The sequence below is a fragment of the Capricornis sumatraensis genome, chromosome 10, assembly GCF_032405125.1.
Source record: "Capricornis sumatraensis isolate serow.1 chromosome 10, serow.2, whole genome shotgun sequence".
Classification (NCBI taxonomy): Eukaryota; Metazoa; Chordata; class Mammalia; order Artiodactyla; family Bovidae; genus Capricornis; species Capricornis sumatraensis.
The window spans coordinates 105950667-106088007 of NC_091078.1; the positions used below are offsets into that span (position 1 = coordinate 105950667).

A 137341-nucleotide genomic window follows, 5' to 3' on the forward strand; every position below is an offset into this window, starting at 1 on the left:
CCACTGTGAACATTCACACACAAGCTTTTGGATGGGTGTTTGGATGGGCTTTCATTTGTCTTGGCTATATGCCTGGGAGTGGAATTGCAGGGTTATAAGGAAATTCTTCCCAGGTGGTGCTGGTGGTAAAAAACCTGCCTGCCAAAGCAGGAGACGTAAGAGACATGGGGTCAAGCCCAGGGTCGGGAAGACTCCCTGGAGGAGAGCTTGGCAACCACTCCAGTATTCTTACCTGGAGAATTTCATGGGCAGAGGAGCCTGGCGGGCTGTGGTCCGTAGGGCTGCAAAGAGTCGGACACTACTGAAGTGAGTTAGCACGCAAGGAAATTCTGTCTTTAACTTTTTGAGGAACTGCCAACCTTTTTTACACAGCGACGTTCTCACCAGAAATATATGAGGGTTCTAATTTTTCCACACCCTCACCAACACTTTTTTTCTGCTTAAAAATTTGTAACTATCCCAGTAGGTGCGAAGTGGTATCTCCCTGTGGTTCTGAGTTGCATCTCCCTGATGGCTAATGAAATTGAGCTTCTTTTCATGGGCGTATTAGCTAGTTCTTATTTGGAAAAATGGTTATGAAGATCCTGTGCGTATTTCTAAACGGGGCTGTCTTTGCGATTGACTTAGGGCTCTTTAAAAGCGTGTTCCGGATAGTAGATCCCCACCAGATACACGATCTGCAAACTTCCTCCCACTTTACGGGTTATGTTTTCACTTTTTTGTTCCTGTTCTTAGCTCAAATTTTTTAATTTTCACGAAGCCCAGTTTGCTTCTTTGTGCTTTTGTTTTCACATCTGAGAAGCCATTCCCTCATCCAAGGTCACAGAGATCTACAGTTATGCTTTCTTCTGGCCATGTTATAGTTACAGCTGTTACGTTAGACCTGGGATCCACTTTGAGTTCCTTTTTGTGTCTGGTACCTGGCAGAGAGGTACAAACCCTCTCTGCTGTGTGTGACTATTCAGCGATCCCGGCATTATTTACTGAAAAGACTGTTGCCTTTATTGAATGGTATTCAGTTCAGTCGCTCAGTCGTGTCTGACTCTTTGCGACCCCATGAATCGCAGCACACCAGGCCTCCCTGTCCATCACCAACTCCTGGAGTTCACTCAGACTCACGTCCATCGAGTCTGTGATGCCATCCAGCCATCTCATCCTCTGTCGTCCCCTTCTCCTCCTGCCCCCAATCCCTCCCAGCATCAGAGTCTTTTCCAATGAGTCAACTCTTCACATGAGGTGGCCAAAGTACTGGAGCTTCAGCTTTAGCATCATTCCTTCCAAAGAAATCCCAGGGCTGATCTCCTCTAGAATGGACTGGTTGGATCTCCTTGCAGTCCAAGGGACTCTCAAGAGTCTTCTCCAACACCACAGTTCAAAAGCATCAATTCTTCGGCGCTCAGCCTTCTTCACAGTCCAACTCTCACATCCATACATGACCACAGGAAAAACCATAGCCTTGACTAGACGGACTTTAGTCGGCAAAGTAATGTCTCTGCTTTTGAATACGCTATCTAGATTGGTCAAAGCTTTTCTTCCAAGGAGTAAGCGTCTTTTAATTTCATGGCTGCAGTCACCATCTGCAGTGATCTTGGAGCCCCCCAAAATACAGTCTGACACTGTTTCTACTGTTTCCCCATCTATTTCCCATGAAGTGATGGGACCAGATGCCATGATCTTCGTTTTCTGAATGTTGAGCTTTAAGCCAACTTTTTCATTCTCCACTTTCACTTTCAAGAGGCTCTTGGTATTGGAGCAATTTATTTTTGGCACAAACATAGATACAGATGTAGGTTCAGTTCAGTTCAGTTGCTCAGTCATGTCTGACTCTTTGCTATCCCATGGACTGCGGCATGCCAGGCTTCCCTGTCCTTCACCAACTCCCAGAGCTTACTCAAACTCATGTCCATTGAGTCACTGATGCCATCCAACCATCTCATCCTCTGTTGTCCCCTTCTCCTCCTGCCCCCAATCCCTCCCAGCAGCAGGGTCTTTTCCAATGAGTCAGTTCTTCGCATCAGGTGGCTAAATATTGGAGTTTCAGCTTCAGCATCAGCCCTTCCAATGGATATTCAGGACTGATTTCCTTTAGGATGGACTGGTTGGATCTCTTTGCAGTCCAAGGGACTCTCAAGAGTCTTCTCCAACACCACAGTTCAAAAGCATATGTAGGTGTGTTTCTTATTCTTTTCAATATTGTTGACCTACTTTTGGGGAGGGGGCTGCACCTTGGGGTTTGGGGGGATCTAAGTTCCCTGACCAGCTGTGGAAACGGAGTCATAATCGCGGGAACTCCCGAAGTCCCTTATTCTTAAGGTGCTTTTTAATAATAAAGCGGTCACCAACGCATCACACGTTGGCAGAGTCTCCAGTGCTGGCCTCGGGGCGGAGCTGTGGAGGGCTCCGCAGAGTCTCCGTCCGCACGGGCCGCACAGCAAAAGGGACACCAGGGCGCCGTGGACATAGACCCTGCGTGGATCCCGCAGCAGCGGGGGGCGGGGGGGGTGGCGGCCGGACGTCCGCGGAGGGAAGCGGGGGCCGGCCGGGCCGCTCAGGGAGGCGGCGCGGCGGCAGCGGGGTCATCGCCCGAGACGCGCCGGGTTGGACGACAGGCCCGGCGGCAGGCCCGCCCTCAGCGAGTGGCCGCCGGACAGCTCCGCCCCTCCAAGCAGGCTCCACCCCGTGTGACGTCCCGCGCCCGGCGGGCCCTGGGCGCCGCCCGCCGCCCGCGCATGCGCGCCGGGGGCGCGCCGCCGCGCGCTTGGGCGCTGACCTGCCTGCGTCGCGCACGGCGTCGCGCGGCGGCCAGCCTGCGTCGCGCTCGGCCAGCGTGCGTGCGGGGCGGTGCTTCCGGCGAGGCGGTGGCTGGATGCGCCGCGGCCCAAGATGGACGCGCCGGCGCTGCTTGCCGCCGCGGCCCCGGACGCGCTCGGGCCCCAACTCGGCGGGGGCCCCGGTCGGCCCCGCAGAGCCCCGGGCCCCGCGCGCCGCCGCTTGCTGCTGCTGAGGGAGCCCGAGGGCGGCGCGCGGGGCCCGCGCTGCGGGGAGGCCGGGCCGCCGGCCGCCGGCGGCGGCGACTCTCTGGTGGTGCTGCTGGACGTGGCGCGCGGCGCGGCCGCGGCCCCGGGGCGGCGGGAGCCGGAGCCCCAGCCCGAGCCCCGCGCCGCCTCGAGCCTGGCCGGCCGCCTCGCGCAGGCCCCCGGCGCCGCGCCCCTCGGGGGCCCCGGGGCCGCTGGCCCGCAGGACCTGCTGGTGCGCCTGGAGCGCGGCGTCCTCGCGCTGGCCGCGCCGTCCCGGGGCCCGCCCCGCGGCCAGGAGGCCGGCAGCCCGGCCGAGGCCCGCCGCGCGCCCGCCGGCCCCGGCTACCGATGCCCCGAGCCGCAGTGCGCGCTCGCCTTCGCCAAGAAGCACCAGCTCCGGGTGCACCTGCTCACGCACGGCAGCGGCCGGGGCCGGCGGCCCTTCGAGTGCCCGCTGGACGGCTGCGGCTGGGCCTTCGCCACGTCCTACAAGCTCAAGCGGCACCTGCAGTCGCACGACAAGCTGCGGCCGTTCGGCTGCCCCGTGGGCGGCTGCGGCAAGAAGTTCACCACCGTGTACAACCTCAAGGCGCATATGAAGGCGCACGAGCAGGAGAGCCTGTTCAAGTGCGAGGTGTGCGCCGGGCGCTTCCCCACGCACGCCAAGCTCAGCTCGCACCAGCGCAGCCACTTCGAGCCCGAGAGGCCCTACAAGTGCGACTTTCCCGGTGAGCGGCGCGGGCGGGGCGCGGTGTCTCCTCTCCTCCCGACCGGGGGTCGCGGCGGCTCCCGGACCCCGCTTGGCTGCGAAGTAGCTCGGGGAGTCTCGGAACCCTCCCCCGGGTGCGGGTGCGTCCGATGAGCGAGACCACAAGGCGTCTTCCCACCGACGGAGCCGGAGGGAGGTCTAGTCACTGGGAAACGCTCAGTCCGGCTTGCGGGCGCGCACCCCGGGCTGCAGGAACGCTGGGCCGCCGCGCAGCCGGGGCGAGACATTAGGGCGCCCCAGGGGATCATCGCCCGGTGCGGCGCATCCGCTTTTTATGTTGTTAAAACTTTTGTTTCGTTTGGACTTCATGGTTGTATGAAGTTCTGAAACTCGTCTTCATCTTCAGATGGAGACTCCCGGCGAGGTGGGTTCGGTGGGTGAGTGTCCATGGACTCTCCGCCCGAATAGGCGGCTCCAGCAGCGGAGGGCATGTCCCTGCGAAGGAGGGGCTGGGGGGCCGGGCCCGGCTGCGGAGCCAAAGCAGGGAATGTGGGCAGGTGGGAGGCTTCTGGAGGGTCTTCCTTAAAAGAGAAGCTGGCGTGTGCTCCGGGCGATTGGTTGATGTGTTGTGGACCCGGAGTGCACTCCGCATAGTGTCTGGGTTACGGACGTGTACTGGAAAGGGATTCTGAAAGGGCGGAAGAAATGCCAGATGTTGGGGAATTCTCTCTGATCTTCCCCTGTGCCCTGGGCCGATCCTGTGCACCCCGTCTCCGTGGAGAGCCTGGTTGGAGAGCACTCTCTGTCCCGCACTCGGCACCTGAGGACGGCTTACAGACCGCTCTAGTGAAGAGCTCAGAGGGCGTCCTTCTGAGCACAGTGCTAGCAGGATCAGGAACCCACCTGTTTTGGGCTCGGGGTCACCCTGGGGGTTTTGAGGTGAATGATCTGTGGGGTGTCTGTCCCCGGTGGGCGGAAGAGGGAGAGGAACCAGTAGAGTGTTCCAGGCCGCAGGGACCTGAGGGCTGACCCAGGTGGAGGCTGTGGGCTGCTGAGCTGCTCCAGCTGGGGAGGACTGAGGCGCTGGGTCCCGGGGCTTCTCTGTCTGTTGGGGGAGGGTGTGTCTTGCTGAGGCAGACTCCAGCTTTGCTTGTTTAGATGTGTCTACCTGGCGGAGGGGCAACCCAAAGTGAGGAGTGGCCAGGGCCGCTGGGGAGAAACAGATGTGTACGTGAGGAGGAGTGGGGGGCGTTTGGGGAGATGAGCGTTTCCCTGCTCATTGTCACTGCGGAGAGGAGGGGCGCCGGGCTCTGCACCCGTGGCGGCCCCAGGAGGGCTTGAGAGGGGCCATAGCGCCCACTGCTCACGGGCATCTTGCAGCCTCATGGGTCTGCCGGCTGTGAGCACTGACTTTTCTGTCGAAGGAGAGCTGGTTGTTTAGTAGCCAAGTCGCGTCCAGCTCTGCTTCTCCATGGACAGCCTGCTTTTTCCACCAGGCTCCTCTGTCCGTGGGATTTCCCAGGCAGGAATACTGGAGTGGGTTGCCACTGCCTTCTCCAGGGGATCTTCCTGATCCAGGGATCAAATCTGGGTCTCCTGCACTGCAGGAGGGGTTCTTTACCAGGAAGCCGCCAGGGAAGGAGCTGGTGGCTTCTAGCTCTCCCCAGTGGAGAGCTTAGTGATGGTTGAAGTCCCGTGGGTCAGCCTGGGTTGAAGATGCAGGTGGGAAGAGGCCATGTAAGCCCGGTGACTCTTGACAGAGCAGGAAGCCCCAAGGAGACAGGCCAGAGGGAGGAGGAGCTCGCGGCAGGGGCCGCTCTGCCTCCCGGAGGACGTGCTCAGGGATGGGGGCTGGGCCTGACCCCGCGGCTGGGGGAACCTCAGGTGTCACTGCAGTGGCTGGGAGCCCTCTCAGGCTCAGCCCGACCAGACAGACTCTGGGTCCTTAGTGTCTGGTTCATCTGTTGGGTTTACGGGTCGTTGAGTTCCCACCACACCTGGAGTGTCTGTCGTGCTGAGCTGAGAGCTGATGGCTGCATCCGAGGACGATCGGGTGGCCACGTGGGGCAGGTGGCCTGTGAACTGCCCTGAGCCGTCCCGACTTCAGCCTCCAGGGAGGCCCTCGCGTCCTCCTCCTGTCTGCCCTGGTGCCAGCGGCGCCTGGGGCGGTGCCTGGGTTAGCTCTGTGACGTGCCTTCCGTCCCGCCAGTGAGCAGGCTCTGTGTTTCTCTGTTCAGGCTGCGAGAAGACATTCATCACTGTGAGCGCTCTGTTTTCCCATAACCGGGCCCACTTCCGGGAACAAGAACTCTTTTCCTGCTCCTTTCCGGGATGCAGCAAACAGTACGACAAAGCCTGTCGCCTGAAAATCCACCTGAGAAGCCACACAGGTAACGAGCCAGGGACGCCCGGCCCCAGCCCGCCGTCTGCGCAGGTCCCGGTGGTAACCGCGAGTGTGGCTCTTCTTCCCTAAGGTGAGAGGCCTTTTATCTGCGACTCCGGCAGTTGCGGCTGGGCCTTCACCAGCATGTCTAAGCTCTTGAGGCACAAGAGGTAACCTCGCATTTGGGTTGGATCCTTCGTTTCGAAACGCCTGAGTTATTGGTCAGTAGCAGAAGCCTGTGGATGGGATGGTCCGTGGATTTCAGTTATAAAAAACAAGTGTGGATAACTTGGAGAGTTCAGAAAGTTTATAAGAGACACACACACAGTCCAATCGCTTCAAGTCGGCTTTTCTGTGTGTCCTTGTTTTAAAGTTCAGTTAGCGTGCTTAGCGCTCAGCTTGGTCTCTAGCAGAGCTAGGGTTGTAACCGAGCCTCCCTCGTGCCAGTGCCATCGTCATTTCCGTGGTGGTGGTGGCCCTTGAGGGTCTGGGCCTTGTGCAGGTGGCCCTTGGCGCTTGACCTTTGTCCTGCGTTCGGCCTCTCAGCAGCTCTGACGCTGAAGCGCTTGTCCTCCTGTTTTGCCTGGGGGCCCAGAGAGCTGGGAGGCGTTCTGTCCTTCACAGCCGGGGCTGAGGGCGTCCATGCGGACAAAGACCGTGTGCGTGTCAGGCGAGGCCCCTGCCGCCGGGACAGCCTGTGGTGGGTTGGCTGAACGGGGGAGGTGGCTGCTCCTTCCTGCGTGGAAGCTCTGAGTCTGACTGTGGTCGGCTCCATCAGGAAGGAGGACTTCTGCCCGTGACGGCTGGGGACCAAATCCCGGCTTTTCTGAGACGAGTCGTTTTCCCCTGCGGCGCGGAGAGCTCGTGGGTGGGTGCCTCATGCAGAGCTGCGGCTGCGGGGGTGGCGCGCGTCGTCACCCTCGCTGCCGTCTGTCCCGCAGGAAGCATGACGACGACCGCCGGTTCCCCTGCCCCGTCGAGGGCTGCGGCAAGTCATTCACCCGGGCGGAGCACCTGAAGGGCCACAGCGTCACCCACCTGGGCACCAAGCCCTTCGCCTGTCCTGTGGAAGGTGGGTGTGAGCAGCCCCACGGCTGCCTGGCGCTGTGGGTGGAAGTGTCTGAGGTGCCACGTGGGCCGGGGCGTGGGGTGGCTCGGCTGGTCTTAGCCAGGGGCGAGCGTTTTGGGAGCAGAGTGCTAGCAAGCAGGTGCAGAGTCCGACCGCTGGAGCCAGGGCCTGGGGCGGTGGCTCTGCCGAGTCCCCGCTGGCCTGACGCTGTGAGGATTTGGCGTCACACTGTGGGGAAAGTGCCGTTCAGGGAGATGCTGCAGACCCACCTGAAGCTGAGCGTTCCCTGGAGCATGGCGAAGGCACCCCGGTGGTCTAACCAGACACAGACTGGCGTCTCCGCAGGGCTCCAGCTGGGGGCGGGCCACAGGCGCACAGCCAACGAGTGGGGTGCTGGGGACGTGACGGCAGCCACCCAGACTGTGCTGGGGTGGGGCGGGGAGGGGTTGGAGACAGAAGCACCAGGGGCCGGGCTGGAGACGGCCTGGGCCTGGCGGGGCTTCTCCCGGCAAGTGTGTGCGGCCCCTGGGAAGGTGGGCAGGAGTTGGGGTCCGCAGGGACGTTTGTCGCTAGAGGGTTGTTGCTGCCTTCCCTTGGGCGGGGTAGCTTGGCAGAAGTGTGAGGACTGTGGGCATGTCTTTGTGAGGGCGTGACGCGAGTCTCGGTAGACCGCTGCACTCAGGAAGAGGTGGTCATTGACACATGGACACACGCATGTGCTGCTGAGCATGGAGGGAACCTGGGCGAAAGTGAGATCCTTTGGGCTGGCTAAAAGCTTCATTCAGCTTTTAAGTAAAAATAAAAGACACGTTTCTCACATTCACCAAGAACTCTATCGAACTCCTTACTCACCATTTTGTTCAGCTACCTTCTGGCATTTTTCAGCTGGCATCATAATTCTATCTTCCCCAAACTTTTTTCCCCCCACATAGCATTCTTTATTTCAAGGTGTCATAGCCCAGTAAGGACACGGTAGCTGGCATTTACAGTGTTTGGGGAAGCCCTTGTTTTCCCCTCCAGCTGTACTCTCTGGTTCATTTGCATCAAGAATGTCAAAACAAATGCAGCTAGGACAATTCTTTACGTTTTGTTTAGAAACTGGAGCAACCCATTTCCCCACATTCTACAGCAGCCTCATTCCATACAAACACCGGTCAAATGGAAGACGTTCTCAGTGAGTCTTCATTGAGGCTCTGCGTGCAGTGGGTCATCGGAAAGCCGGGTGTGCCAGCAACTCTTGCGGATCAGCGCTACATTCTCGCGGTGTAGTCCCATCAACGGGCCAGCGCTTCCTGTGCCCTCCGTTCTCTTTTCTTTAACTTTTCATTTTATCTTGGAGGCCACCTAATTAGTCCTTAGCAGTGTTGTGAGAGTTTCAGGTAGATGATGAAGGGACCCGCTGCACACACACACACGCGCGTCCCTTCTCCCCCAGCCCCCCCAGGCGGCCCCGTGACCCTGAGCGGAGCCCTGTGTGCTGTGCAGTGGGGCCTTGTTGCTCACGTATGTGAAACACGCAGCGTGTGCACAGGGCGCTCCACCCCTCCCTCCATCCTCCCCCGGCACCCATAAGCTCGTTCTCCAAGCCTGCGAGTCTGTTTCCGTTCTGTGAGTGAGCGCGTGTGCACCATTACTTTTTCAGACCCCACTTGCAAGGGGTGCCATATGATATTTCTCCTTCTCTCCCTTCACCTGGCAGGAGAGCCTCGGGGTCCCCCACGCTCTGCAAGTGGCATCGCGTCGTCACTTGTGGTGGCTGCGTATTAGTCCGCGGTGGGCTCGTCCCGCGTCTCCTTTACCCGTCCGTCTGTGGATGGACAGCTGGCCTCCACCTCCTGGCTCTTGCAGACGGTGCTGCCGTGAACACTGCGGCGCGTGTATCCTTTGGGATCGTGTTTTTCTCCAGATACGTGCTCCTGAGTGGGGTTGCAGGGTCGTATGGTGGCTCTGTTTTCAGTTGTTTAAGGGCCTCCACACTGTTGGATAGCGGCCGCACCAATTTACATTTCTGCCAACAGTGCAGGAGTTTCCGTTCCCTCCACGTCCTCGCCTGCGTTTACTCTTTGTGGATTTGATGAGCTGTGTGTGCCTGAGCCGGGCCTTTCTGCAGTTGCAGTGAGCAGGGGCTGCTCGTCGCTGCGGGCTGCGGCGGCTTCTCTCACTGTGGCGCGTGGCCTTCCGGAGCACAGGCCCAGCAGCCTGGCGCCCGTGTGGCCCTAGTCGCTCGGAGGCGGGTGGGATCTTCCCTGGCCAGCCGTTGAAGTTGCCTCTCCTGCATCGACAGGCAGCTTCTTCCCCACTGAGCCGTCAGGGAAGCCCTGTTTCTGGATGTTTTGACGATGGCCCTTCTGAGTGGCGTGGGGTGCTACCTCACGGCCGTTTTCATTTGCATTTCTCTGAGAATTAGCGATATGGAGCGTCTTTTCATGTGCCTCTTGGCCATCTATATGTCGTCCTTGGAGAAATGTCCATTTAGGTCTTCTGACCATTTTCTGGTTGGGTTCTTTGTTTTGATGATGCTAAGCCTCAAGAGCTGCTTATAAATTTTGGAGGCTGATTCCGTGTCAGTTGCATCACTTGCAAATATTTTCTCCCTTTCTGTGGGTTGTCTTTTTGTTCTATGGTTTCCTCTGCTAGGCAGGCGCTTTTGAGTTTAATTAGGTCCCCCCTTTTTAAAAATTTTTGTTTTTATTTCCATTATTCTGAGAGATGGATTGAAAAAGATACTGTTGGAATCCATTTCAGAGGATGTTCTGTTTTCCTCTAGGAGTTGTATAGTGTCTCTTCTCCGTTTAGGTCTTTAATCCATTTGGAGCCTGTCTTTGTGCATGCTGTGAAAGAATGATCTGATTCCTTTCCGTTTTTTTTAGCATGTAGCTGTCCATGTAGCAGCTTTCCCAGCACCATTTGTTGAAGAGACTGTCTTTGCCACTTTGTGGAGTCTTGTCTCCTTTGTTGCTGGTAATTGCCTGTTCGGTGTGTGGGTTTGTTTCTGGGCTTTCTATCCTGTTCATTGATCTGTATTTCTGTTTTTGTGCCTGGACCATACTGTTTTGATGCCTGTAGCTTTGTAGTATAATCCGAACGAAGTCAAGGAGCGTGAGTCCTCCAGCTCTGTTTTTCTTTCTCAAGATCATTTTGATGATTCAGGGTCTTTTGTGTCTTCATACAAATTATTAAAAACATTTTTTTTGTTATAGTTCTGTGAAAAATGTTGTTGGTGATTTTTGATAGGGATTGCACTGAATCTGTCGGAGAAGGCAACGGCAGCCCACTCCAGTACTGTTGCCTGGAAATCCCATGGGTGGAGGAGCCTGGTGGGCTGCAGTCCATGGGGTCACGAAGACTTGGACATGACTGAGTGACTTGACTCTCACTTTTCACTTTCATGCATTGGAGAAGGAAATGGCAACCCACTCCAGTGTTCTTGCCTGGAGAATCCCAGGGACGGGGGAGCCTGACGGGCTGCCGTCTGTGGGGTCGCGCAGAGTCGGACGCGACTGAAGCGACTCGGCAGCAGCAGCAGCAGCAGCGCTGAATCTCTGGATTGCCGTGGGTGGTAGTTTGTCGTCCTGACAGTATCGGTTCTTTGGCTCCATGGCCGTGGCATATTTGTTCGCATCTTTGCTTTCACCAGCGTCTTACAGTGTTTGGAGTACGTGTCTTTCGTCTCTTTAGGTAGGTTTATTCCTGCGTAGTTTATTTTTCTAACGTGGCGAGTGGAATTGTTTCCTGAATCTCCCTTTCTGATCTCTCGGTGTTAGCTTGTAGAAATGCAGCAGGTGGCTGTGTGTGACTCTTCTAACCTGCAGCCTCCCCAGGTCCCCTGGTGGCTCAGGCAGCTTTCTGGTGGCATCTTTAGGGTCTTCTGTGTGCAGCGTCGTGTCACCTGCAAACAGTGCCAGCTCGCAGTCTTCTTTTCCAGCTTTGAGCTCCCTTTGCGTCTTTTTCTTCTGCTGGCCTTAGCTAGTGCTTGCAAAGCTGTGCTGAATGACAGTGGCAAGGGGGGACGCCCGTGTCTTGTTCCTGATCTTAGAGGAAGTGCTCTCAGCATTTCACCGTCGAGTGTGATGTCAGCACGTGGAGTGAAGTGACGGTTTGCTGCATGTGGCCTTCGTTATGCTGAGAGGTGCTCCTTCTGTGCTCACCTTCTGGAGTGTTTATCGTAAGTGGATGTTGGATTTGTCAGAAGCTCTTTCTGCACCATTGAGGTAACCATGTGGCTTCTATTCTTCCACTTTCGGCGTGGTGTGTCACCCTGATTGATGAGTGGGTCTTGAAAACCCTTGCATCCCTGGGAAGGATCCCACTAGATTGCATGTGTGACCCTTTTCATGTGCTGTTGGATTCCAGTTGCTCATTTTTTATCTTTTTGAGCAAAGAGCTCTTCCAGATGCCTTCTAAAGTCTTCCAGGGAATTGACATTTCTTCCATGGAGAGAGTCTTGTGCAGGTCAAGTAAATGGACCTCTGAAGGTACGGTGTCTGGTCAGTAGGGAGGGTGAGTCAGAACTTCCCAGCCGAGCCGTGACGGTTTTTATCTGGTCATCAGAGAAGCCCGCGGCCTTGCTTACCCTGAGGGCAGAGCATGTGCTTTCTGCTGCCTGACTCCACGCGCTTCCTCCTTGCGTGCTGCTGCCGGCCGGCCTTGCTGGGAGCCGTACTCATTGGAACAAATCGTCTGGTTTTCTGGAAGGAGCCCATAGCAGAGGACTCCCTTCCAGCCCCACCACATTCCTGACGTTGCCTGCTAGGATGAAGACCAGCCTTGCCGTGGCGGGTGGTGGCTCGCGTTACTTGCCCCACGAGCTCGTCCGCTCCATGTCCTCGTCCAGCATACACTTGCCATCGCTTGTCGTGATGTGTTTTGAAAGTGGACAGTTTTCATTACGTTTCAGTAGAGAATCCCGTGTAGAGTGTGGTCAGGAAGCTTTGTTTGCTTGTGTGGAACCCAGACTTCGAAGCAGTGACCGTAACCAAGGCGGTACAGGAGACTCTCGCGGCGGGTAGGTGTTGAGCATGTCTGCTGTCCCCCACGTGGCGTACCATCGGTTGTTCTCAGGGTTTGAGTTCGGTTGCTTTCAACTCCAGCCGATCTCCCCAGCCGTGGAGCAGCGCCCAGCAGGGAGCCTGCACGTCTGATCAGCCGCTGCGCCTTCTCTGTGCACTGCGCAAACCTCTGTCTGTGTCTCAGCTGCATTTTTATTTTCCCGAAATAACAAAGCGTGATACGCTGGAACTGTTCCTTTCTCCCTTCCATCTTGGCTACACAGAAATTCACCAGTCTTGGTGCCTTTTTTGTTTGTTGTTACGCACGCCGGTTTGACAGCTGTCACGATGAAAAATCTAACAGAATTGTTTGGATGAAGTCACAGACGGTGGCGCAGCACTGTAGCCTTCTTAGGGAGGAAGTCGAACGAGCCCTTGGGCTACCCGACATCTTGCTCTCTGTTGAATTTGCAAGTTTCTACAGCTGGAAGCTGCCTTCTGGCAGGAGCTGGGAGGACGTCCCTGCTGTGGTCAGGCCAGTCCTCAGCAGAGCGGTGTGACCGGAGGTCAGTTCAGAGCTGTCTCAGAGGCAGCCAACCCTGGCTCCTGCGGCTCAGGACCCTCTTTCCCTGCAAGAACCCCTCCCGTCCCGAGCCATCCTTCCTGACCTGGGAGCACCGTCCCATCCCTGCTTTATGGACAGACAGCACCCGCGGAGCCGTCCGCCCCCTCCCACCCTGCCGTAGACCCTGGGCCTCAGGCCTTCATGGCTCTGATGGGCCTGCCCCTCGTCACCTGGAAGGTGACGTCTCTCCTGAGACCTGTTCCTGTCCTGCAGGCGGACGCCACCCTCGGGCCCAGAGTGCCGGGCAGCCCGGCCCTGTCCACCTTGGTGGGCTGCCGTCTGCCTCGGCGAGGGCAGCTGACTGCCTGCCACTGTGCTGAGCTCTGGCAGTGGGGCCTGGGCCGTGGAGGCTGGGCAACAGCCTCTGCGGGTTGCTGATTCCCTGTGTCCCAGCACCATCCGTGCTGTGAGACCCTGGTGGGCGTGGGCCACCAGCCAGGCAGGCCCAGGTCCGGCCCCCTCCTCCTGGTTCTCGGCCGTCTGCCCGAACCACCTGGCAGCGGCTTCTTAGTGGAAGCCGTGAGGACTTCTCCACAGGAGGAGGTCACTTCTGGGGTCAGTGGGAACGATCTGCAGCTTGGATGTCTCGGGGTCATGGGGTTTCCTCCGGTAGGAGCGTAGCAGAGGTGGTCGGTGTGACTCGGCGGTGGAAGGTGGGAGATGCTGGCGTGGCCTCGAGGCTGGGGGGCAGCCTGCGGCCTTCAGGGCATCTTGGCGCTGCCCGGGGCCAGGGCCTGGCGCCTCACACGGCTGTCCTCTCTCCGCAGGGTGCTGCGCCAGATTCTCGGCGCGGAGCAGCCTCTACATCCACGCCAAGAAGCACCTGCAGGATGTGGCTCCCCCGAAGAGCAGGTGTCCGGTGTCCAGCTGCGACCGGCTCTTTGCCTCCAAGCACAGCATGAAAGCCCACGTGCTCAGGCAGCACCGCCGGCACCCAGGTGGGCCCCTGGCGGCCGCGGGCGCGGCTGCAGCTGCTCGCTGCGTCCTGGACGCCCGGCCCAGGGCCACGGCTGCCTTGACTGCACACCCGCGTCTGCTTGTGCCACCCCGACCCTCTTGCCCGCCACTCTCGGGCTTCCCCCGCCTGGCCTGGCCAGTCAGGGCTCCTGAAGCTCGCCTTGACCTTGTCCTGTGTGCCAAGCTGCCCCTCCGGCTCCCCCTGTCCAGCCCTGCCCGGGACAGTCGTGGGGTCCGAACAGACTGTTCCTGGACAAGCACGCGGGCAGAGCGCAAACAGCGACGAGTCCCACGGTGACTCTGCACAGGGCCATGGCCGTCCTGCCCCCAGGCGCTGGGCACTTCGCAGCCTGGCTTTCCGACCGTGAGCCCAGGCCCCCAGGCATGGCGGGCAGGGGCTGGGTGCTGGACAGCGGCCTCTCCCCGCGTCCATCCCGCCGCCTGCTCCCCAGGGCCTGGTGGGTGTGCTGCTCATGCAGGGCCTCGCGGGTGAAGTCCTGGCCGCAGTCCCCTGAGCAGCTGCCGCTGGGCTCTGCCCAGGGCTGCCTGCCCGCCTTGGGCAGAGCCCCCGCCCTGCTCTGTGATGCTGGGAGGGGAAGTGGGATGCAGGGCGTGTCAGGGAGGGGACTGGGAGTGTCCACGCCTGTGAGGTGACGTGGCCTCGTGTGAGGTGTGGACGTCCCGGTTGTGAGGTGACGTGGCCTTGTGTCGGGCGTGGACGTCCCGGCTCTGTTACCGGACTTGTGTGAGGTGTGGACGTCCCGGCTCTGTTACCTGACGTGGTCTTGTGTGAGGTGTGGATGTCCCAGGTCTGTGAGGTGACGTGGCCTCGTGTGATGTGTGGGCGTCCCGGCTCTGTTACGTGACATGGCCTCGTGTGAGGTGCAGACGTCCTGGGTCTGTGAGGTGACGTGGCCTCCTGTTGGGCAGGTGAGGGGGTCTGTTGTGAGTGGTAGGTATTCACGGCTCGACGTGACTGTAGGTGCTGGGGAGTGTGTCTGTTGTGGAGGAACCCTGCCTGGCCCTGAAGGGGCTGGGTCCCCTCACGGTGGTCCTGGTGGGATCACGCTGGATGGAGGTGAGGCAGGGCCGTGCTGCTCTGAGGGAGCTGGTCGCCTTCACGTGGCTGGTGCTAGTGCTTGTGTGCGGCTTGTGAATATCTGCCTCTCGCATGTGGCAGGTCTCCAGTAAATTCTTACGGAATTAACAAAATGCTAAATAAGATATTTACGAGCAAGTTGGTATTTCTTGATGTTTGCCTGGATTCAGTTCAGTTCAGTTGCTCAGTTGTGTCCGACTCTCTGTGACCCCATGGACTGCAGCACACCAGGCCTCCCTGTCCATCACCAACTCCCAGAGTCCACCCAAACTCATGTCCATTGAGTCAGTGATGCCATCCAACCATCTCATCCTCTGTCGTCCCCTTCTCCTCCCGCCTTCAGTCTTTCTCAGCAGCAGGGTCTTTTCCAGTGAGTCAGCTCTTCGCATCAGGTGGCCAAAGTATGGAGTTTCAGCTTCAACATCAGACCTTCCAGTGAACACCCAGGACTGATCTTTAGGATGGACTGGTTGGATCTCCTTGCAGTCCAAGGGACTCTCAAGAGTCTTCTCCAACACCACAGTTCCAAAGCATCAATTCTTCAGCGCTCAGCTTTCTTTATAGTCCAGCTCTCACATCCATACATGACCACTGGAAAAACCATATTGTCATTCTTGATTTATTTATTTATTATTTATAGGGAGCTGAATCAGCAAGGTTGTCTAGGAAACTGGAAAGTTTTGAGAAAGAGACGCATTTCCGTTTTTACCATCTTCAGAGAGGCCCTGCCGTTTCTCCAGAATGTTCCCTGGTGCTGGGTGATTGTCGAGGCCCCGGTGGGTGGGCCCAGCATCTGAGCTCCGTAGCAGCATAGCCGCGGGCAGAGGCTCTCCGCGTGGCTGTCCTCCGTTTGCTCGGGGACGGCGTCTGGCTGCTTTCCTCCCTGGGTCCCCAGTGGAACCTCGTAGGCTGCCCTGCCGCAGTGTCCACGGGGCGGTGTGAGCTCAGGGCTCGCTCTGGGTGGGGGTGCTGGCGCTGCAGGAGAGGCCTGTCGCAGCCCTCCTGGCTCCTTTGCCAGATTCTCGCACTCCTGTCTTCCTGGTGGCTTGGTGCCTGGCGAGTGCTCGCCAGGATTTGGGATGGTGGGCGTTCTTGTGTCTGAGCTCCAGCGTGAACGCCCAGTGACGTCGTTTAATGTCGGCATCATCCCTTCTCCCGAGGGTGACCTCACGGCTGGCCTTCCTTCACCGAGGAGCAGTTACTCAAGTGCTGGGCGCCGGTGCCGCTGTGGCCAGGGGAGCCCGCTTGGGGGCCGGGCCTGTGCCTGCTGTGGGGTGGGGGCGTCTGGAAACAGGGCGGCTCTCCAAGCCTGTTGGGAGCCGCTCGGTCCAGGGGGCCGCAGCCTGGGTTCAGTGCACGGGGCCTACCGTGTGTCTCTGCAGGCTGGCCGGCCAGCTGGTCCCCACCATCCTCCCCGTCCTCCCCCTCGAGCTCGGGAGAGGCGGAGACCAGGCTGAGAGGTGGCCTGACACGGCTGACCCCAGAAGGGTCCCCGAGCCGCGGGATCAGTGCGGCCTGAGGTTGGAGGTTCGTGCTCTGTGAGGGACGCGGTCTCCACGGGCACTGCGGGGCCGTGCGTGTGACGGGTGTGAAACCTGAAGGACTCGGGGTGAAACTTTCTCTCACTGTTACTTGGGGGGCATCAGTGGCCGGGGGAAGACCCAGAGGCTCGAGGCTCTGAGCCCCCATGCGGGCACCCGGGCGTCCCCCACGGCTCCTCCCTGCGGAGTGTGGCGCCTTTGGGGGCCGGCAGGGGCTGCGGAGTCCCGTCCGCGCCTCCTCGGTGTGCCCGCCCGCGTCTCAAGCGCAGACAGCCCTCCCGTCTCTGATCACCGTGTTCCTTCCTTTTCAGACCTCTTCCCTCCGCTTGGGGCTCCGAGCACGCTGACGCCTGGCGGTGACCCCAGCAGCCCCGGGCAGGGCGAGTTCAGCCACGTGGACCTTGCGGTTCTCTTCTCCGACCCGCAGGCCGATGGCAGTGCCGCCCCCGGGCCCCCCGACGCGGTGCTGGGCGCTGGGATCCTGACCGTCGATGTGACTCCTGCGGGTGCCTCTATTGAAGGGGACCTACCTGCCGGTCAGGCTTCCTTTGGGCCGATGGACCCGCTGGTCTTCGTGGCCCACAGTGACGTCCCGCCTGGCCCGGACAGCCCCCTCGTCCTTGGGACAGCAGCCGTGGGTTTCCAGCAAGGCGGCCTCGCCGCGGACGACTTGCCGGCCATGGGCACAGGGACCCTGGGCTGTCTGGTGGCTGTGCCCGTGAAGAGCTTGGATCAGGACCCCCAGGCTCTGACCCCAAGTGGCCCCCAGGGAGCCAGCAGCGCTCCGGAGCCCCTGGTGCCCATCAAGATGGAGCCAGACTCACCCCCCCGCACCCAGCCCGGCTGGCAGCAGGAGCCGGGCGAAGGGGCGTCGCGGCCTGCAGAGTCCAGCCCCTCGGAGCAGCGTGGTCCTCGGAGAGACGCCGGGCTCGCGGCGGGGACCAGCGGCTTCTACCTGGTACGAGGCGCCCTGGGGTTGCCGGCTCCTAGCTCGGCTCCTGCCCTGCCGTGTGGTGTCCTGGGTTGACCCTCTACTGCAGACGCTTCCTAGGGGCCTGCGAGAGCATGGAGCCCCGGCTTCAAGTCTGGAAACCTGAATTCCTGTCTCGAATCTGGAACGGACTAGTGTTTATGACCTTGAGCAAATCACTTAACTTGTCCGAGCCTTCAGTCCTCAGTTACTTCTGAAACGAGGGGCTTTGACACGATTTCCAAGGTCCTCTGAGTGCTGGGGTTTTGGGGATGATGTGTCTTTTCTTGAGAAAAGCTGGGATGTTCATAATGTTGACGTGTCCTGGTGGTTGAGCGTACCACACAACGGCAGGTCCTCAGACGGACTCCTGACTGAGAGGAACTGCAGCATCAGCAGTGTCTAAAGGTTCATGGACATGAAAACCAGGAAGAATTAGCCGTTAGAACTGACGAGGAAAGGAGAGTGGTCTGGGAGCTCTGTCTCCGGAGGGCCATGACGCCTCTCCACTTGTGAGGGCTGACGCTGACGCGCTGTAACTGCGCTCACGTCAGTTGCCTGTTCACTGTAACTGAGAGTAACTTACGCAGAGTCTTGGGACAGTCTGTCTCCTCAGCCTCAGGTGGGAGCAGTCAAGTAGGTTTCTCTTTGTGGTGCAGGTTAGATTCAATAGTGATGTTTATGTTCGAAAAGTTAAATCTTACTTTGGCCACGATTTAACGAAGAGCTCCACTGTGAGCGGCGCAGAGATGGCTGAGGCCCAGGGCCAGCAGGGTGTGAGGCTGACCCGACCCTGTCCATTCTCTCGCTAGCTGTGTGACTGGGGTCGGCCCGGCGTCTGGGAGCCCGGAAGGCGCTCGGAGAGGGGCCTGCAGGTAGGCCCAAGCCCCCCCGGGATGAGGGTCGGCCGTGACCTCACGGAGCTCCCAGCCCCGCGCCCGCCGACCGGGCGCTCGGGGACGTCCTGCCCTCCCTGGAGCACCGGCCACTTCGCCGGCTGAGGCCCCCGCAGCCCCGGCCCCGGGCGGGTGGAGGGCTATGGTGAGGCTGTGGGGCGGTGGTCGGGTCCTGTGTTTCAGGCAGCAGAGAGGTCTTCAGCTCACGACAGGCTGGTCCGTGCGAGGAGTTTCATACGGTTTAGCCTCCGGAGGAATAAGTGTTGCTTCCTGGACTGGAGTCGCGTCGCCGCTGTGACTCTGCGTCCCCGTCGCCCGACGTGGTGTTCAGTCTGACCTCGAAATGGACCCTGTGCTCAGTTGCCCCCCTGCTGTTCGGGTCCTGACTGATGCCGCTCTTTTTTTGGATTCAGGAAGGTGGAGGCTCAGCGAGAACTGATTGCCAGTCCGTCCAGCGAGCCAAGGAGAAGAGGCAGAGAGGTGCCGGGAGCCGCTTGGGTGAGGCTGCGTGCGCTGGGCCGGGGCGGCGCAGGGACCCTGGGCAGGGCGCTTCCGGTTTTAAGACGTCAGCCGCTTTGTGGAGTTTCTAAAGCACAGGGTGGACTGCACAGTCCGTGCTTGTTTGCAAACTCGTCCGTCTGTCCGGGGTGCCTGTACTTGGTGCATTGTGAGGCTGTTGCTGGCTTCCTCAAAAAGCACCATGTGAAATATTTAACTACAGACTATTTCAAAAGCATCGAGAGGAGTGTAGGATCCGCGGTACACTCGCCCGTCGGTCTCTTCTTTGAATGACGATAACACGCTCTTTTCCGTGGCTTTCTTCACGTAAACACTGCCCTGTGGTGCCTGCCTGTGGTCGGTGTTCACTGTCACGGGGGAGGAGGCCCCCTGGTCCTCGAGCCCCGGGGCGGCGGGGGCTGCGGGTGGGGGCACAGACGGCACGGCTTGTGGAGACGGCGTGGCCGGGGCGGCGGCTGTCGGGCCGTTTTGTTTCTTTGTTGTTCGTGTTAATACTTGAGCGTTAACCTTTTTAGAACTTAGGACATTTAGAAACATGCCAGACAGGGTCAACACTTGGTTAGACGTTACCAGCTTGCCTTTCTTTCAAGCTGGCTTCTAGCACGCATCCAGTTTCCAGTCATAAAAGCCGTGAGCGTTTGTGAGTCTGTTTGCCCGGGTCGCCTGGGGAGGCGTTGTGCCTCGGGCCTCTCACGTGTGTGCACCCCCACCCTCGCCCCGGCCCCTCCCCTGTGTGTGTGCGCGTGCACATGCACACACTTGCTGCAGAGCTGGGGCAGTGTGTCCGCAGGCCGGCGGGCCTGTCGGCGTGCAGGAGGCTGTAACATGACCGGAGGCTGTGCCCTGGCGAGTTGGGCGTGGGGGCTCCGTACGGCTCCCGAGGCCCGGGCTCTGGGCCTGCCACTCCCTCAGGGCTGCAGAAGATGCCGACGTCCACCCCACTCACTTTCAGCTAGACGACTTCTGCTCATGCAGGAAGGTCAGCAGAAATGTCCTCGAACTCACCGTGTTCAGGACGAGGAGCCTGCTGGCTTGCTTGTGCCCTCCAGGGGTGGTCGGGTATGTCTACCTGCTCGGTGATTCAAGCACTGTATGGCTTGCCAGACGGAGTCTGCCAAGTGTGCAGGCTTCCCACCTGAGGCAGGGGGCCGCGTCTCCTTGAGTGGGAAGGGTCCCACCCCTACCCCCAGCTCGAGGCCCGAGAGCCCGCAGGAGGAGGAGCGTAAGCGTGTGCCCACCTTCCCTTTTCCAGAGCCCGGGGCCGGCCGTGCGTTTCCCCGGAGCCTTGCTTTTGGTGGAACTGCAGACATGTAGAAACAGGCTTCCCTGCCGGAGTCCAGCCCCGGTGGATCCAGGGAATTAGAAGGGTGGACGGAGTCGGCGAGGAAAAACTTATTTATTTATTAATATAAGATTAGATTAGGAAGAAATAGTGTAGTAGGAAGATTAAGTGGAGAGAAGAGGCTGATTAACTTGGGTTACGTGGAAAACCAATAAAGTTCCAGACAAGGAGCTTGCACCATCTACGTTAGGCCACCGGCGCCCTTTTGAATATCAGAGAGTGCCCCGCCTCGGGCTCTGTCTCTCACGGATCTTAAAAGCCGGGTCAAGTAAGTAGACACAGTGAGCCTCCACGTCCCAGATGGGAATTCAGCCTGAAATTAGAGTAAAGAGGAGACACGGGGGAAACCAGTCCAGCGACTGGCTCTCCGTCTATTGTCCTTCAAGGCCTTTTATACTTTTGATTATACATAGAGATCAATGGGTAATACAAAATTATGTAGCGTTCGCAGCCCAGACTCTTTCTGTATATCTTTTTGTATACAAAAGGTCTCAGGTGATTTACATTATCTTCTGGCCAAGAGGCTTGTTAACACTTTTTGGCTCTCTTCCTTAATGAATGTTAATTTCATCTCCCCTGAAGTGTTTTTCTTTCATCTGCATCTCCTTAAAGCGCTAAAGTTACATCTCTATAGAACAAAGGCGCAGTGGGTTATAACAAAGAAGGTACTTAACTCAAAGATCTAATGTTGCTAATACCAGGTCTACCACTTGTTTTTCTATATACCAACTATATCTAAAAATAAAGGATATGAAAATTTGGCAGCAAGTATTGGCTCAACAAATGAAACCTTTAATCAGTCCTATTCTAGTGATTTTGACTCCTCGGAAGCCCCTACATTCCTAGGATGTTTTAAGCTTCCTGTGCCTCCTGTGGTCAGGAGGCCTCAAACAATCACATGCGCAGCTGAAGGAGTCCGGCACACAGGCTAGAAAGCCATCAGAGGGGTTTTTGGATTGAAACACTCTTTCAAATGCAGAAGACTAAAGCCCTGAATTGACTTTTTCCAGAGAATGTCAGAAGAGTGGAAAAGCAGGCAGATTCTTATTTTTGGGGGGTGGATGCTCAGGAAATTCCAGGGGGAAAACCTGAGGTCCGATTAGCCTTGCCATCAGAACTCTGCCGCATGACCTCGTCACGGGAGGAATTCCTCACGCGGGCTCCCGGCACTCCCCTGAGCTTTGTCCCTGGCCACGGTGCCTGAGACGTCACCTCGCCTCCCCTGTGTGGACCTGTCCTGAGATCACGCGTGTCTACATGGCTGGGGAAGGGCTGGGCCATGGTCCACTGATGGCTCAGATGTTCTCTGCATGGGAGAGGAGCCCCTGGGTAAGAGGGGAGAAGAGGGTCCCCGGGTGTGAGAGAGGGGAACGGGGCCCCCCCAGGTGAGAGGGGAAGGGGCCCAGCTGAGCACCCTCCGTGCCAGCGGCAGCGGCTCCTCTGGCAGTGACTGTGGCGTCGGCGGGGCACAGGCCCTCGCGTGGGCTGAAGGTGTGCTGGAAGGAGGGTTTCTGTCATTTCGCCCAGTCAAGTGTGTGCTGACCTAGAGGGCAAAGCTGACTGGGCTTGAGCTCGTGAACACAGGGACGTGCTCGTCTCTGACAGACGCTGGGCTCGTGTTTGAGCCCCGTGGACCCACCCGTCACCAAGAGTGAAACAGGCACTCGGTCGTAACATCTAGAAGAACCAAGGGAGTTCAGTTCTGATCTGTACGTGTGACTTTCCCTCTATTCTCCCATTTAAGCAGCACGTGTGCCCACAGTTGTGCGTGAAGGCGGGGTTGGATCCCAGCTGGGGTCTCAGAGGCAGCACGGCTTGTGCCGTGTCATCAGTGTCAAGGAGAGAGGGGCTCAGACTCACTGCACCTTTATGATGTGACTTGGTGATGAGTAGGAGACACACGTCGTGTAAACGTTGCCTACTTTAAAAAAAAGTTGGCCGTGCGGGTCTTAGCTGTGTGCACACGGGCTTAGCTGGGTCACACAGGGTCTCGGCTCTGGTGCACACGGGTTTCGCTGCTCCACGGTGTATGAGATCTTAGTCCCCCAACCAGGGATTGAACCCCCACCCCCTGTATTGGAAGGCAGATTCCTAATAACCAGAGACAGCCCCACATCTCGTCTGCTGGTAAAAGTGACTCCGAAAGCTGCGTCGTCGGGGCCCGCCTTCATTCATTCCAGCGGTTTCATGACGGGCTTCCTCGACGCGCCTTGAAGCACGCGTTGGCATGCCAGGTGTGTCCACTCGGGGGTGAGATGGAGTCAGACCCCACGTCAGCTTACGTCTGTGCCACGTGGGGCTCATCCAGAGCAAATGAGCTGGGTCTGCAGCTGCAGAGTTGGGTCGAAGGTCTATTTAAAACACGTGAGCTTTTTGTTAAAAAATTGCTTCGACAACACTCTCCAAGCTCCCACAGACACGAGCTGTCTGGGAGCACGCCGGCAGTGCCCTCCGCAACGCGTTGGCGGGGTTTCCCCTTTGATGTTTCATAGTTAGCAGTTTAATATGTCTTCTCCTCGATGGGTTTGCACTGTTAATAACTGCAGCGGTAACTCAGCTTTTCAGATGAAGAACCTTCACTCCTAGAAAGTGCATTTAAATAAACTTTAGAAATAAGTGGGATTCCCATTTATGGACATGTTTGTGGCAGGGAAGTGTGCTGGGGTGATGAAGGCTTGCAGGCCTGACAGGGGCTCCCGTAAAATTCCAGCGGAGGCCAGAAAGTGGACGCGGGGGCTGGGGCGGGGCGTCTGCAGTGAGCCTCCACAGGCGCGGCCATGTCCGTGGGGAGGCTCGTCTTCCGCGCGAGGCTGTTCTGTGCCCGTGTCCGCCAGTCGCCCGGGCACCTCACCCTGGCACTCCCGCACCCGAGCGTGTCTGCCCGCCCCCTGCTCCCCACGCCCGTACCCACTCCGCCGTCCAGGGTCAGGGAGATTGGGCAGTGGAGCCAGCTGGGGCCGTGTTCCTGTGTCAGAGAAACCCTTTCTGGGGTTAGGAAACGCTTCCTGGTCAATGTGTTTTAAAGTGTATTGTTATAAAACCAAGACAGTGATGGTTTCTGTGAAGGAAGTTGGACCGAAACAGCCGCTTAGCAGGTGTTGGGAGTGGGGGTGGGGAAGGCAGCCTCTGTCCGTCCTCCTCCCGAGAGCTCTGTGCTCCACGTGTCAGGGACCCCGAGTGCCCCTGGCTGGTGGGTGTGCAGGGTGAGGCGGGGTCCACTCCAGAGGGCGGGGGGCCCGAGCACCGTGTGCGTGGAGGACGCAGGAGGACGTGCTCTGTTCCAGGAGCCACTGGGGAGTCTGCACCAGGCCTCGGGGAAGGGGACGCCTGCGCTGGCCCGGGAGCCTGGCCGTGGGGCGGCCTTGCTGTGCCTGGCGCCCTGCCGTGTGTCCAGGTGCAGCTGCTGCAGGTGAGAGCGTGCACACACAGACACACAGACACAGAGAGATGGACACACAGACACCCAGAGAGAGACACACACCCCCAGAGACACACCGAGACACACACACACACACCCAGAGACAGACAGACACACAGACACAAGAGACACACACAGACACACCCCCAGAGACACACACAGACACACACACCCAGAGAGACACACAGACACACACCGAGACACAGACACACACCCAGACACACACCCAGAGACACACAGACACAGAGAGATGGACACACAGAGAGACACCCAGAGAGACACACATAGACACACACACCCAGAGACACACACAGACACACACCGAGACACAGACACACACAGACACACACCCAGAGACACACAGACACACACCCAGAGAGACACACACACCCCCAGAGACACACATAGACACACACCCCCAGAGAGAGACACAGACACACACCCAGAGACAGAGACACAGACACAAGAGACACACACAGACACACACCCCCAGAGAGAGACACAGACACACACCCAGAGACAGACAGACACACACACCCAGAGACAGAGACACAGACACAAGAGACACACACAGACACACCCCCAGAGAGAGACACACAGACAACACACCGAGACACACACAGACACACCCAGAGACAGACACACACACAGACACAAGAGACACACACAGACACACCCCCAGAGACACACACGGACACACACCCAGAGACACACAGACACACACACCCAGAGACAGAGACACAGACACACACCCAGAGACACAGACACAAGACACACACAGACACACCCAGAGACACACACAGACACACACCCAGAGACAGACACACACACCCAGAGACAGACAGACACACAGACACGAGACACACACAGACACACCCCCAGAGAGAGACACACAGACAACACACCGAGACACACACACACACACACCCAGAGACACACACAGACACACACCCAGAGACAGACACACACACCCAGAGACAGACAGACACACAGACACAAGAGACACACACAGACACACCCCCAGAGACACACAGACAACACACTGAGACACACACACACACACCCAGAGACACACACAGACACACACCCAGAGACAGACAGACACACACACCCAGAGACAGACAGAAGAGAGACACACAGACACACACCCAGAGACCCACACACACCCAGAGACACACACACCCCCCCAGAGACAGACACACAGACACAAGACACACAAACACACCCAGAGAGACACACTCAGAGACAGACACAAGAGACACAGACACGCACCCAGAGACACACACACCCCCAGAGACACACTGACACACACCCAGAGACACACACACACATCCAGAGACACACACACACAACCAGAGACACACACAGACACACACCCAGAGACATACACACCCAGAGAGAGACACACACACCCAGAGACACACACACACAACCAGAGACAAACACAGACACACACCCAGAGAGTGAGATACACACAACCAGAGACACACAGACACACACCCAGAGAGTGAGACAGACACACACACCCAGAGACACCCACACACACACCCACCCAGAGAGACACACCCACACCTACATACACACCCACCCAGAGACACACACACACACCCAGAGAGTGAGACAGACACACCCAGAGACACACACACACACCCAGAGAGAGACAGACACAGACACAAGAGACACACACACCCAGAGAGACACACCCAGAGACACAGACACAAGAGACACACACAGAAACACACCCAGAGAGACACACACACACCCCCCCAGAGAAAGAGACACAGACACAAGAGACCCACACACCCCCAGAGAGAGACACACAGACAACACACCGAGACACACACACACACACACACACACCCCCAGAGACACAGACAGTACCCCTACCCCCTGCCTGTTGTGCCGCAGTGTCCACACTTCTCCTGGTCAGGATCTGGGCTCCCGCATCTGGCGGGATGCGGTCACCTTCAGCCTTGCCTTCCGGGGCTGGCAGGGGATGGGGAAGACGCGTGGCTCTGACCCCCGGCGCGTCTTCACTGAGCGCCTCTGTGTCCGCGGCTGTGGGCCTCGGGGCTGAGCAGGGCTGTGGGAGCAGGGAGGGCAGGCAGCTGGCCACTGGCCCCAGTCAGCGTGGGCCTCGGGCCTCCCCGGGAGAGGGGCTGGGCTGGCGCAGCCGCGTCCGGGGGGTGCCTCCTGGGGCCGGGGTCCCTGACATGGTGCTCTTGCTTCCGCAGGATGACCCCTCAGGGGACGCGGTCTTGCCCCTGGCACTCAGCCCGCAGCCTCCCGCCTTCCACCCCCTGCTTGCTGTCGACCTGCCCGTCTATGTCCTCCAGGTTCGCTGCCCCGTTCTCCGGGTTGGTCGAGCCCCACTCAGCTTCGGCTCCCAGGCTCGTCCCTGAGGTGGACGCGCCCTGGGCCCCGTGGCCACCTGGCCAGGGTGTTTTCTGGAGACGGGGGTGAGGGTTTGAGCAGCAAAGGCTGAGCCCGCAGCTCAGGCTCACACGTCTCAGTGGGTGAGGTGGGGTTCACATACTCAAGTTCACGTGTTCAGGCCTGTGAGAGTTGGGCTGGCCAGGTTTCAGCCTGTGCAGAGATAGGCCCAGACAGGGTAAATGGTTTGCTGGAGTCAGGGGTTAAGCTGCGTGTGGGTGGCAGTGGATAATTCAGATTTGGATAGATAAGGGTGACCTCTGTATTTTATCAGATTTGAAACAGATATGTAAAAGTCAGACAGTAACTGGTTTTCTTATATTCAACTTGGGCTGTGGTGTTAGAAGTGGACAGTAGATGGAGCTTGGAGGCCCCTGGTCGCAGCATCTAGAAGGCCTCACAGCGTCCCTCCGCCTCACAGCGTCCCTCCTCCCGCGGGGCGGCCCTCGTCCCGGGCTCCTTCCTGGGGCGGTGGGGGGTGGGCGGTGATCGGTGTCTGTGGTGGCCTGGAACCCAGTGCCAGGGCGGCTCCCTGGAGGTGGCGGCTGGGGCCCGTCCACGCAGGGCCAGGCGGGGCACGGAGTCCCCTCTCTGAGGAGAATGGAGCCCGTCCACGCGGGGCGGGCCGGGGTGGGGAGTCCCCTCTCTGAGGAGATTGCGGCAGGGACGGAGCCCAGCTCGCCTCCGTTTTGCTGGTGGTAGAATCTTCCCTGAAATGACGCATGCTCAAACTGGGGGCGGGCGAGTTCACCGCTGTGCTTGCTTTGCAGGAGGTGCTGCCTGCGGGAGAAGGTGCCGCAGGGCCCGAGGACGTGCCGTGCTCGGGAGGTGCCGCTGGTCTGCGGGCCTGGCTGTGACCCACCCCGCTGGGCCGGGGGCGCTGCTGGGCAGCCAGGCCCATTCTTCAGAGGCTCCGGGGCAGTGCTGAGTGCTTCTGTCCCGCTCTGTCAGGGACGGTTGGGGCTGGGCCTCCCGCCCCGACTGCGAGAGCAGGTGCCGTCTCTCTGCTCCGCTGAGTGCGGCCCCTGAGGACGCAAGGGGCCCCCAGCCAACAGGCCGAGGACACGGGCGGCCCCCCAGGCCCCGCTGCAGCCCCCGCACCGGCCGATGCCGAGTTAAACTCACAGAGCGAGCTTTCTTAGTTTTTATTTGGGTGTCGGTACTTCATGGCGGCCGACAGTGGTTTGCAAGGCTGTCCTCTGAGCACTGGGGCGCATGCCGGACCCTGGCCCTGGCCCGGGGCCGCTCAGGTGTGCACGCGTGTGTGTGCTGGCTCTCAGTGTGCAGCCCGCCCTGTGAGAGGACGCGAGCTGTGATTGCGTGACTGCCCGCTGGGGGTGGACGCCGGCCCCGGAGCCGGTCCCCGTGCCTTTGCAGGCGCTGGTGTTCAGGTGCTGTTGGTTCTCACTCTGCTTTCTGTCTCCTGAGGCGTGGGCCTCGGCCTGTGGGAGTGGCCCTGCTCTCCATGGTGGCCCCTGGTGTCCTGTGGGGGAGCGGGTGGGGGGCTGTGTCCTCATCTGTAGGTGGGTCTCAGCCGCCCCACCAGCACCTCAGCTCCCCGCTTGTCCAGAGCGCCCTGGACACGCAGCCTCCGGGCCAGGGCTGGACCTTTGTCCCGCTAGGTGCTCGGACCAGCTTCCGTTTCCCAGCACTGAGGTCCCTGCTGCTGTTGGGCCCAGCTCTTCGTGCGAGTGAATAAAAGTTTTTGTAGCCGAGCCAGAAGCTGGGTATTCTTTCTCTCAACCGAAGCTCTTGCATCCTCTCCTTGTCGTGGTGTGGGGCCAATCCCCTCCCCTCAGGGTGGGCCTGGGGTCTGGTCTCACCTTTACCATCCTGTGGGGGTTTAAATCTAAGCACAGGTTTCTGATGACCAGGATGCGGGGAGCAGAAAGGGAGAGCAGGCCCATCCCCGGAAGAGTAGGGAGGATGGCCTTGCAGGTTGAGGGCCCCCCCCCCCGCGCCCTGCCCCTGGCAGGTGTGTGCTGGACAGAGGCTGCCCCAGCCCCGGGATCGGGCCTGTGGGCGTGGGGGAGGGGGCTCCCGGGCCCCTAGGAGCGTCCAGGTGCTGGGTCCAAGGGGCCGCCCGGCTGCACCCCAGTCCGCAGCAGCCCGTGGGCAAGGAAGCAAAGCGCCAGCAGGCCGGTGCCCAGCAGGTCGCCAAGCCCTGTGAGGTACGGAATGCAGTGGTCATCTGGATCCAGGGCCCGCCGCCACGCCAGCCGGACCGCCACGTCAGCCAGGTGCAGCAGGATTGTCACCTGTGCGGGGAGAGGCGGGGTGACGGCCGCGTGGGAGGGGCCACGGGCCTCTGGGATGGAGTGCAGGGGGACGTGCCGTCCCAGGCCCCATGCCAGCCCTGGCTCCCCTCGGCCCAAGGCGCATCTCCGCCCGGAGCCTCAGGCCAGCTCTCCCTCTCAGGCTCACTGGGAGCCTGTGTGGAGGTGCCCTGTGTGGTCAGGCCTCAGGCCCTGAAGCCGCTTGTCCAGGCCGTCCTTCCCTGGGGCCACTCTAGACAGGCTCCTTGCCTGCCCCTGGGGGTCAAAACCGTGCCAGCGCGCCCTCGTGGGGCTGCCCCCAGGGCCTCGGCAGGTGGGCTGCCGGCAGAAGCCCACAGGGCCCTGTAGGAGCCCCTGGCTGGCTCTGCCCATCGCAGGCCCCACCCTCCGCCGCTGCGCTGACCCTGCTGGGGAGGCGTGAGCAGTGCCTTTGGACATGGCCCCTGGGCTGGACCAGCTGACCGAACCTCTGGGAGGCAGGGACTACGTCCTGCTTGTCCAGGGACCCCTCCCAGGATGGGGCACGGTGCCCGTCCTTACCTGGACCAGGCCCGCCAGCAGGTACAGGAGCACAAAGGTCCTCTCGCTTGGGACCGACTGGCCCTCCAGCAGGGAGACGATGGAGAAGAAGGCCAGGTGGCCGGGCACCACAAGCACCAGCAGGACGCGGGCCGACGTGGCGTTGATTTCTGTGGGAGGCAGGGCCATATGGCTCAGCGGCGGCTGCAGAGACCTGGGCAGGAGCCTGCAGCGCGGTGGCCAAGCGCTCTTCCCGCCACACGTGTCACGGAGCTGCTGCGTGTCCTCCCCGCGGGTGTGGCCAGCACTCCCGGGAGCTGGCGTTGGAGCGAGAACAAGCAGGACTGAGGCACAGCAGCAAGCAGGGCTATGAGGAGGCGACGCGACCCGCTGTGACGGGGGAGGTGGACGCAGCGGCTTCCGGAGGCCACCGTGCGGACGTGCTGGGACCAAGGCCGGGGCCCCCTCGGCACGGTCCTCAGCAGCTGTGCGCGCGGCTCCAAGGCTGCGAGACGTGCTTTCCTGCCGAGGCTGCAGGCTGTAGAGCCAGCCCATAATGTGAGGGTCTTGTCGGGCAGAAGGGGGTCTCAGTGAGAGCCAGGCGCCATCTGCGCTGAGTTAACACAGCGTCTCATCAGCTGGGTGGGAGGGCAGCACAGTCGCGTGGACGCAACCGTGAAACACCCTGGAGAGGCTGCGGCAGACCTCTCCATGGCGACAAACTATGAGGCCTGATTGTTAAAATGGATCTTTTAAAAAAAGAAAAAAATTACAAAGGGAAAAGATAGTTGTTACTATCGGCAGGTGGTGTAAAAACTCAGGAAAATCCACTGAAAACTAAGAGCTACACGTGACACTTCCCCCCAAAGCCACGTGCTATGCCCTGACCCCCTGGGGTGGAGTTAGAGGTGACGAGGTCACGGGGTGACCCCCAAGGGCGACCCCCACGCCGTGGAGCGCTGGTCCCTGCAGAGGTGTTGAGAGCTTGTCTGCGCACGGGTGGCACGTCAGACGGCGGGGCAGATGGCCCACCCCAGGGCCTGGATGCCACGCCTGGGGCGCAGGGGCCTCCCCTGTGCTGGGGGTCGGGCCTGGTAACACAGACTCCAGTGATGCCATCCTTGAAAGAAACGACCACATGGTTCCTGGAAGGCCCCGGACCCACCTGAGCTGCAGAACGTGGAGCAGGGGTTGGGCCAGCATTTCTTCATCCAGAGAGGCAGGACCCCGGGCGTGCCCCACAGGTGCAGGTGCGTGGAGATCCGGCTGGTCTGAATGGCCACCAGGTTGCCTCCGACACCTGCAAGACAGCCCGGTTTCCCCTCCTTGATGTCTGTCTCGGAGCCTGTCCCTTATTTTAAGTTCAGCTCCTTCAGGAAGCTTCCCTTGGCCGATTCAGCACTTGATTTCCTCTCTTTCCCTCGAACTTGACCACATGCCTCGTCTGGCTCCAGACCAGGCGGCCGGGACCTTGCGAGGGAGGCGTCCAGGCAGCAGCAGGGTCCCCTTGACAGGGTGCCTCTGAGCGAAGGGGCTCAGTGGCTGACGCCTGTGTGCAGGGGTGGGGAGGGAGGGAGGGGTGGCCTCGGGGGGCCGCTGGAGGAAGGATCCAGACCGCGTACGTCTGAGGTAACGTCAAGGCCGGAAGGAGAAGAGATGGGGCGGGGTGGGGCAGGGTGCACGCAGCTGAGCTGGGCTTGAGGGGCTCCTGGCGTTGCAGGGAGCTGAGCGTGCCGCGGCCAGAGGCCACGGGGCTCCTGCGGGCGCAGGTCAGGGGTTGGCCCCTGGCCACGGCCCCTCCCCTATTCTGTCAGCCCAGCCCTGGAGGACCCCTACCAGGGTGGAGACCCACTGCCTGGGCTGCTCCGGAGGACTCTGAGGACGGCCGGGGCAGAGGGGCCCGCGGATGGAGCCCGCGTGGCCCACCACCTGCGCCCCTCACCGCTCCCCACCGCCCAGCTCTTCTCCCTGTGGGGCCCGGCGCTCCCCTCCTGCAGACGCTGAGCGGGGACTCTGGGGGCCTCCAGGATGTGAGCCGGGACATCGCAGCCTCACTGTGCAAGGGGAAGACAGGAGCCTGGGCTTTTCATTGTAAATGTCTGAAAACATTTCAGTGCCGTCAGTGAATCCAAAAGGGAGGCCGCATGGGGCCACAGATGCCTGCGGGTGGGTCTGGGTGCCGGCCGGCAGGCTTGGGCTCAGCCCTGGCCCCGGGGGAGCCCCTGAGGACCACAGCCTGGCCTCCCAGCTGCGTTCGGGGCTGAACCTGCACCCAAAGCCCCGAGGTCACTGTTCCCCCAGCCCCTGGCCCCAAGGCCGCTGTGATGGTCACAGCACCTACCACAGATGATGGGGGCAAAGACGGCCATGCCTCTGAACTGCGGCCGGGACAGGGTCTTGTTCAAGATGAGCCCCCCGAGGCTGCGGGCAGACGGCAGACCATTAGCGGCACGGGCGCCCTGTCTCCCCCAACCCAGCTTCCTCTGCACCCTCTGGACCCCCGTGTGCATTTCCACCTGCGGCCCGAGTCCTGCCTGTCCAGGACGCCCACCGAAGATGTCACCCCCTAAGAACACCCCAGACCCTCCCCAGGCCCCCGGACCCCCCAGAGACGCTGCCAGGGCCTGGCTTGCGACCCTGCGACCTCAGAGACCCCACGGCCTCCGCTCCCCTCCCTGCGAATCAGCCAGGAACTCACGTCAGAGAGGAGGGGGCGTCCTCCGCCCTGAGGGGCCCACCAGCAGCTGTGCCAGGGGACGGCGCCCACAGAGCCGTGGTCTTGGGGCCCGGCCCGGGGCTCCCCGGGGAGACGGGCGGAAGGAACGCGCACCTGCTAACGAGCATCGCCAGGACGATGGGGAACCAGCCGAACTTGAGGATCCTCATGACGGGCGGGTTCTGCTTGGCGACGAGGACGCAGGCGGGGGTGAGCACCGCGAAGCCGACGCAGACCAGCGGCGTCAGGTACTGGCTGTCTGCGGGGGAGGGGTGCGGAGCTGGGGTGCGGAGCTGGGGTGGGCCCCGCCCCGGCCCCCACCTCCCGCGAGCCGGGCGGCTGCAGCCTGCACTCCGTCCCGACTCCTGACCGCGGCCAGCGCTGACCTCGGCACCTCGGGTGCCTGCTCCCACCACCCACTCAGCCGGCCGGGACTTCAGGCCTCAGGCGCACCTCTGTGTCTGTAGAAGAAGCTGCTGACCACCGCCAGCAGGGAGAGCGTGATGAGGTCGCCCAGGCTGGCCGCGATGGGCGTGGCGATGTTGTCCGGGTTGACCCCCAGCTTCCGCGCGCCGACCACGATGCAGACCATCAGCGTCCCTGCGGGTGGGGGCGGTGAGCGGGTGGAGGCCGCCCGGGACCTCACTGCGCCCACCCAGCCGTTCCTCCGCAAGGGTCAGGCCCTCCAGGCTGCGACTCTGCCTCGTAGCTCCTGCGCTTGACCCCGGAGCAGCCCCAGCACTGACGGCCCTGAAGCATCAGGCAGGTGGTTCCGCGACTCCAAACCCCTGGGGACCCTGGGCCTCGGGGAAGACCCGAACCCGGGTCCTGGGAGGTGCGGCGGCCTCGAGGGAGGGGTCTTGAGCCTGTAGCGGCGGTCCCCCCGCCCCTCCCTCCAGGGGCCGCCTGCACTGCGGCCCCGCCCCAGACCCCAGACCCCGCCTAGGCCCAAGATGTGCGGGCCCAGGTCATGGTGGGCGCGAAGATTGAGGGGCACCCCATCCCCTGCAGGACCCCGAGGGGCACTCACCCAGGGCGCAGGCCGCCAGGGAGGCGGTGAGGACGCTGCTGGCGCACAGCACCTGGGCCTCCACCACATCCAGCCCCTGGCCGGAGGCCAGGCCCAGCAGCAGGGCTGCCACTGCAGCCAGGAGCCCCACCACGGCAGCCTGCACCTGCGGGCGGGGACCAGGCTGAGGCAGGCCCTTCCCTCCCCCGGAGCAGCAGCCAGCACCTGCCTCAGCCTGATGCCTGGCCCACCGCCCCGACCTTCCCCAGCGACCCGTGTTTATCTTGGGTCAGCTCCCCTCTCGCGGGTCTGACCTCCAGCAGCACCCCCATCCCCTGGGGCCCCAGGACACGCCCTGGCTTGTACACAGAATTCCAGCCAGCATTCCAAGATGGCACCCGACAACTCATTCTGCATTCAGGTGTCACAGCAGCGAGTACATGTGCAAGGACAGGCGAGACAGTTTTGAGGGAGAGGATGGAAGTGGCGTCTCATTTGGGCATTTTCGTTATGAGCATGTGTGTTGGAGCTACAGGAATGAAAACCGGGTGGCTGGGCAGGAAACAGACCGGCAGGCTGGCAGGACAGAGCAGGGTCTGGGCAGTGAATCGTGAGTGTGTGGCTGTTCGCTGTGATAAAGGTGCGTTCCCATCAGGATGGAGTGAACAGGGTAAGAGAAGCCGCATGTTTGCTTGGGGAAAGGAAAGGACCCTGACTTTTGTCATTCACACACTTGTACCTGAACACGAAACCCTAAGCTGAGACGTGAAAACGTGCAATAGTGTGTTTCAGCTTTTGGATTAGGGAAGGCCTCCTCCTCCCTACAACATGCCAAATCTATAAAGAAAACTACAGATAAAATGTATATTAAGTGCCAGGTATGACTTGTGTGACAGAGATGGCACAGAACAAGGACCGGGACAGACTGGGAGAAACCACGTCCCTCACATAACTGGTGAAAGGCCCCCCACCAAGGGACTTCCCGCTGGGCCAGGGGTGCCCTCCGCGCGCCTGATGCAGGGGCCGGGAGCTGGAGCCATGTCAGGCCACCGCAACACCTTGTGCAGCCAAGTGATTTGTTTAAAAAAGATCCACATCCCGAGCAATGAGCCCATTTCACAAGTCAAAACAGCCATAATGCTAAACGGGCAATCTGACGGTGACGCACGAGCGATAGGACAGGTGACTCGCAGAAAGGAAATGCGTGCGGCTGAGAAACAAGGATCAGATCCCCTCTGTGATCCTTCCGGGAACCATCTAGAGCTGTAGACGGTTCTTACCCTGTGAACTCGCCGGGAGTTCTCTTCAGAGCACCCGCAGCACCCCCAGTGCGCTGACTGCAGGCCGCCCCCCGCCCCACCGCCCAGGGTGATGGGTGCGTGAGGCCAGGCCAGGCTGGGTGGGTCTGTACCGGCCCCAAAGAGCCGGCCCCCAGCAGCTGCACATCTGTCCTGCCAGTGGCATTCTAGGCCATACCATCGTCGAAATGCCAGTCGTCAAGAAGTTTAAATGTGGTTCTATATTTTTGTGATAAGATATGCTGAAGTTATCCAAGAAGCTTAACTATGCAGTGTACAGCAGCCTTTATGCTTTGATATTAAGCTTTTTAGAAAAACAGCAGGCAAGACTGCATCCACGCTACGCTGGGACTGCGTGCCCACCCAGGGCCTGCCTGGAGCAGGAGCAGATGGGATGCTGGTTAAGGAGGATTCAGGAGGAAACAGCCAATGAGCGTCACCAAGGCCACCCAGACCCAGACCCTGAGCCGGGGACCCAGGCTGAGCCCCAGCCACGGAGCAGGCAGCCTGTCGGTAAGCGGCGGCCTCGCCTGCAGGCCTGCGGTCCTGCTCCAGGTTCCGTGTGTGGCCACAGGCTGCCCCGGCGGAGGAACTGGACACAGACACGTCCTGTCCAGAGGCACGCAGGCCCGCCTCGGACAGAGACCGCGACCCCTCCGTGAGGAAGACGCATGGGTTTGCAGTGATGAGCGTGGAGCGTTCAGAGGCCAAGAGGCGGCTCACCTGCACGAGGGCCAGGTTGCTGGTCACCACCCTGTACTGCTCCTGGGGGTCATCGACCTGCCCGGTGTTGGCCTGGATGGGGAGAGGAGACGATCGGAGTCCCCTGGGCATGGCTGCAGGGGTGCCCCCTCCCTGGAGGCCTCAGCAGGTCAGTGGGGGGCCCCTCACTGCCGCCAGAGCAGATGGTCCTGCGGCTGTCAGAGGGCAACTCGAGCACGGGGGTGGGGACACAGGCCCCTGGAGACCAGGAGCCTCTCGCCCCGACCTGGGCCAAGCGTCCTGCTCAGGAGATGTACCCAAGCCCCTCTTCTCTGTGATAAAAAGTTCAGGTCAGCGACGCGCTCCCTCCTTGAGAAGCCGTCGCTGCTCCCAACATCATGGCCTCTGCCGGCCAAATTCAAGACAAGAAAAGGTTCAAAGAAACTGCGTCTCTTGGCCCCTCTGTACTGAGCTCAGTTACTGAACGCTGACTTCTCAGTCCTTGTCTGTTCTTTTCCCAGTAAACTCTCCAGGTTGAGAAAGGATTGGCCTTAACTGTCTTTTTCCTTCCTCAGATTGGAACACAGGAAAGAACTTTCAGGCTTTTATTGTCAAATAAATTGAGGCTTTAGAGTCCCAGAGTTCTCGAGAGCCCCCCAAACCCTCATCGCCCAGCCTCCCCTGACTCACGGCTCTCGGGCCGCAGGTCAGCCCCCAGCTTCGTGACCGTGTGTCTGCACCGCCCAGCTTCCCAGCTCCGTCCCGACCCCAGACGTGGCGTGGCTGCCAAGCGGCTGTCACGACCACCCCTGACCCCACTGGGCGCTCAGAGCCGAGCCCCTCGGGCAGGCAGGGGCGCTCACCGCAGTGGAAAGCCTTGAGGCCAGCGTCATCTCCAGGTTGCCCTTCAGGCCCACCAGGGGCGGCACCAAGGTCAGCAGGTCCTTCATCTCCGTGAACACGGGCCAGTGCTGTGGGGACGGGCCGGGCTCAGTCCAAGCTCGCGGACTGCCTGTCCCTGCCCCGGGCGCCCTCCCGGGGCCCACCCCTCGGGCTCCCCCTCTCCCCACGTGGCTGCCCCGCTGAGGGCTGCTGGTCTTTCTGCGGGACTTCCACTGCGTTTTTCTGGAAGGCGCTCCATCTGTGGAAGTGGCTTATTTCACGCAGACTGTAGCTTTAGCACCGGGGCTTCACCTGCGCCAGACCTGAGTGCATGCTGGGATGGCGGTGTCCCTGTTTCTCAGCCCGCCCCTCCCTGTGTCCGTGTCCTGGGGACAGAGTTTAGCCCTCCGTTCCCGCTCTATAACCACAGTCTGACAGACGTCCACTTTCAGCCTAACTGGGCTCGGCCTGTGTGCCACCGCCCCTTTCCGACCTTCTACACCTTCACAATCGAAGGGACTTGTTTCCTCCCCCAGGCAGGAAAGTTGCGAAGTCTAATAACCACCTCTCTTCCTCAAGACGGGCACAGGCGTCTCAGGCCCCGTGGGAGTCCCCCCCTCCGCCCGCCCTGCATGGACTCGCCCTGTCCACCCAGGGCCGCAGCGCCCCCAGGCCGTGACCTTCCACCCCAATCCCCTCCTGCTGGGGATCTCAGTCTTCCCAAGCCCACCCCCCACCCCACAGGGGGAGCAGGAGCTGAGCTGTTGGCCGCGGCCCGTCCTCCCCCCAGGGGCCATCCGGACCGGGAGGTGGTCGAGGCCAAGGAGGATCGGGAAGTGGGGTGTAGACAGGTCTGGGCAGGTGACCTCCGGGCACTGCACGAGGACAAAGCCAGCGACGCCAGGCGCTGGCAGGACGGAAGGCCAGGTCCAGGGGAGGGGCCGGCCCAGAGCTGCATGGCCTGCAGAGCCCCAGGGGGACCCTGGAGCCGGGGGGGGTCTGCTGTCCAACCCCAGGGCACCTGCCTTCTGGCCTGACACCTGCCCTGGCCGTAGACGTCCCCTGGGCCCCCCGTCCCCCTGGGCTCCACACCTCCAGCCCCCAGCTACCCTGTGGCCTTCAGCCGCACGTCTGGGTCACGTGGGCCCGAAAACCGGCAGGTCGAGACACTCGGCCCTGATGACGCCTAGCTGCGACTCCAGTCCCGCACAAACACGCTCACATCCCACGGACACTCGCAGGAACAGGCAGGCGGGCGGGTAACCCGGGCTGTGAGCTCTTGACCTGGCCGGCTCGCCAAACTGCGTGCTCCGAGCAGTCGCCTCCCGCCCGTGCTGGTCCTCGTGAAGCAACATGTGGTGTGTGTTTCAGAACAAAGAGCCAGGATGGAGTCGAGAAGGCTTTGCCCTCAGCGTCTGCATCCTGGTGCCCTGGCCCGCCCCCCTCTGTCCACACGCAGGGCCCCTCACCTGCAGTGCCCGCTGCTGCTCACGGCCCCAGAAACACCACCCTGAGGCCCAGCAACGTGCCCGCCAAGTCTCCAACCTGCCGCCTCCCTCCCTGCCTCCCTGCTGCCCTGTGTCTGCAGGAGGCCCAGCGGCCAGCACACAGACGCCAGGACAGTGGGGAGGCTTCCGTCTGCTTGGGGTTCAACCAGATAGGCCGGAGGAGCCGACAACAAGTGGCCTCGTCCACCCGCCCAGCACGCGGCTCACCCTGATCTGAGAAGAACAGACACTGTCCTCGGGGTTCCCGGCGCCCACGTGTGCGGTAAGCCCCAGAGAGGTCTGGCAGGGGCCACAGGATCGGCAGTGAGGGGCCCACAGGGGCCGAGGCCAGGGCTTAACCTCGTTTCGTGGGGAGAAATGCCGACTCACCACTTGGGTGGAAACGGTCTTGGGATGATACCAGCTGACACTCCAGCCCCTCACAAGCCTCAGTCCCCAGACCCCCAAACGGGCTCCCAGCCCCAGATGGCGCGGCCAATCCCAGTCCCGGCCCGTCACACGGCCACCTGGGGGCCGTCCACGGGGCTGGCTGTCAGGCCTGAGGCTGAGCGTGCGTGGCTCCAGGCGGCACCGGCCGGCACACCCCCCACCACGCGAGCTTCCCCCTGGCAGCCCCAAGGCTGCGGCCGGGGGTGGGGGTGAGCAGGGAGTGCGGAGCGAGGGAGCCCTCACGCCGTGTCCGCCAAGCGGGGAGCGGGGAAAGGCTGTGATCTCCAGGGCTGCTGGCCCTCCTGAGGGTGTGTGCTCTGGGCCTCCTCCTGGACGGGACCCCAGAGAGTCGGGAGGGGCATCGTGCTGTCCAGCCAGGCTCTTCCAGCTTCCACAGGAGAGTGACCTGGGAGGGGGACCCGGGGGGCAGCTCCAGGGAAAAGCAGGAGGCGGGGACCCAGCTCCAGCTGGCAGCAGTTGAGCAAGGGCACCATCCAGTGGGCACCATGCACTGGGCTGGGCGGTGGGGATGTCCTGAGAGCCTCACTCAGAGCTGGGGCCCCCAGGGGGCACGTCAGATGCCCCTCAAGCCCAGGGAGATGGGACGCCACCTGATGTCCCCTTGTGGGTCAACCCAAGTCGTGTCTGTGCACACAACACAGTGTCACGCACACGCCACCTCCCCCAGGTGAGAGGTGACCCCCCACCCTACGTCCTCACGGACGTGCCCAATGTCTCCGCGACACACACTCCCTGCCTCTGTGACCCAAAGCGGGCTCCCCGGGCTCCTGACTTGGAGCACACAGAGCCCTCAGCCTCCCAGCAAACACTCCTGGCGGAGATCCCCAGCTCCACGTGCCCTGTCCCACCTGGACCCTTACTGGGCTCAGCACCCCGCCCCCCCGAGAGGCTCCCCGACACCCTCGGGCCACCAGGCCAGCCCCACAACCCTGCCCAGCTCACAGGCAGAGAGGCTGAGGCAGGGATGCCTGTCGATCCCCCTTGAGGGGGGACAGAGGCAGGACTCGAGCCCCCAGGCCCCGCGTCCGAGAAGTTCCAGCTCCCAGGCTGCGAGTCCACGCAGGCTGACCGTGCAAGGGCATCAGGCGCTCTGGACCTCAGGTGCCCGTGTCCCCAGGGGGACCCGCCTGCCCGCCCCTGAGCCCGGACCCCGCCCGGCCCTCAGCCTGCCCGTACGCACCTGCACGCGGTTCATCAGCAGCCCGGCCGCCACCACGCCCAGGCCGGACAGCAGCACTGGTACCAGGACTTGGCCCAGGATTCTGGTGGCGGGCTCGGGGGAAGCCCCCCGGGGCCAGCGGGCAAGCTCGCAGCGCACGCCTCGCAGCCTCCCACCCTGGAAGCGGAGCTCCAGGCTCAGCCGGGTGACCACCATGGCCAGGCCGGGACAGCCTCCCCAAGGGGTCCACGTAGGCAGAGGTGCCAGCCTCAGGGGCGGTCCTTACCACCCCTCGGCCAAACCCGGAGCGAACAAGTAGGGAACAAAGGCGGCGACTCAGCCTGGGGCCGCTCATGCCGTGCACCCCCGCGAGCCGGGCTCTCCCCCTCCAGGGGCCGCCGTATCCGCTGCGGCCTCCCCCGGCTGGCCGCCCACACAGACACTCCCTGTCCCCCCGGAGCGACCTTGATGGCAGCCAGCTGCCTGGCCCACGCTGGCCGGGGCTGCACCAGGGAGCCGCCCCACGTGAGGCCAGCCTGGCTGAGAGCGTGCGGGACCAGCCCCCCAGGCAGCTCCGAGCCCCTGAGGCCTGTCACTCCCTCAAGGTCCAGAGGCTGCACCCATGGCCACTCAACCCTGGTGTCCGGGGCTCACGGCCACAGCAAAAGGCGGCACCCGCAGAAGAACGTGGGCCTGCTCTCCCGAAGGACGGAGACCCGGAAGGGGCTTCCAGGGCCCAGGCTCATCCTGACGTGGGCAGACCAGCCCCGACCCCGACCCCAAGGAGAAGGGGTCCTGACATGCAGAGAATGAGGGTCTGCTGTGCCTCCCACAGGGGCCGGGGCAGCGTCCAGGCCTGGAGGCAGGCTCAGCAGGGTCAAGGCCACAGGCTGCAGAGCCTGGACCTGCCCACGGCAGTTCTGATGTTGGCCAGAGGGGTCCCCGGGGCCAGCCAGGCCAACGCCACGGAAAGGGGAGTGGAATCGAGACCGCGACGAGGACAGGATGCCCCGCCCGCGACTCACAGGGTGAACGTCCGCCGTGACCCCGGCGACACCTCGTGCCCTTCACGTGCACACAGGCCACAGCCCATCCATTACCAGACCCTCAAGATGTCCCTGGGACGCCCGCCAAGAAAGGACGGCTTCCGAAGGCCTGGCTCACAGCCACCCCAGAGAGCAGCCCGGGGAACCAACCCTGATCCAAGTTCGGCACCCCCCGACCCCTGTGCCCGCCTCTGAGGTGAGAGTCAGCGTGCCCACATGGGCAGGGGGCTGAGAGCGCGGCATGTGTCTTAAGGACACCGGGGCAGGGGCTGAGTGTGAGGCCACCGCAAGACAGACCCCTCTCAGCCGGCCCTGTCTGGACACTGGCCGCCCCAGTCCCCAGGCCGGCAGCTGAACCGGGCCCCCCGCAGCCACTGGTAACCACCTGGCCCCAGCACCTCCTGGGATCTCTTTCTAGTTCTGACCATGGTCCAGCATCGTAATTCACCTGTAATGGTGCACTGTGGGCCTCTGAGCCACTCCCATCAGGACGGAAGAGGAGGAAACAAACAGCCGTTTGCGTGTTTCGTGCAGGAAGAGGCCCCCAAGAGAGCAGTTATACATCGTTATAACGTTTCTCATTTTTGTTCAAAAAATAATGAAAAATGAACACATACACACAAGCAGTGAACAGTTCAGAAGGCTATACACCAAAATGCTAAAAGTGGGTGTGCCTTTGGGGGTGGGACCCTAAGTGCCCTTTATTTCCTAACTTTTTGCACATCTGCGGTGACTGTTGGCTTCTGTGAACCATCAAACACACTGTGCAAAAGAGATGAAAGAAGCCAGTGTGTGAGGGGAGTTACTCCTTTCCCGGGAGGCTTGGGAACAAGACGCTTCCTAACCCAGGAAACCAGGGATGTAATTCCAGCAGGAGCTCAGCTGGACCCTGGGCGGCGCTGGGCGGCAGGAGGAATCTGGGGGACCTTGAAGGGTCCTGCCCTCCTCGGGCCTCTGACTGCTGCCCCAACCCCTCAGGAGGGTCTCAGCAACCCCTGTTCAGAACCTCCCAGGAACGGGAGCCCAGCCCCCGAGGGCCCAGAGCCATCGTGTCAGAACCACCCCGCCCCCGACTTGCCAGCGAGGGCAATCGTCTTGGGGTCCTCGGTGGGGACCGCCTTTTCCCGGGAGCACAGCCTCCACACAGCCTCCCGTCTTCAAGGTCACCTTGAGCCTGGGCTGGTTCTGCGCAAACCGGTCACTCTTAAAGGCCTGAATGCCCCCAGCCTGTGCAGGCCCAGTGGTCAAGGCAGTTACATTTTCAGTAACAAACGGGAAGGAGGTCTTCTTTTCTGCCTCCACCGTGGCCGGCCAGGCCCACCTGTGAACTCGTGGGACCGAAGCCCCAAGCATGCCGGTGGCCTGCCCCCTCGTCCGAGGCCTCCCACCGGACCCCCGCCCAAGGCCACCCAGCCACCCCCACAAGGCTGTTCCTGCCGCCACTCAGCTCCGCCCCCTTGTTCCCCTGGAGCCCAGCCTGGACCCCGAGCAGCCCGTGGCATCAGATGGGCCAGTCACCCCTCGGGGGAGCCGGGCCCACGCTCCTACAAGCCTGCCTCCCAGGCAGCTCACGAGCCCCACAGGCAGGAACCCCCCAGGCCTGGGGCGCGTGGCTGACAAACAAAGACCTCCTCTGCCCAGGTTGGGGGGCGGCCACCCCCAGGACGCCCCGACCCTGACCCGGCTGCTCTCCACTGACCAACCAGCTCCCAGCACGGTGAAGGCCCCAGGACGGAGCCTTGGGACGGCGGCTGGCTGAGTGGCCACCCTCCCTTTGACAGCTTGGTGTGGCCTGTTCTTAGTCCTGGACAAAAACCGCCTCAGCGTGGACGATAGCCCTGCAGCCAGCGTCCCATCCGAGGGCCCACACCCAGCACCCAGCGCTGGGGAGACGCTGAGCCCCCAGGCAGCAGCCCCTCCGTGTGCCTGCTGCCGCGGGTGCGGTGTCCACGTTCTGCCCACTGCCCAGCTCAACAGCCTCTCAGGGCCTTGCCCGTCACCTCTGAAGGTCAGCCTGCATCTCCCGGGGGGCCTGCTGCCACTGCTGGCGTCACCACCAGCCAGCGATGGGAAGATGCCCGTCATCGGACGCGTTGCCAGCTGGTGGTGATGCCACTGTCTGCCCGCGCAGTCACCCTGCCCTAGAAACCGCATTCTGGGAGATGCCAGGTTTCCTTCTGACCCTGCCCATGCGAGCTCGGGTTTCCTGTGACCTGCCGCAGCTCCAACCGCCCTGACGCACTGGCGGGAGCCAGGTGCTCACGGCCCATCCAGGGCCTGGAGTCTACCCGCGAGGTGGCAGAGAAGGCGCAGTGACAGGAAGCCTGGGGAGACCTGTAGCGGCCCAGCTGGGTGCCTGAGGCGGGCCAGAGGGACACGACAGGGGTCTCGGAGTCTCTCTGTGGAGCTATGATTCTGCGGAGCTATGATTCTGCGGCAGGTTCCTCACATGAGCGCGGCATACACCCCGGGTGGTCTGAGGCCTGCGGCTCCAAGTACAACTTATCAACTGTGTGTGTGCGGAGATTTATATCTGTGTGTGTGGATGTACAGATATGCATCCACGTGTGTACAAACACACACGTACGTGATCCGCACACCTGTCATGTACCTGCTCGGTGAGAGTATATCGGCATGAACACGCGATGAAATAGGCTTTTTGAAAACTCTGGGACAGAGAAGAGCCTGCAGGGCAACAGAGCCGGCCGCAGGGCGTGGGGAGGAGGGATTGTGCGGGGGAGGCCTGGGGTGGGGGGCGCTTCGGGGCGTGGACCCCCTGGTGCTGACTCACCACTGGTGAGAGACGTGTGGGCGCCAGGTCACGGGAGGAAGGAGAGGGCAGAGAGTCTGGGGCTGAGTCAGCCCGTGGCAGGGACTCCAGCATCACAGCAGCCCTGCTGGGGCCTGACGAGTTCCACGAGGAGCCTGGGGGGCAGCCGGCAGCCATTCTGGGCCACCGAGACCCCCGTGGTGGGGAGAGCAGGTAGTGGAGGGAAGCGGGGCCATGCAGGACGGACGGGGGCGCTGTGGCCGTGGAGAAGGCAGTGACCAATCACTGTGGCCACGAGGGCACATGGCTCCAACTTCAGGAAGGGTTGCCAACGTTTCAAGAGCAAACAGGAGTCTGAATCTTTTTGCGGCACCTCCCGATTTTTCAGTGTTGGTTTAAAAAAAGGTATGGATGTGAGAGCTGGACCTAAAGAAAGCTGAGCACCAAAGAATTGATGGTTTTGAACTGTGGTGTTGGAGAAGACCCTTGAGAGTCCCTTGGACTGCAAAGAGATCCAACCAGTCCATCCTAAAGGAGATCAGTCCTGAATATTCATTGGAAGGACTGATGCTGAAGCTGAAGCTCCAATACTTTGGCCACCTGATGCGAAGAGCTGACTCATTTGAAAAGACCCTAACGCTGGGAAAGATTGAAGGCGGGAGGAGAAGGGGACGACAGAGGATGAGATGGGTGGATGGCATCACCGACTCGATGGACATGGGTTTGGGTGGACTCTGGGAGTTGGTGATGGACAGGGAGGCCTGGAGTGGTGCGGTTCATGGAGTCACAGGGAGTCGGACACGACTGAGCGACTGAGCTGAACTGAAAAAGTTTAAAGCATCAGCCTTACTGGCTAAGTGGCAGACTGGGACTCAAACCCCGAGTGGATCCAAATCAGTGAAGGGCAGGCCAGGTTCCCTGGGCAGGGGACCCTGCCGCAAGCAGGAGGCAGGGGCCAGCCCGCCCCATCTGGCCACCCATCCCAGATGGTCTCTGTTCTCAGCTCCTTCCAATCAGCAGGAATGACCTGGCTGCTAACGGCTTCAGGGATCCTTAGGAACCATGCCCTCCCAGGGAGAGATCGCGTGATGCAGGAACGGGGCTCTGACAGTCTGAGAACAAGAGGGGCTGGCGCACTGGCTACTTCGTTGTCTGTTGGGGTATAAACCGAGGGCCCTGCCTCCCCTCAGAGACTGACGACAAGAGGCGTCAGCCCTCAGGGAGTGATGACCGGCGCAGGAGTGGACACTTGGCGGCAGGGTCAATTCTGAGAGACTCCAGCAGGAAGAGGAGAGGGTGGGATGACTCGAGAGCAAAGCACTGAAGCACGCACAGTGCTCCACGCGGAACGAAACCAGCGAGAGGCGATGCGCAAAGCTGGCACCCAAAGCCGGCGCCCTGTGACAGCCCCAAGGGACGGGGTGGCGTGGGGGGGGGCGGTTCAGGACGGAGGGGACACGTGTGCGTGCTGCGTGTGCTCAGCCGCTCAGTCGTGTCGACTCTTTGCGACCCCGTGGACTGTAGCCCACCAGGCTCCTCTGTCCATGGGGATTTCCCAGGCAAGAATACTGGAGTGGGCTGCCATGCCCTCCTCCAGGGGATCTTCCCAACCCAGGGATCAAATCCAGGTCTCTCACACTGCTGCCAGATTCTTTACCATCTGAGCCACCAGGGAAGCCCAAGAATACTGGAGTGGGTGGTCTATCCCTTCTCCAGGGGATCTTCCCGACCCAGGAATCAAACCGGGGTCTCCTGAATTGCAGGCGGACTCTTTACCAGCTGAGCGACCAGGGCAGCCTGGACACGTATACCTACGGCTGATTCCTACTGACATACGGCAAAAACCGTCACAACACTGTAAAGTGTCATCCTCTAATTAAATGCATTAATTTAAAAAACACTAGGGAGACTGTAATGGGTTGACAAACACGTCTCTTGTTTTTCAAGAGCACGTGTACAAAGCATTGACTGCCAAAGGCTACCCTCCCTTCTAAGCATAGAACCTGCTTGAACATGAGACAGCTGAGAGAGAGCGAGCCGGCACTCTGACAACATTCAAGCACCTGGATCATGTCATGCCTGCCTCCAGTTCCGTTCAGTCCAGTCGCTCAGGCGTGTCCGACTCTTTGCGACCCCATGAATCGCAGCACGCCAGGCCTCCCTGTCCATCACCATCTCCCGGAGTTCACTCAGACTCGCGTCCATCGAGTCCGTGCAGCCCTCAGCTATTCTGATTACCGGAGCTAATGACTGTCTGTAAAGTGTGCCCTGGGTCAAAGCCAGTCTCTGTCATCAGTAACCGAAAGACTCCTGCCCAAATCATAGAGAAGTGGTGGGCGGGAGCAGAAGGCCCGCCCCTGACCACAGCGGACAGCATGCAGCGCCTCCTCTCCAGGTGGGCACTGGACAGCACCCCACCCCCAACACCCCCATGTGTCCCCTCCTACCTGGAAATAGTGCAGAAGGATGCCTGCTCCAGACAGCCCCAGGCCTGCAAACAGGAAGGGCAGGGTCACCTGGCTGCCGATGGACCAGGCGGTCTCCCTGCTGAGTTCAGGCCCCGGGGGTGTGGGGGCCGCCCTCGGGCTGTCGGGGCCGCTCCCTACGCTGAGGGCCTGCAGCAGCCCCAGCTCCTCCGGCCGGCGCTGGCGGGTCTCCATCGCGGCCACAGGAGCACAGCTGGGCCCTGACAGCCTCAACCTGGGGACACAATCAACAGACACAGAAGTTGGGTCTTTGGGGAGAATGAGCAAATCAACAAACCTGTGGCTGACCAAGAAGGAAAGACTCGGGTATTTAGGAGGGGACATGACTTCCAAACTTAAAGTTTTTAAATAATATGAGGAAATTGTAGGTATGCTGACAAATTAGAAAACCTAGGTGAAATACACAAATTCCTAGACACGAACAGACTAGCTAAAAAAAAAAATTTTAATGTAGAAGACCTATAACAGAAGACTGAATTAAGCATGAAAATACTCTTTATAAAGAAACTTCCAAGGCCAGACGACTTCAGTAGTGAGTGTCAAGGATGCAGGTTGAAAAGGAATAGTATAACTACTATTATGGCGTGTGCTGTACACAGAAAACCCTGAGGAACACGCACACACATGTACACGTATGTATACACATGCACACGCACTCACACGCACACACACGCACACAACTATTACAACTGATAAACAAGTACACTAAGGTCGTAGGATGCAAAATCGTCACACAAAAGTTGTTTTATTTCTATACACTAGCAACAAACAATCCAAAACTCAGGAAACAGTTGCACCTGCAATAGCATCGAAAGCATAAGCTACCTAAGGACACAGTTCACGAAAGGAGTGTAAGACTTTGACCCTGGAAACTGGAAAATACTGCTGAAAGAAAATTTTATAAAGCCAGCAAATGGAAGGATATTCCATGTTCACAGGTCAGAACCCTTAATACTGCTAAGCGGGCAATATTTTCCAACTGATCTACAGATTGAGGGCGACCCCTGTTCAAATCTGGCCTGTTTTGGTGAAAACGACATGACGATCCCAGACTTCATGTGGGAAGGCGAGGGACCCAGAGCCCTAAACAGCTTGGGGGGAAACTGTTCTGGTTAGAGAGCACGCACTTGAGTTCAAGACTGACTATGAACCGGAGTGAACCAGGCCACATAACCGTGGGGCAAGACTGGGAATGCAGGCCAGCGAGCACGACTGAGAATCGTGGGTGAAGCCGCACACCCACGGCCAGCTGAGCGCCAACAAGGAGGCCCGCGCTATTCGATGTGCAAACGAAAGTCTTCAACAGCCCCACGGTGCTGAGACGCCACAGGCACAGGAATGAGTGGATCCTTACCTCAGGTCATACACACAAAAACTAACTCAGAATGGGTCAGGGACCTAACCTAAGAGCTAAAACCGTGAAACAGAAGAAAACATAGGTGAGAACACGGGGCCCTTGGATTAGGCTCTGGTTTCTTAGATGTGACATCTAAGGTACAAGAAAGGGGCTTCATCAAAATCCCAGAGCCTGATATTTCAGAGAACTCCATCAGGAAGAGAGAGGATGTTTCCAACCATATATCTGATTAGGGTCTGGTTTCCAGAATACAAAAAGAGCACAACTCAACAATAAACCCAACTTAACTCCTTGGAAGGAAGGTTATGACCAACCTAGATAGCATAGTCAAAAGCAGAGACATTACTTTGCCGACTAAGGTCCGTCTAGTCAAGGCTATGGTTTTCCCAGTGGTCATGTGTGGATGTGAGACTTGGACTGTGAAGAAGGCTGAGCGCCGAAGAATTGATGCTTTTGAACTGTGATGTTGGAGAAGACTCTTGAGAGTCCCTTGGACTGCAAGGAGATCCAACCAGTCCATTCTGAAGGAGATCAGCCCTGGGATTTCTTTGGAAGGAATGATGCTAAAGCTGAAACTCTAGTACTTTGGCCACCTCATGTGAAGAGTTGACTCCTTGGAAAAGACTCTGATGCTGGGAGGGATTGGGGGCAGGAGGAGAAGGGGACGACAGAGGATGAGATGGCTGGATGGCATCATGGACTCAAAGGACGTGAGTCTGAGTGAACTCTGGGAGATGGTGATGGACAGGGAGGCCTGGCGTGCTGTGATTCATGGGGTCGCAAAGAGTCAGACATGACTGAGCGACTGAACTGAACTCTGGCATAGGGGTTGACTTCCCCAAAGAAGATTACACAACAGCCATAAGCAAGCACGTTAAAAGATGCTCAGCACTAGCCGTTTGGAAAATGCAGAACAAAACTACAGAAGATGCCACTGAGGGTGGCATTTTCAAGGGTGTCCCATGTTGATAAACGAGTCAGCACGCCATTCCTTTTCAAGGCTGAGTGACATCGCATCGTGTGGCTGGATCACAAATTGCTCAGCCCCTCGTTCCGGCTGTTAGGGCTAATGCGGCCCTGACCATTCTCGGGCAAGTCTCTGTGTGGACAGGGGCTTTCTGTCCTCCTGAACTGGACATTTCAAAGGGCGGATTTTTGGTGATTTTACATCTCAGCAGAAAGTATATATGAATCACTTATGAATTAAGGTCAAGAAGCAGAATGCCCCCAGCCTCCCCAAACCCCGAGCCCCTCTCTGAAACACTGGCTCCCCACCAGCACCCACACCTCCGCGCCCAGCACTAACATCAGGTCTGGGAGCAGATCACTCACTGGTGCTCGTCCACAGCAGGGGGGCAGGGCCACTCCTGACCACTCACCGGGCGCGAGATACTGGACCCAGTGGCCTCTGCTTCAGGGAGCCCCGGAACCCGGGGCCCGGAACCCCAGCTCCTCCTCCCCACACATGCGTGTCCTCGGAAGAGTCACGTTTCTGCGCCCCCGCAGGGTGGCGAGGAGGTAAGGGAATAAGGTGACCTGCATCGCAGGACACGTGGCCTGCCCGCACCCCGGCACAAGCTCGCGGAGGCTCTGCGGTTTCAGGCCAGCGCTCTTTATTACGGCCTCAGGGGAGCGCCTGGGGGCCCTTAAAGGCCGGCGGTGCCGGACCCACCCGGGCGCTTTCAGATCCGCGACGGGGGAGGGGCGCGGGTCTCAGAGCGGCCTGAGCGACAGCGCCCTGCCCTCCCTCCCTCCCCCGGCCGGGTCCCGCGGACCGAACCTGCAGCCCCCAGCCCTGCCTCTTCCGCGCGCGCGCTGCTCCACCCTCCCTGGGCCTGGACCCGCGTGCTGCCCGCTCCGTGCACCCCGCCCCGGGCTCAGCGCCGCACTCACCGGATGCCCTCGGCGGCGGCGGCAAGCGGCTCGGCAGGAGGAGCAGCGCGGCCGCCGGGGCCACCGAGAAGGCGGGACGGCGACAGTCCACCCAAGGCCCCCCAGGACCCAGAGTCCCCGCCCCCGGACCCGGAGTCCCCGCCCCTGAACCTGAGTTCCCGCCCCCGAACCGGAGCCCCGCCCAGGGCCTGAGTCCCCGCCCCCGGACCCGGAGTCCCCGCCCCTGAACCTGAGTTCCCGCCCCCGAACCGGAGCCCCGCCCAGGGCCTGAGTCCCCGCCCCCGGACCCGGAGTCCCCGCCCCTGAACCTGAGTTCCCGCCCCCGAACCGGAGCCCCGCCCAGGGCCTGAGTCCCCGCCCCCGGGCCCGGAGTCCCCGCCCCCGAACCGGAGCCCCGCCCAGGGCCTGAGTCCCCGCCCCCGGACCCGGAGTCCCCGCCCCTGAGCCTGAGTTCCCGCCCCCGAACCGGAGCCCCGCCCAGGGCCTGAGTCCCCGCCCCCGGACCCGGAGTCCCCGCCCCTGAACCTGAGTTCCCGCCCCCGAACCGGAGCCCCGACCCTGAACCTCAGCCCCCGCCCCAGTCCAGGGTCCCTCCGGTCCGGTGCTGCCCTCGCCCCGCTGGCCGCGCGGACCAGGACTCGGGCGGGGGCTGGGGGAGGGCCGGGCCCCGGGGCGGGGCTGGGGGAGGGCCAGGCCGCAGAGCGCCTTCCCCCTCCTCGAGCGGTGACGCCGGGTCCTCGGGACTCTAGCGCCGAGACCCGCCCAGCGCGGGGGTCGGGAGGGGCCCTCGGCCGCGGCGGACGTGGGGAGCCGCTCGGCCTGTCCCCGCCGGCTCGTCCCGGAAGCGCTCGGGCGGCCTGGGCATGCGCTGACTGCGCCTCTTTTCCCCTCTGAATCCCGCCCCGCACACATTTTTGATTTTCCTCCTGCAGTCTTTTTAAAGCATCCAGCGGACCTGTTACACTTGTACATCAGTTCAGTCCAGTCGCTCAGTAGTGTCCGACTCTGCGACCCCATGAACCGCAGCACGACAGGCTTCCCTGTCCATCACCAACTCCCGGAGTCTACCCAAACTCAAGTCCAAGTCGGTGATGCCATCCAACCATCTCATCCTTTGTCGTCCCCTTCTCCCGCCTTCAATCTTTCCCAGCATCACCTGTACATAAAGTCTTTAGTGGATAAGGCCAGTTTTCTCAGACATTCCCATAAAACCAGCATCATATTGACAAAGTTGACAACACCCAGCGGTTCAGTTTTCCCCGATGGACTCAAAACTGTCTTTTGACTGTGGGCTTGTTCTGGCCAAGGTGGAAGGAAGGATAAGAGACGCCCCCCGCCTCAGGGAGGGTCTCAGGCGCCACTCACCTGCTGGCTTTCCTGGGAGCATGCCCAGGGTGGAGCCAGAACGTGGCTACCCTCTGCAGGGAGGGGACGGGTGCAGCCCGGCCCGAGTGACCCCCTCAGGGACTGGAGTTTCGGACCTCCTCGCACAGGAAGCCCACCTGCCCTTCAGTGCCGCTGCTCAACGGACCCCCGGAGCGCACGGCTGCCCCGCCTTCTTAGGGCGAGGCGGGACCGGGGGAGTGTCAGGCGCTCGTCCTCGGCCTTCTTCCTAGCTCCTCGGAGGCGTCTTGGCCACGTCCCTGTGCTATATTAAGGAGGATATTTTTGCCTCTCGCACCATGAGTTCCCCAGGGGACTCTGCGGGCTCATCCTCAGATTCCTACCCCCAGAAAGACCTGGTGATGAGCTTATCTGGGAGGTGGGCCCAGGAATCCCGGTAGGACAGTGCAGGTTGGGCAGGCAGGGGAGGCAGCCGTGGGCCCCCGGAGCTCAGCCCTGTCCTGCTGGGATGCTGGGGACCTCAGAGTACCCCCATTCCAGGCCCTGCACAGCTCCCGTCCTGCCTATCCCCAAGTGAGGGCTGGTGTTTCCTGGACTGCAGTGCCCTGGGCCTTCATGCCAAGCGGGTAGGTGGCTCCCACCTGGCAGAGAGCCCTCCTGGGAATCCCCGAAGGTCCCACGGGCCGGCTGCAGGGGTGCAGATGGCATAGTGTGTGCTTTCCGGATGTCACCGCTGACCCCCAGGGCCTCCTGCGAGCTGATGAAGAGTCACTGCACCCACCCAAGGCCACGCCTGGAGAGGCAGAGGCAGGTCGGCTCGCTCTCTCCGCCGGCCAGCTCTGTGGAAACTAGGTGGGCAAATGCAGGGCCACTCGCTGGTCACCCAGGGTCCAGCTGAGAGGTGACCGCTCCATGGGTTATCTGGCTTTGGTATTCAATTCATATCACATGGATATATGAATCAGTGAAATTTGTTCTCTGATGACCCTGAAAACACGTGAAGGCCCTCACATTTCCCACCTCCACCCATGAGGAGACGGGCCTGCTCTCCAAAGCATCCTGCGGTGCTGGCTCAGAGGTGCGGGGCGGGGGGTGGGTCAGAGGTGGGGGACCCCTGCCTCTGCCAGAAGGCTTCCCAGGGCACGCAGGCAGGGGGTTTTCTCCACCCTACAGGCCAATTCCCAAGCAGGAGGACTTACCTGCCAGCAGTAACAGGGACTCAGGTGTGGCCGAACTGCGGATTCCTCCTTGAGCTGGGGTGTCAGGAGCAATGGTCAGGCTCCCAGGACCCAACCTGGGGAGCTGTGAAGGGAGCAGCTGCCGGGAAGACGCCTCAGGGCTCTGGACCCGAAGGATCGAGGTGGCAGGGCCACCACGAAAAATAGTCTCACAGGTCTGGCTGACCTCACGTTGCAGAGAGGCTGGCAAAGGAGGAGGCCTGGGGTCAGTGAGAGCCTGGCCCCTGGCGCTGCCCCAAAGGCAACGCCCTGGCATGGAGGTTGGCAGGGTGTTAAAAAGATGAGTGCCAAATGGGCTTGTCGTACGTCGTCAGTATCAGCATCTGTGACAGTGTGATTTATTAGTAAGACACACACTTGGTTTTCGTCTGCGGTTCCCGGCTCCGTAAACCCTTGGAATTCCCTTTGGTGAGCGGATGAAAGGGTTTTTTGTCCTGCAGATGAGGTGACTCTGGGAAATCTTACCCAGGAGGGAGGACGGGCTGCCAGGGAAGCCGCTGTGTGACCAGAGCTCAGAACCAGGGTCCCAGCCCCTGGCCTTTGGGGAGGGGAGGGGCTGGAGGTGGGACCAGTTGCCAGTGACAAGTCAGTTATGCCCAGGAAGGAATCCTCCAGAGAAGCCCCAGAGGAGGGGCCCAGAGAGCCTCGGCAGGGGGGAGACTACAAGAGAAGAGGGGGCCTGGGAGGGTGTGGGAGCTTGGGACCCCCCCACTGCCACTGTGTCTCTTCCACCTGCCTGTTCCTGAGTCACAGCCTTGTACTGATATAAGGAAAAAACCTACGATCTGGCAAGTAGAGTTTTCCTGAATTCTATGAGCTCATCTGGCAAAGTAACTGGACCTGCAGAGGGGGTTGCGGCAGGGTGGGCGGCGGGGGTGGAGGGAGTCGCTCTGCTCTGCAGCCGGTGGGTCAGGACCACACATGCCCACCTGAGGCTGGGGGCGAGGAGAGCCTCACAGGACCACACCCTTAATCTGAGGGAGACAGGGCAGGACAGAGCTCCCCTGGGGACCCCCAGCTGGTGTCTGAAGCGGGGGTCTCTTGGGGGCAAGTCCCGCTGAGTCCAGGGAGATGGGAGTCAGGACTGGCTTGAGCTGACCCAACTGGTGTCTGAGAACCGCTGGTGTCTGGGGACGCCCTCCACACATATTGGCTGCAGAACCTCTGAGCGTGGAAGCGTGAACGTTCAGAGCATGCTGTGGCGTGCCTGTGCTAGGACTGAGCCGTGACACGGGTTACTGAAAGTTCTGAGCTGTGCTGTGCCCTGGGTAGCGACTGTGCACAGACCTGCGGTGGGCAGTGTGGGCCTTTTCCCTCCTGGCGGGAAGTGACAGCCCAGCTCCGTGATCACTGAAACTGTGAGTGTCAGTTCAGCCAGATGAGAGCGTTCTGATGCTGGTGATATTTGTTTACATTTTTCTCGTCTTGCCTTAAAACGTGGATTTGATTCCATCACCACCACCCTGTGTAAGACCATATAAGACGGTGGTCACCACAATCTTAGGAGGACTAATGCATTTCAGAAGGACTTGGAAGATGAACTTCTTTCTCTCCTCCAGGAAAGCGAGTCTGCTTCTGTCCCACGGACGCCGTGGGCCAGGTGGCTGGCCAGGCCTCCTCCTCCTCACGGCAGCCGGGACCCTCTGGCGCTTCTCCAGCTTTAGAAGCGGGTTGAGTCTCCCCGTGGGTGTCTCCTGCACGCCTTCCCACCACACACCCTCTGTCCTAGGTCGTTCACGAGTGTTTTAACGGAATTATTTTTCTAAACTGCCTGGAATGCTTCTGGTAACACCATGAGGATAAGCACATTTAAACATTATGCAGAGTGGGGGCAGGCTCACTCTCCCCCCAGGACAGGCTGCTGGCGGGTCCCCTCTGTGACGGCGGGTGTTCAGTGGTGTCTTCCCACCTACCCAAACCCCTGCTACAGCCGCATCTGCTTGTTAGGAAAACTCCCATCACGGGGTCCATGCTCGCCCCAGGGGGGAGAGCCTGAGCCCCCCTCAGAGCTGGGCCTCAGGACGGGCAGGTTCCACGCCCCCTGGAGCTCTGTCCACTCACGGGGCGCCATGACCACCACCCGGCTGCAGAGGAGGCTGGGAACTCTGCCCGCTTCAGGCGCCCCTGAGCCCAGGTGAAATCTGGGAGCTCGGCAGGAGGCACAAAGGCACACAAAGCTAGAGGCCAGTCTGGGCTCCTTCCTGTGGATAACAGGGACTGTACTCGGGCCCCTGCCCCCAGGTCCTGGCAGTCAGCCCCCGAGCCCCTGCCATGCCCAGAGTGACAGGAACACCAGGAGCACCTGTCTATTGGGCAACTCTGGGGGGTCCTGGTGGGCTGCTCACCAAGAAGACCCAGCCAGGGCCAGGAGCTCCAACTCTCAGTTCTGCCCCAACCCCATACTCCAGAAAGGGGAGACAGTCAGGGCCGGAGAGGCAGGCCACGCCCCCTCAGACAGGGTGGGTCCCCTCTGCGGCTCATCTCCACAGCCAGCCCCAGGCAGGGGGGCAGGGCCCAGGAGTCAGGGCTTGCGGGTGGGCGGGGACACGGATGCTGGCCAGGACCTTTATTCACATGGGGTCATTTCCTGACCGAGCCTGAGGTCACATGGATTGGGCAAGGTGGGGGTCCCGGATGGGGAAGGGTGCAGGCCAGAGGCTTCCACCGCATCCGGGGTCGAGCCCACAGCCGGGGACGGTCCTGAGACCCTCCTCAGTACTCGAAGGTGACCGTCTTGACCCGCAGGTACTCGTTCAGGGCGGCCTCTCCTGCAAGAAACCCGTGTCGGGGGCAACGTCACGGTCCCAGCAGCTGCTCTGGTGGGCGGCGCTGGCGTGCCCGGCGCTGTGGTCATCTCAGAACCCCCACCCCCCGTGTCACCCCCCAGACTCCCTTCTTCCACGGCTCTGAGGGGCCCTGCTGCTCTTCCGCACGTTGCTGCGCCTGCCAAGCTGGGCACCAAAGCCGATCCCCACAGGATCCAGCCCCCAGCTGCTGGCTTCCACAGTGGCAGAGTTGGGGGTGGGAGCCACGCCAACTCATGCAGGGGCCAGGGAAAGGGGGCACCGGGCAGAGGCCCACTTCCCTGGGAAGGCCGGGCCCGGTGCCACCCTTTCTGCCTCGGCACTCACATCACCCTCTCGTGTTCGCCCAGCCCCCACAGGCTCCCTCTCTGAGGATGAAGCCGGAGCCTGATCAGGGCTCCCAGGCCTCCTTGATCTTGATCTTGCCCTTGCCTGCCCCCCGGCCCACTCAAGCACTCAGCCTCTCTCTGCAGCTCCAGTAGCAGTTCCTCCAGCCGCTCGGGTCTCAGCCCACACCGGGAGGCCCACCCAGCGCCCAGCGGAAGCCACTGTCCAGCCTCCTGCTCAGACCACTGTCTGGACAGCTTCTAGCAGCATCTGACTCCCTGCCTTGGTCACCGGCTTGTCGGCTCCCAGCAAGAAGTAAGTGGCCATCTCGTCAGCTCTACCCTGGCCCCTGGGCTGAGCGGCCTCTAACGGGTGTTTGCTAAATGAATAAATGAAAGCAGGCATGGCTGGCTTACCCAGGTCTTTGCCGAACCCTGACTGCTTGAACCCTCCGAAGGGAGCGGCCACGTCAGTCTTGTTGTATGTGTTGACGAACACAGTGCCAGCCTCCAGCTTGTCACTGACGTACAGGGCCTTGTTGATGTCCCTGGTGAAGACACCAGAGGCCAGGCCGAACTCCGTGGCATTGGCCCGAGTCAGCACTGCATCCACGTCGCTGCAGGGATAAACCAGGAGGGCCTCCGTGAGGAGGGCAAGGGGCCAGCCCTGGACGGAGAGCACCAAGAGGCCTGCAGGCCTGCCCCAGGCGGAGCCCGACACGGCACCGGGCCAGGAACGGTCAATCCTGCCAGCCAAACTGCAGATTCGCAAGTGAAATAAACGATGACTGCTGGGCAGGCCCGAGGTTTGGCCAGTTCACGACGCAGCCGTTGGGACTCAAGGCGGAAGCCAGCGTGCTGTGGAGCTGGAGAGATGCGGAGGACACCCCCGGCGGGCCTGAAGCCCTGCAGCCACCCCCAGCCGGGGTCGCCTCCTCTGTGCCGAGAGGACTCTGTGGGGGTCCGGCTGCGTCCACAGCCCCACCAGTCTGAGCTCCCTCCCCGCAGCTCATGTGAAGACCCTGGTGACCAGGACGGGCTCTCAAGAGGCCTAAGCGGGACCCGTACCCGTCGGCAAACCGAGAGATGATCATGACGGGCCCAAAGGACTCCTCCCGGGCTATGAACATGTGGTCCTGCACGTCTGTGAAGACCGTCGGCTCGAAGAAGAAGCCTGGGGGGAGACGAGGGATTCGAGACCCGCCAGTGTCTCCCCTGCCCCGCACGCCAGCCACGAGCCTCGGGGCCTTTCAACCTCCGTCCACCACCAGGGGCCAGTGCTGAGCTGGACACACCCCCTCCCATCCCGACTACCGCCCCACAGGCCCTTGCCACTCCATAGAAACGTTTCCGGCATCAGAAAGGCTTTCTCTAACTGTTTCACCTCTGGACACAGAGTCATGGGCCCTGAGACCCGCTGCACTGAGATTGAATTTGGCACAATTCAGGGAAAATCAAGAGACTTGCAACTCTCTCTCTACTGTTTAGAAGAAGAAAACAAGAAGATGAAATTAATAGTGTTGTTAGTGGCTTAGTTGCGTCTGACTGCAGCCCCATAGACTGTAGCTCACTAGGCTCCTCTGTCCCTGGGATTCTCCAGGCAAGAATTCTGCAGTGGGTGGCCATGATGCCCTCCTGCAGGGGATCTTCCCGATCCAGGGATCAAACCCATATTTACCGTCTGAACCACCAGGGAAGCCCCTATTAATTCAATAAAATATTCCATGTTTGTATATATTTACAAATTATAACAGCAATTATAATTTTTAAAACGTGTGTCATGGATGGACACTTGTTGACTCACAGGGTGTGGGTGTGGCCTGTATTCACTTGTCTGCAAAGGAAACGTGCCCCCCAGCTCTTCGAGCTCCACAGGCCAGTCTCTGCACCCTGCTACCCCATCCTGCTCACACCCCTCTTTGCCTCCCCACAGAGAGCTGCATGCTGGGGTCTGACCTCCAGCTGGGAGGAGGCTGTATGCACGCCCTACACCTGGTCTGACAGGTGTCCCAACATCCAAGCTCCCCCACCCCTGAGGTCCTAGATTGGGGGGCGGAAGTCTGGGAGCCTGACTGCAGGGGCCTGGCCCCTAGACACTGCCCCAGAGGCCATGCCGCCTGCTGCCCGGTCCGCAGGGCTCTGACCTGGCCGAGGAACCTGCTTCCCGCCGCACACCAGCGTGGCCCCCTCCTCCACGCCACGCTGGCAGTACTCCAGCAGCTTCTGCAGGTGGGCCAGGTGATTCTGTGGCCCGTGGTCGGTGTCCCGGTCCAGGGGATTGCCAATCTTCATCTTCCCCACCTCCTCCACCTGCAGGTGCCCTCCGGGTCAGAGTTGCCCGGGCTTCTGACCGCGGTCACCGCCTGACCCGCCTCCCACAGACAAATCTTTGGTGACCGACCACTGGGTCCTGAAGAAAGTCCACACGCCAGATGCTGGCCTCTGGAATCATGTTCTGGTTCCAAACCTGCCTTCTGGGTTGAAGCCTCAAATGCACCCTCTGTTCAAGGGCATCTGGACTTGGTGTGGGAGCTGGGATGGTGCAGGTGTGCAGGGAGGGGGGAGGGCAGGTGTGTGGGGAGGGGGGCAGGTGTGCGGGGAGGGGAGGGCAGGTGTGCAGGGAGGGGGAGGGCAGGTGTGCAGGGAGGGGGAGGCCAGGTGTGCGGGGAGGGAGGGCAGGTGTGCAGAGAGGGGGGAGGGCAGGTGCGGGGAGGGAGGCCAGGTGTGCGGGGAGGGGGAGGCCAGGTGTGCGGGGAGGGGGAGGGCCGGTGTGCGGGGAGGGGGAGGGCAGGTGTGCGGGGAGGGAGGGCAGGTGTGCGGGGCAGGCGGCAGGGACAGGCAGCATGTGGGTTGGAGCCGTGGGGTTGCTACTTCTTGCTGAAATACTAAAGTGCTGGAAAGACTTATCACGGCCACCCCGAGGGGTTCAGGACCCAAGTGGCTCGTGCCGGACTCCACTGCCAGGCCCTCCGTGGCCCCCAACGCCCTGCTGCTGGCAAGCAGGCAGTGCCAGGCCCAGTGACAGGACCTACCACTCTCTGCACAAACTGGTCGTGGATGGAGTCCTCCACAAAGAGCCGGCCGGCGGCGATGCAGTTCTCGCCTTTGTTGAAGAAGACGGAGCTCATGCCCTGTGCGGAGGGGAGGACAGCGCTGGGTTACAGCCCCTGGGGCCGCCCCCCGCCCCCCGTAGTGCTCACCATCTGCACGGCCTTGCCCAGGTCACAGTCTGCAAAGATGAGGAGGGGCGACTTCCCACCCAGCTCCAGGGAGACCTTCTTCACATTGCTCAGGGCGCAGCTGAAAGGGACAGGGAGAGATGGGCTGGGACACGGGGTGGGGGACACAGGACACGGGACACGGGACACGGGACACGGGACACGGGACACAGGACAGGGGACACGGGACACGGGATGGGGACCCGGGACACGGGATGGGGACACGGGACACGGGATGGGGACACGGGACACAGGACACGGGACACAGGAGATGAGACACGGGACACGGGATGGGGACACGGGACACAGGACATGGGACATGGGACACGAGACACAGGACATGGGACACAGGAGATGAGACACGGGACACGGGATGGGGACACGGGACATGGGACACAGGACACAGGACACGGGACGGGGGACAGGGGACACGGGACACAGGACATGGGACACGGGACGGGGGACGGGGGACGGGGGACACGGGACATGGGGGCTGAGGGCAGCTCCAGTGCGGGGTCACTCGCAAGAGCAGCCGAGGATCTGGGCTGGAGGGTCCCTGTGAGGCCAGGCCCGCACCTCCTCCCCTCCCCCACCGTCCCAGCGCAGGCCTTGCTCTCGCGGCACCCCCCACCCCCAGACCCTCTCCGCCTTCAGGCTGACTCCAGAAGGAGGTCGCGGAGCCCCACTGGCCCGCGAGCCCTGGCCCCTCTGCCCTCTCCACCACCCACCTTCTCATGATGCGCTTGCCGACCTCGGTGGACCCCGTGAACCCGATCTTCCGCACGTCCGGGTGATCTGACAGCCTCTGGCCGACCAAGGAGCCTGTGCAGGATGGGCGGGGGGCGGGGGGGGTCAGGGCAGCCATGGAGCCTGGCCACCCGCCGCCAGCCACCCAGGGCCACACACGCCCGTCCTCCCCGGGGGCTCGGAACCTCCCTGGGAGGTCTTCTAGCCTCTCAAATGCAGTGTGTCTGAGACTCAACTCCTAAGCTCCCTCAGTCCCTCTCCCCTTCCCCGTTCTCCATTCAGTCAACAGCCTCTCCTCGCAGTCAGCGGCTGCAGCCAACAGTCACGCTCCCCACCCCCCATCCAGGAGTCCCCCAGTCTGGGGCTCCCCCAGGCAGCACCCCCACCAGGCAGCCCCCTTCACGTCGGGGCGCCTCACACGGCAGGCCTTGTGCCCTGTCCCCGGCCATACCGGATCCCGGCAGGACGTTGACCACGCCCTTGGGGATGCCCGCCTTCAGGGTCAGCTCCGCAAACTTCAAGGCGGTGAGCGGGGTGACCTGAGGGCGCGGGACAGGTGGTCAGGTCCAGAGGGCTGGGCAGCGGGAGCCGGGCACCCGGCTGCTCACCTCAGCGGCTTTCCCCGCAGCCCCACGCCAGGCCGGGGCCCCTGCACCTTCCCCCGCCGCCACCTGTTTGCGCCAAGCCCTGGGGCACCAGGGCCATGCCCAGAGGCCGAGGGCACTCCTCGCCCTGGTCCTCAGGACCACCGGCCCTCCTCTGCCACTGCCCATGCCCGCTGGCCTCCAAAGGCTCCTCAGTGCCCAGCCTCACCCTGCCCACCCTGTGTGATGCTGCCGCGGCCAGCCTGCCTCCACGCCCCCCAGTCTGGGAGAAGCCTGGCTCGGGGGTCTGTGCCCCCCGCCACCTGCCGCCACCGCTGGGCCTCTGGGTGAGCAGTGCCTGGGTGGTTGCTCAGACCCTGAGGGGCTGGGTGAGTGGACGCTCCAGGGACCACTGCCTCGACCTGTCAGCAGCCCCCCAGCCTCAAGGGAGAAGTTAAGGGTCCCCTCAGGGGCTGCAGCGATGCTTCCGTCAGCAGACATGTGTGCAAGTCAGTGGGGAATTTATTGTGTGTTACAATGCCTGAGGAGTGCGGGACTCTGGTGAGCAGGTATCACTTCACTGGTTTCTATTATGTTAATACCGTTGAGGCCCAACCACCCCAAAGGAGCTGAGGGAGTGAGACGCCCCAGCCCACTGCCCCAGCATCAGGCCTGCAGCTCCTAACTGATTTCTCTGAAGTCCAGACGAAGGATGGTGGCTCGTGTGGTGATCCCCACCACAGGCCACGCTGCACAGGCCGCTCCAGTGCAAGGACCCTGTCATGCGGCCTCTCCGAGAAGGACCCGTCCCGTGGCTTCTCTGACAAGGACCTGTCATGTGGCTTCTCTCAGAAGGACCCCATCACGTGGCTTCTCTGAGAAGGACCCGTCACGTGGCTTATCCGAGAAGAACCCTGTCACGTGGGATCTCTGAGAAGGACCCCCGTCACGTGGCTTCTCCAAGAAGGATCCCCCCAGAAGGACCCCATCACGTGGCTTCTCCGAGAAGGACCCCCCCCAGAAGGACCCCTGTCACATGGCTTCTCTGAGAAGCCCAGTTGGTGGACAGAGAGGAGCTTCCCCCGGATGTTTGGGGTTTGAAGCTCCAGCTTTAATGGTAGATGCCCCAGGCTCACAGCCCAGAGTTGGGTCCCGGGGCGCACAGGGGGGCAGAGCTGGTGTCCCCAGAAATGACGCAGACGCTCACCAAGCGGTGCACACACATCCCGTGCAGCCTGACTCGGCCCCAGGACCCAAACACACCACGTCTTCCCTGTGGGCCGGCCCTCGCAGGCTGCTCTCACCTGCAGAGCCTTCTCCTTCCCGCCCGTGCGGGGTTGGGGGGGCGGGGGGTTGGAGGGGCCTGCGGCCCGCCCCCACCCTGCCAGGTAGCGCCCGCACCCTCCAAGCCCGCAGGCCCCGGGCTGCGCCCGCACCTACCTGGGCAGGCTTGACCACCACCGTGTTGCCCGCGGCCAGGCAGGCAGCCGTCTTCCAGGACAGCATCATCAGGGGGTAGTTCCAGGGGATGATGATGCCGCAGACCCTGTCGGGGAGGCAAGCTGGCCTTCGTCTGTGCACGCCCCCGGGGCCCCTGCCTGGGCCTCGCGGCCGCCTCCCTCCTCTCCAGGCCAGGCCCTGCCCAGGGCCAGTGTGCAGCTGCCTGCCCGGGCAGAGTGTGCCCAGTCTGCGGCAGCCCCTTCCCAGGAGGGGTGATGGCAGAGGATGCTGCGGTTTCCACTGGGACACCTTCTAGGGACACAGCCTGGAGCCGCCCCAGGAGGAGGATGACAGCAGGCGGGCACGGGTGGGGACAGGCAGGGCCTGGGAGACGGTCTGGGACACAGGGGTGGACAGGCGGCCATGAGAGAGCGTCAGAGGTCATGTGTGTGGGCAGGAGGATGTGAGAGACGGTCAAGTGTCACTTGGGTGGGTGTGGACGAGGGTCCTCCTGGGCATTAGGCCAGGGCCATCGCCATGGGAACAAGAGGGACGTGGTCTGTCTGGGGGCCTGAGGAAGCCTGCACGCTGTGCGCTGAGAGGTGGTGTCCAACATCGGTGCTGCCCCTCGTCCCAGAGAAGCCTCTGGCTGGGCAGTGTCTCCACGGAGGGACCCCCACGTCCTAGGAGAACGACTGATGGCACCATGTGGCCTGCTTCCTCCTGACCCTTAGAACCTGGAGATGGCAGCCCCTCTCTGTGGGTCAGTGAGACAAGCTCACCCCAAGGGGGCCCCTCGAAGACCAGGTGACTGCCGTTTCCTCACTCCCACTGCCGTCTTCACCACCGTCTTCACCACCGTCTTCACCACCGTCGTCTTCACCGCCATCTTCACCGCCGTCTTCACCGCCGTCTTCACCACCACCGTCTTCACCACCACCGTCTTCACCATCGTCGTCACCACCGTCGTCACCACCGTCGTCTTCACCACCGTCTTCACCATCGTCGTCACCATCGTCGTCACCACCATCGTCTTCACCGCCGTCTTCACCGCCGTCTTCACCGCCGTCGTCACCATCATCTTCACCGCCGTCTTCACCGCCGTCGTCACCGCCGTCTTCACCACCATCGTCTTCACCGCCGTCTTCACCGCCGTCGTCACCACCGTCGTCACCATCATCTTCACCGCCGTCTTCACCGCCGTCGTCACCATCGTCGTCACCATCATCTTCACCGCCGTCTTCACCGCCGTCGTCACCGCCGTCTTCACCACCATCGTCTTCACCGCCGTCTTCACCGCCGTCGTCACCACCGTCGTCACCATCATCTTCACCGCCGTCTTCACCACCGCCGTCTTCACCGCCGTCTTCACCGCCGTCTTCACTGCCGTCGTCACCATCGTCGTCACCGCCGTCTTCACCGCCGTCTTCACCGCCGTCTTCACCACCATCGTCTTCACCGCCGTCTTCACCACCGTCGTCACCGCCGTCTTCACCACCTTCTTCATCACCTTTTTCACCATCATTTTCATCTCCGTCTTCTCCATCATCATCAGAGAATGTTTCCCCAAACAACGACAGCCTGGCCGAGCCCAGCAGTGGGAGGAGGGTGCTCAGAGACCAAGGCAGACAGGTCAGTAAGAAGCCACTTGGCCTGCAGAGCAGGACTGCAGTGCAGACTGGGGCCAGCCTGGGGCCCACACACCTTCCTGGGAGTGGTGGGGTGTGCCGAGGGGTTTGGAAAGCTGGTGCCCACCCCAGATACACCGAGCAGACCCAGAGGGACAGAGCTTGAGAGGGAGCAGGGCAAGAGCCCCAGGAAAGAAGGAGAACTGGGCTGGGGGCTCCAAAGCTGAAATCCTGCAGAGATTTGCTGCCACCAGGGCTGGGTCGTGCCTGCAGCCCTGCCTGAGGGGGTGACCTTATCTGGAAACAAGGTGTCTGGCAGGTGGGGTCTGCAAAGGAATGAAAGGTGAAAGTGAAGTTGCTCAGTCGTGTCCAGCTCTTTGCAACTTCATGGACTGTAGTCTACGAGGTTCCTCCATCCGTGGAATTTTCCAAGCAAGAGTACTGGAGTGGGTTGTCATTTCCTTCTCCAGGGGATATTCCTGACCCAGGGATTGAACCCGGGCCCCTAGAGCCACCAGGCAAAGGAATGGCTGTCTGATAAAATGTGGCTGGGGAAGGACCTCTGAGCCCCCACATGCATTCCTGGGAAGTGCCCAGCCCGTGACTCACCCGACGGGCTCCCTCCGGGTCATAGTCAGGTTCCGGTTGGGTCTGGCCTGGTTGATGGGGATGGTGGAGCCCTGGATGAAGCAGCAGAGGCGTCACTGGCGGGGTGGGGGGGGCTCTGGCTATCCCCTGCCGGGCAGCTCCTTGCACCCAGGCCCAGGGCGGGATGGGACTGTCTGTCCCGAAGCCCCAGCTGGCGTTGGACAGGACGGCTGAGGCACTCGGAGCCCCACCTGGATCTTGTCACACCAGCCAGCGAAGTAGCGAAAGGTCTGGACGGACATGCCCACGTGCGTCTTCAGGGCCAGCGTGTAGACCGCGCCTGCGTCCAGGGCCTCGATGGTGGCCAGCTCCTCCTGGTGCTGCTCCATGAGCTCCGCCAGCCTGGGGGGGGGCGGGGCGGAGGGGGCGCTGGCCTCAGGCTGGCACAGCCCGCCTGCCCTCTCGGGGGTCTGCCAGCCTGGGGGGGGCGGGGCGGAGGGGGCGCTGGCCTCAGGCCGGCACAGCCCACCTGCCCTCTCAGGGGTCTGCCAGCCTGGGGGGGGGCGGGGCGGAGGGGGCGCTGGCCTCAGGCTGGCACAGCCCGCCTGCCCTCTCGGGGGTCTGCCAGCCTGGGGGCGGGGGCAGAGGGCAGGGGCGCTGGCCTCAGGCCGGCACAGCCCACCTGCCCTCTCGGGGTCTGCGGCCCATGCAGTCCCTGGCCTCAGTGTTGTCATCTGTTAGATGGGGTGGCATTCCCTTGGCTGGAGGGGCTGCTGTGGGCTCCTGGGAGGTGGGATGCCCCCCATGTGAAGGCCTCACCTCTGGGAGCAGGATTGGGGGGTCAGGTGGAGCCCACCCGTCCAGAGCCGCCCTCAGCCTTGAAGGCGGCTGACCTGTCCTTCTGCCCCGGCCACCGGCAGGCCCCAGCACCCCCGTCCGCTCCCAGCTTGCTGGCCCCTCCAGGGACCCCCAGGGAGGCAGCCCCCAGGTCCTGCCTGGCTGAGCGGCCACCAGTGGGAGCACCGCAAGTCCTCCCTGGGCATCTGCTGGCCCCGGCTTCACCGGAAGGGGGCGGGACACAGGAGGCTCCTCCCCGGGGCCGCCCGCTGCGCAGTCCCGAGTCCTCCCGAAGTGGATGCGGGCGGGGCTCGCACCTGAACAGGAGGCGGCCGCGGTCCCGCGCGCTGATCTTCCCCCACAGGCCATTCTCAAAGGCGTCCTTCGCAGCGGCCACGGCCTTGTCCACGTCGCTGACCTGGGCCAGGGACACCTGGCAGAGGACCTGTGGGGGGGCCGTGCCCTGAAGCCCTCTGGGGCCCCCGCCCCCTGGGGCCCTGCGGGAGAAGGCCCGGCTCGCGGGGGGCGGGGGGGGGCGGCCCGGCTCGCTGGGGGGGGGGGGGCCGGCCGGTGGGAGGGGCTGTGTTTCCGTGTCCCCGGGGCTTTAGCTGCCTGGATCCCCAAACAGGGCAACGGACGCAGACTGCAGCTCAGCGTCTTTGACCAAGAGCAGAAGCAGACCCACACACTGAGGGGGTCCCGGTGGGGAGGTTTGTTTCTTAATAAGCCTGCCCGAGCCCCTGGATCCTGTGCCCTGAGGGTGCCCACCTGCCCTGCAGCTCAGGCCTCCACCTAGACGGGCCGGGGGTGGGAGTGGGGCTGAGGCTGGCGTCCGCACGGCCTCCCGCCCGGGGTCCCCAACGGTGGCCTGTAGGTGCTGACATCCCCTGACAGGCTTGCCTGGGGGTCCTTGTCTGGGTCCACACGGCCCACCTGTTACTCTCTTTAAACCCCCTCAGGACCCGCCTTCTGCGTCCAGTCCCTGTAGGTGTGCGTGTGTAGGAGTGTGTCCATCTCAGAACGTGTGTGTGTGTGTGTGTGTGTGTGTGTGTGTGTGTGTGTGAACTTGACCGCCTCTGCTCTGATGTGATGCCCGACGGCCACAGCCAAGTAGTCTGAGAGCCTGGGATGCTGAGGGCCTCAGTGAGGGGGGCCCTGACTGGGGGGGGGGTGAGGGGGAGGGCGGGGGCCTCCTAACGCGGGGGGGGGTGTCAGTGGGCAGGAGAGGGCCCTGAGGGGTCATGGAGAGTGGTGGGGCTGAGGGCCCCGGGCCTGAACTCACACTGCCGTCTGTCGGGTTGATGGTCTCGTAGGTCTTGCCGCCCTCGGCGTCCACAAATGCGCCCCCAATGAACAGCTGATGGGGCATCCGGAGGGTCAGCTTATTCACGGCTTTTTCCACCTGAGGGGCAAGGACCTCAGGTTGGAGCTACAGGGGCATCCCTGACAGGCAGGGATCCCCCCCAGAGACATGGGGACTACTTGCCCCGCCAACCCTTCAACACACAAGCAGGGGCCTGGGGTCTCCTCACGGATCCATCCCTGCTGCCGGGGGCTGTCGTGCGGGGCAGAGGTGACGGCTGAGACAGAGACGCAGGGCCAGCCTGCCGGCCGAGCGGCCCCGGCCCCAACCCTTGTCAGCAAGTGACAGTGGCGACCAACGGGGGTGACACGGCTCCGCTGCATCGCTCGCACACGGGGCCGCGGGGTGGCTTCTCCCCTGATGTCCACGACCCGAGGCCAGCCTGGCGTCCACCCGGTCTCCTCCCCTTCCTTCATCAGCCTTGCTCCCAACTCCCAGCCAGACAAACCATCACAAAGCTCATTCCCGTAGGAGCTGTAGCCTAACAAGACACCCCAAGGGTGGTTTCTGCAGAGTTTCTTTACAAATAGGTCTGCGTCACTTTCTCACACTTCACACACACGAGCTGAATATACAGGGTCGTTTGTTTTCCTTCTTGGAAGCGAAAGTGCAGAAGTTGCTCAGTCGTGTCCGACGTTTTGTGTCCCCGTGGACTCCAGGCCAGAATGCTGGAGTGGGTAGCCTTTCCCTTCTCCAGAGGAGCTTCCCAACCCAGGGATCAAACCCAGGTCTCTCGCATTGCAGGAGGATTCTTTATAGCAGCTGAGCCGCCAGGGAAGCCCTTCTTGGGAAACCATTCCTAATTCCTCTCTCTGTCCCATCGGTCTCTCTGTCTCCTGCGTCAACCAAAGGCCTTTAATGCAGTGACTGGTCGCCCGGGTGATGGAAGAGCCGGAGGCTGAGCCCAGCAGAAAGCCTCTGCCAGTGCTGAATCAGGACGAAGGGAGGAGGTGGTGGAGCCCAGAAAAGGGGTGAGGGCCAGCAGGAGGGGCAGGACGGGAGCTGGAGGCCACACCAGAAACCCGCAGTGGAGAAGGGGCGGCAGAGACGCACTGTGGACGCGTCTCCTCGACAGCCCGTTTCCTGCCCTGAATCTTAGACAACAGCGACCTCTGTAGAGTCTGCCCCACCGCCTGGCATCTTCAGGCTGCTCGGAGTTACCACGGGGAGCTTGGTCACCAAAGGGCAGGCTCTTGGGGTCCTGGGCTTCTGGATGCCCAGGCTTCCCCGGGTGTCCCTGTGGACCCGCAGATGTGGGTGCCTGTGGGGTGTGCAGGCTCACACGGCCCGTGCACCCAGGCCTGCCTGCGGGGCTCCCGGGACTCACGTAGGCGATGGCACACTCGGCCTCCTTGTCGTCCCCTCGCAGCCTTCTCACTAACAGCTGGATGAAGTCCCCGAAGGTGGTTGCCATGTAGACATCTTCATTTTCCAGTTCCAGGCCGTCACACAGCTCCTTGACCTCCTCCACCAGCCTGGAGGACAGAAGGGGGGAGAATGGAGCCTGGACAAGGCCCAGGGTCCTGCCCTCCTCTCAGCAGAGCTGGCGGCTCTGCTCAGCACCCAGAGCATGGGTGCTGGTCTAGAATCAGTCTGGAAAGCCCAGTTTGTGGATCCGGAGGCTCTGGGTTCAAGTTCCGGCTCCATCAGCACTAACTCGTGATCAGTTGCTTCGGGAGGGCTTGCGGTCGCTTTAAAGCTGCTGCACACCGTTTGCTCTTCCTCCTGTGAGGTGGGGTCTCAGCCCCTGCCCTGCCCTGTGCCTGCCGAGTCCTTCTGGGGAGGCAGCCTCTTCTGTCTGCTTGCTGGGCTTCCGCTCACAGAGCCGTATGCAGCCAGCTGCACGTCCAGGCCCAGAGTGGCCGCTCCGGGGCCGTGACCCCCCTGGGGATGGCCGCACCCGCCCACCAGCTGTCCCACGCCAGGTGGGCACAGGCCTGCACACCTGTGTCCTTTCTGGATCTCTGACCCACACAGTGCCCGCTCCTCAGTTTGGGGGTGACGTCCAACTCAGAGACCCCAGGGGCTCCACCCCCGCCCCCCCACCTCACCTGACGACGTTCACGGATGCGGCCCCTGACTTGAAGAAGTCCGTGGACTCGTCCACCTCCAGCACGCTGGGGAGGATCCGCTTCCAGGCATCCTGGAGGGCAGGGCAGTGAGAACGAGCCCCCAGGCCCAGAAGGCAGCCCCCGGTGCAGCCCGGCCCCAGGCGGGCCTGTCCCCTCCGGGCTTTGCTGCACCCAGGGCCGGACGGTCCTTGGGTGATCACCTTCCTCCCAGCACCCGGCTGTAGGCCCTCATGTCGTTGGGCGGTAGGACCCAGCAGAGGAAGGAGGGCCAGGGGACATCCGGAGGACAGAACCACGGTGTGCCTGAGGCCAGGACACACAGACTCCGGGTGTGCACGCCCTGCCCCCAGCAGAACACGCGCCGAGGGCATGCACGCCCCCGCCACAGCAGCCCCGCCGGCTCCTCACCCGCACGGCCTCCGCGGTGCCCAGCTCCTCCTCCGTCAGCTCCAGGGTGCTGCTCTCTGCCCTCCTGAAGAAGCGCGCAGCTGGGATCATCTTCCCATCCTCCAGCTGGATGTTCTTCACCAGCAGCTGCGACAGGAGGGCCATCAGTGCCCCCGGGCCACCCTGCGGCTGGCACGCACTCCCCCTGTTCTCCCCTAAGTAGGCCTGGACATGCGCAGGGTGTGAGGAGACCAGACGGGCGGGGGTGCGGGCAGCGGTCGGGGGGACCCATGTCCTCCACCCCAGCATGCTCGCAGGCTTGGAAACCCACAATGGCTGTATTTGGAGAAGGAAATGGCAGCCCACTCCAGTATTCCTGCCTGGAGAATCCCATGGACAGAGGAGCCTGATGGGCTGCAGTCCATGGGGTCACAGAGAGTCGGACATGACTGAGCGACTCACAACAGTGGCTGTATTATTCTATAAAACCGATGCCTGCGTGTGAAACGGAAGTCGTCTCAGCACTGCCTTGAAGGCCAACGGAGAAAACAGTCAGTCACCCAGCACCCAGCTTGCAGAAACCACGTGGAGACTGGCCCCGGTCGTCAGAGGCTCCCTCTGGGTGGGGGAGCGTGTGCGCTCACGGCAGAGGATGTGTTTGCCAGGTGAGATGCTCTGTGAAGAGCGCCCGCCCCCCCCAGAACTGGAGCCAGGCTCCCTGCTCACTGCGCCCACCGCCCCGACTGCTGCCCTGTGTGCTCTGGAGCCCCAGCCCAGCCCAGCCTGGCTGGACGTTCCTGAAAGACCCTCAGCCAAGGGCCACCACGACTGCCGCTTGGCCTCACGGTCCCTCAGGGATGTCAGGGAGATTGCGGCCCAACCCATGTGGCTGGTGCCTTCCTCCGGCGGCTGTGCCAGGGCCTGCACCCAGGCCCGTCCTCCACTGCTGCTGGCAGCTAAGCTCGGCCCCGGCCAGCAGAGAGGCCTGCCTCTCTGCGACCACCATCCTCCTCCCGGGCTGCCTTCCTCCAGAACTCACACGCACATGCTCCCGCCTGGGTCTGCTGCGGGAACCTGGCTGAGACAGATGCCTCATTCAACTGCAGCACCGCCCACGAAGGGGCACCCAGGCGCTGTGACCCGCAGGCGGCCTCGGGCCAGCAGGACAGGCACCCAGAGTGAGCTCTCACCGGTCCAAGCCAAGCTGCTCCCTGCCCTGGCCTGTTCTCACGGCTGCCTCCATGCATTCAGCATCCGCAGAGTCCCCTGGAGCTCCCCCAGTGCCCCAAGACCCCTGCCTGCCTCCTTCTCCGCTGGCCCGGGCACCTTGGGGCCCAGGCCACCTGCCCACCACCTCGTGCGGTGGGTGTCACGGTGAGTGGCAGGCCCGGAGCCAGTGGGCAGGGCCGGAGCGCAGCTCCGCCGCGGACGTGCGTGGGTAACAATAGACGGGGGGTCTGAATTTCTTTGCTTCAGTTTTCTACTTTGGTAAAATGGTGAAATGCTAACACGGGTCTCATACAGCTGTGGGGAGAACCGAACTGTTTTAAACAGAGCGTGGCTCTCAAGCACACATCAGCATTCAGCTGCATAAATCCTGGGTGTCGCCCTGAGCTGCTGTCGCTAAAGTGGGTCAGAGCAGCTTACGTGCCTGGCGGGACTTCCATTCAAAGAGAAGGAAAGCATGCATGCTCTGTGCACCTGGACTCTGCTGGGCTTAGACAAGGCCTGGGCACAGGGCTTCCTGGACAAGACCCTCCGACTCTGACGCCCCACAGGGCCCCCAGCTCAAGACCCCCAGTTACGCCCAGGCACAGGGCACTCCGGACAAGACCTTCTGACTCTGATGCCCCCCAGGGCCCCCAGCTCAAGACCCCCAGTTACGCCCAGGCATAGGGCTCCCTGGACAAGACCCCCCGACTCTGATGCTCCCCAGGGTCCCCAGCTCAAGACCCCCAGTTACGCCCAGGCACAGGGCACTCCGGACAAGACCTTCTGACTCTGATGCCCCCCAGGGCCCCCAGCTCAAGACCCCCAGTTACGCCCAGGCATAGGGCTCCCTGGACAAGACCCCCCGACTCTGATGCCCCCCAGGGCCCCCAGCTCAAGACCCCCAGTTACACCCAGGCACAGGGCACTGTGGACAATACCGCCCAACTCTGATGCTCCCCAGGGTCCCCAGCTCAAGACCCCCAGTTACGTCCAGGCACAGGGCATTCTGGACAAGACCCCTCAACTCTGACGACCCACAGGGCCCCCAGCTCAAGACCTCCAGTTACACCCAGGCACAGGGCAATCCGGACAAGACCCCCCGACTCTGACGCCCCACAGGGCCCCCAGCTCAGGACCCCCAATTACACCCAGGCATAGGGCTCCCTGGACAAGACCCCCCGACTCTGATGCCCCCCAGGGCCAGCTCAAGACCCCCAGTTACGCCCAGGCACAGGGCACTGTGGACAATACCGCCCGACTCTGATGCTCCCCAGGGTCCCCAGCTCAAGACCCCCAGTTACGTCCAGGCACAGGGCACTCCGGACAAGACCTTCTGACTCTGATGCCCCCCAGGGCCCCCAGCTCAAGACCCCTAGTTACACCCAGGCACAGGGCACTCCGGACAAGACCCCCCGACTCTGACGCCCCACAGGGCCCCCAGCTCAAGACCCCTAGTTACACCCAGGCACAGGGCAATCCGGACAAGACCCCCCGACTCTGACGCCCCACAGGGCCCCCAGCTCAGGCAGGGCACCTGGCCAGTAAGAGCCCAGGGCAGGCCTTCCTGGGACGGATGCCGACCCAGCAGGAGAGGCTCTTCCCTCCTGGATTCTGTGGACCCCTTTCCCTGTTTCCTCCAGAATGGCCTGGAGTCTCCCTGCGGGGCCTGAGCCCACAGTACAGACCAGGAGTTGCAGCAGCACCCTTACCATCTGGCCGTCGTTCCCAAAGAGGACGAGGCCCGCTTTGGTTACCACCCCTGGCCGGTGGGCGCCTGGGATGGGCAGGTCCTCTCCCTCCGGCTCCAGGCCCGCAGTGTTCAGCGTCGAGTTGAAAAACGTCAGCTTCTGTTGGGGACCAGAAACCAGAAGGTGGAGATGAGAGGGGGGCCCCCGTGGCCCAGCAGGCGGTGCTGAGCAGGCGGGTGATGACGGGCTGTGATGGCGCGGGGCCGGGACAGCCCAGGTGTCAGCGCCCAGAACACAGACAAGACCTGGGCAGGCAGGAGGCCCCAGAAGGGGCCCCTCCCACCACACATGGGACTGTGACCTCCAGCCCCAGGGTCAGACACCTGCAGAAAGTGTGCTCAGCCAGCACTGAGGGAGGGCCTGCCTGGGGACGCGCCATGCCCCGGCCGTGGTGCAAAGGGGGCTGGTGGTGGCAAGGCCAGAGACCCTGGACGGTCTGGGAAGCCCGCCCACGAGCAGCGGTTCAGATGGTCAGGGGCTTCATGGAGGACAGGGCTGTCCTCGAAAGGGCCTGGCTGAAGCCCCCCCACCCCCAGGGCGAAGGCGAGTCAGGGTTGGACTGGGGTCTCTGAGGGCTGCTCAGTTCAGTTCAGTCCCTCAGTCCTGTCCGATTCTTTGCGACCCCACAGACTGCAGCACGCCAGACCTCCCTGTCCATCACCAACTCCCGGAGTTTACTCAAATTCATGTCCATCGAGTCAGTGATGCCCTCCAAACATCTCATTCTCTGTCGTTCCCTTCTCCCGCCTTCAATCTTTCCCAGCATCAGGGTCTTTCCCAATTAGTCAGTTCTTTGCATCAGGTGGCCAAAAGATTGGAATTTCATCTTCAGCATCAGTCCTTCCAGTGAATATTCAGGACTGATTTCCTTTAGGATGGACTGGTTTGATCTCCTTGTAGTCCAAGGGACTCTCAAGAGTCTTCTCCAGCACCACAGTTCAAAAGCATCAATTCTTCGGCACTCAGCTTTCTTTATAGTCCAACTCTCACATCCACACATGACTATTGGAAAAGCCATAGCTTTGACTAGATGGACCTTCGTTGGCAAAGTAATGTCCCTGCTTTTTAATATGCTGTCTAAACGGAGACCGGCCTTGGAAAGCCCGGAGCAGACGAGACAGCTCAGTCACACAGCAGAGCTTAATTTAGCTTCTTTTGCAAGACAAGCAAGACCAACTTGACCTCAGGCACTCCTTGCTTGTGTCTCTGGAAATCATAAGCAAAGTTTAAACTGCTCCTCAAAATCGAAATTAAGCGACCTTTAGCCAAATCCCTGTCATTTAAGCAAACTCTTGTGACGGCCAGTCACTGTCTCCTCACCGTGTAGCCTGCTTCATGCCAGCAGACCGGGCGTGGTCTGGGGGCTCCTGGCTCCGGACCATCTCCTGCACGAGTGCTCAGCACACAGGCACTGAGTACCGCCTTGGTGATTCCGTGCCTTCGCTTCTGCTGTTTTGGAACTTTTGACCGCCGGGGGGTGAGAGTCTGACCCCAGAGCTGCTGCCTGGCCTGGAGGCCTCGTGCGTGCAGACCCTACCCCTCCAGGGTCCGGGGGGCTGGGGCTAGGGTCTGGTGGTGGCTGGTGACCATATAGCTCACACGTTCCAGCATTTCAGCAGCAGGGGGCCCAGGAGCACGGCCCGTCCCGGCCGCAGGGACATACCTGCCCGCAGGCCTCTGTCCAGGCGCCTGGCACCTTGTCATTCCCACGGATCCAGTTATGAATGGCCTCTGCCGGCTGGTCCCAGTCGATCTGCAGGGCAGGATGTGTGCTCAGCGGGCCCTCCCTGCGCCCCGGCCTCCCCTCCTCCCCATGGGCCCTCCTGGCGCTGGGTGGAACCTGGGAATGGGCTGAGGAGCCCTTCCTCTGAATCCCAGAGCTGGGCCGGCCTTCCCATGGGGCCCGGCTCTGGGTGTGCAAGGACCCTCGGTCTTTCACGGGATGTGAAGGGCAGGATGGTTTGTGGGGAGATGACACTCTGTGGTCATGAGGACCAGGGCCCAACACACAGGGCCACCCCCCAGGTTAGGGCGGCCCCATAGGGCTCACCAGGTCCCTGGAGAGCACCCCCTGAGCCCTGATCAGAGACCCAGCCCTGAGCCCCCCAGGATCCCCAACCGGGGCAGCCCCCAGGAGCCCGATGCCTTCCTGGGACTCATCTGGCAGACGACCGGCCTCCCGCCAGCCCGTCTCCCTGGGGCCCCCGCCCTCCCTAAAGAGGAACCGGGGAGAGTGCAGACACCTGGTCCCTTGGCACTCACCCTGGCCGTCTCCTTCCTCTGAATCCCCTCGTAGGTGGCGCCATCCTCGGGTTGAGGGAGTCTGGGGGCTTTGCCCTCGGCAATCAGCTTCACAGCCTGAACCTGGGAGGCAGGGGCAAGGGGGTGTCTGAGGCATCAGGACCCTCCCCTCGGCCCTGGGCTCACAGTCTGAACTGTGGGATGGTGTAGACCCTCCCAGCACCGCGCCTGGCTCAGGACAGGCACCACGCCTGGCTCAGGACAGGCACCGCGCCTGGCTCAGGACAGGCACCGCGCCTGGCTCAGGACAGGCACCAGGGGACCTGCTTTGGGAGCAGGTGGGCCTGTGGCTGAGAGCGGGGCCCAGGGCTGGGGGCGAGCCCTGCCGTGCTCTGGAGACGCCCCCGTCCGCCTCCTGCCCCGCTGCCTCCCCTGCTGGACGCGCGGCCCCTCGGGGCTGCACAACAGCCCCAGCGTCAGCTCCTCGGCCTGCCCTCTGCCTCCAGCTCCTCAGAACCCCCTTGGACTTTCCGGTCATGAATTCTCGGGGAAAGAGGGTTTCTTGTCCCCTGGAATCAGGAGGTGTGGACCTTGAGCCACCAGGGACAACTCCTCTTCCTGACCAAGGGTGCCCGACCTGCGGAGGAAGCTAACCAAACGGGAGGCAGGATCAGAGTGGAGAACAGAGCCCCTGCCGGGCCCAAGCCTCTGGGCTCAGCCAGGCTCGAAGATGTCCCTGTCTGGAGTGTCCTCTCAGAAAGGAGCCCAGAATGCGCCTTTTTGCCCAAGGTTTGCTGAGTTGTTCTGACGGCCGTAAGCAAGTCCCTTCTAGTAGAATGGTGTCGATGTTCAGTCACTCAGGCGTGTCTGACTCTCTGTGACCCCATGGACTGCGGCACACCAGGCCTCCCTGTCCATCACTATCTCCCGGAGTTTTCTCTGATTCATGTCCATTGAGTCAGTGATGCCATCCAACCATCTCATCCTCTGTTGCCCCTTCTCCTTTTGCCTTCAATCTTTCCCAGCATCAGGGCCTTTTCCAATGCGCCGGCTCTTGGCATCCGCTGGCCAAAGGATTGAAGCTTCAGCATCAGTCCTTCCAATGAATATTCAGGACTGGTCTCCTTTAGGATGGACTCGTTGGATCTCCTTGCAGTCCAAGGGACTCTCAAGAGTCTTCTCCAGCACCACAGTTCGAGAGCATCAATTACATGTTCTAACCCTGCCTCTGTGAAACCCTGAACTGAGAGTCCCTCCCACTTGCAGAATCCTAGCCAGCTCAGGGCAGTAGCTGGCACTGGGGAGCCCTGGGGTAAGTGTGCAGCCCCGCCCTTACCATGCCTTTGACACCTTCCGGGAAGAGAAAGCGGTTGTACAGGGAGCTGACGGTGTCGTCCGGGAGGACCTCACACTCCTTCTGGAGCAGCAGGTCCCCAGTGTCCAGGCCATCGTCCGCCCAGAAGATGGTAAACCCCCCTTTCTTGTCCCCATGGATGAGGGTCCTAGGGATGGAAGAGTGACACCTGAGTCCGGAAGGAAAGACCATGGAAAAGGGGTCCTGGGGCCCCTCCCTGCGTCCCTAGGGAAGGATGAAAGAGGGGAGATGGCGTTTACTGATGCAACCCGCGTGCCAGGCATCGGGCGGAAGAAGCCCGAATGCTTCCTCCTTTATCCTTCCTGCCGTGTAACAGCCTCACACGCCCCTTCTACAGATGCAGAGACTGAGGCCCAGCGAAGTGAGGAGACGTGCCTGGAGGTCAGGGGGCTGAGTCCCAACCGGTCCACCTACCAGCCCGCCCTCTCTTCCGGCTCAGACACCGGCCTCCCTTAACGGCGCCTCCGACGGCCCCACCCTGCAGACTCTCGCCCTCTCATCGAGAGCTGTCTGCTCTGGATGTCTCTAGTCCATCTCTCTCTCTAGGTGGGCAGGCGGGGGTGGATGGTGTCTGGCAGCGCTGACCCCTCGGGGGCCCCTGGAGCGCAGCCGCGGAGCCTGGGGCGGCCGGCCTGTCTCACCAGTTGATGGCGGAGGCGCCCCGGTGGCGCGGCAGCAGGCTCGGGTGGTAGATGATGGAGCCGTGCCGGGGGGCACTGATGACCTCCATGGGGATGAACTGGCTGCAGAAGGGCAGCACGTTCAGCTCGGCCCCCAGGGCCTGGTACTGCGCAACCACGTCGGGCAGGGCCCGCCCCTTGGCCCGCCAGCGGGTGAACTTGAACACTGGCACGCCGTCCTGCTCAGCCTGCAGGCCTGCAGGACAGCGGGTGAGAGTCTATCCCCAGCCTCCGAGCCCCTGCCTGCGGGGTGGGGGGCTCCTGCACCCCTCTCCAGGCCTGTCCCCCCCAGCACCCCCACTGCCCAGCCAGGGCCAGCCTCTGAGACATCTTTGCCTAGACTGACCCTGCCAGCTGCCAGGACCTCTGAGCGCCTCCGTCTCCCAGACACCCGCGTGGCCCCTGACCTCTTAACCTACAGGCCCCACGAGTGTGTTCCCCTGCCCGGTCGAGGAGCAGCCCCAGGCAGGGGTCACAATCACAGGTTGTGCTGGGGCAGGTGCGGAGCAGTGGTGCCTTGGCCTGCGGTGCTCCTCGTGGGAGCCCCCTCTTCCTTCAGAGCCAGCCCCCCCGTCCTGAAGCATTCAGGCCTGAAGGCCCAGCCCTTGAGCTGAGGCCCCAGCTCAGCAGCGATTCTCACACCATGTTCCTTCTGGAGAAGGGGTGTGTCCCCGGCAGCTTGTTGGACATGCAGACCCAGGCCCCATCCCATCCTGGGGGCAGAAACTCTGGGGCTGGGCGTGGGGGGCAGGGGCCTCTGCTCAATAGGTGCTCCCGCCGGAGATGGGTGCAGGGCTCGCTCACGTCCAAGAACCCGACCCCGGTGATTCCCGCCCGGCAGCCCTTTCGGAGCCTGGGTGAGGGGAGAGGGAAGCCTGGGGTGCTTGGACTGTGGGGTCCTGGGTGCAGGCCGGCCTTCTCCACCACCCTTCCCTGTGATCCACTTTGTTCCAGAAAAGCGTGCCGGTCAGTAGGCCCTGAGCAGGACCGAGGGTGGACCTGTGTGATCGCTTCAGGCCAGGGAAGCTCATGCAAGACCCGCAGGCCCCGCTGCCACCGCCGCCCGCCGGGCACCACTCACCAAGGGGGTCTGCCTTCCCGTCCTTGTCGGGCACAGTGAACACGCCCACCACCTCGTGGCCCTCCTCCCGCAGGCGGCAGTAGACCTCCTGGCCGAACAGGCTCTGTCCGATCACTGCGATCTTCATGGCGGCAGGCCGGGCGGGAGGACCTGGGCAAAAGGGACGCAGCATCCCATGGGGCACGCTGGCCCAAGGGGGCAGCCCGCCTGCTCCACCCCACCCCCAGGCCCAGCTCTGGGCACCCTGGGTGACCAGCTACTGCGGGCAGGGGTCCACCTGGGGGGCGGAAGGGGAGGCCACAGGGCTGAGTGGTATGTGATCGCAGGCCCTGGCTCCCCCACCTGACGCCCGGAGCCCCCAGCCCAGCACCCAGCACTGTGTGCAGTGTCCTCCCAGGCCATCCGAGCCCTTCTCTGCAACGGACCAGCCCTGCGACCTCAGTTAGGTCACATCAGCTTCCGTCCCCTCATTTGCTGATGACGAAGCTGCTCCTCAAAGGCTTCCAGCTGCAGGCCGGGTGCTCCCCAAGCGGGAAGCGGCGTGGGGTTGCAGACTCGGGGCCTGTCCACTCCACGGTGCCTTTGGATGAACCGAAGCTCTTAAACTGAACACAGGACCCTGCACCGAAGCCCCCTTCATGCGGAATGGCTTTGTATTGTGCTCAGGGAGTCGTCGCCGCCTCCAAGTCCCTGCACACCTTCTCTTCACCTCCCGGTTGTCTGACAGAGGGGCAGGGGCAGTCTCCTCTCCAAATGTTGCTGGAACTGCTAGACACCCTCACGCGCAACACACATCAACAGGCTTCACAAAGAGTAACTGAAAATGCACCGCAGATTTGAACATAAGATGCAGGCGTATGGAACGTCTAGGGGACAACAGATGAGAGCACCAGTATGTGGTGCTTTTCAGATTCAACAACAAAGGCAGAATTTAAAAAGAGAAAAATAAGCTGGACGTCATCAAGATTAAAAACTCTGCACGAGACGCTGTCAGGTGAGTGAGAATGGCGTGTGTATGGGAGGTACTTGTGTGTAGTGTGTGCGGTGTATGTGTGTGTATGGTGTATGTGCTGTGTGTGTGGTACACGTATTTGCACACATGTGTTTGGCAGAGTAAAGCCTGGAAGGACTCGCACAGAAATATCAAGAGTTACCAGGCAGGGTTTGGGGGTTTGGAAGTCTTCTGATAGCCATAATTTTCTTTTTCTTACCAGAATGCTGTTTTTTAAAATATTGGGTGTGTATTACTTGTGGAAAATTAAGAGGACAAAGAAGGTCCCTCTGGAAGCAGGCGGCAGGGTCAGGAAAGCCCCCGTGGAGCCGGTGGGCAGGAGCCCTGGGTGGGGACAGTCCACCTTGAGCTTCGGTGCAGGGAAGGTCAGGTCGGGGGGCGGCAAGTGGAGGAAGGAGGAGACCCACAGCCCCTCGGGGGGCCTCCTCCCCAGGTGGCACCTCGGTTCCCTCCTCCCGCAGGACTCAGGGACACTGTGAGGCTGCGCCTGCAGCAGGGGGACCCTCAGGGTCTCCAGGCCCCCTGCCCAGTGGTCAGGCCCTGCTCAGGGCCCCTGTTCCGAGCTGCGGTCAGAAGGCCCTTGAGCTGGGCAATCAGCCACAGGCGTCGGTCCCCAGCTGCCCTTTGCTGGCCCAGCACCATCTCCGTGCCTGCTGTCATTCCAGCTGGTCACCTGGTGGTCCACACACTCGTGACCCCCTCAGCCTGCAGGGCCACGCTCCATCTGCGACCCTTCCAATGGTCCTGGGCCAAGGGATGGGCCACCGCGTAGCTGCCCTGGGTTCAAGATTTCCTTGTCTCCCAACGCCATCGGGTAGGTTCATGGAGGGGGGATTTGCAGAGGGTCTGCGGCCAGTGGCCAGCGGTGGGCAGAGGCCCCAGATTTTCAGAATCAGCCTCAGCCGCTGAGGGCTATTGTTATAACGCCTCTCAATTTTAGCCCAAGAAACTAAGATTCAGGGCTTAAGAAAGTTGCCCGATTTTTGGAAAATTGAGGGGGCAGGAGAATTGGGGTACCTGGTGGGGGTGCCTGCCTCTCCGAGGCAGGTGGCAGGTGAGGGGTCCTGACAGACCCCGGGAGAGCGTGGGCTGTGAGCAGCTTGAGTAATGCAACACCCAGACCAGGAAGGGGGCTACCCTCACCCCCGGCTAGGGTCTGGAGTCCCGTCTCTTCCCCGAGGGGAAGGATCGGGGCAGGTGGACTGGAGCTGTCCAATCACGAGAGGTCCTCGCGCCCGGCCCCCCAGCTCTGGCCAATCAGGGAGGACCACCCCCAGTCCCGAGAATGGGGTGAGGGCCTTAGGAGGCTGCAGGACCCTCTGGTCACCTCCCCCCTCCAGCCTCTGTTTTCTCTTCTGGAAGCGGGACTGATGACGCCCACCTTCCACGGTGCGGCTTCGGCTTCGGGAAGCGCCTTCTCCCCTCGCCCTTCCTCCCGCGCGATCCTGATCCCCCAGCGCCGGGCCCCTCAACGCGGTCCTGCGGCCAAAGGACCCCCAGCCAGGCCGGGAGCCTCCGCAGCCCCCAGCGGAATCCCACCTCGCTCCCCGCTGTGGCCCGGAGCCCCAGAGCAAGAGCCGGGGCAGCCTCCCTGCCTCCCTCCAGGGGACTCACCACGGAGGAGCGGAGGAGCGCAGACCTGACTGTCCAGAGGGACCTCTGAGTCCAGGTCCGGGCAGGGGACGGCGCTGGCGCTGACCCGGCCTGGGCGGTGGGGAGAGGTGGGGCTGGTCCCCGCCAGTCCGGGAGCCCGGGCCAAGGCCAGAACCCCAGAGGGGAGGGGCGCGGGGCTGGCGGGAAGTCACGGGGCAGGGGTGGGGGGCGGGCGGGGGTGGGGGGAGGGAGGACCCTTCCAGAAGTCACGGGCTCTGAAAAGGGCCTGCAGCGTTTCTCCACAGGGCTGATTTGATCCGAGGACAGTGGCCCCCAGAGGCGGTAACTTCACTCACTGGCCGGGGAACTTCCCACGTGCTCTCATGGGGAGACGCACTGTGCCTTGGGAGGCCTGTACATCAAGGTCACATCCTAAGGGAAGCTTTCCCCAGCTACACACCCACTAAAACAAGCCCCCTCACCACGTGAGCACAGAGAGCTCCAGGGCGCTTCTGCACCCTCTCAGCACAGGTTTATCATGGGCTCAGAGACTATCTGACGCCGTCTCCCCCACTGCGGTCTGCAGGAATCCCCGCACCCGGTGCCTGGTGCTTCGTATTCTTGTTCAGCTGCTAAGTCCTGTCTGACTCTTGGCGACCCCATGGAGTGCAGTCCACCAGGCTCCTCTGTCCGTGGCATTTTAAGGGCAAGGATACTGAGTCTCCTGCATTGGCAGGCAGATTCTTCACCACTGAGCCACCTGGGGAGACCCTTGTGTTTAACAGGTGCTCAGTACACTTTGTGGAATCCATGAGGACCCTCAGGGAAGGGCTCCTGCAGCCCCAGCCCCACTCCCTTCCCAAATCCATAGCACAGTTGTTCAGTCGTGTCTGACTCTTTGCAACCCCATGGACTGCAGCACACCAGGCTCCTTTGTTCTCCACTATCTCCTGGAGCTTGCTCAAATTCATGTCCATTGAGTGGGTGATGCCATCCAGCCATCTCTTCCTCTGTCGCCCCTTCTCCTCCCACCTTCAATCTTTCCCAGCATCAGGGTCTTTGCCAATGAGTCAGCTCTTGGCATCAGGTGGCCAAAGTTTTGGAGCTTCAGCTTCAGCATCAGTCCTTCCAGTGAATATTCAAGGTTGATTTCCTTTAGGATGGACTGGTTTGATCTCCTTGCAGTCCAGGGGACTCTCAAGAGTTTTCTCCAACACCACAGTTTGAAAGCATCAGTTCTTTGGCGCCCAGCCTTCTTAAGGCTTCCCTGTTGGCTCAGACAGTAAAGAATCCGCTTGCAACGCAGGAGACCTAGGTTCAATCCCTGCGTTTGGAAGACCCCCTGGGAAAGGGAACTGCCACCTGCTCCAGCGTTCTGGCCTGGAGAATCCCGTGGACAGAGGAGCCTGGTGGGCTACAGTCCATGGGGTCGCAAAGAATTAGACACACTAAACAGCTTTATGATCCAACTCTCACATCCATACATGACTATTGGAAAAACCATAGCTTTGACTGACGGACCTTTGTCGGCAAAGTAATGTCTTTGCTTCTATAACGCTGTCTAGGTTTGTCATAGCTTTCCTTCCAAGGAGCAAGCAACTTTTAGTTTCAGGCCTGTAGTCACTGTCTGCAATGATTTTGGAGCTCAAGAAAATAAAATCGGTTGTCACTTCCACTTTTTTCTCATCTGTTTGCCATGAAGTGATGGGACCAGATGCCATGATCTTAGCTTTTTTTTTTAATGTTAGCACAGATCACACCATAATGCACTTTTCCACAGGCTTGTGTCTTTTCACAACAGGAAGACCCCTGAGGTGGAGACAGGGTCTCAGTCAGCTGTGTACCCCAAAACCCTAAGCAGGGCTTGCATCCAAGAGGGGTGAGCGTAGATGGACGATGCTCAGCCCGCAGTGGCCAGGGGCGGGAGTTGGTGGTCGGGGGTGCGGATAGTACAGTGAGGGCTATCTCAGCCTTCGTTGTGGGTGAGGGGCAGTCTGGGGGCAGCTTAGAGGGAGAGTCTGGTTCAAGTCAGGTGGACGGGTGACCCGATGGAGGCTGTTTCTGTTGTGTAAGGATGATTCAGCGGTCCTCTAGGGATTCGGGAGCCAGCGCTGTGTGTGTGTTGGGAGGAAACATTAACTCGGCGGGTGTGTGGCCTCAGACGGCGCCGCGTGACCCATCTCCCTTCCAGCTCTGGCCGCTGCTCCCCCTGGCCGGGTCCTAAGGCCTCCTGCTCAGGGGCATGCTGCAGCTCCCCTCTGCCTTCCCCTCTCCCCGCCCTGCTTCTACCCACCTTGTGAGTTACTCACAGTGGCACCAGATGCCAGCCCCCAGTGGGAACCGACAATTCAGGATGGCTTCCTGCGGTATTCCCTTGCGATGGGCAACGTGTGATTTTACATGTTGCCTTATTCAGGCTGGGGACACAATGCCACAGGCTGGGCAGCTTACAACAACCCCACTCATTGCCGGGGGCCTGGAGGTCCGTGGTCAGGGTGCCAGCCTGGTCCCGTGAGGGCCCTTTTCTGAGTCCTCACATGGCAGAGGCAGTGAGGGGGCTCTGGGGTCCTTATATGAGGGCACCGATCCCACTCTGAGGGCTCCACCCTATGACCAGGTCACCTCCTGAAGGCCCCCCGCTTATACCATCACCTTTGTGGTTAGGAGTCAACATATGAACTGGGGGAGGGGGGCACAGCCCTCCAACCGTAGCACAGAGAGGTGACGTCAGAGGGAGCCTTCATGCAGCTCCAGGCTTGAACCAGGGTCCACCCAGCGACCTGGAAATGCAATCAGGTGTTTCTGGAGAGTGGGCCGAGGCCCGCAGAATGCACAGCTCTTCTCCTGTGAAGGCCTCGCACGGGGGCCTCTTGATCCCTCCGGAGAGTCAGATTCCAGGTCTGGGACAGGGCCCGGCCAGCAGGTGCAGCCCCCACCCCAGGGCTCATCACAGGGAACAAATGAGAACTTGGGCAGCTTGGGGGGGTGGGGCACCGTGTCCCTTCTGGAGGTGCTGTCAGTCCAGTGAGGGGGGCAGAAACCGAAAGCTGGGGGCTGCCGTGATGAGGGAGGAGAAGGTCAGGAGAGGGGCCTGGGGCCCGTGGGGCCCTCAGGGGGGACAAGGACTGGCAGGACTTGGGGGAGTTCAGTTAGAGAAGCAGAGCAAGGCTCCAGATGGAGGGGAAAGTAAGAGTGCAGGTGGGGCGTGTGGGCGGGGCACCTGTGTGGGAGAAATGGGCACGTGCGTGGGTGGGGCCCGTGGGGGCGTGAGGCAGGGGCGTGTGTGGGGGCGTGTGGGCGGTGCACAGAGAAGAGGTGGTCTCTAGGAAGCCTGACTCGCCTGTGGAGGCTGGCTGATCCCTTAGAAGCTGCACACAAGGGGAGTCTGCTTCCCCTGAGGTCCAGTGGTGCCTGGAAGAGCCATTTCATAGGCATTTGGGCAACTGACATTGGGTGGCTAACTTTTTATTTTGCAAAGTAAGAGCATCTGAAAAATAATCAATTTCCCAGAATACTATTCTGGTTTAAAAAGGAAGGAAGCCCCGATATGCCACGACATGGAGGAAACTTGAAGACACTACGCTCAGTGCAACAAGTCAGTCATGGAAGGACAAGCAAGGCAAGCAAGTGATTTCACTTACACGAGGCCCCAGGAGCATGCAGATTCATAGTGACAGAAAGTTGGATGGTGGGGGCCAGGGCTGGGGGAGCCGAGCGGGAGCTGGTGTTTAATGGGGACAAAGTGACTGTTTTACAAAGTGAAGCGTTAATTGGGTTGGATGGCGGTCGTGACTGCACAACAACGTGAACGCACTTAATACCACTGACCTGGAGGCTTAAACGTGGTTAAGATGGTACATTCTGTGTTATTTGACCAGGATTGATTTTTTTCAAAGGGCTTCCCTGGTGGCTCAGATAGTACAGAGTCTGCCTGCAACGCAGGAGACCCGGATTCCACCCCTGGGTCTGGAAGATCCCCTGGAGAAGGGAATGGCTGCCCACTCCAGTATCCTTGCTTGGAGCATCTGGCCACTCTCCTCACAAGCTCCATCTCCCTCCAGCACTCTGCGGGTTGGGTGACGTATGTCAGGGCCAAACGGCCGGTGGACGCTGTCTTTCCAGGTCTGGCTCCAGAGCAGCGAGGGAAGGAGGAGGGTGGGGAGCCCAGCAGGTGGGTGAGTCTGGGCCAGTCAGGAGAGAGCTCAGTGGGCGCGGTGGAGGAAGCCGAATAGGCAGCCACAGGTACGAGGACACCAGGGGAGCTGAGGGTGCAGAGGGACATGGCGAGGCCCCGGAGGGCAGCAGACAAGGAGACACCACCCGCAGGCCAGGTGGACCAGGGAGGCCCAGGTCACCGCGGACAGGCCGGTGCTCGTGGCTCCTCCTGTCCCGACCGTCGGTGTCAGCCACACGTGCATGCGTGCTCAGTCGCTCAGTGGGGCCCAACTCCGAGACCCCATGGACTGCAGGCTCTGCCGGTCAGTCAGACAGCGGCTGCCTGGGATGGGGCGCATTGGCTGGAAGGGCACTGGGGGGCTTTTCTAGAATGACAGAAACACCCTAAGCTCCCTGGAGTGGCAGCTACACAGGCTGTGCGATTGTCAAGCCCCATGAAGCTGGGCACAGAAGATCTGTATAGAAGTCACACAAAGGCTACAGGTTCCCCACCGAAGTAATACGTGCTCAGCACAAACTGCGAAACAAGCTGGAGATGGATAAAGGAAGAGTTAAAAATCCTCCCCACCAGAGCTCCTCTGGCCCTCCTTGACTCTGACCCTGACCACCCCAGACCTTGAGCCACAGGAGTCCCCAGCTCTGGTCCCTCTTCCTGGAGTCCAGGGTAGACCTCAGCGTGGCCCGCCCCTGCCCCTTCCAGCAGGACGTGTGTGCGCAGCGCCCCGACACTAGATCTCCTGTGCGGTAGGACACGCCCCTGAGGTGCAGCTTTTGTTTCTGCAAAACACAGTGGATACACCCAGGGCCGGAGGTGTTTCTCCGACCCCCTCCCAGAGAACCAGGAGGACAGTGGGCACCTGTCAGGACGAACTGCAGAGCCGATCATGAGCCAGCAGGGGGCGCAGAGGAGCAGGCTTCGCAAGTGCACACGCTTATCCTTTGGATTCTGAACTTTGTAACCCTATAATCTTCTCCAAAACCTTAGTTAAAGGGGGAGAGGGCACACGGAACCCCGGGGCTCCGCCGTGCGCCACCCACCCCACCCCGGCGCGCCTCCCCCAGCCCCGAAAACCCAGCCTGGAGTCACACTTGGGGCGGAGACTCACGCGGGACTTGGCCCAGCTGCTCCGTGCTCATCGGAATGCCGGACAGTCCTGCGGCCCTGGCCGGTCCTCCGCGGCCGCCCTTCCAGAGGGGCCGAGGACAGCCCGCTTGTCCTGCTGCAGAAACAATGGGGCCGGAAACGTGGGGCGGCTGGGGGAGGGGCCCAGCCGGCGCCCCCCAAAACCGCCTGCCACAGTCTGCCCCCGGAGCCCAGGGCTCCTCCAAGGGCTGCCTGCTCTGGGCCTGAGGGACTGGGGGCTGCCCACTCCTCCAGCCACTGCGACGACCCCTCACGCACACCGGAGCCCCCGCCCCTGCCCCCTGCTCCCGCCATCCTGTCTGCCTGCGCACCATGTGGCCGAGGTTCCGGGCCTGCAGCCAGTCATTTTGCCCCGATTTCAAAAGGGCTGCCTCCCAGGACGCGCGCCTTCCTGCCTGGGAGCTCCGGAGTCAACCACAGGGGAGACGCCTTTGTGGGTCCTGGAAGGGTTCCATCCCCGGGGCCCTCCGTGGCTGGGGCGCTCGGGTCTGTGAGGCGCCGCCTCCCGCCCTGATGAGCTCTGCCGGCCAGGCCACTCCCGCCCTCCCTTTTTCACGCGCGCCAGCACGGGGGGACCTCACAGGCGCGGCCTGTCTCTGGTGGTGCTAGTGTTAAAGAACCCGCCTGCCAGTGTAGCAGACTCAAGAGATGCCGGTTTGATTCTTGGGTCAAGAAGATCCCCTGGAGAAGGAAATGGCAACCCACTCCAGTGTTCTTGCCTGGAGAATCCCACGGACAGAGGAGCCTGGTGGGCTACAGTCCAGGGGGTTGCAAAGAGTCGGACACTCACACACAGGCATCATCTTGAATTCTCACTCATATGATAACAGCTGAGTCTGTTAAATAAAATACAAAACCAAGCAGAACCGACCAACACAGCGGGGACTGGAGTGGATGTGTGGGTCAGCTCCCTTGGCACAGGCACCTGGGTGGGGGTTGTGTGTCTGGGTCTGGGTGCCCTCACACCAATGTGCATCACATAACTGTCCACGTACGTGTAAAACTTCATCACCTTGTCACATGGGATTTGTGCATTCTGCCAACCACAGCCCTTCCTGCCCTCTTGTCCTTAGCAGAAGCCAGTGACCAGCTCTGGCCCCTGAACAGAAACCATGGCCAGTCCCCTTGCTGGCCAGCAGTGAGACATCGCTGATACTCTGCCTCCGGGTGCTGCAGCGTCCTCACTTGTGCCGTGGGCACGGTGGTGCTACAAGGTCAGCTGACCATCAGGAATATCACATAAGGGCTCCCTGCTGGCGCAGTGGGTAAGAATCTGCCTGCCAGGGCAGGGACCTTGGTTGATGTCTGGTCTGGGGAGATCCCGTGTGCCGTGGGGCAGCTAAGCCTGTGCGCCACAACTATTGCACCCTGCCTCCAGAGCCCGTGCTTCATGGGAAGAGAGTGGCCTGCACTCGCCACAACTAGAGAAAGCCTGTGCACAGCAGTGAAGACCCAGCACAACCAAGAAATAGAATATTTTTTAAAAAGAATATCAAATAAGGAAATGTGTATGTAGTACATTTTTTTAAGAAAAGCTCTAGAAAGACCTCAAAATGTGTCCCCAAACCTCCAAAACGGTCTTGAGGTTTCCAAATGGTGTGGGTTCTCTCTCCTCATTTTCTGGAAAAGTGAGTGTGAGGCACAGCTCCAGAACTTGCATCCCTGTGGGTTAGGCAGACCCATGGCACCAGCTACACTGCCGGGGGGCTTCTGTTTCCAGCGTCAGATCTGCTAGGCTGACGGGATCAGGAGGTAGCTGGAGATGAGCAACTCTGGAATTCAGCAAGCAAGCAAAAATCGTACATTTTAGGTGGATTTGTAGTGTGAACCAGGTGGATTTGTAGTGTGAATCAGGTGGATTTGTAGCGGGAAACAGTGATGGAGGCGTGCAGGAGGAAGCATGCTGCTCACCAGAATGTAAAGGCGATGAGAAAGCTAAAGATGCTGCCAGGAATGGCTCCTGTGCGAGACACAGCTCTAGAGAGGGGATTATCTGGAGAGAGATGAAGGCTCAGTTTCCGAGTTAGTGCTTGGTAACAAGTAGCCTTATTCCAAAACCCGACCCAATTTTTGCCACTGACTGCCGAGGCTCCTCTCCCCAGCCAGAGAGCCTGAGTGTGTGATGAGCTGAGAGTGCAGAGGCCCTCGGCCGAGACCCTTGGGAGCAGCTCTCCTGGTTCTTCAAGGCCACCTTGTGTGCACACATGTTGGGGTGCACCCTGGGGGGCAGGACACCCCAAAATCAAGCACACAGGAACCTCAGCAGGCAGGTGTGCTCACCCAGGTGTGCACCTGAGGAGTGTGAACAGCTGACATGAGCTCAGGCCAGGGTTTGCTTCCCCAGGAGTGTGCCGCCGGCCTACGACAGGACTTGAAGATTATCAGCAGACACGGTGTTGAAGACCTGTGCTGTCAACCAACATTGCCCACAAAATTTCAGAGAATGCAGAAAGACAAAGAGAAGAGGCAGGACCTTGGGCAAGGAAGGAGATGGACGTGTCGTTCTACCCGTTGTCCATTTCAAAACAAGAAGAGCATGCAGATGGATTTCAGCTACACTTCTTAAATTTGGTGTTTCATCTACGACTGTAGCATGCGTGTGCGCACGGGAGTGTGTCTGTGCACACTTGTGAAAATGGGAGCCTCCTTACTGCTCCCCCAGGTGGAGGCCGAGGACGATAACGGCCCTTGGCTGACCGTCTAATGCACTGCTTGCTGGACTGCTCATTCCTCAGGCTTCCACTGCGTTGCCAAGGGAGCCGCCTGCAGAGGAAGGGGTCTGTGGGCACTTTCTCAGCTGTGAAGCCTGAAAGAGAAGCAGAAAAAGACCAGACTTGAGATAATAGTGAGATTTACTGGGTCCCTGGAGGGGCCGTCTCCTTGCTAATTAAGAGGCAGTTAGGAGCCGCTTCCTTCCTCAGGGTGGCAAGAACTAATATCGGTCGTGAAGAAGTGTGCGACTATGCTTAACTCAAGAGCTCCTTCTGTACCACGCACACCTTCATTTCTAGAAGGACTGCGTATTTAAACATGACAAACAGAAATAATTTCAGTAAGATAGACAGTCAATCAATCCTATAGGAAATCAACCGTGAATACTCGCTGGAAAGACTGATGCTGAAGCTCCAATACTTTGGCCACCTGAAGAGAGGAGCCAGCCTGTTGGAAGCACCCTGATGCTGGGAAAGACTGAACGCAGAAGAGGAAGAGGACAGCAGAGGCTGCGACAGTTAGACAGCGTCACTGATTCAATGGACGTGAGTTTGAACAAACTCCGGGGGACAGTAGAGGACAAGGGGGCCTAGTGAGCTGCAGGCCAGGGGCGCAGAGCTGCACAGGACCTAATGGCTCAACCACAACCACAGGAAATACAGTCATCATTCTAAAAACAGTGAAAGCATTTCATGCCTCAGAAGTCAGAAAGGAAAGACAGATTCAACTGTAGAGAACGTGAGTTTTCATGTTAAAAAGCACCACGAACATTAAAAGAGGGGGACGTCACTGGTGAAAAAACTCACAACCAACACAAACATCGCAGAGTGGGTGACCTGGGTTGCATCCTCCCCACAAGCTGAGGTCGTAGCCCTCAGCACCTCACGGCATGGCCTTGCTTGGAGATGGGTTCTTTACAGGGGCAGTCTAGTTAAAGTGAAGTCACAGGGCAGGCTCCAATCCCAGACCTGGGGTTCTTATCAAGAAAATTGGATGCTGAGACAGACACGCAGAGAAGAAGCTTGCGTGCACACAACCTGATGGAAGGTCAGGGCAATGCGTCTTCAAGCCACGGAAGGCCACAGGTCACCAGCCACCTGCCCACAGCAGGAAGAGGAGAGGAGGGAGCAGGCCCCGCCAGCACGCTGACCGCGGATTTCGAGTCTCAGGACAGAGACAGGTCATTTCTGTTGTTCTCACCCACCCAGGAAACGAATACAGGGACTCGATGGCATTTAGGTATAAAAACTCACATATCAGTCGTCAAAAAGATGATAATGCTCAGTAAGGGTGCCCACAGGACAGAGGTGAGGAGACGGCAGGGCTCCCGGGCCCACAGGACAGAGACGAGGAGCTGGCAGGTCGCGTCCCCGGTCGGGGAAGGTCACAGACGCCGCAGCGCAGCTGAGCCTGTGTGCCTCAAGGGTGTCGCTCGTCCTCTAGACCCCGGGAGCTGCGGCCGCTGGAGCCTGAACACCACGGAGCCTGTGTTCTGCAACAGGGACAGCTGCTGAGATGAGATGTCTGTGCACTGCAGCAAAGGGTACAACTGGAGAAAGCCTGACTGTAGCAGCTGAGACCCAGAACAGTGGGGGAAAAAAAGAGGAGGAAGAGGACAGCAAAAATATCTTCCAGGCTTCCGGGGGCTTGGGTCAGCTGGGGCTGGCTTCCAGGATGGCGGAGAGCAGGGTGTCGGGGCGGCTTCCCCCGCCTCGCTGGAGCCCTGGTGGGTGCACTGTCCCCTGAGGCCAAGGTCCCTGCTGGGGCTGCCCCGTGTGCCTGCAGACCCCGTGGGTCCAGGACCCACTCCCCTGCGGGGCTCCTGGGGGGGCAACCCCCCTTTCTCTGCCCTCCTCTCTGCAGATCACCCCTCCCAAACCATGTCTCCTGCTGAGACAGCACCTGTGGACCCCTCATGGCAGAGGTGGCACCTGGGACCCTTTCCTGCAGCGCTTACACGTGGACAGACGTCCCTTTGAGCAACGATACAAAGAAACTACGAGAGAAACAAAAGTGAATAAAAGCGTGGGTGCTCAGTTCAGCTGCTCAGTCCTGTCTGAGTCTTTGCAACCCCACAGACTGCAGCACGCCAGGCCTCCCGGCCCATCACCAACTGAAACTCATGTCCGTCAAGTGGGTGATGCTATCCAACCATCTCATCCTCTGTCGTACCCTTCTCCTCCTGCCTTCAATCTTTCCCAGCATCAGGGTCTTTTCCAATGAGTCAGTTCTTTGCATCAGGTGGCCAAAGGGTTGGAGTTTCAGCTTCAGCGTCAGGCCTTCCAGTGAATATTTAGGACTGGTTTCCTTTAGGATGAACTGTTTGGATCTCCTTGCAATCCAAGGGACTCTCAAGAGTCGCCTCCAACATCACAGTTCAAAAGCATCAATTCTTTGGCGCTCAGCTTTCACTGCACTCAAGCCCTTTCAGAGCCTCTGCACATCTCATGGTGGCTACAGCCTTCTGGGGAGGTTGAGGAATGCTGGTGACCCCTGAGGGTCCTCCCAGAGCCAGAGGCAGCCTGGGGTGCAGACAGCGCTGGACCTGGAGTTTAGCACCTCAGGCCTGGGCAGCTGCAGCCCTCAGCCGGCCTCGGTCTAGCAGGGAGTAACTGCCTGGAAGGTTTAAAGCCAAGGCTCCCAGCCCGCCCCACTCAGAGAGGCTGCCTGATCTCTGGGCCACATTTGTCAGGGGTGAGGCGTAGCCACCTCTGGGGCTCAGCACGTGGCCCGTCACCAATGCCCTCCTGTCCCTGACCCCATGGCTATAACACTGTCCTGAGAGGGGTGCTTTCTGTGAAGTGCAGTCCTTGCTTCTCTGTAGGACTTTCTGGCTCCAGGGAGGGGTTGGCTCTGTGACTTGGGCGAATGGCCAGCGTGGATGGAGACACAGTGGTGACTGGCGACCCGCGTGGGCATGGAGGCTCAGCAGAGAGAAGGAGCGGGGCTGGGCTGAGACAAAGCAGGGGATCCAGGGCCCAGGCCGCTGAACGCAAGCTCTGACACCCAGGGGATGGGGCTGGCTGAGTGGTGGGGTTCGTGGGGCTCTTGCCCCCATGCTCTGCCTCACCGCCCGTCCACACGGATCAGCCTTTCTGTCTTTGTCCTTCCCAGCCTCCAGAAACGGAAGAGACCCCATTAGTGTATCTTTTCCTGGAGGCCAGGAAGGTTCTTTAATTGCCCTGAATCTCAGCGTCTAGAAGAGCTCAAAATTTCCCGGCCCAAGAGCTCCAGGTTTAGTTCAGTTCAGTCGCTCAGTGGTGTCCAACTCTTTGCGACCGCGTGGACTACAGCACACCACGCCTCCCTGTCCATCACCAACTCCTGGAGCTCCAGGTTACAGATGGAGAAACTGAGGCCCTGGGCGGTCTCACAGCGCTGGACACTGCAAGGACACAGGACACTGCAAGAATGGTCCCTGGTGAAGGAGAAGGGCAGAGAGAGCACACAGGGAGGAGGGTGCAGGGCATGGGCCTCCCCTGCGAAGACCCTCGTAGAAATAACAACAGAGGGGCCTACAAGCCACCCTGGCCTCATCCCTTCGCGGGGAAGGCCCCTGAGCCCTCGCTTGCAGACCAGACCAGAGCCAGACCTGCGGGCGGACAGGCCAGAAGGGGGCAGTGGCGCGCAGCAGACCCTCCGGAATCTGGTTCTGCCGGAGACCTCTGCGGCGGGAGGCGGTGCCCCCAGGGTCATGTTCAAGGGTCTGGGCGGACAGGTCCAAGGTCCCACGGAAGACACCTGTGAGTGGCTGGCCTGGCTCAGTCAGCACGTGCCTCTGCGATGGGTCAGCGTGCCACCCAGCATGGGGGAGCCCCTGGGGGGCCCCCAGATCCCCCAGGATGGAGACCTGCTGCTGGGTGGGCAGTGCCAGCTGGCTGCACTTGCTCCACCAGAGACAGTGGTGGACAGAGAGGAGCACTCAGGGGGAGCACTCAGGAGGAGCACTCACAAGGGACACTCAGGGGAGCACTCAGTAGGAGGACTGAAGAGGAGCACTCACGAGGGACACTCAGCGGGAGCACTCAGGAGGGGCACAGGAGGAGCACTCAGGGGAGCACTCAGCAGGAGCACACAGGAGGGGCACCTCAGGAGGAGCACTCAGCAGAGGCACTCAGGAGGGTGCCCTGCCTCCTCCCAGCCACGCTCTCCTGGGCTCTCGGAGCCTCATTGCCTGCAAGTAAGTTTGAGGCCCCGTTCGCTAGACTGACAGACGGACCGTGCGTGCCTTGCCCTCCCTGGAGGCCCTGTCATCCCATTGCACAACAGAGACAGGTCACATCACCTCAGCGCCTGGCCAGCACGAGAACCAGCATTTCCAGGGCTTTCTTGGCCGCCTCCCAGGCCTGAGGGCCAGCAGGGGAGGGTCCGAGGAGACCCTCCTGCCAGGAGCGCGGCCCTGAGGCGCCCCAGCCCTCGCTTTGGCCTCCCGGTGCCTGTGGCCACTGTCTCCTGCACGGCCACCCGGCCAGTCCCCGCTGCAACGCCAGAGTCTCTGAGCAGAGAAGGGCCTGTGCAGGGGGCGGGCTGAGCTCTCCAGGCCGAAATTAGGAGTGAAGCATGAGAGTACAGTGCTGTGAAAGAAGTAAAATCAGCAAGGTTTTGATGGCGTGAAAAGTTAGAGATTTTCTATAAAAAACTTAACACGAAGTCCACGTGTTCAGGATGAAGTTTAGCCCATAAGGAAGCACAGGTCTGCAGCGGAATTCATCAGGCAAACTCTACCTTCCCATCGTTGCTGTTCAGTCGTTAAGTTGTGTCGGACTCTGGGACCCCATGGGTTGCAGCCCACCAGGCTCCTCTGTCCTCCACTGTCTCTTAGAGCTTGCTCAAATTCACGTCCATTGAGTCCGCGATGCCATCTAACCCTCTCATCCTCTGTCGTCCCCTTCTCCTCCCACCTTCAATCTTTCCCAGCATTAGGGTCTTTGCCAATGAGTCAGTTCTTTGCATCAGGTGGCCAAAGGATTGGAGTTTCAGCTTCAGCATCAGTCCTTCCAATGAATATTCAGGACTGATCTCCCCTAGGATGGACTGGCTGGATCTCCTTGCAGTCCAAGGGACTCTCAAGAGTCTTCTCCAACACCACAGTTCAAAAGCATCAATTCTTCAGCGCTCAGCCTTCTTTATGGTCCAACTCTCACATCTATGCATGACTCCTGGAAAGACCAAAGCTTTGGCCATATGAACTTACTCAAAATCCTTGTCAGTTCAGGAATATGCCTCCCCTTTCTGGGGCCTCCTCCATCTCCTGTGTGTTGGGAGGGAGTCAGCACCGTGTTCATCCTGGCGCCGACTGGGGGTTCAGGAAAGCTGGAGGCCAAGATGCACCATGAGTGACTGTGGTCTCACACCACCCACCAGCATCGTGGGATGGGCAGAGGGGCAGGCCCGCCCTAGGGCCAGGGGAGGGAGGGGACCACAGGTGGCTGGGACGTGCGTCCAGTTTCCAAGGGGCCTGTGGCCCAGGCATGAGGACACAGACATGGGACGTGAGGGAAACTGGCAGACTTCTTCAGGCGCTGTATTGTGAGAGGGGGACGTAGCCAACCCACCCAGCTGTATCACCCTGACCGCGGGCAGGACAGCTGTGCAGGCATCCAGACGTCTGGTAGCACTTTTTCTCATCATCAGAACAAAGAGACGAACGGATGTGAAGGTGTCGGGCCTGAACCAGTGGGAGTAGTTGGGGCTGGGGGACGTGTCTGGGTCCCTCACTCGGGCTCCAGACCTCAGTTTGCAACCAGACATCCCCTGAGGAAAGCAGAGGGCGACCTTAAATACGGAAACGTGGGCAGATGTCATCAGCGACTCAGGCAGGCAGTGCCTGGGGCTCCGTGGGGTCGGAGCCACTGGGGTGGACGCCCCTCATCCGAAGCCTGGCTGTGCGGCGGCCCGGTTGGGGGTGGGGGGCGGAGCTGACGGCAGAGGGCAGCGCTCCGTGCGGCTTCACGCGAGCTCAGCGCCTGAGATGTCTCACGCTGCAGTCATTTGTGAAGAATCCGAGGCTCGTGATTCCCACTGGCTTCTCTCCCGAAGCACGTGGGCTCCCTGCCTGCCTCATGGTGAAAACACGTCTGCCCAGGGTTCCAAATTAGGGGAGTCTGTCCGGTCCCTCCAGTGACTGGGGGCTGTCCCTGCCCTGACTGTGGGGGGGTGTCCCTGCCTTGACTGCGGGTGGCGGGGGGGCATGCATGTCCCTGCTCTGACAGCGAGGGGGTGTCCTGCCTCGGCTGGGGGCCCTGCCACCCCCTGGGCTGTCAGAAGGGGGTGTCTGGGTAGGCTTGATGTCACACTTTACCCATTTTTCCAAAAAGGCAGAAATCTGGGTTTTTCTAGGAAATCAAAGGTTTGAAAATCACAGCAAGGCCTATCGGGAGCTGGGCCATTGCAGAGGGCGGGGGTGGGGACTGGGGTGTCCCGAGTGAAGGGGGTGGGGTGTCCGGCATGAGAAGGCACTCAGCAAGTACTCCTGGATGGGTGGCTGAATGGGGGGATGAGTGGACGGCTGGCGGACGGGTGAATGAGGGTTTGGCAGGGTGCCCGGTTCCCATGGGGCCCAGAGGTGGTTTACCCTGTGTCCCGTGGGAGAACACGGTGTCCAGGCGTAGCCATGTTCACGGAGGCGCCGGAGCCATAGGGCCTGAGGGCTGGCCGTCAGCCAGGCCGTGAGAGGCTGGGCAGGAGCTCGAAGCCCTGGGCTCGGACCCGGGCCCAGACCCCGGCCCCCAGCGCTCCATTTCTCCATTTCAAGTAGTGGCTGCCTCTCCTTAACCCCGCTATCGCGGTTCGACACAAACACAAAATCCTCAGTTACTGCACCCCTGAGAAGCCTGGCCCCCAACACCCTCTGGGGCAGGTCTTCCCAGGAGGCCTGGGGCCCCGGAATCCAGGCCAGAGGGGCAAGGGCTGGGCTGGGTCAGAGAAGAACTGCGGTGCCCCTCGTCTGGAGGCGCTGGCTGTGTACTCTGTGTCCAGGACTTCAGGGCCCACTGCCTTTGGCCTGTACGCCCAGGAGAGGCTGCTCACGCCAGGCTTCCCTCCAGGTGGGCTTGGGGGGTCTCTGTGAGCCCTCCACTGCAGTGCGTGTGTGCACGTGTGTGCAAGCCTCTTGCCCGTGAGTGCATGGCTGTGTGTGCGAGCACCCTTGCTCTCTGTATTTGTGCGGAGCACCGTGGGATGATATAGACCTCTATGCGTCGCACCTGTAGGGTCTGCCGTCTCCTCAGCGCATCCCCGGCCCGCGCTCAGCCCCAGCCCCAGCGGTGCCCCTGCGCTGTCAGTCTGGGCGGGGCGGAGCGGAGCGTCGAAGCGTTGCCGGCCTGGGGAGGTCGGTGCATTCCTGCGCGCTCGGGCTGGAGTGGGAACATTCCATTCATAACAGTCCTCAGAGCGGGGGAGAGCGGGGGAGGGCGGGCCGGGCGCAGAGTTAGTGATTAAACGGAGGGACAAGCAGCCTCTGCGTGGTTGGGTGCAGGCCGGCGCTGGAGGAGGAGAGGAGCGGAGGAGCGCCGTGAGCCCTCCTCTTCCAGGCGCTCACCGGTCGCACGCAGCGCCGCGTGCCCTGGGCCCAGGGGCCAGTGGCCGCCCCAGATGGCCCAAGCACGGGGAATCGTGCCCTGCAGGCCCACCGTGGATTTTGCTCTTACTCCCATTCTACAGATGGGAAGACTGAGGCTCAGAGATGAAGGCGCTTGCACCCTTCGCTCTCCCTGGCAGCATCATCAGAGCAGCCCTGGGCCCTTTAGGGGAGCTTTGACTGCCCGATACTCACATCTGCCTTAGCTGGGTGGGACCTGGGTGTGCTGTCCCAGTTGCCTTTGGTTGGGGGGTGGTGGTCTTGCTTCCCAGCTGAGCCATGCCTTCCCCAACAACAGGGCCTGAGTCCTGCCTGTGGGTGGGGGTCCACCTGGCCGGCCACGGCCCTGCTGGAGACCGTGGCAGCGAGAACAGGAGAGAAGATCTGAGTCCATTGCGGCTCCGAGTCCATCGTGGCTCCAGATGGACAGGGAGGTGGGGGGCGGAGAAGCCCTGGCTGAGGGCACAGCTGTGGCCTCGTCCCAGGGCAGAGCAGGGCCAACCTGCAGAAGGCGGCCTGTTCCCAGGCCTGCTGGCCCTGGCTGCCTGGGTGCAGGCTCTGCTGCATGTCTGAGGGTGGCCTCGGGGAGCTGGGGAAATGGGGGGGGGCGGCGGGTGGCAGGGCAGCTCTGGCCGGGGAAACTCTTTAGGGGGCACTGGATGGACCTTAGATTCACGCAGCAGGCAGAGGGTGGGTAGCAAAGGCCAGTCCCAAAGTCAGAGAACAGGGAGACATCCGCCCGTCCACTATAGGCCTCCATCCAGCTGGGGCTCAGTGACCCCCGGGGCTAACCTGAACGCCGATGCGTGGAGGCTCTGTGACTAACGCAGAGCTGCTGGAAGTGGGGGGGCGGGGAGTGCGGTTCCCGCTCAGTTAGCCAAGCATCAGCCAGGGCCCCAGGTGGGGCCTCTCCCGGGCAGGCATTTCAGCGGACCACTGTCCGGTCAGGATCTCCTCTCCTCAACCCGGTAAGCAGCGGTTGTCCTGCTGTCTCTGGGGCAGGTTACTGGAGGCAGTGGCAGGGGTCACTCAGCGAACACGCGGGCTCCCCTTGTCCCCAGCCCTTCTCCTCCAGGGCCCTCATCATGGTGGACTCCCCGACCTGGCCTCCTGGGGCCAGAGCCCAGCCTCTCCATCGGTGCTCATGGAGCCCCTCCTCAGCGGTTCAGAGACTGCGTGCGGCTGGTCCTGCTTGTGGTGGTCCTCGTGGTTGGTCCAGAGAGCTCCGGCCCCGGAGGCTCTTTAGGGGGGTCTTTGGGGGTGATAACCATGCTCGTGGTGGTGCCAGGAGGCTGTCCTCTGGTCCTCTGCTGAGATCTCGCCAGCATCTCCGGGCTGACGTGTGGGCTCAGCGCTGACGGCCGATGCAGCCCTGTCCCCTTCAAAATCTTTCTCATGAAAATCAGGGGCTTCAGTCGCTCAGTTGTGTCCGACTCTCTGCGACCCTGACTGTAGCCTGCCAGGCCCCTCTGTCCGTGGGATTTCCTAAGCAAGGATATGGGAGTGGGCTGCCATTTCCTTCTCCAGGGGCTCTTCCTGACCCAGGGATGGAGCCTGGCTCTTCCGCATCACAGTGGATTCTTCACAGCCTGAGCCACTGAGGGAGACAATTAATTCATTTAAAAAGGGACCTGGAGATCAGGATGTTCGGGAATCACCTGTTTAAACCGGATTCCGACCCAGGATCTGTCTCTGAACGTCTAGGAGCAGATACCTACCAAGAGGACCTGAGGCTCCTCTTCTCAAAACGGGCAAAGTGGCGCCTGCTTCTGGTGCCCACCAGGCATGTGAGGCTGGAGATGGAACATGGCGGCCGGCACACTCAGCAGGGAAACTTGCGGGGGCTCGGCCTCTCCCAGGCCCTCCATCCTGGGGGAAGCTGGCTAGCTCCCTCCAGGCCCCAGGCGCCCATGGGGTTTGGAGGGACTCTTAGCAGCTCTTCCGAGTCCAGCAAACAAGACCAGGCGCAGCCCCTGCCCAGTGCATTCATCTTGCCTGGCACTTTCCCCAGGCGGGCACCCGTCCAGCTCCCTGCACACACATTTTCCTGCATGTCCGAGGTGTGAGAAAAGTAACACGTTGTTGCTGGTCTTGCTGGAAAAGGCCTGGTTTTAGAGAGCACTGGGCTTTGAGCTTGTCGCAAAGTACACTCTGTGATTCCTGACCGAAATACCAACTGACGTAACAGAAGCTTCCTCGCAGAGAAAACGTTTTACTTGGAGACGGACCCCTGGGTGCTGACGGCCAAGCCAGGGCCCTCTGAGGGCCTGGACCATCCTCACTGCCCGGCTGTCGCCTCCCAGGGGAGCCGCTGGGGAGAGGCAGTCCCGTGGAAAAGAGAATTCCGTCCGATGGCCACTTACAAAATAAATACACCAAGCCTGAGGCTTGCCCAGCTCCCCAAAGTAACTGCAGCAACACATGTTGGAGAAGAGATCCCATTCACAATTCAACGAGAAATTAGGGAGCCCGGAAAGAAACTGAACAAGGAAACACACAGGACAGGAGACTCCCGCTCCCACCTGAGGAATGAAAAGCACCGAGTCGGCAGGGAGAAAGGCATGACTCTGGGCAGAAAGACATGCTATTTTTCAGATGTCCATTTTGTTGCAGAAATACTTGAAAAGGAAAGCAAGTGGGTGGGATCGTCAGAGATGAAAACGAAAATCGTTTAAACCTTGAACTCCTGATGCAAGAATGGACTGGAAAGCCATGTAAAAATCTACAGATCAGCCTGAAGTTACATAGTCATCTCACGCATGGAAAGATGACCTTTCAAATCAACAGGGAGAGAGCACCATTTTCAATAAACAGTTTGGGCAAATGGCCAACCCCTTGAAATGAAATAAAAGTAGATTCTTGGTTCTGCGTTTCTAGATGGATTAAAGATTCGACTGTAAGATGAAACCGAGAAAACACTAGACGCATATTTCAGTGAATATTTGTGAGATCTTGGGGTGACGAAGAACTTAATAAACGTGAAACCAGAGATTAAAACAATAAGGAAAAGGTAACGGGTTTGACCAGAAAAATTTCAAAACTTCATTGTGTCAATAAATACAAACAGATCTTCCCTTTAGAAACAGACCAAGGAGCTCTTTCAATTTCTCGCCAACACAGGAAGAAAAACAAAACTTGCCACATTCATCCAGGCAGCAACTTTCCATCTCCAGCCGTGAAAACAGACAGACAGAAGGCCCCTGCCCCAGCGGAGTCGACATCCGCGATGAGAGGCAAACACGTGAGGCAGACAAACAGGAGGGGTCGACCACGGGGGCGCCCCTGGCCGCCCAGCGGTTAGGAGCCCTCCTGCCGATCCAGGGGAAGTGGAGGGCTCGGGCCCTCGTTGGGGAGGCATCACTAGATCCCGGTGCCACAGGGCAGCTAAGCCCACTTCGCCACATCCAGGACCTGGAGCAGCCCCAGAGCGGTGAATAAGTAAACAGCAATTGTTCTAAAAAAGATCTCCCACTGGAAACTCAGAACGGAGCCCAAAGCAGCAGCTGGAGAAGCTGCCGGTGGCAAGGCGGGGCGACTGCTGCTGCCTCCTGTGGCCCTTTAGGGGGTCATCTCAGGGCATCTCCCCCCTAAACCTCTTTCCCCTCTTCGGTGTGTTGCATCCTCATGCTACTTCGTCCTCGAAAGGCTGAGGGTTCACGGCGTTTCACACAGATGCTTAGAGAAGAACGTGTGGTTTAAACTGGCGCTGGGAAGAAGCGTCCTGATGGCAAGTGGTCCTTGGAGGGGGTCCTCTACATTTTAATAGCTATCTATTTATATTAGAGTCTATTAGGAAAGCACTGGTTTTCTATTTATAGGAGACCTGTGGCATTGCCTTATCCTGACTTTTAGAAAGAAAATCTTGACTGAATCCTGTGGCATATTAGTTCCCCCTAACAGGGCTGGAACTGTGATGCCTGCGTTGAAAAGCAAAGTTTTGACCACTGGACCTCCAGGGAAGTCCCTGGCATTTTCTTTTAAATGAGCTTTTTTTTTTTTTTTTTAAGTATGTTTAAGTAGGCAGCTGATGTGAAGACCAAGGTTAAGTGCATGATAAAACGTGTGGCTCCAACACAGGGCCCATTGTGACCTTGAGGGAAGTGGCCGCTTTCTGGGAGAGCGGCTGTGGCCGGGGCCGGGACCTCCAGGCAGAAGCTCTGAGAGGTGAGGGGTCCTGGACCGAGCTGAGCAGGACATGGGCGGGGGTGGGGGGTTGAGCCGTGGCAGGAGGGAGGTGGGGTCCTTGTGGAGGGACTGGGGGAGGATGAGGCATCTTGGCTACTGTGAGACCTCGGAGGGGTCCCCAGGAAGGACCCTCGGCCCCGAGGGCTGATGCTGGGCTCCCGGGTTCCCACTGTGCTGGTCCATGCAGGGTCACCGCCTCACCCAGGGGACCTCCAGGACTCCCACAGTCCCTGCTCTGCTTCGAGGCTCTCTGGCCCTGGGAGGATGGACAGATATCCACATCTCTTCCCCACCCTTGCCAGGGGGGAGTGCAAACCACCCCCGAAGGCCCACTGATAGGTTGTCGGACTGGACTTGGCTTCGCTGGGTGTGAAACCGGACCGGGGGCCTTGGTGCAAAGGCAACTCTGCAAGCAGTGGGTGTGTGGCAAGCGGCGAGCAAGAGAGCCTGGGGACCAGTGTCAGGAAAGGAACCAGACTCAGATCTGGTGCTCTACGCAGACCCACAGATTGTCACTCCGTCCTTTGGTTCCCGAGAGCCTCTGTCTACGTTCCTCCCCCCTCCTCCCTTCTCTTCTGTTTTAAAATACATTTGCTTCAGTATCCAGAGAGTTGACAGCAACGCTCAGTACTTGGTGACAGAATCCCCCTCCCTGTAGACATCACAGAGGCCATGCTTGTGAAACACAGCACAGTTTTGACAGTGTTGGAGTTGGAACGATTGCCCAAGGCCCAATGTTATGCCCAGAGTCCGAGTCCCCAAAACTGAGAGAAGAAGACGTCCACAGCAATGCAAAAGCATGAAGGGGTTTTATTGCTAGCTCGAGCTAGAGCTCCCGCCACATCCAACACAGTGGAGTGGAGCAAGGAGCCCCGAGCCCAGAGTTACAGCAGTGGTTACAGGTTTTAGAGCAGAGAGTCGGCAAGGGCTGATTGGCTGCAGGGGTTTCCTGGTATTTACTAATTGGCTATTGGCTGCAGGGGGATGTCTTTTACGTCCTGATAAACTCAAACCAGGTTACAGGGAGTATGCTGATTAGACAAGTCCTGGCATCCGCGGGAATGACCTCACTGGGCAATGACTCAGCCTTTCCCGTGAGTCCTACCTTAGTCCCTGAAGCCTATCGTGGCGTGTGTTAGGTCCCAACATTCCCCCCTTGTCTCTTGATCATATAGAGGAACCTTCCTCTATCTGAGGGTCCAGGGTGATTCATCTGGGTCCTGTCGACGGGTGAGCTTCATCTTCAAAGGGTTGGAGGGATGTGGTGTTACCTTCCATTCTCTCTGGGCCTTTTCCTGTTCCTCCAGAGTGGCACAGCACACGTGGTTACAGTGCACCCAAGGTCCAGTGCCGTCGACCTTCAGGGCAGTAGGGGCAGTAAGAAGAACAACATAAGGGCCCTTCCATCTGGGCTCTAATGTCTTGACTTGATGCCGTTTGAGGGGGTATTATGCTCTCGGAAGCGAGCGAAGGGAAGGAGAGTCACCCAGTCCCCACCAGTCTCTATTGCCAGTTTTGCCAAAGTTTCTTTTAGAGTCCGAGTCATTCTTTCTACTTGTCCTGAGCTCTGGGGACTGTACTCATAATGTAGCTTGCATTTGGTCCCCAGGGCTGAGACCAGTCCTTTAACAATTTTGCTCACAAATGCAGGTCCATTATCAGAGTCAATAGATGCTGGCAGCCCAAACCTAGGCACTATCTCTTCTAGGAGTTTTTTTAGCTACCATTGTTCCTGTTTCTCTCTTAGTGGGATATGCTTCCATCCACCCAGAGAAAGTATCGACCAGAACTAACAGATAACGGTACCCATACTTGCCTGGCCTTACCTCTGTAAAATCTATCTCCCAGTGTTGTCCGGCCTTTCTCCCTGGTACCTTACACCAGGAGTGTACCTATCTCCTTGGTACCTGTCTCCCAGTGTGCTGTCCTTTTTCTGGTCTCATCATCTGGCACGCCTTACAGGCACGGACTATGTCTTGTATAGTTGCCTTTTGTTGGGGAAACTGCAGACGCGCTGTCTGTAAGAGTGCTAGAGTCTTTTTCTCTCCCAGATGGGTGGTCTGATGTAGGTGCGTGCAAAGGTGTCGACCCAAGTTAGCCAGAAGCAACAAGTTGTCATTTTGGTCTCGATACCATCCGTCCTTGCCCTCCGGACAGTTGGTTCTCTTGAATCCAGCTTAGATCGGAAGAGGAATGCTCGGGGGTCGGGGGCAGGTTCCCATTCCCGGGGGTGGCAATCCCACAGTCAATGTGGGGGTTTGCCAGTCTCCGAGGGCTGCTTGAGAGTCCCGTCAATGGCATGGGGGGTTAGACCAGGAGCTGTCGTCCATACGTTAACTTGTCGGCATCGTGGAGCAGGAGAGCAGCGGCCGTGATGATACGGAGACAGGGCGGCCATCCAGCAGCTACTGGGTCCAGCCGTTTAGAGAGCTGTGCCACAGGCCGCCTCCAGGGTCCCCATTGCTGCATCAGGACTCCCTTTCCCACTCCCTGCTTTTCATCCACAAACAGTTGAAATGGCTTAGCCGGGTCAGGGAGAGCTAGGGCCGGGGCTTCTAGCAGTGCCCGCTGGAGTTCCTGAAACGCCCGCCTCATTGGCTCAGTCCAAGTCCAGTTCTTGTTTCCTCTACTTCCTTCATACAGAGGCCGGGCCTTTTCAGCAAGCCCCAGGATGCATAGCCTGCAGTACCCAACAGTCCCTGAGAACTCCCTCACTTGCCGAGGAGTCCTTGGCTCGGGATCTGTAAAACAGTCTCTTTCATAGCCTGAGTCAACCATCTTTGCCCCTGTTTTATTTTGTATCCCAAGTAAACGACTTCCTGTTTAGCAATTTGGGCCTTCTTTGCACTTGCCCGGTGCCCCAGTGTCCCCAAAGTCTGAAGGAGGCCGCCTGTGGCCTCTAGGCATACCTCCTTGGTGGCAGCAGCCAGCATGAGGTCATCCACATGTTGCAAAAGGACAACATTGGGGTGGCTAGTCCAGTACTCACAGAGGTCCTCGCCTAGAGCCTCGTTGAACAACGTTGGCGAGTTTTTAAAACCCTGTGGAAGGCAAGTCCAGGTCAGCTGTCCTACAGTTTGACTGTCTTCGTCAGTCCATTCGAATGCGAAGATCTCTTGGCTCTGGGGGGCCAGAGGCAAACTGAAAAAGGCATCTTTTAAGTCCAAGATTGTATACCAGATGTAGTCTGGTGGCAAGTCGCTCAGGAGGGTGTATGGGTTAGGGACAGTGGGATGAATGTCACTCACCCGCTTGTTGACTTCACGAAGATCTTGGACGGGTCTAAAGTCCGTTCCCCCGGGCTTTTTCACAGGCAGCAGGGAAGTGTTCCGTGGGGACCGGCACTTTTTAAGAATCCCTGCCTTCAGGAGGCGCTGTATGTGTGGCGTGATTCCTTGCCGGGCCTCCTGACTCAGGGGGTGCTGCTTCACCTCCACAGGGGTAGCATTTGCTTTTAGTTCAACAATGATGGGAGGTCTTGGTTTTGCCGGTCCTACTCCTGCCGTCTCGGCCCAGGCCAGAGGGTGGTTTTGGATCCATTGTGGCATAGCCGGGTCCACAGCTGCAGGGGGTTTTGGTGAATATAGTCTGTATTCATCTCTCAGTGCCAGGGATTAAACATGAATTGGTTGTCCAAGCCCGTCTGTGACTGATATCCCTCCAGAGTCAAAGTGAATTTGCGCATTGACTTTGGACAATAGGTCTCTTCCTAATAAAGGGGCCGCACATTCCGGGATCACCAGAAATGAGTGGGACACCCGTTGGGCTCCCAAGTCCACTTTTCGTTTGGTAGTCCAGTAATATCTTTTTGTCCCGGTGGCTCCCTGGACCGAGCTAGTCTTCTTGGACATCAGCCCGAATTTTTCATTGAGGACCGAGTATTGGGCTCCCCTATCCACCATGAAGCCAACCAGTTTCCCCTCCACATTAATAGTTACCCAGGACTCAGGGAGGGGTGCTGGGCCCTGACCCCCCTAATCACTATCTTCTCCTGCATATAAGACATGGGTCCCCGAGGGAGACTCTTCTTTTCTTACAGTCCTTTTTTCCAGGTTTCTCTTGGGGCGCTCATTTTTCCAGGGCCCTTGCTCGTTGCAATAGGCGCATTGGTCTCTCTTCAGGGTCGGTCTGGATGGTCTCTCCCTTCCTTTCGGCTGGGTGTCTGGAGTCTTCTGGGAATCAGGTCCCAGTCTTGTTCCCACAAAGAAAATTTGAGCCAGCTCTTTCTGATTTCTTCGGTTTTCCTTAGCTCTAAATTCCCTTTCCTCCCGTCTAATTCGTTCCTCCGTCTCCTCAGGGGTCTCTCTGTTATTAAACACTTTCTCAGCTGCCCTCACCAGATCCTGTATTGACTGTTCTCCCAGCCTCTCTATCCTCTGTAACTTCCTCCTGATATCCGGAGCTGCCTGATTAACAAAGGCTAGCAAGACTGCTGCGCGTGACTCATCAGCCTGAGGGTCCATGAGCGTATACTGCCTGAAAGCCTCCATTAACCTCTCTAAAAAGGCTGCCGGGCTCTCATTTGGCTCCTGCCTTATCAAATTTACCTTAGACAAATTCGTTGGTTTCCTGGCGGCTGCCCGGAGGCCAGCCATCAGAGTCTGGCGGTACACTTGGAGACGCTCCCTACCTTCAATTCAGCGCATTCAAAATCCCAGTTCGGTTGCATCAAAGGAAACGCCTCCTCTATTAAGTGGGGCTGCGTGATGGATCTTCCATCTACTCCTGGAACATGTTTTCGTGCTTCTGATAGAATTCGCTCCTGTTCCTCCGTGGTGAAGAGCACCTGCAACAGCGGCTGACAATCATCCCAAGGAGGATTGTGAGTAAACAAGATAGAATCTAAGAGATCAATAAGACCTTGGGGTTTTTCAGAAGAAGAAGGGGTTTGAGTTTTGCAGTTATATAAATCACTCGTAGAAAACGGCCAGTACTGGTATGTTCGCTCCCCACCAGGAGTTGCTGGCCCCACCCGGACAGGGAATGCCCAAATGGTGGATGAAGGAGACAAGTCTCTGCCCCTTCGAGTCCTTTCGCGAGTTCCTTGGGCCGGCCCCCCTTCCCATGGCGGAGCTGAGGGTTCTGGGTCCCTCCTTTGTTCTACGGACGACACCTGCGGTACCTGTGGGGGCAAGGGTGGCTGCATATATGGGGGAGGTGAGATCTCAGTGTCTAAGTCAATCAGGCTAGGATATAAAGAGGATTCCTGGAGTATCGGCTTCTTCTTCTGACTCTCCCGATCATGGTCAGTCATTACAGACAAAGGGGTGGAAGAGCTTTGACCCACAATGACGGAGCTCACAATGACGGAGCTCACAATGACGGAGCTCACAATGACGGAGCTCACAATGAACACACAAAAAGACAAAAATGGAGCTGGCACACAAAGAAAGGCGACGGACAGAAGACAGACAAATATCGGCCGAAAACACAGAACTGGGTCTCTCCCGGGTTACTGTTGTCTTGCGTCCCAATGTTATCTCACTGAAGGGCGTCCTCTGCCCACCAGATTCGGAGTTGGGAGAGACGTTCCTTCCCAATCCCTCACAGAACCAGCTGCCTTCCAGCGCGAATGCTGGGCCCCGGTCTTATGCTGGCTGCCAGTTGCCTTCCAGCGCACTCACTGGGCCTCGGTCTTACATTGGCCAGGATGACTAATTCACCTCTGATTAGGCCTAACAAGAGCCAGCTGCCTTCCAGTGCGTATGCTGGGCCTCGGCCTTACGCTGGACTTAACCAGACTTAACACCGGTGTTCAAATATCTTTCCTCCTAGTGAGGAAACCCCTTCTACTGGGAGAGTGTTATTCTTTCCAGTTAAAGGGATCCTGGACGAGCCCCCAAATGTTATGCCCAGAGTCTGAGTCCCCAAAACTGAGAGAAGAAGACGTCCACAGCAATGCAAAAGCACGAAGGGGTTTTATTGCTAGCTCGAGCTAGAGCTCCCGCCACATCCAACACAGTGGAGTGGAGCAAGGAGCCCCGAGCCCAGAGTTACAGCAGTAGTTACAGGTTTTAGAGCAGAGAGTTGGCAAGGGCTGATTGGCTGCAGGAGTTTCCTGGTATTTACTAATTGGCTATTGGCTGCAGGGGGATATCTTTTACGTCCTGATAAACTCAAACCAGGTTACAGGGAGTATGCTGATTAGACAAGTCCTGGCATCCACGGGGATGACCTCACTGGGCAATGACTCAGCCTTTCCTGTGAGTCCTACCTTAGTCCCTGAAGCCTATCGTGGTGTGTGTTAGGTCCCAACACCATCCGCGGCTACCCACCCCCTGGCATGTGTGCCTGCAGGCTGTGTTCAGGGTGGTGGGTGTCTGGATGGCAGGGGAGCCCCGCAGGCTGCTAGGAGCTGCAGGAATGCACTTCTTCACAGAAGGACAGGATCGAGGGGTGGGGGGCACCCTAAGGACAGCAGGGGCTCCAGGAAGCATTAGCGGGCCAGGACTGGGGCCTACGTTAACCCACCTGCTCATCAGCCCGTCACCCAGCCCCCTGCACCCCAAGACCACGCATGTGCCCCGCTCTAGGGAAAGACCACGGCCACTGGGGCCACAGCCCCCCAGGGGCCCCAGTGCTGCACGGTTCTGGGGCTTGCCTCGTCTTTTCCTGCGGCCCCACATGTGCTGGCTGGACTCTGTCCATAAGAAGACGTTAACTCGTGTCTCAGCATCAGTGATTAAGCCATACTCCCTTGCCGGAGCCTAGCCAGAGGGAGAGTGAGGCTCCCAGGACCGAGTTCCCCTGGCTTCTCCCGGCTTTCAGCCTTCACCCGACAGCGACCGTCTCCATGGCACGCAGCTCCCAGCCTGGGTCCTCTGGTGCATCCCTCCCGGGAGCGAGACCTGCCTCCTTCTTGGTGAGGCAGCCTCTCAGAGCTGCAGCCCTGTTCCTACCCTGCTGCACCTTCTCATGAAAGTGGAAAGTGAAAGTGGGAGTCACTCAGTCTTGTCTGACTCTCTGTGACCTCACGGACGGTGGCCCGCCGGGCTTCCCTGTCCACGAGATTTCCCAGGCGAGAGTACTGGAGTCAGTTGCCGTTCCCTTCTCCTGGGGATCTTTCCGACCCAAGGATCAGACCCACGTCTTCCTCGTTGGCAGGTGGTTTCCTTACCACTGGACCACCGGGCTGCATCTCTTACAGCCAGCGGCTTTGTGGGGGTCCCTCCCCTGCACACACATGTGCATGCATGTAGGCATGCAGTGCACACACACACACGGCCCCCACAGGTAGACGTGCGTGCACGCACACGCACACACACAATGCACACAAGTGTGACACACACACACGTTTTCACTGTACATGTTAGGTCATCGCTTTTAAAATCCAAATGGTGAGAGGACTAGCAGCAACCCAGGCAGCCACGTCTCCCCAGCCATCTGCCTCATGGGGCAGCAACAACCAAGGCCTGGGCCTGGCTTGAACACGTGACACAGCCTTGCCGCTCTGCTCAAAACTCAAAGTAGTGAAGACAATGGAAGTCTAATTTTTACAAGCTGGACGCAGATTTGAACAGATAGTATGCCAAGGAAGATATGAGGAGGGCAATCAAGTGCATGAAGGAAGCTGGCAATCAGGCAGCTTCAGGCCCCAATGCCGTCCCCCGAAGCTGTTTTCACTGCTGCAGCTCTGGGGTCTTTCCACACACATGTTGGAACTAGCCAGTGTCTGTGAAAAGCCAGCTGGGAAGCTGAGTGAGACTGTACTGACTCTATGCATCAATCTGGGGACAAATGTAACAGTGTCTAGTCTTCTGACCGGTGACGGAGACTATCTCTCTATTTACTTGGGTCTTCGTTGAGGAGCCTGGTGGGCTGCAGTCCATGGGGTTGCTAAGAGTCGGACACAACTGAGCAACTTCTCTTTCCCTTTCTTTCGTTGATTTCTCTAAAATTGTTTTGCAGTTTTCAGCCTCTTCAATTTACCTTTTAGGTTTAGTATTTTTTTCTGACTATAAATGGTGTTTTACGTCAATTTCTGATTGTTGCCAGTATAGAGAAATGGAGTGAGTAGCCATTCCCTTCTTCAGGGGATCTTCCTGGACCAGCTCAAACCCAGGTCTCCTGTGTTGCAGGCAGATTTTCCTACCATCTGAGCCAGCAGAGAATCCCAAAAGGAAAGTGACATCTCAGACTGGACTGTGGCCCACCGCTCTGCGGCTCACTGCACTGTCCTCTGGACACACAGTGTGTCCAACACGTGGCCGCATGTGCTGCTGGACAGGGTGTATTCCCAGGGTGCTGCCATGCTCTACCCTTAGGGCCACCCTGCAGCCCCCTTGCCCACCTGGGCCCCACGTGCCCTCCCCAGCATCCCAGCCATCAGTTCGCTGAGATGGGCCAAGAGGCCCTTGACCTGGGAAGTCAAGGCTGGGGTGGGGGGGCTCTGCTGAGAGCTCAGGGCAGACAGCTGCTGACTGCTCAGCCCAGACCTTCGGGGTTGGGGGGTGGCTCTGCTGACCGCTCAAGGCAGACCGTGGTGGGGGGGGGGGGCGGCGTTCAGGTGACTGCTCAGTGCAGACCATGGCGGGGTGGGGGGGGGGCTCTGCTGACCACTCAGGGCAGGCAGCTGCTGACTGCTCAGCGCAGACCATGGCTGAGGGGAGCTCTGCTGACTGCTCAGGGCAGACAGCTGCTGACTGCCCAGCACACACCCCGGGAGGGGGCTCTGCTGACCACTCAAGGCAGACCGTGGTGTGGCTCCAGTGGGGAGGCTGTCGATCCTGGCTCCCCGTCCCAGGATGGCTCATCTGTTACCTGGCCAGCAGCACTGCCTGAAATGGCCCCATCTGACCCCGTGCCTGGTAGCTTCTCCAGAATCCTCTTCTGAAGGCAACGCCCTCTGGGACAGGCTCACCCATCAGAGAAGGAGAGTTCTCTTCCTACAGGTAGATTGAGAGTGCCCAGGCCCATGGGGGAGGAACTGGGGGCTCCTCCTCACGCATCTGCATTGGAGTAAAGAGGCCAGTGGAAACACTGGGCCGGGACTGTGCAGGGAGGTGACCTGGGAGTCTGTGATCAGCACCCAAGAGCACAACACCAAAGGCAGGGTCTGTGACAGCATCTCCAGGCCACGGCAGCCACACCTGTGACCACAGGATGCACACACCTGCACACACATGCGTCCACACCTGTGACCACAGGATGCACACACCTGCACACACATGCATCCACACTTGTGACCACAGGATCCCACACCTGCACACACGTGCGTCCACACCTGTGACCACAGGATCCCACACCTGCACACACGTGTGTCCACACCTGCCAGGAAGCAGCAGCTTGGTGTGGTCCCAACGGTGGAGGGCAGAAGTGGGCAGTGCACAAAGAATCGCCACTGCCAGGGGAAAACAATCAAACCACCAAACACACCCAACTTTGCTAGGAATGCAGGGGGCACAGACTAAAGCAATGGCACCTTTCAAAAAAAAAAAAAACAAAACTATCCCTGTCAGAAGCTGGCCCCAGAATGCATCACTTTTTATAAAGTGACGACATAACTCCACGCTGAGAAAGATACAGGACTCTCTGATGGCAGGGATCCCACCTGATCACAGCCTCCGGAGAATGAGTTGGCCGTGAATATCAAATCTAATGACACCCTTTGACTGAGATAACTCACTTTCCACATTTATTTGTAAGAAGTTGTGGGATAAGGAGACAAATGTGCCCACTGGGGAGATTTGTTGCAGTTTTGTATAGAATGGTGAGAGTTGAATTATAAAGAAAGCTGAGCACCAAAGAATTGATACTTCTGAACTGTGGCATTGGAGAAGACTTTTGAGAGTCGCTTGGACTGCAAGGAGATCCAAACAGTCCATCCTAAAGGAAATCAGTCCTGAATATTCACTGGAAGGACTGATGCTGAAGCTGAAACTCCAGTCCTTTGGCCACCTGATGCGAAGAACTGACTCATTAGCAAAGACCTTGATGCTGGGAAAGATTGAAGGTGGGAGGAGAAGGGGATGACAGAGGATGAGATGGTTGGATGGCATCACAGACTCGATGGACATGAGTTTGAGTAAACTCTGGGAGTTGGTGATGGACAGGGAGGCCTGGCGTGCTGCAGTCCAAGGGGTTACAAAGAGTTGGACACAGCTGAGCAACTGAAGTGAACTGATAGGATTGTGAAAACCTGGATACCACATAAATGTCCTTCAGGAATGGATCTGCTAAATAAATTTTGATGCAGCCACTTCTACAGAAGAGCAGGAGATTCTTGTAAATGACGGCTACTAACCTGTCATTTTGTCAAAGCAAAATGGCTGTCTGGGGAGGCCTTACAAATAGCTGTGAAAAGAAGAGAGGCAAAAAGCAAAGGAGAAAAGGAAGGATATAAGCATCTGAATGCAGAGTTCCAGAGAATAGCAAGAAGAGATAAAAAAGCCATCTTCAGTGATCAATGCAAAGAAATAGAAGAAAAGAACAGAACGGGAAAGACTAGAGATCTCTTCAAGAAAATTAGAGATACCAAGGGAACATTTCATGCAAAGATGGACTCGATAACGGACAGAAATTGTATGGACCTAACAGAAGCAGAAGATATTAAGAAGAGGTGGCAAGAATACACAGAAGAACTGTACAAAAAAGATCTTCATGACCCAGATAATCACGATGGTGTGATCACTCATCTAGAGCCAGACATCCTGGAATGTGAAGTCAAGTGGGCCTTAGGAAGCATCACTACAAACAAAGCTAGTGGAGGTGATGGCATTCCAGTTTAGCTGTTTCAAATCCTGAAAGATGATGCTGTGAAAGTGCTGCACTCAATATGCCAGCAAATTTGGAAAACTCAGCAGTGGCCACAGGACTGGAAAAGGTCAGTTTTCATTCCAATCCCAAAGAAAGGCAATGCCAAAGAATGCTCAAACTACCCAACAATTTCACTCATCTCACATGCTAGTAAAGTAATGCTCAAAATTATCCAAGCCAGGTTTCAGCAATACGTGAACCGTGAACTTCCTGATGTTCAAGCTGGTTTTAGAAAAGGCAGAGGAACCAGAGATCAAATTGCCAACATCCGCTGGATCATCGAAAAAGCAAGAGAGTTCCAGAAAAACATCTATTTCTGCTTTATTGACTATGCTAAAGCCTTTGACTGTATCGATCACAATAAACTGTGGAAAATTCTGAAAGAGATGGGAATACCAGACCACCTGACCTGCCTCTTGAGAAATCTGTATGCAGGTCAGGGAGCAACAGTTAGAACTGGACATGGAACAACAAACTGGTTCCAAATAGGAAAAGGAGTATGTCAAGGCTGGATATTGTCACCCTGCTTATTTAACTTATAGGCAGAGTACATCATGTGAAATGCTGGGCTGGAGGAAGCACAAGCTGGAATCAAGATTGCCAGGAGAAATATCAATAACCTCAGATATGCAGATGACACCACCCTTATGGCAGAAATTGAAGAGGAACTAAAAAGCCTCTTGATGAAAGTGAAAGTGGAGAGTGAAAAAGTTGGCTTAAAGCTCAACATTCAGAAAACAAAGATCATGGCATCCGGTCCCATCACTTCATGGCAAATAGATGGGGAAACAGTGGAAACAGTGTCAGACTTTATTTTTTTGTGCTCCAAAATCACTGCAGATGGTGACTGCAGCCAAGAAATTTAATTAAATTAAACGCTTACTCCTTGGAAGGAAAGTTATGACCAACCTAGATAGCATATTCAAAAGCAGAGACATTACTTTGCCAACTAAGGTCCATCTAGTCAAGGCTATGGTTTTTCCTGTGGTCATGTATGGATGAGAGAGTTGGACTGTGAAGAAGGCTGAGCATCAAAGAATTGATGCTTTTGGACTGTGGTGTTGGAGAAGACTCCTGTGAGTCTTAGGACTGCAAGGAGATCCAACCAGTGCATTCTGAAGGAGATCAGCCCTGGGACTTCTTTGGAAGGAATAATGCTGAAGCTGAAACTCCAGTACTTTGGCCACCTCATGCGAAGAGTTGACTCATTGGAAAAGACTCTGATGCTGGGAGGGATTGGGGGCAGGAGGAGAAGGGGACGACAGAGGATGAGATGGCTGGATGGCATCACGGACTCGATGGACGTGAGTCTGAGTGAACTCCAGGAGCTGGTGATGGACAGGGAGGCCTGGCGTGCTGCGATTCATGGGGTCGCAGGGAGTCGGACACGACTGAGCGACTGAACTGAACTGAACTGTCGTTGTTGCTGTCCCATCACTCAGTCAGATCTGACTCTCTGTGACCCCGTGGACTGCGGTGTGTCAGACTCCTTTTATCCTCCACTATTTCCCCAAATTTGCTCAAATCCACGTCCGTTGAGTCAGTGATCACATCCAGCCATCTCATCCTCTGTTGTCCCCTTCTCCCACCTGCAACCTTTCCCAGCATCAGGGTCTTTTCCAGTTCTGATTCAGAAGAATCAGTTCTTCACATCAGGTGGCCAACGTGTTTGAGCTTCAGCATCAGTAGCAGTCCTTCCAAAGAACACTCAGGTTGATTTCCTTTAGGGTGGACGGGTTGGATCTCCTTGAAGTCCCAAGTGACTCTCAGAAGCCTTCTCTAGCACCACAATTTGAAAGCTTTGTCATTGGCATAGGAAGAAGCATATGTCTATTGCTGTTTTTAAACAGCTCCAGAGGCACCCCCAGATGTTCCCTGACGGACAAGTAGAACAACAACGTGACCTGCACACACAATGAAATGTTGTGCAGCTGCGACAAGGAAGGGGATTCTGAGGCACGTGGCAGCATGGATGAGTCACTAAGCTCCCCTCACACGAGCTGCCTGAAGCAGTCAGGTTCACACAGTGGTGGCTTCCAGGGGCTGGCGGCAAGAAGGTGGAGCCATTGTTCAATGAGGGCAGAGTTTCCATTTGGAAAGAAGAAAAATTTGAAAATAGATGGTACTGATGGTTGCCCCACAAGGTGAACACACTTAGCACCACAGACTGTACACCTGAATGGCCCAGATGGCAATCTTATATCGTGCATTTAGTCACATTTAAAAAAAGGCTCCAAAGCAGTTTAATCTTCCATTTTTTAAATATAGCAAGAAATGTTAAAAATGGTGTGATTATGAATGTCCTTTCGTTTTTTATACTTGTCTGTACTTTCTGATATTTTGGACAGTAAGAACAGTAACTTTTATGCCACTTTAAAAAGCTGTCTCAAACATCACACTCTAAACCACACAATCAGACACACCCTGAATCACACAGTCAGACGTAACACCCTAAACCGCTCAGTCAGACGTAACAAACACCCTAAACCGCACAGTCAGACACAACACCCTAAACCGCACAGTCAGACACAACACCCTAAACCGCTCAGTCAGACACAACACCCTAAACCGCACAGTCAGACACAACACCCTAAACCGCACAGCTAGACACAACACACTAAACCGCACAGACGTAACACCCTAAACTGCACAGTCAGATGTAACACCCTAAACCGCACAGCCAGACACAACACCCTAAACTGCAGTCAGACACAACACACTAAACCGCACAACCAGACACAACACACTAAACCGCACAGTCAGACACACCCTGAATTGCACAGACACACCCTGAACCACACAGACACAACACCCTAAACCGCACAACCAGACACAACACACTAAACCGCACAGTCAGACACACTGGGTGGCCAGAATGGTCATTTGTTTTTCCCTGTAAGACGGCTCTAGCAGGGCTTAGTTGCCTCTAATTTCAGTTGAAGCAACTTTGATAGGTTGTAGTGGGACAGCTGTCATACCAGCATGCATTACAAAAAATCAAAATTTGTGCATTTTTGTGTAACTATTTTAATACCAAAGCTGGAAGAGAAAAAGCAATGTTTCTAGCGTATTAGGCTTCGTTACTTCATGAAAAGTAAAAGTGGAGCTGAAACGCAAAAACCGATCTGTGCAGTGTGTGCGGGTGGCACTCTGACCGACGGAGCGTGTCAGAGGCAGTTTGCGAAGTTCGTGCTGGAGGCTTCTCGCTGGGCAGTGCTTCATGCTGCACAGACCAGCTGCAGCTGATAGCAACCCGATCAAGATGGTCACAGGGAACAATGCACATTGCGCCACAGGCGGCAGTGCCACACTCAAAAGATCCACACCAAACACTGACAACCACCTGCACCAGCTGGGTGACGTTCTCACACTGACGTCTGGGTTCCACACAAGGTAAGCAAAGCCTCCCTGACCATTTTTCTACACGTGATTCTCTACTCCACACACAGTGACAATGCTCCATTCTTAAGGTGTGATGGGCGATGTGCAACATCGTGGAGCAGAAGTGATCGGGGGGCAGGTGAGCTGAACCATCACTGAACACACCAAGGCCGATCTCCATCCAAGAAGGCGGTGTTCTGCATGTGGTGGGATTGGAAGGGAGTCCTCTGTTATGCGGGCCTTCCAGAAAACCAAGCAATTAATTCAAACAAGCACCAATCCCAGTTAGACCAACTGAAAGCAGCACTTGACGAAAAACCTCCAGAGATGGCCAACAGAAGATGCATAATCTCCTCTCAGGGTAACCAAGAGCGCAGGCAAAACCTGCTACAGCTCTGCTGGGAAGTTCTGGCTCACCCTCCGGACTCACCAGCCGTCACACCTTCGGATGTCCGTCTATTCCATCTTTACAAAATTCTCTTAATGGGAAAAGATTTCAATTCCCTGGAAGATTGTAAGAGGCACCTGGAACAGTTCTTTGCTCAAAAGATAAAAAGTTTTAGGAAGATGGAATTATGAAGCTGCCTGAAAAATGGCAGAAGGCAGTGGGACAACATGGTGAATATATTATTCAATAAAGTCCTTGGTGAAAATGAAAACAATGTGTTTTCTACTTTTATTTAAAAACTGGAGGAATTTTTGGCCATTACCCTATAGCAGAACCGTATTTTTCTTCTGGATATAGAAGTAATATAAATTCATTCTAGAAAATCTGGAAGAGTGAAAGAGATAATGCTTAAAAAAAAGAAACTATAATTTCATCACTTCAAAGTAAATAGTTTTAAAAATTGTCACTGTAAATACTTTGATATCTATTTCTTTTTCTACAAATGTTTTTTCTTTAAATAATCATATCCAGAGTAATACCTTTATAGATTTTTGCATCCTGCTTTTTTTTTCCACTTTAACTTTCATCAAAAAGTCTTTTAAAGAATGGAGAACTCTTTATGGCAACTGACTCCAGTATTCTTCCAGGAAAATACTATGGACAGAGGACCCTGGTGGGCTACAGTCCATGGGGTCGCAAAGAGTCAGATACGACTGAGCAACTGGGCACAAAGGCTGGAGAAGACTTTTGACAGTTCCCTGGACTACAAGGGGATCAGATCCGTCCATCCTAAAAGAAATCAACCCTGAGTATTCACTGGAAGGGCTGATGCTGAAGCTGAAGCTTCAGTACTTTGGTCACCTCATGGGAAGAGCTGACTCACTGGAAAATACCCTGATTTTGGGAAAGATTGAAGGCAGGAGGAGAAGGGGACGACAAAGGATGAGCTGGTTGGATGGCATGACTGACTTACTGGACGTGAGTTTGAGCAAATTCCAGGAGATAATGAAGGACAAGGAAGACTGGGGGGCTGTAGTCCAAGGGGTGGCAAAGAGTTGGACATGACTTAGTGAGTGAACAACAAGTCTTTTAAAATCCTGATTGAAATAGACAAATGGTATTCTGCTGTACAGACGCTTCATTATCATTTTTTCCTTTTGTTGGAGTTTAGTTGGTTTCCAATTTTTCTCAAGTGTCAGTAATATTGAGAAGAACTCTGTTTGTAAGTCTGACTGTGAATCTGGTCGTTTCTTTATGCTCAGGCTCTAGAAGGACATGTGCTGGCTCAGGAGTGCTGTGCAGAGTTCAAGGTTGCCTCCTGGGAAGGCACCGACTTCCCGTCTTTTCGACAGCAGAATCACTCTAAAATATTCTGATCAATTGGATGAAAGGGTATTTGCGTTTCCGGGGTCAGTTAGACACTGACTTTGGCACGGACATGCTGCTTGCATGCTCTGTTCATGTCTGGCTTTCAGCTGAGCCCATGCTCCCCTCACTGTTTTGAAGTAAGGAGGAATCCCGCCTGACCCTGGTGGGGGTGTCGACCTCAGGGTCTTCACATCAGCCCAGGGCTCTTGCAGGGTGCCCCCTCAGTGGGAAGCCCCCTGTGGCGGTCAGTTTCCAACTCTTGCTTCCTTGAGGTTTGCTCAGAAAGGTGATGGCCAGGACCTGGGAGCGGGGATGGGAGGCAAGGCTCCGGCCGGCGCGCAGTGCACATGCTGACCCTGGGACTTCAGCTGGGCAGGAGTGACTCATTAACTAGTCACCCCACCAACAGCCCTCCCCGAGGAGCGCCTGGGCGGCGGCTTCCCTCTTCCTGTTTCTGATCGTGAACCCGACTCTTGCCCCGGGGACACTGAGCTCAGCTGTGGACTCGTACACTCTCCGTCTGCCCTTCGATGCGGTTCCCAGGTATGCCCACTCTCAGATCAGCCTCGCCCAGGTTCCGTGAAGATGATGCCGCTCTCCATCTTCAGGAGCTCTCCCTGGCTCCCCCACAGCTTGCCTCGTCGCAGCCGGCCTGTGTCACAGAGCGTGCCTCACGGGCCGCTGCCATCCCCCTGGCCTCATCCGGTCTCGTCCTCTCTGCCCTTCTTTCCAGTCCCACCAGACTGTCTGGTGCACTGCCACGCGTGGTACCTTAGTGGATGGCGTTCTCCATCATGGAAAGTTCTACTGGACACACTCCCCCCACCCCAAGCTGGGTACTGTGGGCTTCCTGGGGCAACTAAGAAATGGCCCAGCCCCTCAAAAAGCTCAGCCACCCATCTGTCAGACACTCATCAAGGCCCTTCCAGGCAGGGGGATGTTGTGAAACCAAGACTTGTACACTTCCTGCCTTCAGAGAGCTTGGGCTGCCAGGGTCCTCACTCATTCACTCATTCAGCCCACACACACACCGTCGGAGCCCTCTCATTTCAGGCCCTGGGCCGTGAAGAACAGGCACGCGAGCCTGACCCAGCCTGCGGTGCGAGGCAAGGCTGACATGGGACTTGAGGGGCTGCTGATACCTGAAAAGAATGAGCCAGGTAGGGGCACATTTACTGAGCAGCCCCGCGGAAACTGGCCAGGGGTGTTCTGGGTCTCTGGGGAAAATGCGTCTCCTAAACTCCCCAGTGACCAACTCCTTAACCTGTTTGGCAGCGATTCCTCAGTGCTGTTTAATTTCTCCCAAGCTGACCACATTTACGTCTTTCAGAAACTCAGTAATTTCACAATGGAGCGCTTACTGAGTGCTTGGTGCTGGAGATATGAAGGGACAGAAGGGACAGAGATCACTGCTTTGGTGGAACATACATTCTTTGGAGGAGACAAAAAGCAAATGAAACAAAATGCAAAATATATAATAGGTTAGCAGGGAAGCACCAGGAAGAAAAGTTCAACAGAACAGAGAAAGAGGAAACACCAGGGGAGTGTGAACATTTGAGACTGGGTGGTCAAGGCAGGGCTCCCTGAGAAGGTAGTGTTGGTCCCTTATTTTTATCTGACTGTTTGTGACCCCATGGACTGTGCCCGCCAGGCTCCTCCGTCCATGGGATTCTCCAGGCAAGACCTCTGGAGTGGGTTGCCATGCCCTCCTCCAGGGGATCTTCCTGATCCAGGGATTAAACCCAGGTCTCTTGCATTGCAGGCAGATTCTTTACTTTCTGAGTCACCACCAAGGAAGGTAACATTTGAATAAAATCCCAGAGAGGGTGGTGGAGCCATGGGGACGTGCTTACACAGGCAGCAGAACAGCAAATGTGAAGGCCCTGAGGTGGGATCCTGTCTGTAATGTCCGTGGAGCCACAGGGGGCCAGTGCGGCTGCAGTGATGTCAGCAAGGGTGAGAGGAGGGCAGCGAAGATCGGGGTCAGGTTGGAGGCCAAGCCTGCAGGGCACTGCAGACAGTGGGAGGCGGGAGCTGCTCAGTGTTCGGAGAAGCGACATGATCTGATTCAGGCTGTAAGACAGCATCCTGACTGTTCTCCAGCTTCTTTATTTTTCTCCAGTTTCACTGAGGCATAATTGCCACATGTCATTGCGTAAGATGCACAACAGAATGGTCTGACTTACACGTGTTGTAAAGTGATTACTGCGGCAAGTTTAGTGTGCATCTCCTGTGGATTCAATAAAAGCAAGAGCAAAAGGGGAAAAAAAATGTTTTCTGTGATGAGAGCTCTTAGGTTCCAGGCCCTTAATGACTTCCATAGGTAACACACAGCAGAGTTAGTTATGTTTATCATGCTGTATGTTACGTCACCGACTCAATGGACATGAGATTGAGCAAACTCTGGGAGACAGTGAAGGACAGGGAAGCCTGGGGTGCTGCAAGTCACGGGGCCACAGAGAATCAGACGTGACTTAGTGACTGAACAACGGCAGCACAGCATCCCTAGTGGTTTCCCCTTACCTAGAAGTCTGTGCCTTGTGACCGCCCTCCTGCGCTCCCACCCCTCCCCTTCCTCCGGGGAACCTCATCTCTTTACCACTGCTGTCGTTCAGTTGCCCAGTCGTGCCCGACTCTTTGCGACCCCACGGGCTGCAGCACACCAGGCTTCCCTGTCCTTCACCGTGTTTCCACTCTTGCTTCCCACATGTAAGTGACAACCATACAGTGCCTGTCTGTCTCTGCTCAGCTTCTTGCTAGCCTGTGCAGAAGCTTCCTGGTGTGCTGAAACTACAGAGGCATCTTAGTTGCCAAGCTTCTTCTGACCGTTCGGTGTGATTGCCAGTGAGAAGATGGGGAAGACCGGCCTGAGAGTGTGTGAGGAGCATAGGACGGGTGACAGGCAGGGATGTGCCTGCCTCTCACTTGCACAGAGACCAGGCAGTGAACCTCTCTGTCTCTTCTATTGAAAGGAGTGAGCTGGGTCTGTGCTGCGGACGCTGGCCAGGACCTGCATGAATGTTCAGGCGGGGCAGACAGCACCATCGCCATCCTTGATCAAACCCTCCCACGGAGCCCCAGTTTGCTCCCTGGTGGCAGCCAGATTGGTATGCCTGGCTCTGCGGCGTGCATGGGGAGGGTCCCAGGAGGCAGGGTCCAATGTCCCGCATAGTCTTAGGAGCCCAGACCCACAGCGCTCCGGAGAGCCTAGGCAGGTCCCAGCGATCAGTCCCAGCTCCAGCAGTGTCCTGGAGAGGAACAGAATCGGAAACACTCTTCGCCTCCCACACCAGGAGGTAAGGGTGCGTGCTCTGTAGAAGGCACTCCCAGGCTACCATCGATGTTGTCTGGAAGATGCCATCTGGGCGGCGCCAATGGACCACCGGGCTTCTCATCCGCCTCCCTTCTTACCAGCTGTTTCCGGGGGACCGCGGGCTCGGAGTCCTCTTCATCCGTAAAATGTCGGCTGAGAAGACGACAGGTTAGTGTAAACAGTGCGCAGGGTGCCACCCTCAGCGCACGTGTCTCCAGGGCTGGTCACTTAGCAATTGCGGGACGCGCGCCTCCTGTCCCGAGGGGGCTGGCGGCTCACCGGACGCTCGCCCGCATCTCTCCAGCAACGTCCCGGACAAGTCCTGGCTTTGCCTGTTGGCCGCCCGGGGCTGCAGATGAGAGCGGGGTAGGGAGGGTCGGGCCGGGGCTGTCCGGCGGCGCCCAGCCCGCATGGACCCTCCTCGGAGCCCCAGGCCAGGCCCAAGTTCGTTTTCACCTGGGCTGAAACCTACGGAGCCGCCGCGGCCAGGCCACTGCGACTGGAAGGGCGGGGCAGGGGCGGGGCCTGGGCCTAGGAGGGGCTAATGGGCGGGGCCTGGCCGGGCAGGGGCGGGTCCGGGGCGGGGCAGGGGGGCGGGTCCTGGGCGCGTGACGCGCGGCGCGGACCAATGGGGCGCGCGCCCGAGGCCGAGCCTCCTGCGAGCCTTCGCGGCGCCCGGCGCGTCACGTGAGGCCGGGGAGTGAGCGCCGAGAAGCGGCGGCGGCGGCGGCGGGGGCTCGGCCGCAGCGACGCGGGCCGGGCGAGGCGAGTGAGTGCGGGACGCGCGGCCGCCGCCCCCAGCGCAGCCCGCGTGGGCCCGGGATCGCCGGGCCTGGCCGCCGGCCGGCCGTGCCGAGTTCAGGTGGGAGCGCGCGGCGAGGACGGGCGCGCCTGGACCGGGCCCGGATGGGGCGCGGGGGGCCCTCTGCGCGTCGGGCCGGGCGCCCGCACGGCTGTCCCGGCTCCGCGCGAGCGTCGGGGGAGATGTCGGCGGAGCGGGGCCCTCGGCGCGGGGCCGGGGCCGGGGCCGGGGGCGGGCAGGCGGGACGGCGATCCCCCGTGCCCACCAGCACCGGCCCAGTCCCCGCGCCGGCCTCGGCGCCTGGCCCCACGCGGCCGCGCGCCCCTCGCGGGCCGGCCGCCCATATGGCGGGCGCGGCGGGGCCTGCGGGCGGAGGGGTTACTGCCGGTCACCGCGGCCGGCTCGGGGGAGGCGGAGCCCGGCTCCCCCCGCCCCTTCCCACGCGCGGCCCCACGCGCGCCGGGGCGTCGCGGGGCCCCCGGCCCGGCCCTCAGCGCGCCCCGCACGCGCAGTCACGCGGCAGGAGCTTGCGCCCCCGCCCGCGTCCCCGCCCGCCCCTCTGCGGGTCCCTTCGGGCCCTCCCTCCACCCCTGCTGTTTGCCGGCCCAGGCCCCGGGAGTGACGGGTCCCCGGGTGCCTGAGGTCCTGGAGCCACTCCGCCGCCTCCAGGGACCCGGCGGAGCGCGGGGAGTCCCGCCGCCCCACAGGTGCGAGGCCGCCGCCGCGGGACTCTTATTTTGAAGGGCGGCCCCCCCGCCGTGGTCTGCATGCTGACCCAATGGAAGGCCCTTGGCCGGCGCTCCGCTTGTTATCAATTACATGTTGTTCCTGCGGCCGCCGTGTCCCCGGGAGGATAAACAGCAGGCCTGGCCGGCCGGGCGGGGAGGGGCGGAGTCCGGCCGCGGCCGGGGACGCTGCCCAGGACAGGGCGTCCCCCCCTCCTGGAGGCCTGCGTCGTTGGCCGGGCCACGTGCTGCTGTGTTTCAGGGCCGGTCCCGGCGCCCCGCGGGCCCTGTGGGCTCTCAGTGTCCGCGTCCTCCCTGCCCGAGGGCCCAGGCGGTCTGCTGCGGGCCCCACCCCCGGGCCTTTGCACTCGGTTGGCAAAGTTCGGCCAGGATCCTGTTTCAGAGTCGGGGGTAGACAGTCCAAATGGCTTATATTCTGGTGGGGAGACTGAGAACGAAGTGCATAAATACGTAACTGCAATAGCGACTGTTAGGAAGACTGTGATGCAGGGTGGTTAGCAGAGGGTGGTGGGCAGGCAGGGAGGCCTCACAGGAAGTGACTTCGGAGCTGAGGAGCTGAGGGATTTAATCAGGGGCTCCCTCCTAGAGGGCTGGGAAGAGGGGTCTGTGGAGAGGGAAGTGCGGGGGCCCTGGCTGGGGGCGGTGAGGCTGGTGAGCTTGTGCACAGCCTGTGAGTGGGGCAGCTGGAGCAGTGGTCTGGGGCAGACCAGCCTTCTGGGAGGAGACTGGGCCCATTCCTTTGGGACTTTCTTAAATTCCCGCCTACCCCGTCCTGCTGTACTTATTTCCCCCTCTTATTTGTTTTGTATCATTTAATCTGTGGATATCTTAGTTTATGTGTCTAAACTGTAAGGCCTCCTTTGAAATGTATGTACCAACCACAATACATCATCCCATTTAAAAATATTGACTGTAATTCCTCAATATCATGGAATAGTCGGGTAGTGATCACATTTCTGGGGAGAGTTTCAAGGGCAGGGACGCGGCCCTGTCTGCCTTTTCTGCCTGGTTCCTGCCTGGTTCTAGGAAGACTGGAGTCCCCGGGTTTCTCAGCATGGCGGCAGAGGGGAGAAAGGCCTCACCCTTGAGGCTCACCCTGACGGCTGGTGCTGCCTGTCTGCCCCTGTAGCGAGTGCTCAGCATGTGTAAGCTCTTTGGTCTTACAAAACCCCAGGAACTAGGCACAGTTGTCCAGATGCCCACCCAATGCATGGCATAGAGAGGTTGTACCGCCTGCCCGAGGTCACACAGCTGACAAGCTGCAGAGACAGGAGCTCAGTGTGGGCGACGGGGTGGAGGTTGGGGTCTCAGGCTGAGTGTGGGCTCTGTTCTTCACATTATCTGGCATTTTCATGCCTTTTCGGCACCTGATTCAGTGAACAGTGTGTATTTTAAAACTCCCAGCTTTAAATCCTTAGCTAAAAAGCCAAGCGTTCTCCTGCAAACGCTGCCCTGGACGCAGACTTGACCTTGCCTTATTTCCCTGGGGCCCTGTGAAGCTTCAAGGCCGGGTCTTCACACACGGAACAGGTGGGAGACTGGGGTTTGGGGGGCAAGGACTGGCCCCAGGTCACGGCTGAGGATGGCCTGGCCCCGGGAGGTCCTGACCGCTGGCTGGGCCTGCTGACTGTCAGACAGTGCCGGGCCCGGGCCGAGTGCTTGAGACAGAGATGGTTGTAGTGGGAGCGGATGTGGTGCCTGGCGGCCAAGACTGTCTGCTTTAACTGCAGATCGTCCCCTTCCTCAACTCGGTAAACACCCGCTGTGGTCACTGGGTGGGACAAAGGTCTGCAGAGGTGGCCCTGTCACGGCCACTGTTGACTCTCCTTGGACAGCAACCCGCATGGCCTTCAGCCTGCCCCTGTCCTCTCTGCTGACGTGCCCTGAGCCCCTCCTGGGCACCAGAAGCCTCACCAGGGGCTGGGAACACAACCAGAGCCGACCGCCCAGCCTGCACCACAGGGGCCCTGGTCTGGGAGGGAGGCAGCGTGAGCTGGGTGAGTGCTCCACGGGGTGCTGGCTGGGGGTCTCATCCCCCACCTGGCAGCTGTGAGTCAAAGGCGGGAGTAGCTGGGGCCTGGGACCGGGGTATGTTCTCCCTGAGTTGTCATCGCAAGGCAGGGCCCTTCCACCACTGGTGAAGCCCCTGACGGTGCCCAGTCCAGTGGAGGGTGCTTGGTGGAGGCCCGTCCCCAATTCACTGGAGAGACAGCCGAGATGGGATGGGCCCGAGGACTGGGTGGTGGGTGGGCTGCCCCCTTTCAGGTGGTCAGACAGCCCTTGAGGGGGTCTTTAATTTATGCCTCCGAGTAGACTTGTCTGGTTGAAATACAAACTCCTCATTTATATTTGAGTCTCCGATGAAACACCTTTTTAGTATAAACCTGCTGTATCCAACGTTTGGACATACCTCTGTTAAAAGTTGTTCATTTTTTTAAACTCAGTTTCAAGTTGAACCGGGTGGCCTTTATTTTTATTTGCTTAATCTGGCAAACCTACCCAAGCTGCAGCAACAGGGGGTCAGAGGGCATGTGGCCATCCTCCTCCCCCACCCGCCGCCCTGCCAACAATTCTGCAGGAATGGGACCGAGGTCAGTTGTCCAGGGATGATGGCGACTCTGCTCAGCTGGATGGGGTTCCCGCCTGGCTGTTTGGGGTGCAGAGCACCTCCTCACACGCCCACCCTCTCCCTCACACGCACTCACACTCAGACATGTGTGTTCCTTCTCAGAATTGTTCTGAAAAATCTGTGTGAAGCCGCAAGAGCTGGGTTGTGCAATGGGCTTGGAGAGCACTTCTACAAACAGGTGGTGCAATTTCGGAAAACATGCTTGCAGTGTTCCCCCATCGGATGGATGGAGGCAGGATACAGGCCTGGGGCGGCAGGAGGCTGTGGCTGGCCGCGGCTTGGGGCCAGGCGCCTCCAAGGAGGGGGTTGACTGCGCTGCTTTCCTGATGGGGCCTTCTTGGTTTTCTCTGCAGCCGCCAGGCCAGCATGGTGGACCACTTGCTCCCAGTGGACGAGACCTTCTCGTCGCTGAAACGCCCTGTCTGTTTTCTGGGTGATGGGCGGGCATACCACATGCTACCCTCGCCCCTCTCCGAGGACGACAGTGACGCCTCCAGCCTCTGCTCCTGCGCCAGCCCTGACTCGCAAACCCTGTGTTCCTGCTACGGAGGCGGCCGGGCGGCTGAGGGCCAGGACAGTATCCTGGATTTCCTGCTGTCCCAGGCCACCCTGGGCGGCGGTGTTGCGGCTCATGGCAGCCCCATGGCCTGGGGGAGCTGGCGGAAAACACCGGCCCCCGTGAAGGGGGAGCATTTCAGTTTCCCCGAGTTCCCCGTGGGCGACCCTGATGACGTCCCTCGGCCCTTCCAGCCCACCCTGGAGGAGATCGAAGAGTTTCTGGAGGAGAACATGGAGCCGGCGGTGAAGCAGGCCCCAGAGGGCAGTGGCAAGGACTTGGACACCTGTGGCCAGCTCTCTGCCGGGCCGCACAGAGGCCACCTCCACACCGGGGCCGGCGGCAGAGAGCGCTGCGCCCCCCCGCCGGGCCCTGGGGCAGCTGGCAGCCAGGGCCCACCTGGGGGCCCCAGCTCTGACCCCCCTGTCCCGCTGCTGCTGCAGATCCAGCCGGTGCCGGCGAAGCAGGAGTCGGGCGCGGAGCCTGCCTCCCCAGGGCAGCCCCCAGAGGCTGTCAGGGTGGCACAGCTGCTGGTCAGCATCCAGGGCCAGACCTTCACGCTTGTGCCCCAGGTGCTGCCCTCGTCCAGCCTCAGCTTGCCCTCCAAGTTCGTGCGCATTGCCCCCGTGCCCATCGCCGCCAAGCCCCTTGGGTCGGGACCCCTGGGGCCCGGCTCTGCAGGCCTCCTCGTGGGCCAGAAGTTCCCCAAGAGCCCGGCGGCCGAACTCCTCAAGATGCACAGGTGCACTTTCCCCGGCTGCAGCAAGACGTACACCAAGAGCAGCCACCTGAAGGCCCACCTGCGCCGGCACACGGGCGAGAAGCCCTTCGCCTGCACCTGGCCGGGCTGCGGCTGGAGGTCAGTATGGCGGCGGCCAGGCGTTGCGCAGGGCCCGCGCGCCTGCTCCCGGGGTGCGTGGCCAAGACCGCGTCCTCCATGCTTGGATAAGGCTGCTTAGGGCGGGGAGGGGGTGGGCAGGCCCAGAGTTCCCTGTGTGCCTCCGAGTGCTGGCGTCCAGTTTCATGGTGACCGGGTGAGGCTGAGGCTGTACTGGGGAGGGGCTGGGCCAAGCAAAGAGCTCCCCTGGTGGTGCCGGGGCTGCTGAGAGGCAGGAGGGCGGCTGCGCACCGCGCGTCCCCGCGCCGCACACTCTGCAGTGCCCCAAGGGTAAGTACCACTTCTCACCTCCCTTCATCGCTGAGCACGGGGAGGCTGGAGCAGCTCAATAACCGGCGGGCACGCGGCCCTTTGCTGATGGGGTCGAAGCCAGGGGCCAGAAGCGGCCGCCTCTACAGCCTGAAGGCCCAGCCAGTTGATCACCGTCCTGGGGGACCTGGCACTGTGCTGGGGACACCAGAAAGGCCGCGGAGGGGCTCCAGGCTCGGGTGTCAAGCCAGAAGCGGGAGACTGCTTCCAGGCTCTCTACTCGGTGCACGGTGGGGGACCCAGCTCTCAAAGCGGGGCGACGGCTTGCCCAGGGTCACCCAGCCCCTGGGCAGGCAGAGCTGGTGGGACTCCCATGGGCCGCCCTCAGTCCCCCCAGGCGGGCTCGCCCTCTTGGGAGGCAACTGTTTCCTGAGGCTCTGGCACAGGTCAGGGATGACATGCTCAGGACGCCCACCGGCAGGAAGCTGGCAGCCCGGGCAGTGTGTGTGCTCCTTGCACACTCGGTCCTGCCTAGTGTGGCTTCTGTGTGAGGGGTGGGAGGCATGCTTGGCTTTGTGCAGACCGGAGCCTCACAAGGGGCTCGTGTGGCCACACATGACTGTGCACGCTGTATGTTTGCACCCCATTCGTGTGTGTGGGTGCACATGGCGCCCGGTGCTTCCTGGCAGCAGTGCTCCTGAGAGCAGGGCAGGGCCGGCCCTGGGCCAGAAGTGCTGGCCTCAGCGTTGCGGCGGGCCGAGGCTGGACGGAGGGGAGCCCTGCGCCCAGCATCCCGGGTCCTGGGATGCTGAGCTGGCCAGAGAAGGGGCTTTGCCTTGGCACCCACAGCCCTGAGGGCTCCAGGAGCCCAGCCCCAGCCCTGCACTGCCCACAGCATCGGGCAGAGTCAGCTGGTGTGCTTCAGGGCAGGCCTGCCAGCCAGTGGAAAAACTAGGGTCGGTGGGCAGACCCGGGGCCCTGCTGCGGTCCAGCCGTGGCAGGGGATATCCTGACCCTGGGGGTGGGGCGGCTGGTGGCAGGGGGTGGACCCCGGCCCAGCTCTGCCCCCTGGCCAGTGCCCTCCCACGGTCCCCCAGCCAAGCCTCAGTTTCCTCATCTGTTGAGTGGAAGGTTTGCTCGCGGCCTCTGTCCCCCAGGTCCATGTCTGCAGGGATCGTCCGGGTCGTGTGCCGCTCTTGGATGAGGTCAGAGTGTGAGGGGGAGGGGTCACCCCGCTTCCACTGGGTGGCACTCATGCTGCAGGGTGGCACTCATGCTGCAGGGTGGCACCCGGAGACCCCCGGGCCGGTGTTGTCTTCTTGGTGGGGGTTGGGCCGTGGGCAGCCTCACAGTCCTGGGCACTGTCCACCCCCCTAGAACTGAGGCTGGGTGGAAGGGTGTGGTCGTGGTCAATGCCGCCCACTCAGCCGCTCCCCCGGGAGAGGAGGACCTGTGCTCCAGGCTATCCTGGAGACAGACAGGACCCTGGGTCCAGGGCATCAGGGGGCAGGTCTTGGCCTCCAGCACAGCAGCCCTGGAGGGAGTGAGTTCCCCATGGGGGGAGGTATGTAACCCAGAGTGGGGTTCATGGGGGGCATTCAGGTGTGCACTGCCTGAGCTCTTGCATTGTCTTACCCAGGACCCCCGAGTGGGGGAGGCACGGTGGGAGCCTGGCACCGTGAGGTCTCTACAGAGCCCTTGGGAGCCGTGTCTGCCGTCTTGGTCTGGGTCTGGCCCTCACAGGGTCATGTGTGGCTCGCGTGAGGCAGAGGCCCTGCCAGGCAGGGCCGTGTCTCGCTGGTTAGTCTTCAGGGATCGTGAACTGTTGCTTATGGGCCCGTGAGTTGACTGTCCCGTCCACGCGGTCATAGCTGCCAGCCGAGTGACAGGGGCGTCCTTCTAGCACGTGGGTGGGAGGGTGGACTGACTTTGGGGCAGCTCCGTCAGGACAGCACAGGGGAGAAGGTGACGGTGGCCAGCCCCCCAGGCACTTGCTGAGTGCCAGGCAGTCCTGAGGGTTTTAGAGCTGGACTCCCCTCTGCAAATCGCCGCCTTGGCTTCCACGCTTCCTTCCATGGGGGACTCATCGCCTTTCCGCCCCTCAGGCCTTCCGTACCCCCAGATACCCTTAGATTCCTATCCGGAAGCCTCATTCTGGCCTGGAGGCTCCCTCGGGCAGCGCGGGCTGGCACGGCCCCCGGTGGCCTGTGTCTCCAGCACTCTCCCCTGGGGGCGGCTGTCACTGGTCTCGCCGTGACTCTGGCTCTGCGCTTCCCACGTCCCGGTCTCTTTGAGGCCTCCCAGCACCCCTGTGGCTTGTTGGCACCATCTCGTTTTAGGTAGGGGGAAACCGAGGCCCAGAAAGATGCAGTCAGCCTTCACCGGGACACCGCACCCCGCCGTGGTGAGGCCAGCATGCCTCTTCCACGCGCCGCCCCAGGGCCGGGCTGGCCACCACCTCTCACTGGGCAGCGCTCTCGTGAGCCAGGAGTCCTGTCTTCCCCGAGGTCATCAGCTGCCAGGCATCAGCTCTGGGCCGGGAAGAAAGGGCTGAGGAGTGAGCCAGTGAGACGCGGCTCCGGGGTGCTGGGCAGGTGCCCCGCGTGACTCTGAGCCTGCGAGCGGGCATCAGCTTGTCATCCCACTTGCGTCGCTGTTCAGTCTCTCAGTCGTGTCCGACTCTTTGCGCCCCCGTGGACTGCAGCACGCCAGGCTCCCCTGTCCATCAGCAGCTCCCGGAGCTTACTCAGACTCATGTCCGTCGAGTTGATGATGCCATCCAACATCTCACCCTCTGCCGCCCCACTTTAGAGAAAGGTAACGCGGCCAGAGCTGGCAGGTGCTTCTCACCATCACCCAGCTGGGAGGTGGCTGAGGTAGGGGCTCGGCCCAGGTTCCCTGCCCACCCCACCCCACCCGGCAGGCTGTAAGCCCGGCCTGCCCTGCAGCAGCCCCTCCACACCTCCAGAGGGGGTGGGCTGCCCCCTGTGCCATGCCTGTCCTCCCAGTGGGCGCTCTGCGTTCCAGACCCCTCTCCTTCCTGGCGGTCCTGGTGAAGAGCTGCTGCCTGTCCCCGCTCTGGCGCCTGTCCTGTGTCCTGCTCACTGAGGGCCAGGAGCGCTGTCCCCCAGGGTCATCCCTGGCCTGGGCAACCTCCCGCCACTTCCTTCGGTGTCCGATTGTGGACCCTGGAGTCCCTGCTCTTCCGCGTAGGGACGTGGCTTTGGAGGCTGGGACGGGGCTGGGGCCGGATGGGCCTGCTTGAGGCCGCGCGTGTAGGGAGGCGCTGTCGGCCTCTGCCTAGAAGTTCCCGCTTCCCTCTTGAACACCGGCCTCCCTTGTTCTCTGCAGAAGGACGTCCTGTCCCATCTGAGCAGAGTGCCCTCCTGCCTCTGCTCCTGGGGGAGTGCCGGCTCCCCGTGTGGTGGGGCCTGGGTCTCCACAGTGGATGGGGAGGCCCTGGGGATGGGGAGGCCGGGATGGGGCCGGGGCTGCGACAAGGCCCCGAGCCCTGCCTGCAGTCGCAGCGCCGCGTTGTTCCTGGCGGCACGTCCCCACCACCGCCCTCAGCCTGGGTGCTCACAGCGACGGCTTTCTGGCTGATGGAGGGCCCCCTGGACCTGTGCTTCCCTGCAGCCCAGCCGTGGGGATCATGGGCGACCCTCGTCAGCCGTGGGCCCCGCACCCGCTCTGCACCCTCAGCCCTGGCACCCGGTCTGCCCTTCCCTGTGCCTGGGGAGCACCTCCGAGAGCTTGGTGACTCGCCAGGCGGTCCGGCAGGAGGAGCAGGGTCCGCTGCCCGCAGAGGCTGAGTCGTAGCCGCCTGCCCCATCCCATGTGGCTGCGGTTTGGGAGAAGGTGGCGTGGGGGTCATCTGGGGGCTCAGGTCAGAGGACCTGAGGGGGAGGGGGCGTGCGGGTAGGGGGCTGCTCTTGGGACCACTGTCCCCGCTACGCGCCCCTCCTAGGCATCCCCCGACAAAAGGCCACTTGCCCTGTGTGCCCGCTTGGCCTCTGGGAAGAGCCTCGGAAGGTGGACAAGAGCCCCGAGGCTCCACTGGAAGAGAGGGGACCCTGAGGCCCAGGGCGGGTCTGCGTTTGCTCGGGACCACGTGGGCTGGTGCCAAGCCTTCCGGCTTCCCTGCAGCCCCTGTCCTTGTGCCCCCCCCCCACCCCGGGGTGGTGTCTCCAGCGGGGCTGGTCTTGGCTCCCTGAGTGGGAGGATGAGGCTGACCCTGTGCCTCATGCTAGGGGAGGCGGGGGCTCGGGGCCGTCTCAGAGCCTCCTTGCCGCTGCCCTGGGGGTCCTGACTCCCGCCGGGGTGGGTGGTCCTGGGCTGGCCCCTGACAGCTGGAACCTTGGTGCTTCTTCCACCCGCTTGAGCTGCAGGGGTGCGGGGCACCCGGCCCACTCTGGGGGAGGCCAGGCTGCCCGCGGTTACCAGGCCTGGGAGACCTGGGTCTGGCCCCGTTTGCTCTGGCCTCGGCCGCTCTGCGGCCGCTGACCCTGGGTCAGGGCCTCTCATCTCTGCGCCTCGGTTTCCTCTCACGGCAGACGGGCCAGGGTCTTATTTCCAAAGGTGCTGATGGCACTGTGCCCTGTGCGCAGGCACCCGGGCTGTGATGTGAACACCAGCTTCCAAGCACAGGAGCCTGGCTGCGCTCTGGGCACCGGGGGAGTGAAGGAGGCGGTGCTTGTCCTCCGCACCTCTGGGCTGAGGCCCCCACTCGGTCTTCCCCGTACAGCTGTGGGTCCCGGGCTCCCACCCAGAGGGTCAGGCCTGGCCGAGCCTCTAGCCCCCTCCTTGGCAGGGCGGGAATGGCTGCTGCAGTCACCACCCCCCTTCCTCTCATGCGTGGGTCCAGGAACAGGGGTGCTGGGCCTGATGCTCCTGTGTGCGTGTGTTCATGTGGGTGAGCGTGTGCTCACGTGGGTGAGCGTGTGCACACGTGCATGTGTGTACTCCGTGCTCAGTCGTGTCTGACTCTTTGTGACCCGTGGGCGGTAGCCCGCCAGGCTCTTCTGTCCATGGGGATTCTCCAGGCAGGAATACTGGAGTGGGTTGCTATACCCTCCTTCAGGGGACCTTCCTGACCCAGGGGTCGAGCCCAGGCCCCCTGCAACTGCAGGCAGAGGCTTTAGTGTGGCACGTTTGTGTGTGTGCATGTGCACTGGGTGTTTTCACGCCCCGGGTCTGGCGAGGGCTGCCTCTCTGACAGCTGTCCATCCTCCCGAGGTGCTGCTGTGTCTGCTCTCACTGACGCACAGACCGAGCACCCCAGGCACCAGGTGCTGGGCTGGCCGCGGGGCACGTGCCTTTCCTCATGGAGCCGACGGTCTAGTGGCTCAGACTGATGTTCATCAAAAACTTGGAAACTAAAGTTGCGGCAGTGGCGGAGGCCAGGAAGAGAAATGCTTAGTGCTTCTAGGCCCTAGCTGTGGGTGGGATGCAATCCTGGAGGGCTTTCCTGAGGAGGTGACGTTTGCGCTGAGGGCTAAGGGATGCATGGGAAGAGCCTTCTGGACAGGGGACGGTTTGGGCACGTGTCCCAGGGCAGTTCATGCAGACAGAGCGCAAAGCACAACAGCGTGTATGCACAGGGTGGGGTCTCGCCGCCAGGACCAAGCTCGGAGCGGGGAGAGGCTGGAGTCCCTGAGGTCGGCCGTGGCAAGAGCTGAGCCCTGTGGTCAGCTGGGGCCCGTGCTGCTCCTTCGCAGCAGCTGCTGGGGCTGCGACAGGGAGGCAGCTGGGCCGCCGTGGAGGCTTGTGAGCGCCTTGCAGGGCGCGGTGCCGTGTGGGGACCTCTCAGCTGCTGGGAAGGCAGGCAGGGTCCAGGAGTTGTGTGGCCAAGTCTGAGGACCCCTCCTCCGCTGTGACCAAGGCCTTCCCCCTGCAGCCTGGGCAGGGCCTCTGCCCCAGCCTGTGCCCCCGGTTGGGGGCTGCCTGGAGGATGCTCCCAGGAGCCCCACTGTCTGGTCTGAGGGGCTTGAGGCACAGCTGCAATTAGGGGGCCTGTGGGGTTACCAGCTGCCCTCAGGCCACAGCCCGGGGACCGGCCCCTCTTGCCTCCCTGGAGGGGTGGCGGGGGAGGGGCAGGGTGGGCTCGGCGCCCTCCCCGCGGACCCCATGGGCTCCGCCGGGCGGCGGGGGCGAGGCCGCTGACCGCCCTGTCCCGCAGGTTCTCGCGCTCGGACGAGCTGTCGCGACACCGGCGTTCGCACTCGGGCGTGAAGCCCTACCAGTGCCCCGTGTGCGAGAAGAAGTTCGCCCGCAGCGACCACCTGTCCAAGCACGTCAAGGTGCACCGCTTCCCGCGCAGCAGCCGGCTGCCCAGGCCCTGACCCGCCCCCGGCCCCGCCCCCGGCCCCGCCTCCGCCAGGCGCTCTGTAGCAACAAGTTATCAGCCCCCGTTGGAGGGACGTGACGCCCATCTGGGCCACGTGGAGCCCGGGGGTGCGGACTCAGCACCGCCACCTCCCCGGGGACCCGGAGGCGGCTGCGCTGACCGGAGGCAACTTCCGCGGCCCAGCCCCCCTCTTGCTGCGCTCCCGGCCTGGGCCGGGGCCAGCGCTCAGGCCGGGGGAAGGAAAAGTGCGCAGTGTTGAAATGTCAGTTCCCAGAGGGAGCGTGCGGGAAAGAAGGAAGTAGGCCAGAAGTCCAGGCTGCACTGTGGCCCGGGCGTGGCTCCATCCCCGGCCTGACGCAGGGCGGTACAGGGGCGGGACCTGGCTGCCGGGTGGCTGTGGGCTGGGTGAAAAAACCCCTCTCGGCAAGGCGATAGTGCATGTGCTTGAGTGAAACGCGCAGGACAGACGGACAGACGCAGGTCTGCCCCAGGGTGACGGTGCTGCGTGGCCCAGCCCCTTGTCCTGTTTGCAGACAAATCCAGACGGCGCCTCGGGTCACCCTCAGGAGGACAGGGCTGGTGTAGGGGAGCTAGTAGGGCCTCCCAGACCCTGACCTAGAAGTGCACCCCTCACTTTGTCTAGGAATTAATATCAAATGGACTAGCTTGCTTTGAGAGGTTTATTTCACATCCTATGAATGTATGTAAATAAAATGTACATAGGTGCATCGACATAAAATCTTTTAATAACATATCAACATTGTGTAAATTTGAAATAAAATCTATAAAGCTGGTGTACATATGTTACAATTATGTATATTTTCTTTGGTTCTTCATAAAAATATATTTGCCAATAAAAAGAAGAAAGAACTTGATAACTCTGGCGTTGGCATGCTGTTTTCCTTGGCCCTACCAGGAAATGGAGTGATTCTGGGGGCTCAATCTGGTTTGCCATATGCGGGGAACCCTGGTTTGCACCTGGAGCGACACAGGGGCTCCGTGGATGTCCGGCCCCTGGTCCACCAGTGCAGGGTCCCTGCACCCCCACCTCCACGCCCGAGGCTGGGTGTCTGCTCCTTCTGTGTCCTGAGGGCTGCCTGCTCCACAGACCCATAGCTGCCCGATTCCAGCTTCACTTGTGGGAAGAGACCACAGGCAGGCCTGGCCCACAGGGCCACGACTCCTCTGAGCTCCTGTCTGAGACCCTTGCTTGGCACTTCCCACCTCGTGTGCAGTGTACTGAGCATCGATTATGTACCCACTGTATGCACCGCGAAGGGGGCAAACCGTTTCCAGGCCACAACTCCCCCGGGGAAATGGCACGTGATGCCCGCTTGCAACGGAACGGATCAGGCATCTTGAGCAGGCGGGGGCAGTGCCTGGCGTGAGCTCTGCGGACAAGGCCTTGACCCCGACCCCATGCCCCCGCGGGCCAGGAGGGAGCTGCCTGGAGGGGCTGGGCTACACACCGGCCTGCTTCTCTGTCCGTGTGCCCTGGGGGCTGTCAGTGACAGCCTCGGACCTGGAGCTGGTGGTGGAGCTCCGCGGGTCTGCAGGGGAGACGTGAGGGAGGTGTGTGCGTGCGCGTGCGTCTCCTGCGGTGAAGGCCCTTGTCCCTGCTGACCTGGGAACCTCCTGCTGCAGCCGTTCGTCTGTCCAGTAGAGCACAGCGCAGGTGCAGAACGGACACCCCATCCTGCCCGGCCCTGGTCCTGGGGAGAGGACCCGGCCTTGTGACCTGTGCCCTTTGACCCTGACCGGACACACTCCCTGGGGGCAAACATGCCCTGGGGAAGCGAGGCATCAATCTCCACAGAGGTGCCTTCATCCATAGAGAAGCAGCCCGGTTACAAGGGACCTGGGGGGTCCGTGAGCACGTGTGTGTACACAACTGGGTGCCACCTGGACATGGCTCGCCTTTCCACGTGCGTCTCCAACAGCCACCCGCGTGGGTCCTCAGCCCGGGTGGCCTCTGTCCAGGCCCAGGTAGGTGAACACTGGTCGGTGTGTGGTGCTGTCTGCCGCTTCCTGGGTCCCCTGGGCCCCAGAGAGGCCTCTGTCTGTAGCAAAGCAGTTCAGAGCACGCGGTCCATTCGCTGCCTGTAGGCTGTGTGCCACGTGGACAGGCTTTGTGTCAGCCCAGATCCCAGAAGGCGCACCATCATGCTGAGCTGTAAATCCTGGTCTCTGGGCACCACAGTTTACTTACCAGTTGAATTTGATGGTAAATTACCATTAACTAGCTTTAAGATTGTTCCCACATGTTTGCTGAGATACATAATGATACAAGACAGAACAGGCCTTGCGCATAGCTTCATATACAACTTTTAATGGTGGGTTTCCTGGGTCAAAGAGCAGGCCAGTAACTTTTGCCAAATTACCGTCCAAAAATCAGTTGCACTGGGAACATAATTTACTCACGCATTCAGTGTATCTTCCACACTAGAACATGAACTCGGGAAGAAGGGTTTTGCCTGTTTTGTTCAGCACTGTGAGCCCAGCTCCCAAAACAAATATTTGTTGAGCAAATGACGTGGGTGGTAAGCAAGCGCTATTGCTAAAATTGGGATAAGATATAGAGGTTAAATATACAATTTAAAGGTAAAAAGTCGTCAGCAGAATATTGGCTCCAAGAATTGTTGTCGTCCAGGCGCTCAGTCGTGTACAACTCTTCGTGACCCCATGGACTGCAGCACGCCAGGCCTCCCTGTCCATCACCAACTCCCGGAGTTCACTCAAATGCATGTCCATCGAGTCAGTGATGCCATCCAACCATATCATCCTGTGTCATCCCCTTCTCCTCCTGCCTTCAATCTTTTCCAGCGTCAGGGTCTTTTCCAGTGAGTCAATTCTTCGAATCAGGAGGCCAAAGTATTGGAGTTTCAGCTTCAGCATCAGTCCTTCAATGACTATTCAGGACTGATTTCCTTTAGGATGGACTGGTTGGATCTCCTTGAAGTCCAAGGGACTCTCAAGAGTCTTCTCCAACACCACAGTTCAAAAGCATCAATTCTTCAGTGCTCAGCTTTCTTTATAGTCCAACTCTCACATCCATACATGACTACTGGAAAAAGGAGAGATTATCCGGGATTATCTGGGGAGCCCGAGGTAGTCACGTGGGTCCTTTAAAGCAAGGGTCCCCCCCGCCCCCCAGCCACACACGAGGTGAGCGCGGGCAAGTTAATGGAGCTCCGTCTATATTTACGGCCACTGCCCATTGTTGGGGTTTCCACCTGAGCTCCAGCTCCTGTCAGATCAGCGAGGGCATCAGATTCTCCTAAGAGCTCAAACCCTACTGTGACCCGAGCATGTGAGGGGTCTGGGTTGTGGCTCCTTCTGAGAATCTGAGGCTGGACTATCACAGGCGGAGCTGAGCTGGTGATACTAGCTCTGAGGAGCGGCCGCAGGTACCAATGATGATCATGATCGCAACATGGAAGGTGCTCGAAGCATCTGCAAACCATCCCTCCCACTCCGGTCCGTGGAAGAATTGTCTTCCTCGAAACAGGGCCCTGGTACCAAAAAGGTTGGGCATTGCTGCCTTAGAGCAGATCAGCAGGCGAGGTGGTGGGCAGAGGTAAGAGGGAGCTCCCACTCTGCTGACTGAGGAGGGGGAACAAGGGGCCGCAAGCTGAGGAGCAAGGCACCCCTGAAAACGGGAAGAGGAGAGCAGACGCTTTGCCCTGGAGCCTCCGGAGGGGACCATTCGTGCGCACAGCGTGATTCTCTGTTTGACCGCAGAACTGGGAGCGGAGGAATGGGTGTTGTTTCAAGCACCATGTCCCGGGAATTTTCACAGCGGCAGTAGGAGACTGATGCAGGTGACGCAGGAGAATCCACACAGTCAATCCCCAGACTATGTGCTGTGCAAGCAAGAGGCGGGAGGGCGGGCTGGGGCAGAGGTGGCGGAAGGCGCCGCTCCCCTCAGTCAGCAGCTTAGTTCCAGCTACGGGAGGGGGCACTGAATCCTGGGATGCAAAGTACTACCTCCTGGGTGCGGGGCGTGGCCGCATGACCCCCGCATGCACCCCTGTGACCCCCGCTCTGGCACGACGCCCCCTGACTTGCTCTGAAGGCTCCTGGCAGTGGTGCCCACCCCCCTGGAGGTGCAATGGGGGCAGTCAGAGCCTGCCGAGCTCCAGGCCCAGGTGAGCTGGTGGGGCCGGGCCGGGGTGGGGTGGCGGTGGCACACAGGACACAGAAGTGTCTCCCGGGGACGTGCTTACATCAGCCCCAACACAGGCGGCCCTGCCTGGCAGCGGGCGCCAGAGTCTCCAGGCATGCTTTGTGCCCCTCTGCATGCCCTCTAGGTCTCTGTGTGTGCTGGGCACAGCTCCAGCCCGGGGCCAGGGCCCGAGCACTTTGTGGGGCTCCTCGCCTCAAGACGTGCCTTCCCTAGTGCTTCCGTGTTCTAGAGCCTCAGCTTCCTCACCGGTCAGTGGAACTTCAGGTTTCCGGGGACCCTTGGGGATGACTCCTCCTGGACCTGTGGGTACTGAGGGGCTCGGCTCCCCTGGGTCCGTTGTTGGGGGAAGCTGGTGGCAGGGTGGTGTGAGGGCCATGGGCTGAGCTCCTGCCCTTGGTGGCTGGCCCCTGGGGAGACAAGCCCCTCCCTGGGTCCCACTCTGCTCACCGCCCAGCAGGTGTGCACTCCCCCGCCTTTCGGTGGGGCTCAGGGCCAGGTGAAGCACGACAGTCTGACTCCCCGGCGCAGTCTGCAGCGGGCTGGGGAACCGAGGGCGCGTGTGAGCTGTTAGGGTCGTGGTTCCGTCCGCACACTGGGCTGCCGAACCACAGGAGGATCCGGTCTTTCCGCCACTCTAACTGGAAACGCTCTAGAAAGGGAACCCTAGCGAGAACTTTTGAGTCCAGCCAAGTTGACACAGAACGTTTCAGGAACACAAGCAAAGCCTAACACTCCCGCTTCAGGTGGGCCCATTACGGAGGGCCCCTCGGAGGAGGTGACGTCAGAGTGGGAAGGAGGCTTGGGAGGAGCAGACGGAAGGGCAGTCAAGTCAAAGAGACAGCAGGTGCAAAGGCTCCAGGGCAGGAATGGGCCTGCGTGTCTGAGGCCTTGAGCCAGGCGGCGAGGAAGGGGTCGGGGGCAGGCAGGGCTCCCCAGTGTGCGGCCACCCGCAGTAACGTCACCTTTTGACTCAACCAGCTTGCGTGTTACCAAAACAGGCCCTAACTCAAGAGTCTGTTTTCTGTTCCCTTTCCTGCGGTTCCCTCTGCTCCAGTGTCATTTGCAAAAGAGAGCGAAAGAAAGGAAAAAATATCCAACCCGGCCACTTAACCCCCTGACCGCTGATTTAGCCACACTCTCCCAGCGGGTAAGCGAGCCTTCCGGGTTCTCAGCGCAGAGTAGTCCGCTGCTTCAGCAAGGGAGGGACTGGACTTTCAGGCTTTCAGGAGGGCCCTACTGTCCTGTGCAGAAGGGCGAGGCCCCCAGTGCTGCCCCCAGTGTCCCGAGGAGTGAGACAGCCCACCCAAAGGGGCGGAGGTCCGTGACCATGACTTCATGGCAAGACTCCTGGGTTGGGGGGCAGGCGGGACAGGGCAGGGGCCGGGGGGGATGCCCGGAACCACTCCGCCCTTGGGGCCTCCTGCTGATTGAAGCCCCAGGGGCGCAGCCCAGCAGTTGGCCTCCAGGACCTGGCTGAGTCCCCAGGGGTGACAAGTGTCGAGTCGCCGCCGGGAGGCACAGGAGCGGACCGAGCCGGGGTGGAGCTTGTGGCTGCAAAACGGCCTTGAGCGTGCAGGGGCGGGCCTCAGGACTCACTAGCAGACTGGATGGGGGTCAGGAGAGGCTTGGATTTCCTTGTGGTGGCCCTTTGGAAAAAAACAAACAGTGCAAAACCATGGCAGAGAGACAGGCAGGGTGGGGGGAGAGACCAGGTTTCAGGGCTCACAGGCCTTGAGTTGAGCGGGGGTGGAGACAGGTGGTGATGCTCAGAATCCTCGCATGCCAGGAGGGTGCAGGCCCCTGGCCAGGATGGGGCAGAGCTGGCCATGTGTGCCCCCTCCCGCCTGGGGGCCACAGACAGCCCAGGGCCCCAGCGCTGGGTCCAGGGCAGTGAAGGGGCTGAGAAGGGCTCCCCCGCACAGTGGACTCTTCTCCGAGCTGGTCCATCTGGCTGGGCCTCTGGGCTCACCACCACCAGGGCTGTCGTCCGGGACGATGGCGGGCTATGCTGGGGTGATCCGAAGACAGAGCACAAACGTAGCAGAGGTGGCGCTCAGCTGGGGTGCCAGTGAGTGAGACCAGCACTGTCCCTGCCCCTGGCAGTTCCACGGACACCTGACGATGAACGTGGGCCAGAGGCTGAGGCAAAAAGAGAGGAGGGCAGCAATGTTCCCTAACTAATGTCTTAATTAGGCTTCTCGTAAGGGCACCCGGGTGGGGCCCAAGGATGAGAGGCTCGGCTGAGCTCAGAGTCCCGTAAGGGCTTCCTGGGCCAGAGCCGGCACGTGCAAAGGCCCTGAGGTGAGACAGACTGAGGGGAGATCGGTGCGTCCAGAGCACGGCCAGCCAGGGGACAGTAGGCAGGAGGCCAGGGAGCGGGTGCTTCCAGTGTGGGCAGCGGGAGCCGTGCGGGGCCCTCAGCCCCCCACCCGCAGCTGTCCAGCACCACAGCTTCTATCACAGTCTCACAAGTGGGCCCCACTGGCTTCGAGACAGAACACACCGTGTCCACCCTGTGGGGAGCCAGGGGCAGGCGCTAAGGGAATGGGGTGGGGTGGCGAAGCGACGCCTGTGCGGTCTGTGCCCGACAGCCGCTTGAGACTGTCTCCAGCACAGCAGAGTCTTCTGTGAAATCCATGCACAGCGAGGGGGCCCACGGCACGAAAGGTGGAGAGCTGGCGTCCCTGGCCAGCATGCTTTCCCCAGAGGCCAACTCCAGAATATGCCGAGCACAGAGGCGCGTGCACTTTTAAAAGACAAAAGAGACCCTCACGCACACTCACTGGCTTAACAGTCTCCCGTCAGCCCTGCCAGCCCCTGGCTCTGGGGAGGCCCTTGCCTCCATGCCTGCCGCATGTACCCTGTGGGAGCAGAGAGGCTGGGCAGCTGGGGGCGGGGATTAGGTCAAGGGTATTTGCATTTTTAAAGTTGGATTGGTATCTGCAAGGAGTCCTTGACAGTTGACACAGAGCTGGTGGTGGTTGTTGTCCGGTCGTTAAGCTGTGTCTGACTCTTTGTGACCCCATGGACTGCAGCACACCAGGCTCCCCTGTCCTCCACTATCTCCCAGAGTTTGCTCCAATTCATTTCTATTGAATCGGGGATGCTGTCTAATCATCTCATCCTCTGCGGCCCCCTTCTCCTTTTGCCTTCAATTTTTTCCCAGCATCAGGGTCTTTTCCAGTGAGTCAGTTCTTCGCATCAGGTGGCCAAAGTATTGGAGTTTCCGCTTCAGCATCAGTCCTTCCAGTGAGTATTCAAGACTGATTTCCTTTAGAATGGACTAGTTGGATCTCCTTGCAGTCCAAGGGACTCTCAAGAGTCTTCTCCAACACCACAGTTCAAAAGCATCAATTCTTCAGCCCTCAGCCTTCTTTATGGTCCAGCTCTCACATCCATACATATGGAAAACCATAGCTTTGACTAGGCGGACCTTTGTCAGCAAAGACGTTAAGTCACTCTAAAGCTCCTCCCCTGGAAGGCCTGCTCTGTCTCTCCTGCAAGGTTCCGGGGGGCGGGGGGCGGTGAGAATCACGGCCTGCCTCCATCCCCCTCCCCCAAGGGCCTCCTCCCTGACCGGCTCGGGGCGCCTTCCAGCCCAGTTTTGTGGGTCTTCCTGTGTCTTCTCTTCCCGCCCCGCCCGCCAGTCTCAGGCCATCCTCCTTCCTCAAGACCAGCACTTCTTCAACCACCTGGAAATGAGCCCTTATCTCTCTCAGGTCTGGCTGACTGGGACTTTTTTCCATGCCTCTGGTCACTTTGCAGAAGCAGATGGTTTTCATATGGCATTGGGCATGCAGCCAGTGCTGGAAGGCCAGGGAAGTCCAGGGGCTTGAACAGCTCACTGGGGCCCCAGGAGCCAGAGGTGGTCTGTGGTGGGGCGCTGGGGCGTGGGCATCTGGGGTGCGGGTCACCCCATCCTTTGCTGCAGTGGCGGTTGTCTTACACACGCCTGCGCCAGTCCCAGCTGGCTGGCACGTGTGTGCTAACTCGCGTTAGCCACGTCCAACTCACTGCAACCCCGTGGACTGTAGCCCGCCAGGCTCCTCGGTCCATGGCATTCTCCAGGCCGGATTGCTGGAGTGGGTTGCTATTCCGTTCTCCAGGGGATCTTACCAACCCAGGGATCGAACCTGTGTCTCTATGCCTCCTGCACTGGCAGGTGGGTTCTTTATCACTAGCGCCACCCGGGAAGTTCAGGAGGTTAGAAGTCTCAAACCTCACCCCGAAAGGCTGATTCTGGGCCTGGGAATCTGCATTTTCAGGAGACACCCAGCTGGGTCTGTCTGGTTGGGGGGTGGGATGTGTAATTTCCTTGGTTCTAGCTTGCTTCAGCAAAAATTTGAAGCAATGGATGGATGAGTGTTACAGCT

The 137341-nt window shown here is 59.9% G+C and overlaps 4 protein-coding genes across 16 annotated transcripts; 2 read left to right on the forward strand and 2 right to left on the reverse strand.

Annotated features, from left to right (window-relative positions):
- The first annotated feature begins 2883 nt into the window (after nucleotides 1–2883).
- On the forward strand, nucleotides 2884–27700 carry ZXDC (ZXD family zinc finger C). The gene is made up of 10 exons (XM_068982641.1): nucleotides 2884–3745; nucleotides 5964–6116; nucleotides 6201–6279; nucleotides 7051–7181; nucleotides 13559–13729; nucleotides 16700–17346; nucleotides 18668–18752; nucleotides 23400–23524; nucleotides 25768–25869; nucleotides 26737–27700. Exons 1-10 carry the CDS (start codon nucleotides 2884–2886, stop codon nucleotides 26821–26823), a joined length of 2442 nt encoding a protein of 813 aa, XP_068838742.1. The 3' UTR covers nucleotides 26824–27700.
- Nucleotides 25433–52998, reverse strand: SLC41A3 (solute carrier family 41 member 3). Of its 9 annotated transcripts, XR_011145482.1 has the most exons (12): nucleotides 50581–52998; nucleotides 44749–44792; nucleotides 35350–35457; nucleotides 34508–34579; nucleotides 32508–32652; nucleotides 31931–32077; nucleotides 31592–31736; nucleotides 31103–31182; nucleotides 29927–30061; nucleotides 28783–28931; nucleotides 27575–28224; nucleotides 25433–27449 (listed from the first exon to the last, which is right to left on the reverse strand). XR_011145482.1 is itself a non-coding variant. In XM_068982643.1 (11 exons), the coding sequence occupies exons 1-11, from the start codon at nucleotides 50873–50875 to the stop codon at nucleotides 28015–28017; spliced, it is 1524 nt and encodes a 507-aa protein (XP_068838744.1). In that variant the 5' UTR covers nucleotides 50876–52998; the 3' UTR covers nucleotides 25436–28014. The 9 variants fall into 9 exon arrangements, 8 of the variants coding, with proteins under 8 accessions (XP_068838748.1, XP_068838744.1, XP_068838743.1 ...); XM_068982643.1 differs by having other exon boundaries at nucleotides 25436–28224; nucleotides 32508–32646; XM_068982642.1 differs by having other exon boundaries at nucleotides 25437–28224.
- A 187-nt stretch (nucleotides 52999–53185) lies between these two features.
- Nucleotides 53186–77694, reverse strand: ALDH1L1 (aldehyde dehydrogenase 1 family member L1). Of its 2 annotated transcripts, none has more exons than XM_068982639.1 (23): nucleotides 77577–77694; nucleotides 74951–75100; nucleotides 73831–74065; nucleotides 73151–73316; nucleotides 71836–71937; nucleotides 71237–71326; nucleotides 69535–69672; nucleotides 66635–66760; nucleotides 66206–66297; nucleotides 65482–65629; nucleotides 64074–64193; nucleotides 63109–63236; nucleotides 62206–62356; nucleotides 61976–62046; nucleotides 59739–59844; nucleotides 58166–58253; nucleotides 57696–57789; nucleotides 56950–57049; nucleotides 56782–56880; nucleotides 55894–56059; nucleotides 54818–54923; nucleotides 54167–54366; nucleotides 53186–53387 (listed from the first exon to the last, which is right to left on the reverse strand). In XM_068982639.1, the coding sequence occupies exons 2-23, from the start codon at nucleotides 75075–75077 to the stop codon at nucleotides 53332–53334; spliced, it is 2709 nt and encodes a 902-aa protein (XP_068838740.1). In that variant the 5' UTR covers nucleotides 75078–75100; nucleotides 77577–77694; the 3' UTR covers nucleotides 53186–53331. The 2 variants fall into 2 exon arrangements, with proteins under 2 accessions (XP_068838740.1, XP_068838741.1); XM_068982640.1 differs by lacking the exon at nucleotides 77577–77694 and adding an exon at nucleotides 75649–76551.
- A 36021-nt stretch (nucleotides 77695–113715) lies between these two features.
- KLF15 (KLF transcription factor 15) lies at nucleotides 113716–129622 on the forward strand. Of its 4 annotated transcripts, none has more exons than XM_068982006.1 (3): nucleotides 113716–113786; nucleotides 121087–122148; nucleotides 128615–129622. In XM_068982006.1, exons 2-3 carry the CDS (start codon nucleotides 121100–121102, stop codon nucleotides 128775–128777), a joined length of 1212 nt encoding a protein of 403 aa, XP_068838107.1. In that variant the 5' UTR covers nucleotides 113716–113786; nucleotides 121087–121099; the 3' UTR covers nucleotides 128778–129622. The 4 variants fall into 4 exon arrangements, with proteins under 4 accessions (XP_068838107.1, XP_068838108.1, XP_068838106.1 ...); XM_068982007.1 differs by lacking the exon at nucleotides 113716–113786 and adding an exon at nucleotides 116666–116724; XM_068982005.1 differs by lacking the exon at nucleotides 113716–113786 and adding an exon at nucleotides 117391–117418.
- The last annotated feature ends 7719 nt before the right edge of the window (nucleotides 129623–137341 follow it).

Excerpts from the sequence above, each read along its gene's own strand:
- SLC41A3 (XM_068982642.1), bottom strand. The coding sequence starts at position 50,875 with ATGCCAGGGCGTTGCCTTTGGGGCAGCGCCAGGGGCCAGGCTCTCACT. Across the intron at positions 30,062-31,102 it reads CTTTGCCCCCATCATCTGTG|GTGTCGGAGGCAACCTGGTG; the intron begins GTAGGTGCTGTG and ends GCTGTCTTGCAG. Across the intron at positions 28,225-28,782 it reads TGCTGGCGGGCCTGGTCCAG|GTGACAATCCTGCTGCACCT; the intron begins GTAAGGACGGGC and ends CTCCCCGCACAG.
- KLF15 (XM_068982006.1), top strand. The coding sequence starts at position 121,100 with ATGGTGGACCACTTGCTCCCAGTGGACGAGACCTTCTCGTCGCTGAAA. Across the intron at positions 122,149-128,614 it reads TGGCCGGGCTGCGGCTGGAG|GTTCTCGCGCTCGGACGAGC; the intron begins GTCAGTATGGCG and ends CCTGTCCCGCAG.
- ZXDC (XM_068982641.1), top strand. The coding sequence starts at position 2,884 with ATGGACGCGCCGGCGCTGCTTGCCGCCGCGGCCCCGGACGCGCTCGGG. Across the intron at positions 3,746-5,963 it reads CTACAAGTGCGACTTTCCCG|GCTGCGAGAAGACATTCATC; the intron begins GTGAGCGGCGCG and ends TTCTCTGTTCAG. Across the intron at positions 6,117-6,200 it reads CCACCTGAGAAGCCACACAG|GTGAGAGGCCTTTTATCTGC; the intron begins GTAACGAGCCAG and ends TTCTTCCCTAAG.
- ALDH1L1 (XM_068982639.1), bottom strand. The coding sequence starts at position 75,077 with ATGAAGATCGCAGTGATCGGACAGAGCCTGTTCGGCCAGGAGGTCTAC. Across the intron at positions 71,938-73,150 it reads CGGAAGGTGTCAAAGGCATG|GTTCAGGCTGTGAAGCTGAT; the intron begins GTAAGGGCGGGG and ends CCTGCCTCCCAG. Across the intron at positions 66,761-69,534 it reads TTGGGAACGACGGCCAGATG|CTGCTGGTGAAGAACATCCA; the intron begins GTAAGGGTGCTG and ends CTCCTGTCGCAG.